General features: G+C 37.0%; 8 protein-coding genes and 2 pseudogenes across 11 annotated transcripts; 3 read left to right on the forward strand and 7 right to left on the reverse strand.

Annotated features, from left to right (window-relative positions):
• The first annotated feature begins 9,599 nt into the window (after nucleotides 1-9,599).
• LOC137720188 (probable mediator of RNA polymerase II transcription subunit 26c) lies at nucleotides 9,600-12,082 on the forward strand. The gene is made up of 9 exons (XM_068459206.1): nucleotides 9,600-10,110; nucleotides 10,223-10,291; nucleotides 10,478-10,563; nucleotides 10,674-10,741; nucleotides 10,868-10,917; nucleotides 11,005-11,038; nucleotides 11,158-11,285; nucleotides 11,540-11,633; nucleotides 11,733-12,082. The coding sequence occupies exons 1-9, from the start codon at nucleotides 9,745-9,747 to the stop codon at nucleotides 11,870-11,872; spliced, it is 1,035 nt and encodes a 344-aa protein (XP_068315307.1). The 5' UTR covers nucleotides 9,600-9,744; the 3' UTR covers nucleotides 11,873-12,082.
• Nucleotides 12,083-35,871: 23,789 nt separating this feature from the next.
• On the forward strand, nucleotides 35,872-44,560 carry LOC137721400 (low affinity sulfate transporter 3). Its single transcript, XM_068460494.1, has 12 exons — nucleotides 35,872-36,430; nucleotides 36,567-36,615; nucleotides 36,791-36,998; nucleotides 37,151-37,325; nucleotides 37,428-37,493; nucleotides 37,588-37,818; nucleotides 37,930-38,056; nucleotides 38,422-38,708; nucleotides 42,844-43,037; nucleotides 43,165-43,241; nucleotides 43,914-43,990; nucleotides 44,082-44,560. Exons 1-12 carry the CDS (start codon nucleotides 35,945-35,947, stop codon nucleotides 44,235-44,237), a joined length of 2,133 nt encoding a protein of 710 aa, XP_068316595.1. The 5' UTR covers nucleotides 35,872-35,944; the 3' UTR covers nucleotides 44,238-44,560.
• A 1,111-nt stretch (nucleotides 44,561-45,671) lies between these two features.
• Nucleotides 45,672-47,039, reverse strand: LOC137719589 (protein NEN4-like). Its single transcript, XM_068458627.1, has 5 exons — nucleotides 46,587-47,039; nucleotides 46,430-46,476; nucleotides 46,288-46,351; nucleotides 45,979-46,161; nucleotides 45,672-45,888 (listed from the first exon to the last, which is right to left on the reverse strand). Exons 1-5 carry the CDS (start codon nucleotides 47,037-47,039, stop codon nucleotides 45,796-45,798), a joined length of 840 nt encoding a protein of 279 aa, XP_068314728.1. The 3' UTR covers nucleotides 45,672-45,795.
• A 1,019-nt stretch (nucleotides 47,040-48,058) lies between these two features.
• On the reverse strand, nucleotides 48,059-52,274 carry LOC137720171 (bifunctional aspartate aminotransferase and glutamate/aspartate-prephenate aminotransferase-like). Its single transcript, XM_068459186.1, has 9 exons — nucleotides 51,824-52,274; nucleotides 51,462-51,555; nucleotides 51,253-51,356; nucleotides 50,730-50,978; nucleotides 50,525-50,638; nucleotides 50,292-50,375; nucleotides 48,750-48,920; nucleotides 48,473-48,586; nucleotides 48,059-48,365 (listed from the first exon to the last, which is right to left on the reverse strand). The coding sequence occupies exons 1-9, from the start codon at nucleotides 52,199-52,201 to the stop codon at nucleotides 48,219-48,221; spliced, it is 1,455 nt and encodes a 484-aa protein (XP_068315287.1). The 5' UTR covers nucleotides 52,202-52,274; the 3' UTR covers nucleotides 48,059-48,218.
• Nucleotides 52,275-64,319: 12,045 nt separating this feature from the next.
• LOC137719892 (photosynthetic NDH subunit of lumenal location 4, chloroplastic-like) lies at nucleotides 64,320-67,882 on the forward strand (annotated as a pseudogene).
• Nucleotides 67,883-82,913: 15,031 nt separating this feature from the next.
• On the reverse strand, nucleotides 82,914-83,897 carry LOC137721569 (heavy metal-associated isoprenylated plant protein 23-like). The gene is made up of 2 exons (XM_068460663.1): nucleotides 83,617-83,897; nucleotides 82,914-83,357 (listed from the first exon to the last, which is right to left on the reverse strand). Exons 1-2 carry the CDS (start codon nucleotides 83,774-83,776, stop codon nucleotides 83,056-83,058), a joined length of 462 nt encoding a protein of 153 aa, XP_068316764.1. The 5' UTR covers nucleotides 83,777-83,897; the 3' UTR covers nucleotides 82,914-83,055.
• A 13,360-nt stretch (nucleotides 83,898-97,257) lies between these two features.
• Nucleotides 97,258-101,197, reverse strand: LOC137720994 (aspartic proteinase-like protein 1). Of its 2 annotated transcripts, none has more exons than XM_068460124.1 (10): nucleotides 100,751-100,889; nucleotides 100,499-100,637; nucleotides 99,589-99,864; nucleotides 99,265-99,492; nucleotides 99,013-99,151; nucleotides 98,865-98,935; nucleotides 98,662-98,761; nucleotides 98,427-98,487; nucleotides 98,247-98,318; nucleotides 97,258-97,976 (listed from the first exon to the last, which is right to left on the reverse strand). In XM_068460124.1, the coding sequence occupies exons 2-10, from the start codon at nucleotides 100,600-100,602 to the stop codon at nucleotides 97,741-97,743; spliced, it is 1,287 nt and encodes a 428-aa protein (XP_068316225.1). In that variant the 5' UTR covers nucleotides 100,603-100,637; nucleotides 100,751-100,889; the 3' UTR covers nucleotides 97,258-97,740. The 2 variants fall into 2 exon arrangements, with proteins under 2 accessions (XP_068316225.1, XP_068316224.1); XM_068460123.1 differs by having other exon boundaries at nucleotides 97,261-97,976; nucleotides 99,589-99,830; nucleotides 100,751-101,197.
• A 3,962-nt stretch (nucleotides 101,198-105,159) lies between these two features.
• On the reverse strand, nucleotides 105,160-106,163 carry LOC137719469 (uncharacterized; annotated as a pseudogene).
• Nucleotides 106,164-106,323: 160 nt separating this feature from the next.
• LOC137719893 (protein ANTAGONIST OF LIKE HETEROCHROMATIN PROTEIN 1-like) lies at nucleotides 106,324-124,993 on the reverse strand. Its single transcript, XM_068458886.1, has 7 exons — nucleotides 124,888-124,993; nucleotides 110,505-110,565; nucleotides 109,906-110,160; nucleotides 107,836-107,854; nucleotides 107,187-107,540; nucleotides 106,873-107,098; nucleotides 106,324-106,781 (listed from the first exon to the last, which is right to left on the reverse strand). Exons 1-7 carry the CDS (start codon nucleotides 124,991-124,993, stop codon nucleotides 106,324-106,326), a joined length of 1,479 nt encoding a protein of 492 aa, XP_068314987.1.
• A 1,059-nt stretch (nucleotides 124,994-126,052) lies between these two features.
• On the reverse strand, nucleotides 126,053-136,088 carry LOC137719665 (protein CELLULOSE SYNTHASE INTERACTIVE 1-like). 3 transcript variants are annotated; one of them, XM_068458705.1, is made up of 8 exons: nucleotides 135,919-136,088; nucleotides 135,438-135,601; nucleotides 134,871-134,944; nucleotides 130,693-133,738; nucleotides 127,946-130,490; nucleotides 127,143-127,597; nucleotides 126,600-126,716; nucleotides 126,053-126,472 (listed from the first exon to the last, which is right to left on the reverse strand). In XM_068458705.1, the coding sequence occupies exons 2-8, from the start codon at nucleotides 135,501-135,503 to the stop codon at nucleotides 126,332-126,334; spliced, it is 6,444 nt and encodes a 2,147-aa protein (XP_068314806.1). In that variant the 5' UTR covers nucleotides 135,504-135,601; nucleotides 135,919-136,088; the 3' UTR covers nucleotides 126,053-126,331. The 3 variants fall into 3 exon arrangements, with proteins under 3 accessions (XP_068314806.1, XP_068314805.1, XP_068314804.1); XM_068458704.1 differs by having other exon boundaries at nucleotides 135,767-136,088; XM_068458703.1 differs by having other exon boundaries at nucleotides 135,723-136,088.
• Between the last annotated feature and the right edge of the window lie 8,091 nt (nucleotides 136,089-144,179).

Here is a 144,179-nt window from a genome sequence, read left to right on the forward strand (position 1 = left end):
TGGGCTTGGTAAATGTTAGGTAAAAGAACATGCTTGGCATGGCATGATAATTGAATAAAACATTACTTAGTGTATAATATAAATAGGATCTAGGATGGAATTCCATATACCTTATAGAACGATTAGGCCTTCGATCTTCTCGAGCATTGCGTGACAGTTTTGGGCCCCACATTAGCCCCCTTGATTATTTGGGTTGTGAAATAATTGAATTAGTCCAAAGAATCAGACTCTGGCCCAAAACTTCAAAGCAAGTTTTGCTTGGTGGGACTCTTTCCTTGCGTGCAACCTAACGACAACATAGTGATCTATTTCATAGTTTCCCGTGCTTAGCTCATTCTCCCAGGAAACCTTAGGAATTCCTTTTGATTGATGGGTTGCAATTTATGTTCTTCTTTTCTTAAGACAAATCCTCGTTCTTTCCCACTTCTCCTTGTTGATTTTCATGAGGGAATTGGGTGTGCTTTCTCTTTGGAATTTTGCTCCCCTTACTTTATTGAAGAAACAATTTTCGTACAATTTTCTTTGATTTTTCCTTTGCTTGCATGTCTTTTGTAGACTTTTTTTTTTTTTTTTTTGGTTGATGCATGCAAATTTAGGCCTATGTTTCCTGCAATAAGGTTTGTCTTGGTATAATGACTAGCTCGGCATGACTTCTTGACTATAGTTAGCTTGGCATGATTAGTTTTTCACATGCTTGTTAGCTTGCTTTTGACATGGGCATCCATAAGGCATGCTTCTTGTTCCTTTTAATGGTTATTCAAGTGCTTATGAGATGGTTGGAAAGAGGAATAATAACATAGAATAAGCGTATAGACGCAAGGAAGTCCCCTCGATAACGTCTTTGTAGACATAACACTCTAGCATAGGTCAGTTGAACTTTCACGCTTTAACAATTTCATTCCTTATGTTTTTGTTTGTCCTAAAATCCTTGGTACGTCGAGCTTGGGCTATAGTAAGGGAAGTTTGGGTCACCATGATTGAAGTTTGCTTATGGAGGAAGTCTGCATCGATATTATAAATATTTTCTTGAACTATCTTAGGAAAGCACGATTTCAAATTTTGAATATGATTGCAGGTGGAAAAGGGTATCGCATAAAGTTGCTAGTGGAAAGGGTAGTCGCATAAAGTTGCTTGTAGAAATTGTGTTTTTTGGATATGAAGGCATAAGGTTGCTTAGCATGTAAAATGTAGTGAAATCAGTTGGATAGGAAAATAACTAAATCTAGGCAGAGAGAGTGATGGCTATAATAAACAATCAACATAGCGTAACCAACTCAAACCTAAATGGAAAGGTTGTAGGCGTTGTTGACTTTGCCTAAGATTTCCTGTGTTAACTACAATGCAAGAATTTTTTGCATTGTATGGTGCTGATAATGCTAGAGACTTGCTGGATAAGTTGAAATACTGACATGCTAAAATTCTTGAATCAGCATGCTTGCATGGCATGATCCTTCCCTTGGGAAACTAAGCTTGCGCTATTTAGTAGTTTTTTTTTTTTCCTAGGAACCCTGTGTGCTTGCCTTTTGTGATTTTTCTTCTTGTTTTTCGTATGTTTGTCGCATGATTGTTGAAGCCCAACTTGATTGCTTGTTGATGCTTTCTCGAGTAGGCTTAGTTTAGGTGCATTGTTTGGCTTTGCATGATTGCTTGGTTGTATATATCTTGCCCTTTTGTGTGGATGTTTGTGTAGCATTCTTTCCTTTAGTTAGATTTTACTTTCTTTCATAGCTTGTTGGCATGGCATGACTAGGGAAATATGTATGGTAGCATGTAGCGAAACTTTTCATGTGTTAAAGCCTCGTTGAGTGTGAGTTTCTACACATTGAATTGAAAAGCTCGCTTGTTTTCTTCTTTTCGGCAGTAAATGTGTATGCTTGTAGTGGAGAATATATATATATATATATATATATATATATATATATATATATATATATATATATATATAGCATGGGCTTGGGGCTCAAACTATTCATGGAAGGTTTTGCTCCAAACATGACCTTAAAGATATATTTAAGCATTAACGAATATATTGGTCACATGAGGAAACTTCTAGCATGTAAGTTAACGCATGTAATGAGCAATTCATAAGAGTGCACTACATCATGTACTAAGTGGGCATGTTAAGCATCAAGTGAAACCATGAAATAAAAATGTGTGATCATCTATAGAGAGAACAATGCAAGTCTTAATTATTCAATGATACTTAGATGTGATAAGTGCGCGTGAAAAATGAATTTATGCAGGTTTATGCTCTTTCTTGACAAAAGAAACTAATACACTCCAAATTAGATTTTAGGTGAATTTATGGCATGACATATATAAACTTGATAGTAATTTGTATTATGCCCATGTTTTATGTGTATAACTAGCAATTTATGCATTAAAGATAGGCATGTGATTGACTTCACGAAAATATGTTAATGAAATGAAATCAAAGGAAGATAAGGTTTAAGGATTTTCTTATCTCTTGGGTAGACATAGGTCATATGTGGTTAAGGTCTAGCAGTGACAGCGGTCAACAGGAATGACTTCCCATCAAGATTGTCTTCTGGACAATTGGCTTGTTTCTTGGGATTGAGGCCATGATGCGATGATTTTTTTTTTTTTATGTGTGGATCTCTTTGCTAAGGCATGTTTCTATTATCTCTGAATTCCTCTGAATTCTCCAAGTATGAGCGAGAGATTCTCTTTAGGCCTTGAAATGCGAGTTTGACCATTTTATTGTTTTCCTAGGCAAAGATGAATGCTTCTGTTACCTTGCGCTTTGCTCGTGAGTTTCCTTGAGGAAAAGAGGGAATGCTATAGGCTAACTTCCCTAGGGAAATAGAGTGCGCTAGGAAAGCTTGTTTCATTGATTCTTTTTATACTTATAGGAAAAAAAAGATACATTTTCTCCTTGCATGAAATCTTAGATTTGCTCAAGATGTGCGTGCATGTGCATGCTATTATTTCAATCCTGGTTTAGGATAGCTTGGGTTTTTGTTATAGCCTTGGGTTTGCTTAGCATGTTGGTAATTTAATTTATCTTTGAATTACTCAGTTTGTTTTACCTTGCATGCTGCATGTAAGAGATTTTGTTATACGGGTGGATTTTGCTTGACTTGCTTGACATTGATTGGCTTGATTTTTTAAAAGTTTTCCTTGCTTTGTTAGGCTTGGCATAGATTAGCATGATTGGTTGGAAGCTTTTATTTGCTTGGCATAAGTTTGCCTTTATTTGCTTGACTCAAATGTTTGCATGGCGTGTTGTAATTTAGCTTGGCATGTTGCATGGACATTGCTTGAACCATTGTGAAGCTTGCATGCGACTTTATAATTTTTCCTTTGGCTTGGCATGATGCATAGATTATGCTTGAACCATTGAGCAGCTTGCTTGGTATATTTCATAGGCATGGCTTGATAGTTGATTTAGCATGCTTTAAACTTTTGCTTGAGATTTCTTAATTTATTTTCCTTGGCTTTGGCTTGCTCGAATGATTTGCATGACATATAAAATAAGATATTCTTCTTCCGTTTTGTATGGCATTTTGTAATTTTTGCATTGGCATGATGCGTGAGGTTCTGGCTTCTTGTTGGATGCTTGATGAAATAATAATCCATGTAGAGAATTATATTGCGGTAGCTAGAAAGAGGATTTGTTTTGCTTGGAACACTTCAGGACTTGTATTGGGATTTCCTTCATGAGAATTGGATAGATGATGGTGATAGTAAGTAATTCAGATAAGTACACAGCAATTTGAAGGGCAAAGTGTAAGGACCTTTGGTTAGAGGATAGTGTTATATAGAATCACTAAGGCAATATGGAAAGCATAATGGCTTGGCATAATGGCTCAGGAAATGTTATGTGGCAATGAAGTGAGTATAGATTTGGAATAGAGTGTTGGATGGTAAGCTTGATGGTCAGTGGAAAGTAGTAATGTGAATACTAATTCTGATGCAAGGGATAATGGCAATTCCCATGCCTTTTCCAAGGGTAAGGCTGTTGGTGGAAAAGTTGGCGTAGACTATTTCCAAGGCTAAGGTTGCTAGTGGAAAAGGCAGTCTAGGCCTTTTTCAAGGTTGAGCCTGCTGGTGAAAAATGTGGTCAGGCTCTTTCTAGGGTTGAGACTTATGGTGAAAAAGGAGATCCATACCCTTTCTGAGGTTGAGGCTGCTAGTGGAAAAGGTGATCCAGACCCTTTATGAAGCGGAGACTGTTGGTGGAAAAGGCAGTGGCGATGTAGAATCATGATTGTTGATGATGTGGGTATATATGTTGGTGCTCCTTAGTAAGTTTTGTACACTCAGTTACGGTAGGAAATTAAGGTGTTGTGTTTCCTCCGGTAGGCTAAAAATTGCCCTTGGAAAGTTAGGCAACAGTCTTATGGAGGTAATTATCTTTTCCTAAGACAGCATTGCATAAGAGTTTATGATTGCATGTGCAAGATTGCGTGCGCATATCCAAGTATTTCTAAACATGATGATGTATTCTTACTAAATATTGGCATGTTTGTTATCGCCATATATGTGCATGCATGAGTTAAGTTGTTTTCCAGTGTGAATTTTCCATGTCCTTCCATTGTGATTTTCTTCTTCTCTAATTTCCTTTAGTTTGTACAATTAACGATTTTCCTTTGCAGGTGGCTAACGACAGCTCGAGTGTGAATATCCTTTTGCTGGCACTAAGTTGAGACAGGTCTTTAGTTATGTGTAAGGATTTTAAGTTGGTAATGACTATAAGGCATTAGATATCCAGCCCAAGTGCATGTTATTAGGAATGGTTTAAGTCGTTACTAGCTTCAAAGCTTGATTTTGCATGACAATTGCTTATTGTATTTAATGTTTTTACTTGAAATGTCTTTTATAGCATTGAACGCTTGAGCATGTGAATGGAATTGAATTTGGCTTTGATAGAAGAGACTTGTAGTTGCTGGAGGAAGCTTGTGGCACTGCTGATTGAAGTTTTAGTGCCTGGGAGAAGCTTCCAACACTGGTGAACGAAGTTTTAGTTGCTTGGTAAAGCTTCCTGCACTGCTGAATGAAGTTTTAGTTGCCTGAGGAAGTTTCCAGCACTGCCAAATGAAGTTTTAGTTCCTTGGGAAGCGTCATGCACTGCTAAACGAAGTTTTAATTGCACGTAGAACCTTCATGCACTGCCGAATGAAGTTTTAGTTCCATGGGGAAGTTTCTTGAACTACAATCTACTGAACAAAGTTTTTGTTATCTAGGGAAGCTTTTAGAGCTCTTTCAGCAACTAGAGATTTTCGAGCGCTGGAAAATTTTAGCTTCGTATAGATCTTCATGCGGTTATTATTGGAGCATGCTTGCTTGATTGAGCGTGAATTCATCGTTGTGCTTGGCGTGTTGCATGGAAAGCTCACTAAGTCGCCCAAACTTGGCTTAACTTAAGAGCATAGTGATGGATCATAGATGAGCGAAGTATTATGGGATGGGTTCTTCGGTGATAGGAATTCGGCTAGGGTATTGTCTTCGTTTTCTTTGCTTTGCTTGGCATGAGTTCGATTAATCCCTAGGGCATGAGTTTGTTTATTTTCTTCATTGGTTTGGCATGTCATATTGAAAAGTTTGCCTAAGTAGTTCAATAGAAGAAAAATAAATTATTGATTCATTAATGGCCAAAAGTGATCTTCAGGACGATGATTTTGAATTTCTTGTCAGACTAATGGATTGCTGGTCACTTTTAATTAGTTCAATAGATCAGGACCATTTGAGGTCGACCATGGAAGCAAAATAATGACGTTCAAGTCATATTGGCTTTAGTTGGTAGCAGGCCAAGCGACAAGTGAATTATAACTTAATAAGCGTTAACCAAAAACGTCCCAAAAATTACATTTGGGTATGGTTAAGAAGCAAGGGATGTAGCATATGGCATCGAGTTGAAAAAATAAATGTGGCTCAGCTCACGTGGGCTGGCTGCAGTAAGGGACAAGGCCCTGTAACTCCACTACAAGCCATTGGGCCACCGGGAAGGGGAGAGGTCTGCAAAAGCAGCCTATATATGGCTGCAGGTCATGGACCGTGGTCTGAGGTAAAGCCCAGCAAAGCAAGGCTGCTAGTAATGGGCTTAGGCGCGAGAAACATTACGCAAGGCTGGCTTCTGGTCGCAGGCCGAGGCATGGGCTAGCCCAGCAGCACAGCAGGCTTTGCTGCAAGTGGGTCAAGACGTGGGGATAGAGCCTAACAAGCAGCAAGCTTGCTGGAGTTGGGCTAGGGGCACGAGAGCACGCCCAGCAGAGATGGAGGCTTTTTTGGAGAGGGCTAGGGTTGCAGGCCAGCTAACTCGGTTTGGTGCCAGCGGCGACGCAACATGTGTGTGTGTGTGTGTGTGTATATAGAGGAAGGAAAATATAAATATAGAGGATTCATAGAGAATGTTTTCATGTTTCATAGTCGTTTTAAATATCTCATTTTATTTTAAAAGAACCTGATTAGTGGAAAACAACTGAATCTTTGAATTTGTAGAAGATCTTTCTCTAAAAGCCAGAATTGCATCTCTCGTTTTATCATATTCAACAAAGAAAAATTAAATTAAATCAACATCATGTTGATCAATTCAATAAAATAATACATTAATGATAAAAAGAATGATTAAAAACGCAATACTCCCCTAATTGAAGATTAAAACTCTCTTTAGCGGAGCATGGAGAGCATGCTGATAACATATTGTAAGCCTATTTTACTGAACAATTATAAGGAACAGACAGGGGGTGGTTTACAGCATAGAAAGAGATGTGTAATTGTGAGGTGTGTGTTATTTCACTCCATTGTACATTTATTTATAGTACTAGGGAAGGTAAATTTCTTGCCCCAATAGGATTACAACTTTAATAAGATAATATCTAGTCTTAAGAGATATGGTAAAATCTCATAAGGATATTTCAAATAAGATAGGATTTATATAATCACATTCCTATAATAAATAGTACTACAACAGTAAATAATTTTCTAATCCATGAAAAATGTGTACAAACATGTATAAAATATGTGTGCTGTATGTCTTTTTAATCAAAATACATGTACTATACGTTAAAATATTTTTAAAAACGTATTATTTAATAAATTATTAATATGTGTGAAAAAAGGAAAAATTTAAACGTGATTGATAATCTTAAGGCTAGGTATTGCTCTGCTTTTTTTAAAATTAAAAAAAAAAAATTCAGCTGTGTTGTGAGAATTAACAATTGAAAAATAAAGTTGCTCAGTGTTTGATGAACCTTTTTTTTTTGTAAAAGTACTTTTAACAGAAAAACAGTGTCTAAGTGTTTGGTAAAATTTTATATAAATTGTTGTGAATATGTTAAATAATTAAAAATGATATGTTATTTAACGTGATATAATAATTGTTAAATATGTGGAGGTATATTTGTCATTTAAAATTTTCATTAAATGGGTCTTGATTACTATGCTTTGAAAAAAAAATCATTTTTTTAGAGGTATGGTAGATCCTGCTTTTGTTTTTGTATACTTCTCTACTGTCATTGACAGTATTTTTTTTCCTTCTAAAAATCACTTATTTTTTGTTTTACCAAAGACATTTAATGTTTCAGATTTTTTTTAATAAGCTACTTTTTTTTAAAAGTACCATAATCCTAAATTAGCCCTTAGAGCCGATGAAGGAAGGAAATCCAAAGGTGAATATAGGATGATTCCCAAACGCACCACGCATCCAATATTCGCACCAATGATGCCACACCACGTCACCCAAGCCCAACCTAAACATGGAGAAATTTTTAGTTGTGATCGGAGCACGAAGAGTACACCACGTGTTTTTATATAAGTGGTGGAAAATTTTATTTTTTAAGTTAATAAATTTTTAACATATATATCCCACCATTTATATAATAACACGTGATGTATCATCTCATATACCGATCACACTGAAAAAAATTTCCTAAACACGCGCTAAGATAATGTCATAATTGGTCAATTCTCTCCCTCGCTTTCCCTCTTTGTGTCCGTTCATCTTCCAAACCACAACAAACAAAATCCTGCTGACGAGGCAGCGCACCAATGACCAAACCCCAAAAGTCCCAAACCTTCAAAACCAAACCAAAACCAAACCAAATCCAAATTTTAAAAAATATATACAATCTCAAATAAATAATCCAATTATTCGACTCGACCCAATCCTATCCAACTCAATTTTGTTTTGGAATTTCGAATATACTCTTCCCTTGTCGAATTGCCCAAAAAAATCATTGCATTTCTTTTTTTTTTTCTTTTTAAAAAGAAGAACAACTAATAACAAGTTACAATTATTTAATCTTTTGGACTTGGAGAGTTAACTCAATTTTGTTTTGGAATTTCGAATATACTCTTCCCTTGTTGAATTGCCCAAAAAATTCATTGCATTTTTTTTTTTCTTTTTAAAAAGAATAACAACGGATAATAAATTATGATTATTCAATCCGGATAGGTTATTGAAAAGTGAAGTAGGCATTGAATTGCATAATTTTATTGTTTGCATATTCGCGTTCAGCTTTTCCTATTGATTGACGACCGTTGGATTGATCCAAAAATCGAAAGTGGGGTCGCACAATCGCACTACGTGCTGATTCGTCCCATTAGAAAACTCCATGATTTTATTTCTCTCTGTAAAATAAACCGGACAAAAGAGGGAATTAAGACAGCCCATAGCAACATCCTCCCCTCCCCCCTCCCCCCCTCCTCCGCTGGACAGCATCTCCTCCGCTCCTTCTCCTCCGTATGTCTCCTTCTCTATCTTTCCTCAGATCTGACCTCCTTTTTTATATTTTGTCCTTATAAATTTCTCTGAATGTAGGGTTAGTGTTTTTTTTTTTTTTTTTTCCAGATTAGGGATTTCGTTTTTCTAATTTAGGTATTTTATCCAAATTGTAAACATCATTCTGTTTAAACGTTGCTTTCTGTATGAATTCAGGTTGTCTTTAAATATTGATTGGCTGCTCATGTGTTTTTCCAGATTAGAAATTATAATCTTTTACATTGAATTTCTGTGTTGTGTATCTGTCTCTGTATTTAGTGTGTGTTTACTCTCTAATCTGAATTTTACTGATGTGATGATGAGCTGCGTAATTGTTTATAGGACTCTACCGTTTTTGCATGGGTTTACAATTTCCACAATGTTTCGTATTAAATGAAGTTTGATGATTTATGCGATTGGTCACTAGTTCAGTAAGGTTGTTCTTTTGGGTACTCTCTGTGTATTTAATTTTCTGATAGCACTACATGAGCTTTGATGTTCTGTAAAAATGGGTATCTATAGTTCATATTTGTCTGTTTCTTTTCCGGTTTCAGCGGTTTGTGAACGAGATAAAGTGTAAGAAATTTGGTTTGGACATTGCTTGGCGGGATTTGTAAGAGGGAAGAAAGAATATAGAGTTTTTCTACCAGTTTTTGGGGTTCTTATAGGATTTGGTATAGCCATTGCCTGTTCAATTGTCCAAAAAGTTCAACGCAGGTCAAATTTAATTGGACAGTGAGCAAAGAATCAAGGAATTCTGATACAAACCCAGAAATCAATTGAGTTTCTCTCATCGTTACTCAGAAAATTTGATCTTTTGCCTGGGAATTCTCTTTGGAGCTTGGGTTGTTGACAGCTCTGCAACACCGAGTCAGATCTGTGCCTTTGGAGATTTGGTTGTTGTTTCTTGTGAAGCTTAGACTTTTAAAACTGCATTCATGATCTGGCAATGCAATCTCAAAATCTGAGAATAATCCATCATCGAACGGACTGCGTTTGTATTTGACTGCCAGGCCAACACAATGGACCATGACGACTTTCGGACCATCTTAGAAAGTTCGGAAGTGGATATATGGACGTTCATGGACACTGCCATAGCTGTCGCTTCGGCTGATTATGGCACTGAGCTCAAGCACCGGAGGGATGGCATTGTCGAGCGCCTCTATGCCACAACTTCCGTTCCGCCTCAATGCCCAAACTGCGACGCTGATGGGCCTAATGGGCACAATGGTAACCAGCCCAAAGCAGTTTCACCGTACACTCCGCAGTCTGTTGGTGGAGATGGTGGTGAGGAGGATGAGGAGGAGTTGGATCCCTACGCAGGGTTGTTCGATGATGAGCAGAAGAAGATTCTAGACATCAAGAAGCAGCTTGAGGATCCTTATCAGGTCAATTTCTCTTTCTGTCAGTCTTCAATTCATTTCCTGTTTTGGTTTGGTTGTGTCTTGTCTTTTTTCGTCTCTTTATTATTGATTGTTTAAGCAACTTTGTTCATGTCAGTCTGAGGATACATTGGTTGAGTTGCTTCAAACTCTAGCAGATATGGAAATATCAGTCCAAGAACTTAAGGTAATTATGGGGTGTTCTTATTTATGCTCTTATAAATGGAAAAAACACTTCTCTCACCAATTATCTCTTGATTTGGTGATCTTAATTTTTTTCCTTCTCCAATTTTGAATCCCGCTCGCCATTTAATAAAGAGAAAAAAAACTTCCGCCAAGTTTGTGATTTTTCGTTGTTGTTTGGGATTTTTAGGAGGCTGATATTGGAAAGCATGTGAGTCAATTGCGGAAGCAGCATCCAAGCGATGTTGTTAGGCGATTGGCAAAGCAAATTGTCAAGTATGAACATGTTTCGTTGCTCTTAACTTGTTGGTGGTGAAAGTCTTTTAGTTTCAACATTGAAAAAAAATAAGAAGTTGATTTATTTTGTTGCTTTTTTGTTTTTACAGTAAATGGAAAGGTATTGTGAATGAATGGGTCAAGTTACATGGAGAGCAACAATCATCTTCAACCATGGGTAAACATAAGATCCTTATTCCCTTATTAATTAATTTAATTCTGCTTCTTGCAAAAACTTCAATCGACGATAATAAGTTGGAATCCTGCCCTAGTTACTTTGAATCCTAACTCAAGTTGTTTGCAGTTGATGAAGACTCACCACAGCAGAAAATTCCCCACAACGGACTTCACCAGGTCAAAGAAAGATTTGTTTTTGATAAATTTGTGGAATATTCCGTCCTTTATTCTTACTTTCTAATATTCAGTTCTTTCGATTCTCAGGTTCCTGATTTTGCATACTCTCCAAATCCTCACAGTAAGTATAGAATCAGATTCTACACTTCCTCTTCGTCGTTTGCTGAAAATTTAGTTGTTTACAGTTTTATTTAGCTGGGTCTGTTTGTGTTACTATTAATCATCATCGTTTTCACACAGATGGGAGTTCTGGGTCAGACAAGAACAATTCAGAACCAGAACGCAAGTCAAAGGCAGTTCCTAGAAGGGATGCTCCACCAAAACCTACACAATTGACCCCTGTGTCTGCTGCTGCTCCTCCTCAAAATGTATGGATACCAAATTAGAGTATTTAACTCTATGTTTGGATGCTGAAATTTTGAGGAAGATAATATAAAATTTGAAGCTTATGCTTCCAAATATAATAAACTGAACTCAACTAAGCTAACTAGTTCCGTTTATAGCTTAGTCGAGTGCACGTGTAAGTAATTTCAGTGCCGCATCATAACGTGAATTCCAAAACTATAATTCGAAACAAATTATTTCGACTGAGTGTTGTTTGTCACTTAATTGATTTTTGCAGAGACAGATGGGGCAGAAGGAAAGCAATTTTGACTCTGATAGATTGGCTTCTGCAAGAAGACGACTGCAGGCAAATTACAAAGAAGCTGAAAATGGTTGGGTCTTAAAACTATGGACATGTTGGTTTGTTTTTGTACGTTTTTGTTCATTACGTCGGTGTTTATGTTGGTTGGGCTGTGCCTTTTTTTGTGAAGCCAAAAGGCAGAGAACAATTCAAGTGATGGACATCCATGAGATACCAAAGCCGAAGAATTCTTTCATTGCGAGGAACAAAGGCGGCGGAGGAGGCGGAGGAGGAGGCGGAAGTGGCTCTCATCAAGGCAGGCATTGGTGAAAATGGGCAGAGCCTCTTCACACTCGCAGATGTATAATATTATAATGCAAAAAAGGCTTGTGGGGATGGATTGGGTAACACGCACAAAAGGTGTTAATCTGCTTATCCTTATTCCATCTTCTTTTCTTGTATTAAGCGAAACAAGAAAAGCACAATTTTCCTCCTGTTATTATTATTATTTTTGCTTAATAAGAAACACAACATTTTTAATCTTCTTTTTCTTTTGCATTGGGGTTTGGATAAGACAATGGTGTCCCCAACAATTATGTTTGGGTATTGTTAGGAAAACTAAATTTGTAGATTAAATTTATAAACTAAATGATGTGTCACCAATAAGAAATAAACACGTTAATCAAAGTTTAAGTAATAATTTAATCATTTACTTTTATTTCATTTAGTTTATAAATTTAATTCATAAATTTAGTTTTTACTTTCATGTCATTTAGTTTATAAATTTAATTCATAAATTTAGTTTTCGTAGCATTATCCGTTATGTTTTAAACGCGTTTTCAAGGATTAAGTTTTGAGAGAAATGTGCCGATGAGGGGATTTTGGGGTGTTTGGCTGGCAGGCTTTGTGGTGGATGGAAAGGTTGGTGCAGCCCTTGTGGACTTGCACTAGTCGCTCGCAATTAAGTATTATAGTTTGTTCTTGGTGGAGCCTTGGTAGAAGTGAAGTCAAAGGGAGAATTTTGGCTTTTCACGCTAGCCAAAGGATGAGAATCCTCGCCGAATTTTTGGACGATCATTTTTTGTTAGATACTGTTTGTGTTTAATTTAAATAAAATATTTAAATGATTTCTAGCAATATGATGACTAATAAACGGATAGGATGAACTGAGTCATCCGGATAGAATTCTAATCCCTCATTGAAAGGATTGTTAGTTACGAAAAAAATGATTTGGACTCGATTGGAATGGAGGACATTGTTTTACTTAATTTGACCATATTTACAAGTTCGACTTTTCTGAATAACGAGTTCGATATAATGTATCTCATTGGGCATTTTAATCCAAATCTCCACTCATAATGCGTATATTTGAAAACAAAGAAAAGAGAAGACACATAACATAGAACTATTTACAGAACTTCAACCTAAGATAGAACCTCTCACTAAAAGCCCACTACATAGGCAATAAAATATAATTTTGTGGCCCCTTTGTATTATATTTTAGTGATATTTATCTTCACTTGTAAGTAAGAATCTTATATTTGAATCTCGTAAATAGTGAGTTTGAAACCAATTTATTCTCTAGTCATAACATAATTGTATTGTTGTAGAAAACATGAAATAAAAAATAGAAAAAAACGTAGTTTCTGTTATGTTAACACTCTCCAATGACTCTTCACATTTTGGACATGAATAACCCTCCATGCCATGCAATCTTTCCTTCAACATTTGACCCACCTTCGTAGGCATCCCAAGCAGTGGCGAAACTAGGAATTGTCAAAGGGAGTGGCGGAATTCAAAAGGACAAAAGGTTCCAAAAAAAATGTAGACAACTAAATCCTTTTAGATGGTGAACAATATTAATGTTATTCATAATTTATCAATACTTACCGCGAGGTTTCATACTATGAAAACGTCGCATAATAGGCTCATTATCAATAAAAACAAAGTCATTTATCTCAATGTAAACAACCAAGCTATCACTCAAGTACTCAACCATTGATCTCTCATTGAGCTTAATTGAGCTATTTCATGAGCCATAAATGACAGGGTTTGGATTGCCAATGACAACTTAACATTTTTACAATGGGTTACAACTTAATATCGAACTCATTACTAAACGTTTTCTGACACTTTCTATAGGAGTCGAATTTAAAACTTGAGTCATGCACATATATAATATGATGGTTTTTAAAACAATATATTTGCATCAAAATTTTCTAATGCAATGAATATTATTTCATTTTTCGCATTGTGTAAATGGTAAAGTTGTGAGTCATGCAACAAACGTTTTCTGTTAATAACTACGAAGGCCAGTTGGCCCAATTTCATTTCTATGCAACCGCGCCCACAATATAAAAGAGAAAAAAAATCCCAGTGGAAAACCCTAACACTCCCCCGAAACTGTTTAGTAGCTTTCTCAGAGCATCCATGGACCATGGCAGCCAAGCACGTCCGAGCAAGTATGCCTGCACACGATCAACCTGAGGTGGCTGTCGTGGCCGACGCAGCTGCCGAACTCGACAGGGCACAACTCAGGAGCTTTTTCGATGGACCAGATGGGTGGCTAATTGCTCATGGGTTTCGATTTTCGCTAATCGCTCATGGGATTCGATTTTTGGCGACAGGAGGTGCGACCGTACCTCCTTGTGCCTCTGTAGCTTCACCAGTGATCCCAAGTATTTCTCTTGACATACTACTAGCAACATTCCTAATAACTTAGTTTTGTGAAATTTGGAAAACTAGCCAAAATTTGAACAATGAATATAATTTTAACCATGTTATAAAAGGGTTAAAGTTTGAGAGATAACCTTTTAAGTGGTAGGTGCAAGGTAGATGTAAAATGCCACACAAAAACTATAGCACATGCAGATAATAAATAAAAGGCAGAGGAATAGATGATGTTACTAATATTTCTCTCTTGTTTTTCTTCTTCTTATATTTTCTGTTACATGCGGAGTGCTCTATTTATAGAGCAACTCCAAACTGATGCAGTTAATGCATCTTGAAATTTATAACGCGTCCTCTGACATTACAATTCATTTTCCACTTTCACTTTGCATGGGCATTGAAAACTTTGCCCATGCAGAAGACTTTCACAAATGAAACTGTGGGCATTCATTGCCCATGAGACTTTTCAACACTCCCCCTTGGATGCCCACATATCAACATGAGTTGCCTCGTTAAAACCTTGCTTGGAAAAACCCAGTGGGAAAAAACCATAGCGAAGGAAAAAGAGTACAACTTTTCCTGGATCGTTGATATAGTGTCAAATATGTTTATGTTGCCTCATTAAAACCTTGATAGGAAAAACCTAGTGGGAAAAATCCTAATCGAAGGAAAAAGAGTACAACAAGCATGTATCAGGGATGCTCCCCCTGATATGTATCTCTCCCTGATTCCGCATTGTCCAAATTTAGCTGTTTGGTAAGTCGACGTAATCCGATGCCTTGTACTAACTTCTGAAATGTGCACTTTGGTAGAGATTTGATGAACAAGTCTGCCAGATTTTCATTTGAACGGATTTGTCTGACTTCAATAACTTTAGCCTTTTGAAGCTCATGTGCACTGAAAAACTTTGGAGATATGTGTTTAATCTTATCGCCCTTGATGAATCCTTCCTTCATTTGGGCAACACAGGCTGCATTATCTTCATAGATGACAGTTGGATTGTCTGTCTTCGAAGTTAGACCACATGAATTCCGGATATGATGGATCATTGATCTTAACGAAGAACATTCACGACTTGCTTCATGTAAAGCAAGTATTTCTGAATGATTTGAAGATGTAGCAACTAATGTTTGCTTGGTTGAGCGCCATGAGATTGCTGTATCTCCATTCTTAAACGCATATCCAGTTTGTGAGCGGGCTTTATGCGGATCAAAGAGGAAACCAGCATCTGCATATCCAACAAGGACCTGGTCATCTGTGGAGTTCTTTGAGTAGAAGAGACCCATGTCTGTTGTCCCACGAAGGTATCGCAATACATCTTTGATACCCTTCCAATGGCGAATTGTTGGAGCAGAGCTATACCTTACTAACAAATTAACTGAAAAAGCTATATCTGGTCTAGTACATTGTGCTAAATACAACAAAACACCTGCTGCACTCAGATATGGTACTTCTGGACCAAGGACCAGCTCATCATCTTCTTTTGGACGAAATGGATCTTTCTTAATGTCCAAAGAACGAACGACCATTGGCGTGCTTAGTGGATAAGCCTTGTCCATACCAAATCGCTTCAAAATTTTTTCAATGTAAGCTGATTGGTGGATCAAAATTCCACTAGCACAATGATCGATCTGCAAGCCGAGACAATATTTTGTTTTCCCAAGGTCTTTCATTTCAAATTCGCTTTTCAGATATTCAGCAGTTTTATTGAGCTCTTCAGGAGTCCCAACTAGATTCATATCATCAACATATATTGCCACTATAGCGAATCCAGAATTGGATTTCTTAATGAACACACAAGGGCAAATAACATTGTTGATATACCCTTCTTTGATCAAATACTCACTGAGACGATTATACCACATTCGTCCAGATTGTTTCAGACCATACAATGATCGCCTTAATTTGATCGAGAGCATACCTCGTGGTTTATTACTTGTTTCAGGCAGCTTAAGTCCTTCTGGGACTTTCATATAGATGTCAGTATCTAATTCTCCATGTAGATACGCAGTGATGACATCCATAAGTCGCATGTCAAGTTTTTCTGAAACCATTAAACTTATTAAGTAACGGAACGTAATTGCGTCCATTACAGGAGAGTATGTCTCCTCTCCTCATAATCAATTCCAGGTCTTTGAGAAAAACCTTGTGCAACGAGTCGTGCTTTGTATCTTGCGATCTCGTTTTTCTCATTGCGTTTCCTTGTGAATACCCATTTGTAACCCACGGGGTTTACACTAGGCGGGGTTTGGACTACTGGTCCAAAAACATTTTTCCAAGCAATTTAATTCTACCTGGATTGCATCTTTCCACTTAGGCCAATCTTATCTCTGTTTGCATTCATCAACAGAGCGGGGCTCAATATCATCACTTAAGATGATTTCAGTGGTTACTGCAAATGCAAACATATCATCGATGATTATTTCATTTCGATCCCACAATTCATTTGTACATGCATGATTTATGGAGATTTCTTTGCTTTTATGTACTTCTGTCTCTTCAAGGACAGATGTCTCATCAATGACATTTTCTTTTTCTGGAAGTCCAGAATTATGAATTGTGGATGTATCATTCATTTTCTCTTCTTGAATGACTTTATTTGGATTCAGTTGTGCCCTCGACTTTCTCTTTCGAGGGGCTGAATCTTTTGAACCTGGGGGTCTACCACGCTTCAGGCGTGCACCAGATGAATCATTCGTTGCCACTTTATTTTGTCCAACAGGGACATCAATTCTTGCAGGTGCATTTGCAGCTGCTATATGTGATTTTGTCACTTTCATAGTATCATTAAATGCATCTGGCATTTGATTGACAATGCTTTGAAGACTTCTCACTTCATTTTCACATTGAATGCAGCGAGGATCAAAATGAGACAAGGTGGGAACAACCCATGTCAGCTCTTTCCGTTCTTCTGGAATGGTCTTTTCTCCCCCTAACGACGGGAAAATTGTCTTATCAAAGTGACAATCAGCAAAACGAGCTGTAAACATATCACCTGTCAAGGGTTCCAAATATCTAATGATAGATGGTGAATCTAAACCCACGTAAATTCCCAGTCTACGCTGAGGTCCTATTTTAGTGCATTGTGGCGATGCAATAGGCACATAAACAGCACAACCAAAAACTCGTAAATGGGAAATGTTTGGCTGATGTCCAAACATGAGTTGTACTGAAGAGTATTGATGGTTGGCTATAGGTCTCAATCGAACCAATGATGCAGCATGTAAGATGGCATGTCCCCATGCAGAGACTGGCAATTTGGTTTTCATAAGCAGAGTGCGAGCTATTAACTGAAGTCGCTTGATCAATGCTTCTGCTAAACCATTTTGAGTATGGACATGAGGAACAGGGTGTTCAACATCAATGCCCAATGTCATGCAATAATCATCAAAGGTTTGAGACGTAAATTCACCAGCATTATCAAGTCGGATTGACTTAATGGGATAATTTGGGAATTGTGCTCGTAACTTAATTATCTGAGTAAGAAGTCTCGCAAAGGCTATATTCCGAGTAGACAAGAGACAAACATGTGACCATCGGGTAGATGCATCAACCAAAACCATAAAATATCGAAATGATCTACATGATGGTTGAATAGGCCCACAAATATCCCCTTGAATTCTTTGCAGAAATGATGGGGATTCAGCATCAACCTTTAGTTGAGATGGTCTAATTACCAACTTCCCTTGAGAACAAGCTTTGCAAAGGTTATCATTTGAGGCAGCAATGTGTCTGCTCACTAATGGATGTCCATTAGAGTTGGTAATGATCCTACGCATCATGGTAGATCCTGGATGACCCAGACGGTCATGCCAAAGCATGTAAACTTTTGAATCAATGAACTTCTGGTTCATGACAATATGTGATTCAATTGCCCTTATGTATGTATAATATAATCCACTCGACATACCACGCAACTTCTCCAATATACGCTTTTGGGTATCATTGGAGGTAATGCATAGATACTCCACATTTTCTGCACTTTTTGTTTCAATGTGGTATCCATTTAGACGTATGTCTTTGAAACTCAACAAATTTCGAGTAGATCGAGTAGCATACAATGCATTCTGTATGGACAATATTGTTCCATTTGGTAACATAATCTGGGCTTGCCCTGAACCTTGAATTACATCTGAAGGTCCTGATATTGTTGTTACCCCTACTCTTGTAAGTCTTAAGCTTGAGAAATACTTTCGATCACGAAGTATTGTATGTGTGGTTGCACTGTCTGCAAGACAAATATCTCCACCATTTCTAATGTTCTGAGAATAACCACAATTTTTATCCATGCTCTCTGAGTAATAGAATCAGAGTTAAAAGCAAGTTATAACAAGAAATTTACATGCCACTTTTATTGAATCTGAAAATACTACAAGTTCAGCATAATAAAAGTACATTAATGATTCAATCGGACCGATATACTTCATTTCCCCTTTCCACAATAAAGTCTCGAACATCTAGATGAGTTGTGTTCAACTGCCCTGATAAGTCGAACACTGGATCAGGTATATCCATTGGTCTAGCCTGGTCAAAAAAGTTGGTCTCGACACCCTTCTCCTTGAGGGAGGCTTGATACAGATCCACTAGATGTTTTGGGGTACGACAAGTACGCGCCCAATGCCTATTGCCACCACACCTATGGCAGGCTCCTTCAGAGTTTCTAGGAGCATTGTTCATATGAGTTTTGCCTTTGTGGCGATTCGCATTTTTGAAGCTTGGGCCTGAATTATGCCTCGGAACTTGGTTGTGAAACTGAACTTCATGGTTCTTGCCTTTCCTATTCCATCGACCTCGCTTGTGGCCACGCCCTCGTTTATGATTATCACCACCATAGGATGTGGCGTTCACTTCGAGGGAAGCAGCATTCACTTCTGGGAATGGTGCAGATCCAGTAGGTCGGGAATGATGGTTTTTCATCAGGAGCTCATCATTCTGTTCAGCTACTAAGAGCACAGATATCAGCTGGTTGTACTCAGTGTAGCCTCGCGCTCTATACTGCTGCTGCAGAAGTACGTTGGAGGCATGAAATGTGTTGAGAGTCTTTTCCAGCATATGTTTCTCAGTAATAATATCCCCACAGAGCTTCATCTGAGAGGTAATTCTGAACAATGCAGAATTGTATTCTGCCATTGACTTGAAGTCTTGAATCCTCAGATGAGTCCACTCATAGCGGGCTCTTGGAAGAATCACCGTTGTCTGGTGATTGTATCTGTTTCTCAAGGCATTCCAGAGAGCTAACAGATCTTCAACCGTTAAGTACTCGCTCTTTAGCGCCTCATCAAGATGGCGGCGAATGAAAATCATGGCCTTTGCCCGATCTTGAGAGGATGAGTTGCTCTCTTCCCTGATGGTATCTCCAAGATTCCCTGCTTCCAGATGGATCTTGGTATCCAGTACCCAGATCAGGTAATTCTTCCCGGTAATATCCAGGGCAGCAAATTCAAGCTTCGCCAAGTTCGCCATTTTCTTTTCTGAAAGAAAATGAGATGTGTAAGAACTTGCAATAATATGTATTCCTGGAGGAATATGATGTTAGAACTTCTGGTTCTTACAAATTTTTTTCATTTTGATCTTCAGGCCAAAATGATAAGCACTCGAAACTTCTGGCTCGAGATTTTTAGGGTAAATGAGGAGGGCGATCGTACTGCACCATTCTCATTGAAATAATGTAATATAGAATGGGCGATTATTCCGCACCACTCAAGTAACAGGAAAATTAAATATGCAGAGCAGCGTGGACGATTATACCGCACCATATAAAATTGCAATGAAATTAAACAGCAAGTAAATTCAAATATGCAGGGTAGGGTGGGCGATTATACCGCTCCACCTAAAAATTGCAGTAAAATTAAATCTGCAGTCCAAGATAGGCGATGATACCGCACCGTCTTGGATCGCAGTAAGAATAAATTTGCAGTTCAAGATGGGTGATTGTACCGCACCATCTTGGATTGCAGTAGAATTAACATAAATAAATACTGAGTTAGTAATCAATCTCTACACCAAACAAGTAATCAAAGATGTATGTAACCGTTAGTTGGAGAACTAAGAGCAGGCATGGAGCAAACAATTCGTCGCGAGGGTACACGGCGCAGTTGAGGCAGAGGAAGAAGATGAACAGTAAAAACCTTAAAGGAAACATTTTTTTCTTTCTTTCGTTCGTTCGGCGAAGAGAGATGAGAGAATAATTATATTTAGATACTCGTGCTGATAACGTGTTATAAAAGGGTTAAAGTTTGAGAGATAACCTTTTAAGTGGTAGGTGCAAGGTAGATGTAAAATGCCACACAAAAACTATAGCACAGACAGATAATAAATAAAAGGCAGAGGAATAGATGATGTTACTGATATTTCTCTCTTGTTTTTCTTCTTCTTATATTTTCTGTTACATGTGGAGTGCTCTATTTATAGAGCAACTCCAAACTGATGCAGTTAATGCATCTTGAAATTTATAACGCGTCCTCTGACATTACAATTCATTTTCCACTTTCACTTTGCATGGGCATTGAAAACTTTGCCCATGCAGAAGACTTTCACAAATGAAACTGTGGGCATTCATTGCCCATGAGACTTTTCAACAAACCAACCTTTATAATTTGTTATAATTCTAACCAAAATTTGATATGAAAATACTATAACACCCCTCCTTAACTAAAATAATTACAGACTATATATTCTCTTTTGTTCAATTTCGCTAGAAATACCTTCACGCCTAAATTAATAACAATCTCTCTAAGCAGCACAAATTCGGGAAAGCCCCAATGGCCTCATCCGGTTTCGATGCAAAGCTATGATCTTCTTCCTTCTTCTCAACGACAAGTACCCATTTGAAAATTTCAAGCTCCACTTTTGGTTTCTGGAGGAGGACCTATTTGCTCTGACTAGTTTTAAAGCCGTTGGAGAGAGAGAGAAGTTACAGAGCAATGTAAGAGTAACCCCATTGAAGCAGTTTTGGAGCTTTTGATTCAAATGCCTATGAGTGAAGATATTTTTCCAAGTGAAAAAACTGCATAGTTTTGCAATTATTTTGGTTAAAAAAGGGTATTTTAGTGGTTTTATATCAAATTTTGCTTAGAATGATAATAAATTATAAAGGTTGGCTAATATTATATTCATGATTAAAATTTTAGTTAGTTTTCCAAATTTCTCCTTAATTATAATCGTGTCGTCTCATCCACGTTATGAATAAAAGCTACCGTTGCCTTGGTAAGCCTCCTTGTAAACACGAAATATATTGTTAACAGTCTCACAATCATCCCTCCAAGTTTCCAAAAAAAATAACTCCATCACCAACAAAGAAAATATGTGACACCCTTAAGTCGCCACACAAACCCTCTTAGCGTTCCTACTATTTCATCCTGCCATAACAAACCCTGACAACCCTCAAAGACAAAAGAAAAAAAGAGAGGAGAAACTGGAGTATTAAACTATTACTTTTCACACACTTTTTTTTTTAATTTCTGTCATTTGATTTTTTTTTAATTCAATCGATCCGACGGTTACAAACACCCCATTATGCTCTCCACGTGCGTAATATGTTCATATGATGCATCGTCTCAAAAGGGACTATGGCATTACCATGAATAAGGAAATGGATTATCTACGGATCTCTTCCATCAAATTCTTCCCATCAACTAATCTGAGTTCTTGAAATTTGATTCAACGGCTACAAATCGAGACATATTTTAAAAATTATAATAATTTTAACCGTTAGATCAAAATTTAAGACTTCATATTATTTAACGAAGAGTATTTGGTGGAACGGATCTGAAAAAGATCCTTTCCCATGAATATCCCTGCCCGACACAAAGCACTATGCATTACGGATATGACCAACCGAAGAACTTTTTAAGACTGTACATAAAGATATAGGGATCAAAGCAATGACAGTGCGGTCGAATTCTTTCACACCATGATGACCATTTAGCACTTCCACAAAGCTAGAAACGGGTACACATACGATACAGCAATATTTTTTTTATTTTTTATTTTTTATAAAATAGAGTTTGCATTATCGGGTTTCCCGCCCTGAGATTATTTTAATGCGAATAAATACACAGTGGAAAATAAAAAAATAAGCATAATATGTAATTCCAATTTACATATCTATTTGGTTGTAATTGATAATGCAACAAAGAATAAGGATTAAGAAATTAAATTACTTGAACCTTAACATGTGCATCATTTGGTAAGATCATTTTTGTGTTTGTGTTATTCCTCATCATGATTGATCACACAAAACTTCACAAGTGTTGAGCTCCTAAAAGTATTCGCACTGATAAATCTAGCAACAGATTAAATGTGCTAGCATTATCTTTCACTAGGATCAATAGTGTTTGGACGAGACACGGGGTATTTTTTGGGTTAAGGCTTTTCTCTCTTTTGTCCGAGGAACAAATTTTGGCATTAGCTTGCATATGAAACAACACATGGGGTATATATAATAACCCCTAGCCGCACCCTACCATTGGGCTTAGCGCCGGGGGCTTTACTCCTTGTGTTAAGTCCATTCCACTAGCCCACTTGAGCTTGTGACTTGGATCCTTTTAATTAAATAAAGCCCAATGCTTATCTTAATTAAAACATGTCCATTCAGTCCAAGTAATTAATTCAATATAATTTACAATTAATTATCTTGTCATTAACCATTTAACGTCGTTAGTACTATCGTAGGTGTGTGACCTCCTAGGTTCTAACTAAAGTTGGTAGTAAATTAATTAATATATATATATTTATATATATATATTCCAAAAGGCATGAGTTACACCTAGCAACATGCCATGACTACCCAATTAGATATAAGTATTTGTATATATATACACCTAGCAACATGCCATGACTACCCAATTAGATATAAGTATTTGTATATATATATATATATATATTCCAAAAGGCATGAGTTACACCTAGCAACATGCCATGACTACCCAATTAGATATAAGTATTTGTGATATAATTACGATATTCTTTCAAACCTTGATGGTAGTTACAATGCAATCAGGTTGTTCTATCATTCATATCCCGATCAAGATTAAGTGAGATGGATTTATGTTAAATCACATGTAGTCATCTATGATCGACATGATGCATCTCATGTTGGAGCCGTTTTTACAAAGCCCTTGGGACATTGCTTCTCATGTTAAAGATTTATGTGATATGGATTTGTTCGGCAAGGAAATTGGTTTAAGGAATAAGTGACTATGAAATACAAGTCTTTATGCCCTATCCTCGTTTAGGACATTGCTTCCAACGGACTCATTCATGGTGTACTATTTATATAATATAAAGACAAACTCATGAATATGAGACCATGATTTTCAGATCATCGTACCAAGGCAAGGAAAGCTACGAAGACCGGACCTTGGAGGAATTAGCGGAGCTTTGGAAAGGAGAGCTTAGATCCAATTTAGGATCAATGCGTTTCTAATAACCTATATGGTCCAATTGGATCATCTAAAGGTATTATCGGAACATGTCAATTCAATGAACACCGAAACAATAGATAGAGTCCACCTACTCTTAGACTAGCCTAGGAGGAAGCCTATCGCCAATTCCTCCCTCTACTCTTAGCCCACGGAGTAGAGGCTGAAGCATCTACTTCTCACTTTTTGATCCAACGAGGCGGGCCTAGCGACCCATCTCTTCTCCTTTAGTTATTCAGTAGGCCCAGCTTGGCCCCAGCCCACACCCTGAGCCAAGCCCAACACCTAGCCTCAACTTGCCACGTGTCGATTTCTTGCCCGCGTCGCCAGCTTCTCAGTTCCAACCGGGCCGACCTAATCCTACACCACGGCTCCATGCCACGTCGTTCTCTACCTCGGCTCTGTGCTGAGCCGACCCGATGCACGTCGCCACTCCCAATGCTGCTACAGCTGCTACAAGAATGCCTTCATTAATTTGGTGAAATCCACATTTAATCCATTCACAATTTAACATCCCTAAAGACCTGAGTAGCTGATTACAATCTCATCAAGCTCTCATTCCTATAACAATAAGGATAAAAGTCAAAAGCATTTAAGATTGGATTAATTACTAAATCTTATCCCTAATACTCTTCTAATTGAAGATTAACTAAATCAAGTAAAGAATCCCAATCATATCCAATGAAGGATACTTCCAAGATAATCCCAAGATGTTTTTTTATTAATATCTCTGGGATGATTTTTTCCTCATCCATCTTATGAATGACTCATCTTGGCCAATCAGATGCCGACACATATTAAGGCAAACCCTAAATGTGTGATCGGCCTAGCTTTTATAAATACTCCATCACCTCCAATCTTTAGTAAGTTTTTGCTACGCAGTTAAGTTCTAAACTCTCTCTTTCCGGAGACATTGACTTAGACATCGGAAATCTACTAGCCAACCCTCCCCCTTACCACCCCTCAACACCCCACCCCACCCTGTGGGCATATGTGGCTTTCTCCTTGATCAAAGGTGTTTATATGTTTTATATGTACAATTTTGTCAAGCCTAAAGACAACATAAATTTGCTACTATTGTAACACTTAGGAACAGTATTTGGATGCCATTTGGCAATCCGGATGTGAATAATGTTAGGAAATCTGGAAACTCCCCCAAATGAAGACGTAGGCAAGTTTCTAACATATTGGGGTTCCCAAGTCCGGGGAGTAGATATGATTTGACTATGGTTTTAGTGTGAAATGTCCTACTTAAAGGGGTTTACTTGCCGCAAGCTATGCAGTGTATCTGAGTTTGGATTAACCTTTACCTCCTGGACTATTTGGCAATGAGACTTAGATTGCATTCCGAGTAACTAAAACCCCAATACAGGCATAGAAAAATCGTTCTCTTCAATGATTTGGAGTTACACCCACCATACGGTTCATAAATCACAAGGGCTCCCTGATCAGCCCTTTAAATGTTTGTATATTCACCAAACAATGGTATGGAATAATCCCCACATGCTGCTTAAAGCTTACTACTTTCAGAAGTACTGGCTTTGTACTCACTTAACTGAGTACTAGCTTTGTACTGATTAACCGTCTGAAACTCCTTTTCCAGTTCACCGATTTGAAAGCAATTCAAGGGTCTGAACACGTAACAAAAGAAAAAAGGTCGACATCACATCATTGCCTTCTACGATCTTTGATTTCTTCTATTGTTTGTAGGTTGAATCTCAGCCGTACATGACGTATTATAAATCGTGGTCAAACAGTGTTCAAAAGATATTTGTGTTTATGCTTAACATATTCTCTACTCTTGAGGAAGATTGATCTTCCTTATTCGAAGCAGAGGCTGACTAATGCTTATGCCTCTTTCGGAGTTAAGGGACTCGAAGTGGTTTTATTTTTTATTTTTTTTAATAAATAAAATATATTGATGAGGAAGGGAGAAAACAAACGTTGCTGAAAACAAATAAGCAACAGATAATTGCTTTAAAAAACAAACAAGCAGCGAAGAGCTGCAACCATAAGATAAATAGACAGCTGAGCCAACAACGCAGCATCAAAGCAGCAACAACAAGCACTAACTACTCATATGTATACTGCATTCCCGTAAAGTAGACTTATTAGCAGTGGAATGGACAATTTTAAAGAACTGAACAGAAAGTTCAAATGTGGACTTAATTGAGTTAAGAACCATCATAGCGGGTTGACATGAGTTCTTGAATCTACGGTTGTTTCACTTTCTCCAAGCATAATACATAGTAGCAGCATGACATAACTTCAAGACTATCGACGGTAGAACTTTTCCCTTCCAATGACTAGCAGCCACATGACAAAAATAGGCCAAAGAAGCCTTAGCCAAGGGACATTGCACTTGAACAACACTGAAGACCAAATACCATTAGTAAAAGGACACTCAAAGAAGAGGTGGCAATGAGACTCCGTAGCACTAGAGCAGAGGACGCAAGATATTGGAGCAGACAGAGCAAAATTTAAAATCTCATCCATAGTCGAAAGCTTGCATTGAACGGCCAACCAAACAAGTTTAGACACCTGCCATAGGTTTGGATTGCCAAGACTTATCCCAAGCAGAAGCAGCAGAGTATATGCTAGACAACAAAGGAGTCCATCGAATCATATCATCCAAGCTAAAATTTGGCACAATATTAAACATAGAAATTTAAATTTTCAATAACTCATGAGAGAATTGTTAGGCCAGCACCAATTAAAACCTTTCAAAATATTGCAAAACAAAACAATTTGAGGAAGCATCGCGTGGTATGTAGAGTACGTCGGCATGGTTGTTAACGGATGTGGGTAATTATTTGTAATTACCCAGGACGCCTTTACTGTAGCCAGTCCCTTGTCATAAGCCCTTAAATAAATCCAATGCATGTCCCTATCAAAACTTGATGTACTTTTTCAATATCATAATCATCATATTTAAGGCTTTTAGCTTACTTTTAGCGCCAGTTGCTTTTGAACTTCATTTTAGTCCATCCAATTGTTTAATAAAGACACAGCCATCTTGAATCTGGACGGTTTCTTTGACTAGATAAACAGAACAGATATCTTCCCTATTACCATAAACCTCTTATCTTCTTGCTAAAAGTTTCTACTATTATTTTGTTGTGGTGGTTTCCCCATTCATCCCAAATTTGATTATTCCAGCTGGAGAGTTTCCTAGCCTAAATTTCTTTAATGTTTAGTGATCAACTGAATACTAGATTGATAAATAAGTATGATAAATTCAATATAAAATTTAATTTTGCGAGTTATTATTAGGTTTGATGACTTTTTATTTTTTTGTTAAGTTTGTGATAAAATTGTAAATTTTATGGAATATAGTTTCTTAAATCATAGGATCGATACTGGGAATTAAATAACTTCGACCCTTATATCACCTTTTTTTTTTTTTTAATTTATATTACTATATGGTAGATAACTTATATTCATATATCTATATCAGATGTTGTTTTATCGAAATAGTTTACTTATATCACAGGTCAATTGTTTTTTAGCTACATATAGTATATATCTTTTTTACTTGTAATCTACTTCTTTCAAAATTATATTTATTTAAAAAAATATCTTCTTATGATACAAGCAGAAATATATATATACCAAATTAAAACTCTAATTTTCACGTGAGGATGTGCAGAAATCCATACTTGAGACCGTTGTTGATTTTTTGCTGTTGTTTGTGGGGTAGTATGCGATAAAAAACCTATGTGTCTTTGTAGGTTTAAAATCTAAACTACTTTTTATTTTTTTTTGGAAGACAACTACTTTTTATTTGTAGTCTAACATACTCAGGAAAATTTGTCTACGCTAATTGAGAAGCCTGTGTATTTGGGTTCAAACCCATTTTTGGCGTGGGTTGCCTTTTTCCTTTCTCTCTGCTTGAGAGCCTTTCTTACCATCTTGTGTGAGTAGTTAAAAAAATTGACTCGTTGTCGCCGATCCTGGCTCCGGCTGGAGGTCGGTGGCAGTTCTTTCTCTATTCGCTTTACTTTTGCCTTTGTGTTTTTTCTGCTATGTTCTTTCTCTTTTTGTCCAGCTGGGGGTTGGACGGGATTTTCTGGTGTGGAAACGGCTACAACAGAGTTCTAGGTTGTTATCGGTTTTTTTTTTTTTTTTTTTTGGTTTGGTCTCAACCTTTGGTTGGGCTTTTCTTTTTTTGGGGGCTGGTCCTTTTTATTTTGTATATTTTATTTGTCCGCGGGCAGTGATTTGTAAGTTGGTGCTGTTATCCAGATCCTATTCGGATCTAAGGATCCTGAGCCTAGGGATCAATTGATTCGGTCCGTTGAAATTTGATCCAACGGCTATAAACAGGAGGTTCCACTAAAAGTTATAATAATTGTAGCCGTTAGATCAAATTTCAACGTGCTGGATCAATTGATTCCTAGGCTCAGGATCCTTAGATCTGAAGAAGATCTGAATCCTTTGTTTAATAAATGTTTCTGCCTTTAGTTGACCAAAAAAAAAGAGGTAACTTTAATAAAAAACTCATGGTACTGTTCACTTTAACGAAAAACCACATTTTTACACTAAAATGTCAATTATGATACTATTCATTTTATCCTTTATTTTGTCTTTATCGTTAAAATTCAAAGTTTTCAAGACCTTTTCATTAGTTTTCCTAAAAAAAAAAAACCTGTGTGTTTGGCCTTCGTGGCAAAGTTCTTTGTGAAATCTTTCGCGAACTTCTCTTTTGATTTAGTTCTACGAGTCTCGTAGAGTTGTACATAAATCGATCAAATCGTCACCACTTATAGTGGAGTTCAACTAATTAAAATAAAATTATTTAAACACGACCGCTCATCTTGTTTTGAGTACATCTCGAAGAACTTTGCCACCAACAGAAATTGAATGAAACTCATCATTCGACCCAATACATTTTGGCATGATGGAAAATAATCTTGTTTGCTTGTTTAATTTTTAGCACTTGAACCAAACTCTATATCTCAGTTCGATCATAAGTGTCTACATTCATTGCATCTAATTTTCTTCTCAAAATCACTTTTGGTATTCGTATAATTAGGTAATGCTGTGGTTCCCCATTAACCCAAAAGTAGCTCTTACTTTGTTGGTAAAAGCAATCACTAATTCCACCACGGGGCGTTGTTGCATTAGACTGTATCATATTCTTAGATTCATTCGTTAGTGTGGTAGCGTATAGATTAGTCAAGACCTAATTTGACTCTTGTTGGTTTGAAGAGTCTAAATTTGATACGCCATCTTAAAAATTATATGTTTTTTAATACTTTAAATAGAATCGTTAACGTTTAACCTAATCAAAAGAACAAGAGAAATACTACACTTATCACCTATTTGTACCATCATTTGTATCATCTCTCTAATAGAGTTAAGGTTAGCCAACACATGTGAGCTCTATCTCTATTAGAGAGATGGTATAACTAGATGGTAAGAGTAGCACTTTTGAAAGAACAAAACAAAACCACCAGTGAGCCTGCCACGATCATCACCTTGGTCATTATTAAAAAAAATAAAAAAATAAAAAAATTTAGTGTCTTGTTAAAAATACTTTCTAATAAGTAGACTTGACAATTTCATACACGACTTGTTAACTTGACACAAATTGATACAAAATTAATAGGTTTTGGATCCACATATTAACTAATCAGGTCGTTATCGGGTTATAGTTAATAACTAGTTCTTAATAGGTCTACTCGTGGGTAACCCGTTTTAACTTGTTAAGAAAAAAGTTAGTTTGGTAATTTTCAACTGCTAAAAACACCTCACTACAATAGCCATACGATTATGTGAGATTAAATACTTACCGTTGACCAGCGATGGTCAACACTAGTCAACAATGATCAATTGTTAAGGATTTTAACTTTGAACTCTCTGTGAAAATTTTAATATAATTTGATTTTTCCTATAAAATACCAAAAAACATTAAACATAATAATCAATTTACAAGTGTAAAAAATGTGAAAAAAATATGTAAACGCTCGTGATCGCATCCTCATGAATAGTGTATGTAAGGGAATTCATAATAATTAATATACAAATATAGTTTACCTAGCATTATCCTATTTATAAAGACAAAAAACTAAGAAAGACAAGCATCGAGATGTGGGGCAAGAAGAGAGAGGGCCGGTGAGGTGAGCGGAAGGTGAAGGAAGGATCATAAGGTGATATGAAGTGAGGACACTTAGGCCCAACCCGAAACAAGGAGCCGTCAACTATAGAATTTGCAAATGTAGGATTTCGTTATGAGGAAGGAGAGAGCATCTAAAGTTTCTCCACCAACAACATTTAGTCATTGAACAATATGTACTCAATTACATGGAATGTATGTTGAAATGTCCCACATCGACTGTATCTTTGAGAAAAGAAGAATTTAAATATCTCCACCCTACTCCAACTAATATCGAGGCTTTTTGTGATAAAACCCCACACCTGAAGGATTGTGCAGGTGGTACTTACAAACTTGGGGACAATATAGGTGTTGTTGAAAGTGGGCCTTTGGCTAGTATCAAGGCCAAAGAGCGGGCCCCGCACGATGATGGTGGGTCATTTGGCCTCGCGTGTAAGGTGAGTGAATTTGGTACCAGGTGGAATACCCTACAATAAAAAAAATTAAAAACAACTGTATTGTCTAGCCAAACGTACTAGTCAATTGAGTACAAATTGTTAGAATCCCACAAGCATATAAACCAAACAAACTTGAAAGGTTAAAACTTAACAATGTGAACTTCAATTAAGTTTTAGTCTTAGTACTTGAGTTAAGTTCTCTTGGTTAATAAAGTGTCAATATTAGCAACCCTACAAAGTTTGGTTCCAACAAAGTTATACATACGGTTTTGTAAAGTATTGAACACAAGGAAGTTTTTGGCCAGAAAAGGCTGGGGACTCTCCACTGGGTCCAATCCACTAGTGTAAACAAAGGTTCATACAAAGACCACACAAGCTCAATTCTTAGATCCCTATCTATAGAGCAGCTTTACCTTTGTGCAACATTGCCTTACACGAGATGGACTCTTTGGTCTTCATGAACTGACAGCTCCTCCTGAGCTCATCACCTTGTGGGACCAAGATCAACACGATCAATGATGTGATGTTATGATATGCTTATGAGATCTAAATTCAAATGACTAGTCAGGTTCTCTAGTCAACCAGTTGAAGAAGAACCTAACATGAGTCCGAGAGATTGGTCTATAAAGGATATGAAACTTAGGTTTAGACCAAAGGCTTAATGCAAAACCATTAAAACAATGCAACCCTAATATGCAGTGATTGGGTGTTTGTGCATGAGATGATTTTGTGGTTAGGGTTTTGGTTTGGAAGCTTAAGAGGTAGCTTTAGGCTAAATGCACTCTTTTTCTGAAATGTGAAAAATCCTAACCAAATAACAAATGAATCCTTGAGAACCCTTTTAATGGGAGAGATGAATGTTTCAGACAAGGGGAACAATGAGACACGTATCACAAGCCAAAAAAACCTTTTCAGATCAAGGGTGAGAAATCTACGTATAGGAAAATGTGTCAGATGGCCTATGTGGGCTGTCTTAATTTGCGTGCCTAGACAGCTGGACAACAGACGAAATTTCTAACTAGACAACTACAGTAAACAAAAGGACTCTAGAAAAATAAGTTTGATATACAAATGCAAATGTATGATTCAAACCTTTTGTAGTATAGAAAGCTGGTGTTTTGACAAGTTCAATCCCAATAGAAATCCCAGATCAGCAGTGTACCCTGACTCTAAATTATGAGCATGTGCGGTAGCATTTACAAATTTTGACAAGGAGAGCCAAACACTAAACCTAGTACTTAACAATCTCCCCCTTTGGCTTTCCTTGGTAAAATAACCCTAAACCTACAACTAGTTCACACAGCACCCACACTTAAGAAATCATGCATTGACAAGAGAAGACCAAGTGACAACTCTTGTAGCAACCATACATTTCTCAGCAAGAGATAAGTGAGATTTATCATGGATTATTAAAGCATAAGCTCATTTTAAAAATGACACCACAAATTGCATGATTAACAAAGGTTATTCCAGTTACCACATTGAAAAGGATATAAATTTTTCTCCCTCAATTTGTCATGGTAAGACACATGAAGAAATTGACAATGAAACACATAGCAAGGAATAAAGAGTGAAGCTTAACATGCAAGAAAGAAGGGTCAATACATCAAGGGAAACCAAAATAGCCCACAATGATGCAAAGTTTGGAACCACAGTGATAATATCTAACAATTTCAAGCGTAAAGATCATAAGATTCAAGATAAAGTCAAGAGAATAGCAAGATTAATTACAACAGAAACCAACAGAAATTAGAGTTTCAGCTTTAACAAAACATTGTTCAATACTTAACAAAACAGAAGTCCCTCATAACACTTGCTCTTATTTAAACTAAAAATCCCTAGAAGAACTCCCCCATAAACTTAGAACTCCTTTAATTGTGATGAGTCATCCGAGCCAATAAGAGATCCAGCAGCAATGGCATATTCAACAAGGGCATTTCCAGTGTGGGTATCGTTACCAAAACCTTCTGCATCTTTATCTTTAACAGAAGAACATGTAAATTGGATGTGTTTGCCCTTCGATGTAGGAGCGGAAGAGACCTACTGATAAATATTGATGGTCACACCCTTTCCTTTAGCAGCATATATTGCGGCCATCTTGGTAGCAACAACACTTGAGTGGCCAGAAGAAGTAGCAGTATGATAAGACGCAGAAGATGGAGCCATGAGACGTTAAGGGACAAGTTTTGGAGGACGTAGAGACGGCTCGAGGACAAACGATGGAAGATTCATGGAAGTTTGACTCAGAGAAGGGGTGGAGACCGAGTGACTAACAAGTGGTGATGACGCAGATTGTCTGATCAAAGATTTGAAATCAACAAATTTCTTTCTTAAGGAATTGATTTTAGACTCAAGATATGTTATTTTTCTGTCCTGGGCGACATTTGGTGGAGGAACTAGTCTAGGATCAACCTGAGCTACATCATACATTACATTACTTAAATTGATTATATTTCTGTCAAGGTCCTTAATGGTTTTAAGGCAAAGATCATCATGACGTTTTTGAACACCAGCACGCTCACACAACTGAGTGATCAGACAAGGATGAATGGTAGACCCTCTCTGGTAAGTTCCAGAACGATTAGACATACATAATTGACTTGAAAATCAGAAAGCCCATAGACAATAGTGAATCCATGTAAACTACTAAGAGCTTCAGGCTAACTATAAATGAGCATCTCCAATTTTAACATAAAACTCATGTTAAATTCTAAACATTAGTGAATCTTCCATATAGGATAATACTTGCATCAATCCACATGATGCATGAATGCCCCACACACACACACACACACACACACACACACACTTGCATCAATCCTCATGCATCATGTGGATTGTTTCATTGCTTCATGGTCGTTTCAAATATCTTAATTTATTTTAAAAGAACATGATTGACATAAAGCAACTGAGCCCTTGAATTTGTAGAAGGATTCTTCTTGGAAAGCTGGAATTACATCTCCAATACATTGTATCACGTTCAACAAAGAAAATCAAACTGAATCAAGTAAATCAATTCAATAAAACGTAATACTCCCCAGGAAGATGAATAAACTCTATTTAGCACAGCTTCAAGAGCATGCTGGTAATGTGTTGTAGCCTTATTTATTGAACAATATAATCGGGTGCGGCGGCACAGAGAGAAAAAAGAGAAATGTGTAAGTGTGAGGTGTGTGTTGTCTCACCCCATTGTGCCTTTATTTATAGTAGCAGGGAAGGTAAATTCCTTACCCTAATAGGATTACAACACTAATAGAATAATATCTAGTCTAAGAGATATGGTAGAGTCCCATAAGGATATCCCAGATATGATAGGATTTACACAATCACATTCCTAAACTAATAGAACTGCTATAAAATTATTTTAGTGTTGTGGAAATGTTTTGAATTGAGAATTAAGTAGGAATTTAATAAAGGTGTGAGTATTAGAACCCTAAATCAATTACTAATTTTTATTTTAAAAAATTATGTAACTGACATATAAATTTATTAATATATTAATGCTAAGAATTTCGATCAAAATTTGAAAACTAATAAAACCTCAAACAATGAACATTAGTAGCTAGGGACTAGATACTAATTTTTCCATATTTCTATTCGCACTCCACAAACCCTAGTAGTTAATTAAAACAAAAAAAACAAAAAAAAAAAAAAAAAAAAAAAATTCTGTCGTTCATCTTCCAATATCATTTAGCTTCTACCCCAACAAACAATTCACCTTATCTCAAAAAAAATTATGCTTGGCCAGAAAATTCAAAAGCAAAGTGAATCACATGTTCCGTATCAATTTCATTCAATAAAAAAAACTCATGCATCTCTCTCCAGGCGTTGTCTCCCTTTCTTGCCCAAAAACCCTGGATCTGCAACAACCATAGCTTCCGGTCCCTTGCTATGGCTTGGGGCCGGTGGTAGCCCATCTTTCATCCTTTATAGCTCTTCCTTCCTTGTCGTCTTCCTCAATCTTCTCTCCCATGTACTATTTCGTTTTGGTACCTTGCCTCCTCCCTAGGTATTTTCCTTGATAAAAGCTTGATTTGTGATTTGGGGTTGAATCGTAGTTGTTGGTGGGTCGAATCCACCTGCACCTGCTTGATTTTATGGTGGTGACATTCTCCCCAACCTATTTTGTGGCTGTGTTGCCTTAGGCGCGTAGATATATGTCGGCTCTGCTTGCTTGCCTTGTGAAAGTTATGAATCTCACTAGTGTGGTGAAGTTGCATGTGGTCTAGCCTTGAGTGTCCTAGTCCTCCCCTGAGATTAGGGGACCGCTGGATTTATTCTCGAATTAATGTAGATTTTGTTTGTGTCACGTTTGGCAGATGATGTGGTTTCACCTTTGAGCGACGGCTTGATGGGTCTAGTCTTCAAGTGATGATTATGTGGTCTCGTCTTTTAGCAGTGATTTTATGTGGTCTCACTCTCCAGCTATGAAGTTGTGTGGCCTTGCACATCAATGAAGGTTGGTGTGTGCATTGGCATAGGTTTTTTTGCATCTATCGTTCTTGTGACAAATTTGTATTGGTGCACCTATGCTTGTGGTAGCCGTGTTAGGGGTTTTGGCTTAATTGCTTGTTTGTGCAAATTCACTCCAGATCAATTTGTTGGTCACTGGAGCAATGTACTGAATTGGCATCCTTGTATTTGTTCGTGATGATCAATGAAATTCGGCTATTGTTTCTTGTAAAAAATAAATATTTCTTATCTGAAATTCATGACCTAATTCTTTGAGAGTGATTTATTTTACACAATAAAAGGTAGGCATATTTGTCATTTTCCCCCTAAACTTGTATGGAGTTGCTAATTTCTCCTCTGAACATTAATTTTAACCAATTATCCCCTTGAACTTTTATAATTAGCCAATTTTCCCCTTGAACTTTAATTTTAGCCGATTACCTCTGAACTTTTATAAATAACCAATTTCCCCATGGCTTTAGATTTTAAAAATTTACATCCAATTTTCCATCTATCTTGATCACGAAAAACAACATATGACAAGTGTATAAGGGCAAAAAGAATGAAAAATTGGATGGATGAAATTGTATGAAATTTTTTAAAATCTAACACCAAGGGAAAATTGGCTATTTATAAAAGTTCACGGGGGGTAATCAGCTAAAATTAAAGTTCAATGAGGAAATTGGCTAATTAAAAAGTTCAAGGGGTTAATTGGCTAAAATTAAAGTTCATGGGGAAATTAGCAGCTGCCTACAAGTTCAGGGGACTAATCAACACTTAAGTAATAATAATCCAATCGTTAACAACCACATCTTTTGGTTTACAAAATTTGGTTTAAAGTTTTGATCTCCTTAACATTACTCTTTCTTTTAGATTTAATAATACGCACATTTATTTAAATGTTATATTTTTAATCTCAACCATTCATTCTTGTATCATTTTATGTGAAGAAATTTCTTCTTTTTCATTTGGGACAAACAAGAAACGTAGTGGGAAGTCAGGCAAGTATATACAATTACCGCCATGGGCACGTTAAAGATACCTAATATGTTGTTCTGAAAAGGTCTGGATTCCACCGAGCCTTTTCTCTTGTCTCCACGCTCAATTTGTACACGTGGACTACCAATAGATTTTTGCTTAAAAAATTCTCTCAACCATTAAATTCACCTTTTTGATGTATTTATATGGTCCTTCGATCAAGATGGGACATGCATTTTAACATCAAAAACTTTGTACTACTTCTGGTGCCTAAATCTTCCATATTCTGATAAGAAGCCTCCTCTGAAAACTAGTTCACCCAACAATGGGCTCTTCAGAGCATTCTGAAGAGGCTAATTGGGTTCTCCATACGCCCCGGCTGCCGGGACCATGGCGTGAGTTTATAGAGGCCTCAGGTGAAGAAATTAGTCCCAAAGATACCCTTCCAGCTCCAGGTTCCACCAAACACTTCAAAAAATCAAGCACTGCCTCATCAGCTATTGACGAGGAAAGGCTTGACGTCGATCTTGACCTTGAGAAAAACAGCAGCCTAGTTGAGAGGACTCAGTGGGTGCTGAATGGTCCTGAACCCCCTGGTCTATGGCATGAGCTCATGGACTCTGTGAGGGAAACCGTTTCTTGTTGCCGAAGAAAGTACTCGTCTCTCAAGAATCAGCCAACACTCAAAAGTGCAGTCTCTGTCCAGCAGGAGATATTTCCTATTCTTGTATGGGGTAGAAGCTACAACATGTCAAAATTCAAACATGATTTCATGGCAGGTCTCACTATAGCAAGTCTCTGCATTCCTCAGGTAACAAATTAAGTTATTGAACATTCATGCATGAAATAACCACTCATAATTACTATAATAATACAGCTAAATTACTATATCTCATAATTTTAGAACTGAATTATCATGTTATGACCTTAATACGAGTTTAATGCAGAGTATTGGATATGCAACTTTAGCACAGCTTGACCCTCAGTACGGCCTTTGTAAGTCAACTAGTTAACTTAAATATTGGTCTTCTAGTATTTTCTTCCTTTTTATTTTCCTGGGAATATATTACTCTAGTATTTAGTTGCATGGATTTACATATATGGCAATGGAATATTAATTTTTATTGTATTCTTTAATTTATTTTCTTGTTCCGTAATTGATCAATTGTAGACACAAGTGTTGTTCCACCTCTTATTTATGCTGTAATGGGGACTTCAAGAGAGATAGCAATTGGACCTGTGGCAGTTGTTTCTCTTCTTTTGCCCTCAATGATTCAAAAGTTACAGGACCCCGGGGCTGATCCTATTGCTTACACCAAGCTCGTACTCACTGCAACGTTCTTCACCGGTATCTTTCAAGCTGCCTTCGGACTCTTCAGGTAGTATTGGACTGTACTGGATTCGACTATATAGTGCGAAGTATTAGAGCTCTTTAGTATGACTTAAGCATCGTATACATTGGATATGCGCAAGGTTGTCCTAATATTTGTTCACATACTTCTTATTCGTAAACTTACCCTTTTTTCATCAGATTGGGGTTTCTTGTGGATTTTCTTTCTCATGCTGCAATCGTAGGGTTCATGGCCGGGGCAGCCATCATAATCGGTCTTCAACAACTAAAGGGACTACTTGGAATCACTCACTTTCCTACCAATACTGATGTTATCTCTGTTATAGAAGCTGTTTGGACATCTTTCCACCACCCTGTACAGTCTTCTACTTTTCTTCAATGGAAAGAAATAATTCCTTATTAAAATAAATCATATACAATTTATCCAATCATTTATTTCTTTGCATTTCATTTGCAGTGGAGTCCTCATAATTTTTTCCTTGGCTGCTCATTCCTGTGTTTCATCCTAATGTCAAGATTTCTGGTGAGCAACACTTCGAACTTGTTAATTAGTTATTATCGTTTTGCATGTTGGTCTAACTAAATTATGTATTTCAATTAACGTACACTATTTGCAGGGTAAAAAGACGAAGAAACTTTTCTGGTTGCCAGCCGTTGCTCCTCTCCTATCCGTTATACTATCCACTCTGATTGTTTATCTAACACGGGGAGATAAACATGGAATTAATATTGTTAAACACGTCAAAGATGGCTTGAACCCTAGTTCGGTGAATCTGTTACAGTTCAACAGCCCCTATGTTGGGGATGTGGCTAAAGTTGGGCTAATTGTCGCCCTTGTTGCCCTCGCGGTCAGTCACATATGTACCACTGAAGAACAAATGAATGAATGGTTTACTAATTTTTATCAATTAGCTCCTTTGAATTGGTTCATATATTGTTTATATTTTGTCAAAATTCAGGAAGCAATTGCAGTTGGAAGATCTTTCTCAACCATGAAAGGGTACCACATAGATGGTAACAAAGAAATGATGGCAATGGGATTCATGAACATAGTGGGATCCTGTACTTCTTGCTATGTTGCAACCGGTAAGCATTGGTAGTGAGTACTGAACATGTGCAACATTCTCACCAGACAAAAAGATGTACCATCTTTCTAACACAAATTGCTTCTGTAAGAAACACTTTACTTTGTTTCTGTTACAAGCACTTTTATTCTTTAAGAAAAATAATTTATTCTCAAAACTGCGAAAAGTGTTTTTGTTTATCCTAATGCGCCTTCGAAAAGCACTGTTAGATAGTCTTACATGGTCAATTGAAAAGGTACAAATTTACAAATAACTTCACTCTAATAATGATACTTCATCGATTAATTCTTTTATAATTTTTACTACTTTGCCATCTTATTAGGACGTAATTCAGTTCCCTTTCGGTTAAATCATGATCATGAACAGGTTCATTCTCGCGTACTGCCGTTAACTTCAGTGCTGGTTGTGAAACTCCGGTGTCAAACGTGGTCATGGCCATTACTGTGATCATATCACTGCAGCTGTTGACAAAGCTCTTGTATTACACACCAACAGCAATCCTTGCTTCAATTATTCTCTCTGCTCTGTCCGGGCTTATTAACCTGAGCGAAGTCTACAAAATTTGGAAGGTTGATAAGTTGGACTTCTTGGCTTGCATTGGAGCCTTCTTTGGGGTCCTATTTGCATCCATGGAGATTGGCCTTCTAGTTGCGGTAATATATTATATATTAGCTCTTAATTACTCTTGTCTGCAACAGTAGATGCATAATTGCGTATAAAATCCATTTATACAAAAGTATGACGGGATAGGAGCCAATTATTTTTATGGGTAAAGTATAAAAAACTACCTCAACTATTGGTGTCACGACACTTTCATACCTCATCTTTTAAAATTGACAATATCATACCTCATCTTACAAATTTATGACAATGTCAGACCTCCGTCAGTTTTTCTATTAATTTTTCTTTTAAGTGCTAACGTGGCTTGATTCGGAGCCCACTTTCTATTAAAAAATTAATAAAATATTATTAAAAACAAAAAAAATAATAATATTTTTTAAATATTAAAATAATAAATAAAAGTTAAAAAAAAAAAAAAAAAAACCTTAGTCGTCCCTTCCCCCCTCTCTCTTCCCCATTTTCATCTTCTTTCTGCTTAATCTTTATTACAAAAAGAATAAAAAAAATAAATTTGAAAACCCAACCCCGCAACCCCACCCACCCCCCAGGAGAAGGAGGAAGAACCGAAGAAGAAGAAGAGAAGGAAAAAAAAAAAAAAATGGAAACTGCAACCCAGTAAAAAAAAAAAAAAAGACCCAGAAGAAGGAAGAAGAAGAAGAAGGAGGAGGAGAAGGAGGAAGAAGGAGAAGAAGCAGAAGGAGAAGAAGAAGGAGAATGAGGAAGAGGAAGAAGAAAACCTATCAACTCAACCCCCCCTCCCGGCCCGCCCATGGAAGAAGAAGAAGAAGAAGAAGGAGGCTAAGAGGGAGAAGAGGAGAAGGAGGAAAAAAAAAAAAAAAACCCAAACTGCAACCCAGAAGGAAGAAGGAAGAAGAAGAAGAAAAAAAAAAAATTAAAACACCCCCTTCTGCAGAAGAAGAAGAAGAAGAAGAAGGAGAAAAGTGTAAAAAAAAAAAAAAAAAAAAAAAAAAAAAACCCGAACCCAACCCAATTCGTCCCCCCCCACCCCAACCCAACGCGCACTCATCTCTCGTCCCCCATCTTCATCTTCTTCCCCTTTTCCCTTGCAATCCAGAAACACCAAAAAAAAGAAAAAAAAAAAAAAAAAACCCAATTTCGGCCCAAGAAGAAGAAGAACCCTCTCTGTCTCCTCCCCATCTTCATCTTCGTCCCCTTTTCCCTTGCAATCCAGAAACACCAAAAAAAAGAAAAAAAAAAAAAAAAAACCCAATTTCGGCCCAAGAAGAAGAAGAACCCTCTCTGTCTCCTCCCCATCTTCATCTTCGTCCCCTTTTCCCTCTACCTGCAACCCAGAAACAAAAAAAAAAAAAACAAAAAAAAAATCATACCCAGTTTCGGCCCAAGAAGAAGAAGAAGGAGAGAGAAGAATGAGAAAAAAAAAAAAAAAAGGAAGTGACAAATCTAGTATCGGCCCAGGAGAAGAAGAAGGAGGAGAGAGAAGAACAAAAAAAATTGAAATTGGTGCGGGTGAAGGAAAGGGGATGCCGCACCCTTAGGATTTTTTTTTTTTTTGTTTTTTTATTCTTAATTTTTTAATATTTCATTATTAAAAATATATTTAATTATTTTTTAATCCAGCTGGATTAGTGTAACATCCCACATCGCTCAGGGGAATGATCCTTAAATGTATATTCTCATCTCTACCTAGCACGAGGCCTTTTGGAAGCTCACTGGCTTCGGGTTTCGTAGGAACTCCGAAGTTAAGCGAGAAGGGGGCTAGAGCAATCCCATGATGGGTGACCCACTGGGAAGTTGCTCGTGAGTTCCCAAAAACAAAACCGTGAGGGAATGGTAAGCCCAAAGCGGACAATATCGTGCTACGGTGGTGGAGCGGGCCAGGGAAGTGATCCGCCCCCGGGCCGGGATGTGACAAATTGGTATCAGAGTCTAACCTTGGTCGCGTGTGTGCCGACGAGGACATCGGGCCCCTAAGGGGGGTGGATTGTAACATCCCACATCGCCCAGGGGAGTGATCCTTAAATGTATATTCTCATCTCTACCTCGCACGAGGCCTTTTGGGAGCTCACTGGCTTCGGGTTCCGTAGGAACTCCGAAGTTAAGCGAGAAGGGGGCTAGAGCAATCCCATGATGGGTGACCCACTGGGAAGTTGCTCGTGAGTTCCCAAAAATAAAACCGTGAGGGAATGGTAAGCCCAAAGCGGACAATATCGTGCTACGGTGGTGGAGCGGGCCCGGGAAGTGATCCGCCCCGGGCCGGGATGTGACAATTAGTGAGTGGTCCCCGTCTCTTGCCACGTCATCACTTAACAGAAAAATTGATAGAGATATGACATTGTCACAAATTCGTAAGATGCGGTATGACATTGTCAATTTTACAAGATGAGGTATGAAATTGTCATGATCCCAATATTTGAGGTAGCTTTTCGTACTTTATCTTATTTTTAATTATTATTTTTTGGGTCAACATATAGAACACATTTTTATTAGCCTCAAACCTTAGCCGTATGTTTACAAGCTTTCCTCATTTGCATGGAGCAAGGTTTTAAAAGACGCTATGTGCTAATAGGGCAGTGAACAGAGGTCTAGCACCTAGGCATCTAGGTGGGATCTAGGCAGAGGAGTAGGCTATTTTTTATTTTTAATTTAATTTTTTATATAACATATAAATAAATGTCTACTTGCACTTAAAAAAATAAATAATTATGTTCGGATACATAAATTGCAAATTAGAATGACATATAAATTAAATTATATATAAAAAGTCTCTCACAAATTTATTAAAAAAAAATGCAAAATAGAAGTTATTTATTTTTTGTTTAAATGAGACTCGCAACCTAAGCAGGTCTAGATGGGTTAAGTGGACGCCTAGGCAGGCGCCCTTTTTTATTTTTTAAACACCTAAGAATTAATTGTGGCAGTGGCTAGCTGCCTAGCTCCTAAACAGAGCCTAAGCGGTGCTAGGCAGGCGCTAGACGGTGATTTTTAAAACACTAGTATAGAGTATTGTTATCTACATAGGAGAATCTCATATAGAATGATAGGGTAAAATGTGTCATTAAATAAAACATCCCCAAACAAAAATTTATTAAGAAAAAAAAATCTTAATTAAGGTGAATAGATACATATATGATATATGATTACTATATTGTAAATACAAGTAAACTACATTTTTTTACTATGTTTTAATATTACATGACTAATTATGTAATACAAAGGTTTGGTCTCTTAAACAATATTACTTTTGTAAAGCAGATAGATTGCACTTTACCACAATGATGGATAGTGACAATGCCTAGTGATGTGAGTTTGATTCTCACCAATTCCCTTCTTCCTCTTTCTTAACATTTAACAATTTAACCTACTAACGTTATTGTTTGGAGGAAAAAAAAAATAGCCATTACTTTTGTAAAATAAATAACTAATTAACAATGTCCAAAAAATAAAAACACGAAAAAGTAGATGAGTGGGATACGAGAACCTCAAACCAGCAAATGATTTTGTCATACATGGAATAATTAATCTTGTTCCTGGGAGATAGAAGCATATATGATTAAATTAATTGATTTGGTCCTTTTTGGTAAATATTTCTAGGTATCTCTTCAATGAACCATGTTTCATATGTATCAATTCTAGAATTTCATTGAGTCTCGTTTTTTAGTCAACCTACTAATCAATGATACATAGTTACTTACTATTGAATTTGATATTAAAATATTAAAAAATAAATTCATTTATTATCTACTATTGATATCAAATTTTAAAGTACATTATTTAATTAGTAGATGACCAAGAGAATATTTAATTGGTAATACGTTTTATTCTATTACAAAATCTCCCAATGCACTTTTATTTATAAACATTTTCATTACTTAGGAGAACATTGAAGCTTTTATAAAAAAAAAACGAAGTGCTTCTTGGTAGAGCACTAAGACATGTAATGAACTAAAAAGTTGTTTATAACTTTTAAATCTTTAAACATTTTTTATGTTAAACATTATTGGAATCATTTTTAGTTATTTAATCTCATAGAAGTGGTTTCGTAGGCATCTGATTCTGATACTTTTAACCACTGACAAATTGCATATGTGCGTGCGTGCGTGCGTGTGTGTATGTTTTGTAGGCATCTTTTTAACGATGCTTATGCACAAAAGATGTCTCTAACATGTAATTGTATGTTTTGACCAGGTGATCATATCATTCACAAAGATTATTCTCATCTCAATTGGACCAGGCACAGAAACACTTGGAAAACTTCCGAGAACTGATATATTTTGCGACACCGCTCAATATCCTATGGCTGTTAAAATTCCTGGAATCATGATAATACGTGTCAAGTCTGCCTTGTTTTGTTTTGCAAATGCCAATTTCGTCAGAGAAAGGTATGTATTTAATTGTACAAATATATATGTACTGAATCTTTTATTTTTTTGGTGAATAGTAGATTTAATAAATCTAAAAAACCAATTATATATGAAAATTAACATGTATTTGTATTGTAAATGCAAGGATTGTAAGGTGGATAACTGCAAAGAAAGGGGAGGACACCAAAGAGGCAATTCAACTCGTAATTCTTGACATGTCTAGTAAGTGGCTAAACGAAAAACTAGAGACAATGTCTTTAGAATCTTGGATCTAAAACTAGTCATTCTCGATGTCCATTTAAATATGTTTATTCTTCAAAATAGACTTTAATCACTAAATTCTAAACCCAAATGCTTAACCCATATATACATCCCAAAATGTATGGTTTTTGTATGGACACGAGCACGATAAAGGCACCTAAAGCTCATGCGGTAGACACTATAAAATATTTGGGTTCATGCACAATAATTATTAATATCTGTGCTTTCTTTGATGGACGTCAACATTTGTGCTCTTTGCTCATGGACAGGCCGTACTTAAGTGCTCGTCCCCTATATATATAGTTGTGTCCAATGATCAAAGAGCATGAATATGAAGTATGTGGCTGACACAAGGATAGAAGAATGGCTTTTTGTGAGGATAGTACAAATTTCAATTTTGAAAACACAAGTATTTAAATTTTGTATATAGGCCTTATTTTCTTTCATGCACTATCATTAGTCATTACAAATTTCAATGTAAGAACAGCTTCCATTTAGCATATGTAAGCCATTGACTGTTCTATACGTATACAGTATATATATACATGTTACATAATTGTACATATATATGCAGCTTTCAAGAGATTTGTATAACCTCCTCTCCTTTATTTTTACCCCCTTTCTGTACGACAGATTTGATTAACATTGATACATCGGGAATAGCTTCTCTAGAGGAGCTGCAAAAGAATTTGATCTCCGAAGGAATTGAGGTAAAACATCGACTAGTTATTCGCCCTCTTGGCTTACAGGGATCGACCTCGGCATTTTAAAACTTGTGACCTCTCTCTCTCTCTCTCCCAGTTAGCCGTTGCAAACCCTAGGTGGCTAGTGATTCACAAACTAAAGCTATCCAACTTTGTGGAAAAAATTGGAGGAAGGGTCTTCGTGACGGTCGGAGAAGCAGTGGATGCAAGATTCAGTGAAAAATTGCCACCACCTGCTAATGCAAGCTGCTAGCTAGCTCTTCCATAAAAACGCTCGATCGCAACATTCTCATTCAGGTCTCGTGTTTCCCGCTTCTCATGTGTGCTAGCTATGATATATAGTCCCATCGATCCCACTTATGTATATAGATGTGTAGGGGGACGATATAAATAATGAGATGATGGTTTGAATATCTTCTCACCCTCTCTTCCTCCACAAATATCTAGCGCTAGCTAGCTTATGTTGTTGTTGGTTTGTGATATACAAGAGATGTGTAACATATATAATGCAGTTATAATGTAATGTCTCGTACTTGTAATGTTGTGATGTGTTTTTCAAATATAACATATATAGTGCGCTGAATCTGCTGATGTGATGATGGATAGTTATATAGAGAGGACCACCATTGAAGATGGGGTACAGTTAATTCCCATATATTTGTGACCCTGCCACTATGATTGGTTGGCCCAAAGCACAATTGAAATATCGTCAACCACTGAAGAATCTACTGCAACCGTACAAAGTGCCCAACTCAAGGGACAATATAATTGGTAGGCTCCTAATATATGGTACGTGTAGTTAACAGGTTGTGTTCGTTGTGTGTCATTTTGTGCTTCTATATATAGATGCTATTAGCTAAAATAGTTCTTGAGATTAGTATAATTCTTCACTTTGATTTTTGAGATTTGAAATCGATAGAAGTGGTTCCTGAGATTGGCATAACTTCTCATTTTGATCATTGAGATAAATCGGTAGAAGTGGTCCCTGAGTTTGTGTATGATCAATTATTTTGATCATTCCCTGAAAAATTATGTTAAATAAGGACTAAAATGAAAAAAATACCCTCAATTTAATAATAAAAAAAAAGGGCCAAAATTGTTTGACAAAAATTGAATATATTTTTATCATTTTATCCTTATTTAGTGGAGATTTTTCACAGAATGACCAAAATAATTGATGGTGAACAAACTCAGAGACCCCTTTTATTGATTTCAAATCTCAAGTACAAGAACGAAGGAGTTATGTTAATCTCGATGATCATTTTGGCTAGCCTAAACTTAATTGTTTTATTCACATGATACTTCTTAAACTGGTTTTAATATAGTACGTGCTATAATCAAGTTAGATGATGATGTAAACTCAATACTCAATTAGCGTGAGTCATGTCGTATTTGTGAGATGTGAAGAAATGTCTCATATTGCATATTTGGATTACTCCTTTTTATTGCCATTAGTTTTACGGAGCAATCTCAACTTCCTTCAATATTCATGTTTGTCGTCCAAAACCCCGCTAATTCGAATTCAAGTCGTGTGCAACGAAATAAGAGAAAATATGGCGAAAAGAAAAACAGCCTGCAAAGTGCAGAATAGGATGACATTGATCGTTATAAAAAAATAAATAATGGTTGAATCAATTAATTGAGATTAGTAGTAACCAATTCAAGCTGTTGCTATTGTTTGCTAATTTCTAAGTTCTGAAAGTCAAACACCTTTAACAAAAGCTTCTTAATTCTCCTTTCTGTAAGTGTGACTGCAGGCAGTTCAACAGGAGGTCATCTGCAGCATGTCGAAATGTACGCTCTTCAGTTTCTCACCGGAGTAGCGAATGAGAATGCTTCAGTATGTTGTTAAGAGGCTGATTTCTTTGGGCTCTACACAACAGATTCTGTACCCCTTCTGTCATCTGCTTTCAAAATACATAATTAATATATACTCAGTTAATCTCACTTTCATTAGGTATGAATTAAAGACATTAAATTATAGTAAATAAAACCTTTCCCAAGCTCCCCCTTGAGTCATATGGAACAGCTCTATGAGAACAATTAGAAGCCGTAGTTGGTGCAGACTTGCGGCTAGTTTCTTCTCTGAATGGTAATTTCCCGTTACTTCTACTCCGCGTTGTAATCGTTGAAGAGCCAGGCCAGTTTCCATTTAACACGCCGGGGAGGTTTGCTTCCTATTCCCACAACACCACACAACATAATAAACATCGATCACAAGGTTACAAATCAAGTTGAAGGGATAGTTTTTATTCATTAACTGACAAAAAAAATAAGAGTTAGATATGGTCTAGTGAAAGTACCAAAAATAGCACGGTTGCACAGTTCTTGAGGACCTCCAGATTCATCCTAACGTCTTCAAGGCTCCTATATATGTTTGTAGAAATATATAAGCATACAATTAATATTTAAACATTAATTAAAAAGTGATTATTGCATGCGAACCTGTGCTTTTGCTGCCCAAGATTGAAGTATGATGCCAATGTTGCCATCTAAACATATATACATAGATCACGATGGATTGGCTTTGCAGCCAAAAATAAAATTGAAAGTAAATAATCTTCCTAGTCCCAATTTGTAATTACCATTTATATCTAATTACCTTCATATTGCCAGCTCTTCTTCCAAATTTACCAGTTAACACCCCTAAAGAGTCCATCATCCCAACCGGCGTAGGTGCAGGCCTACCGATCTCTGCAAAAGCCTCCTTAATCCGAACGCAATCGAATCTTCGAATGTTGTGGCCTGCCCACACCCTTCCATTCAAAATGCTGAATATCTTATCAGCAACTTCCTCAAACAAGGGTGCTTTTGCAACAGTTTCCTGAGTGATCCCGTCAGACCGGCCAGACCTCAATGCCACAACAGACAAGTCCCCCGGCCTAATGAGTGTGCTATAGGTTTCCAGCTCAACAAGGTTCTGAGGGCAAACCAAAATTGCACCAAATTCTAAAACCCAGAACCTTTGTCCAGCTTTATTGGGTACATTTGTTTCTATGTCAAAGAACACAATCTCTGTTGTGCCTTGTTTGGATGATGAAGCTGAAGCATCCATTTGAGGTTATAGCTAGTTTTTTCCGTATTTCGGGTATCCGGATTTTGGTAATTTTTGTCATCATTATGTGCAGGTTATATATTTGAAGGGTTCAGGGAAGAAAGAAATGAGAAAGGCCAGAGTTGAAGGAAGGGTATTCCTCCTATTTGAGATTGATTTACTTGTGGTTTAAGTTAAGAGCTTAGGCTTAGGCTTTGGCTTTGGTTTTGGCTGAGGGGGTCCTTTAGTCCTTAGCTTCCAGAAGATTTCATGTACAAAAGTACTTCCAGGGAATTGCTTTTGCCCTTTTTATTGTATTTGCTTTTGAAACGGTAACCTTCGGAGCGAGCCTTCCTTTTGGACAAGTAATCTTAACCCAATGCAAATGAGGCCACTGCTGATCAGTATGTTGGCACATTTGAAGCAAAGTCTCCTAGGAGACAGGAATATGCTTATTCCCTCTATCCTCTTTCCCCACATATTCACATTGTACTTAACCTTCCGACAAGATGCATGACGTGAATGTGAATAAGAAAAGTTCTTGTTTCAGCAAATGCGGTTAGGCTACTTGGACAAGACAATGTGTCTATTCCATACACCTAAGTTTTAATCCCCCTCTCGTACATAAAAACAGTTTATAATATAGAACAATACTTAGAGCCATTCCTCTTTCCATGACGACATAACATCATTGCATTGTACAAACGTCATATTTGATGTTCTTATCATAATCTAAAGATCATCTCTAAGAAATTTCGTTCAATTTGGAGACTATCTAATGGTAACAAAAAACATGCCCTTGATAAACTGTCAAATTTGTTTGACTCATATGGATGACTAAATGTTTTTCTAATTGATTGAAGTTTTCTAGAAATATGATCTTTACATTGGGATAAAAGGAGTGAACGGTTCGACCCTTCATCCTACGTTGGGAATAGATCAAGTTTTGCGAACGTTAGGATGAAAGAATAACCTCTGGTTTTGATAATATGGTAAAAAAGAAACGCATAACGTAAGCATACGGAATTCTTGAAATCCAATTCAACGAAACAAACACGCCTTTGTTTACAGTACTGTTAAATACAACGCCAGAAGAATTATTTTCGACCTTCCCGACATGACCAACTTATTCGCAGCTTCAACTCAGATGCTAGAATACAGAGTTACACCACGTAGAACAGTGGCAAAACCAGAAACATTTTAGTTAGTAACACCGGCCGCAGGCTTCAACTCAACAAGAGCTTTCTTAATTCTCTCCACAGCTGCCTGTAGGGTGGGAAGGGATGCAGCGTAGGAGATTCGTATGCACGTGTCATCTCCAAATGCATCTCCCGGTACTAGTGCAACCTGTAAATGAGCAACAACCCATGCCAGCATTTTATTCAACCATCAACATTTCAAACTACAGTAGCTATTAAAATATGGATCTTCCGATATAGCAATCCAATGCATACCTGACCCCTGTCAAGTAGGTAACGGCATAGTGACTCTGAATTCTCAATTTTACCAAATCCTTCAGCCTCTGTTCCATAGTAAGTGCTGAAATCTATGAAGAGATAGAAAGCTCCCTGAAAGCGAGATGCAAGATGGTGAAGAAATTAGGATAGCAAGTAGAATAGAAAGAGAGAATAACGGATGAAAAATAGTAATCCCTCAAAGGAGTGCTGTACTCCAAGACAAGGGGGGAAAGAAACAGAGAAAAATAAAGGGAAGGAAACGGATCATTGGTACCCTGGGTTCGGAGATCTTGACACCTGAAAGTTCGCCAAAGCTTTTGACCAAGAAATCCCGTCGCTCCCGGAATGCTTTCACCATAACAGAAACTGCCTCTCCACCAGCAAAACCAAGACCTAATGCAGCCACTCCTGCTTTCTGTGATATACTACAGGCACCTGAGGTGAACTATGGCACATTACACTGGGATTAGCTGTGTGTAACAAACTGCAAAAACAAAAACATACATGTCCCAATATTGACCTCCAAAGTAGGCCAATTATTTAATAATCCCGACATCTTTCAATGACCTTTTTCTTATGACAACGATGCCAATTACTCATCCACCAACTTAACTTGGGTTGGAAAGAACCCTGTTCCGCTAGAAGTAAATTGTAAAAACAAGTTAGCTATGCATTAGTTAAAATTGGCCAGAGGGCTTGGATTTATTGTTTAGGTGGTACCACTCGGGAGATTCTTTTTTGACCAGGCTACATAAGGGCAGAACTAGAAACTAATTGGACGAGAAACCAAAAACTCATTATGCAGTAGGAACTTGAGAAGAATGAACTAGTCAAATGGCTAGGAACACCTAACAGAGTTCCATTAAATAATATTAAAATATTAAAAATAAATAAATCAGTTGCGACTTGCGAATGAAAGCTAAGGAATTTGAATAATCCTATGCTGGATCCACTTCTCCCAACCATTTGTTGAGTCCTATTTCTAAGAGCGTACAAGCTAGTGGTGGCTCTTGTTCTGAAACTAGAACTGAGTGGTAATGTTCGAATTGTCAAAACTTTGGGCATTTTCCTGCACAATGTCCAAAACGATCAGTGGTTTTTACTGATAAAAAACATTTATTCACTATACTACCCCGTGAAACAGAGAAACAAATTGATGGGCGGCTGGAAGCGGAAGAAGAAAGTCCCGATGACAAGAATTAGCACCGTAGCAGCAACATATCCTGGGTGCTCTCTGCTCCTTAAGAACTCTCTCTCAACTATAATTGTGTTTAGTTACTTTAATGTGGTTGACCATCAATAACATTCAAAACATGTTAGACTGTCAGTTTAACTTCATGTAAGGTAACTGTTAAACTAGTGGTCTGCCCATTAAGGTATCTGTTTAACTGCATGCATGATACCTCTTACTGTACTTTACTACACATACGTCCTCATAATTCCAAACTTCAACTAAAGATTAGAACTTGCACCACTAGCCCCATGTTTAATATTTCAACCTAGTAATGAACTTGAATTTACAATGCCAAGCAACATCAATCAGGAATCTGTTGGAACAACTAACATTACCTTCAATATTTTCCTGAAGGTACATCTCAGATACTACCAATTTTCCTATGTGTTGAAGGACACATATATTTTCTTTTTTTCCTTTTAGTGTTTACGAGAAAGTGTTTTATCCAACCGAAAACTGATAACGAATGCCATAAGCTAACAGGAAGTATATTTGAATAACACAATAGTAAAAAAAGGTGCCATCATCACATGTTAAATGATGGGAAAAATATATTTGGAAGATGCGTAAAGTACAAAATACCTGACTCTGGAGCTTTCCACAAGCCGCAACAAAGTGTTTAGGCCCGGCGATATATCCAAGTCGCCAACCAGTCATTGCAAAAGCCTACAAAAGTACCACCTTCTGAATGTCAACCTTCAGCGTCAAACCTACCGCCTTTGGTTTTTTGTTTTTCACCATTTATCAAGAATCATGGAAAAGCCACCTTTACAGAAGAGGAGTATAAATTTACACGGAGTTAACGATATGGTTACCTTAGAAAACCCATTGACTGTCAGAGTCCTCTCCCACATGCCTGGCAAGGATGCAAAGCTTGTATGAGTTGCCGGTGCATAAATTATGTGTTCATATATTTCATCAGAAATAACCTGAATGAAACAGTAGCGGAAAGTTCAGGTTTCAAATGTTAAGGTGCAGGTAATAAATACAGGTCTTTTAGTTCAGGTACAGTGAGGGTACCAGAAGCCTAGGATGCTTTGCTACAATCTTAGCAATCTCTTGAAGCAAATTCTTGGGGTAAACAGACCCTGTGGGGTTGGATGGAGAACAAAGAATCAGCAGTCTTGACTTCTCAGTGAGTTTGGATTCGAGAAGTTTAGGATCTAAGAGAAAATCATTGGAGATGCTCGTTGGAAGAATCACAGGAGTTGCATCGGCCATCCTTGCCATTTCAGGGTAACTCACCCAAAATGGAGCTGGAATTATAACCTGTGAGTTACATGATTATCCGTAAATGTGTGTCACCTTCCAATTATTCACTTGAATGCAAATTAACCACCAACATATACACCCAAAAAGAAGAAAGAAGATAAAAGAACATTCCTTAATTATCGGGCCAACACTTGGTCTCTCTAAACTAACAAACTTCCGAATTGAAATTCAAGGACATCACGGTATGATATAATGATTTCATTTCATATTAAGATACCATGCCTAATGTTGATTGCATTATACTATGAGTACTAAAAATTTAGAAAGTAACCTCATCCCCTGGGGAACAAACTGCAAGCACAGCTTGAACAATGCTCTGCTTGGCTCCATTGCTAACTACAATCTGATCCGGTGTGTAAGTGATCCCATTCTCCTCTAAAAAAATCTGAATCGTTACTTACAACTCAAACCATATAACATATAACATATATCTCAACATTCAAGAATGAGAAATAGAAAGAAAAACCGAAAAAGCCGAACCTTTGAGCTTATGACAAATTGCTTGGCGCAGCTCCAAAGTCCCTGCATTTGGTGTGTACCTGGTGAAGCCTTCGCGAATCGCATTGATACCCGCCTTTAAAAACGAAAAAAACAAATTAAAATTTGAAAACAACCCATCATCCGCAATTGAAAATTGGGATTACAACAACAACAAACACAAAGAAGGCCAAGTATCACTCCGGTCTAGTGGTATTCCTTCACTTGTAAGTGAGAGGTGAGGCGAAGTTGAACCACATAATAGCAAGTCAAGGCTAGCCCACTCCCCCACTCCATTTGTTAAAAAAAAAAAAAAAAAAAAAAAACACACGAAGGATATGGATTGAAAATGTAGAAGAAGGTACCTCAGCTATGATGGAAGGGGTATCGAAATCGGGTTCGCCAGCAGCTAATCGAATGACGGGCACTCCGGCTTGCACGAGAGCCGTGGCCTGGTCAGTAATGGCGACTGTCTTCGAAGGCTTGACGGAGTTGACTCGTGGGCTCAGAGAGACGTCGACTTCCACTTGGGACTGGTCATTGCCAGTCACTGCCACCGCCATCACAACTCCTCCTCTTGATCTACTCTTACTGTTGCTCCGACACGTGAGAGGAAGCAAACGAGACTGACAAGGGAAACATATGGATTTTGGGTTTGAACCCAAATCGGATCCGGGGATTCGGGTTTCGAAACTGGGACGGGCAATGCTGGAGGTCGATGTCTGGAGGGAAAAGGCGGCCATGGGGGTGGGTGGAGCAGGTAGTGTTGTTGGAGTTGGATTGCTCCTCCAATTGGGTTTGGGTTTGGTGAATTGGATTCTTGCATCTTTTAAAAGACAAGGGGTTGGTGGGAAAGCTGACAGGATTGACTGACCAAGGCTGCGGGATAAACATCACGTAACTTTGTTTAATTTCATGGTAGGATTAGTAGAACCTTCTTTAAGTGAGGGACTAGTATATTTTAATTGCTACCCGAACTTTTCAGTGTCATTATCCGATTCCGGAGTCTTAAAGACCTTTATCTTAAGCGTAAATACAAAAAGGTATGATATGGACCCTGGATCACAGAATTTCGCTATGATTTACCGAATTTCATACAAGGTTATGAATATCATTGTAACTCGAGCCAAAGTCATAGATAGTAAGGAAAAAACCATTTTGTTCCAAGCTAATTTAGGAAAGGTACATACTGTGGTAGATGATTAGGTGGAATGAAATTACCCTACCTGAAATATGGAGATTGCATGAAGCAATTCCTTCTCAGCCTATCCAAAACCGAGAACCTAGCTGTATTAACTAGTATGATGATGAAGATGTAAAAATACATTTTAACAATGATAGGTTAACCAGGCTAAATTTAGATCGAATGAGTGTTGATTCCCTAAGACAAAACCCTTTCAAAACAAATTCTTTCAGGAATACAACGCCTGAATCAAGCTTATATGAGTAAGACTATGAAAGAACTATCTTAGAAGGCTTTAGAAAAACCCAAGAACAAGTGCATTACCTATTCTCTAAGGTCGAGAATACTGGAGCCACAACTCCCTTTAGGAATTCTAGGAATCTACCCTTACAGCTTGAGTTTACGTGGGATGATGTTGAATCTAACATCTGTGTGATAACAAAATTTGAACCAATTAAGGATTTTATTGAGAAAGATTATCTCAGCGAAGATAATGCTTTGAAAAGAGAATGACTAGAAAAAGCCTACAATCTTTAGGCCAACAAGCCTCTAGGATAGAGAATTCATTAAAGACCAATGATTCTCTCAAGTCTAGATTTTGGAACCCTAAAGAACCAGGAACATCTTTCAATTCTTTTGAAGAAAAGAAGAAGGTCAACCAACCAATGTTTAAACCATCTTCTGATCTTAAGGACTATAAGTTAGGAAATAATGATAACTTTATTGATGCTTTGGTAAAAAGATTAAGCTCAATAAAACTATTGTAGCCAAATGTCTTAGTTATTATTGAAACCTAAATTGCTGATTTGAAAGAGCAATTTGCCGAATCAACCTTAGACCCACAGGTGAATATGATAAGACAAGGATACAAAGTCACAAGAACACCTATCCTAAAAAATTAGGAAAACTAATGAAAAAGACTTGAAAACTTTGAGTTTTAACGATAAGGACAAAATAAAGGGTAAAGTGAATAGTACCAAGATTGACTTTTTAGTGTAAAAATGTGGTTTTTCGTTAAAGTGAACAGTATTGGAAACTTTTCGTTAAAGTTCTCTAAAATGCAATAGTAGCAGGATTTATAGGACAACTTTGTGGATGGTGGTATTTCCACCTAGGTGAAGAAGCAAAAAGACAAATCCTTGTTGCCACAAAGGTAAGAGAAATTAATGGGCAGATAGTAGCTTAAGAAGATGTGGTGAATACCCTAATCTACACCATTTACCTTTTTTGTTGGATCAACTGAGCTTCAACAAGATAGGTCTAGAGAACTCCTAATGAACTTAAAATGCCCAACTTTGTCTCATTTTAGGTCGTATAAAGATGTTTTCTATGCCAAGGTCTTCCTTAAATCTGATTGTAATGCTGATTTCTGGAAAGAAAAGTTTATTTCTGGACTACCTCCTCTATTAGTTGAAAAGGTACGAAGTCGAATAAAAGTAAAATTCGGAGGAAATATACCTTATGACAGGTATACCTATGGAGAACTTACCTCTAAAATATGTGTTGAAGGATTAGCGCTTTATAATGATACGAAGCTAAAACAACAGCCTAATAAGCAGAGAGCTTTAGGATCAAAAGAAATGGGAGATTTCTACAAACAATTTGGTTTTGAACCTAAATGTCAATCTTCTTCAAGGAAACCCCTTAGGAAAACAAAAAGATTTTCCAAAAAATTACCCGGAAGATAGTCCACATAAATCATCTAAACTTCATTGGTCGTTTCACATGCGCAAATTCCAGCCTCGCAACAAAAAAAAAGAAAAGAAGAAGAACTAGATAAAAAAAAAACCTGTTGTTTGCTACAAGCATGAAAAAGTTGGACACATGAGACCTCAATGTCGAATAAAAGAGAAAATTAACAATCTCAATCTAGATGAGAGTTTGAAAGGGTAATTATGCCAGCTAATGTTAAACTCATCTAATTCTGAAGAAAGCAATAGTGAAGTTGCAGTTCTTGAAGATGAAAAGATATTTACATCATCAATAGATGCTAGCATCACGGAGTTAGAAAATGAATGTGCCTGCAAGCTAAATCTATGTGTTATCACCAAAGAAGAAAGTTTGATTTTAGACTTAATCGATAGGCTAGAAGATCCTTTAGAGAAAAGAGAAGTTTTGAAAAAAAATATTTAGATTTGGCAAAAGAAAAGGAAAAGCCTGAGCCTAGTGAGAAACAACCAATTGAAGCTTATATATTCAAAAGAAAATTCCCTATGAGCTTGGTTGTTTTGATTCCTTGAACTCTATCAATTCTCGCCTGAACAAAAGAAGAAATTAAGGGATTAAAGCATAGAGTTGAAGTCCTCGAACTCTATCATTTCTTGCCTGAAGAATAAGTTCGAAATAAATGCAATAGAACTGAAATTGAAAGCAAGTTTCAGCATCTGATGGATGACTTTGTAGAAAAGAAAAAAATAAGCCACCAGAGTTTGAACCAATTTTGGAGCTTGGTGATCCGAACAACAACATTTCAACCTTGAAGTATGTTAGTAGCATTGACAAGGTGATTTCTCAAAAATGTATTCTATAATTACCTTTGTTATTAACAAAACTTTCAGGTTCTCAATCTAAACACTCATTGATTCCGGAGTAGATCTAAATTGTATAAATGAGGGAGTTGTACCCACAAGTACTTCTCTAAAATGTCTCAAGGTCTGCGTAGTGCAACTGATCAACCTATGAAAATTCAATATAAAGTGTCAAATGCCTTAGTTGTTCAAGATGAGTTTTGTTTTGAAAATCCTTTTGTTATGTTTAAAGGACTAAGCCATGCTGTGATTTTAGGTACTCCTTTTATCGACATGCTTTACCCATTCAAAGTTTCTAAAGAAGGTATTGAAACTGAAGTTGAAGGAACAAAGGTAAAGTTCACATTTTCCAGAGAACCCCAAATGCAGTATGTAAATTCCACACAAAAGAATATTCAAAATAAAGAAAATTTTCTTTGTTCTCTGAAAGAAGAAATGTATTTTAAAATGACTAAAGAACAACTCACTACAAAGATAGTAAAAGAAAAAGTTGAGTCCACCCAAAAGGAATTTGAAAAACAGGTATGTGCTGAAATTCCAAGCGCTTTTTTGAGATTGTAAGAAGCATATTGTCGAATTACCCTATGAGCCTGATTTTAATGAAAAGAAAATTTCCACTAAGGCTCGACCTATTCAAATGAATAGCAGATTGATGAAGATTTGCTAGAAAGAAATCAATGAACTTCTTGAAAAAGAAGCTAATCCGAAAGAGCTATTTTCCTTTGAGCTGTTCAGCATTCTATGTAGAAAATGCCACTGAACTTGAACAAGGAGTGCCCAGGTTAGTTATCAATTACAAACCTTTGAATAAAGCTCTTAGATGGATTAGATCCCTATTCCAAATAAGAGAAATTTGTTAGATATGCTGAATCAAGCTGTAATAATTTTACATGAAGTCTGGATATTGGCAGATTCAAATTGCTGAAAAGCACAGGTATAATACTGCATTCAATATCTCATTCAGACATTATGAATTTGTAATGCCTTTTGGATTAAAGAAAGCTCCTTTTGAATTTCAAAATATCATGCATGACATCTTTAATCCTTATTCCACTTTTACTATTGTTTATATTGATGATGTTGTAGTCTTTTCTAATTTGTTAGAATAGCACTTTAAGCATCTAAGTATTTTCTTGAAAGTGGTGAAGAATGCATGTTTAGTAGTTTTAGCTCTAAAGATGAAACTCTTTCAAACCAAGGTTCACTTTTTAGGGCATAATATTCATATAGGAATTCTTTTGCCTATTGATTTTGTTAATAAATTTCCGAATGAAATTTTAGATAAAAAACAACTACAAAGATTTTTGGGCAGTTTAAATTATGCAGGTGATTTTTACAAAGACCTAGCCAAAAGTAAGTGCAAATTAATCTTCTTTCGGGACATCTTTTCGTTTGAATGTAGTAGAGGATTTGCGAGGGGTATCAGGTGCTAGATTGTCTTCAATATCGCATTCCTCTTGCTCTGCCTCTAAATCCGAAATCTCGACCAACAAATACTGCGGAGGGGGGAACTCCATATGTTTGATCTCCTCATAAATTCTGAAGACACTGTAACCCCTAAGGTGGTCTCACTAGGCGTAACCAGTGGGGAATCCGACATCAAACTCCTCTTCAAGTAACTTCTCATGGTCTTCTCGAAGCATAGACATCTCAAAGGTATGCATGTAAGGTAAGTTGTTGAAGCTTTTTGATGCGCTTGTTATCTCTCTGATCAACCTCTTGGCAAAGATGCTTAATCTCCTTCCAAAGAGTTTCCCTCTTGAAATTTCTAGGATGGGTACTAGTTTAACCTAAAGGAGGTGAATAGGTTCCAACTTAAAAATCCAATTCAAATTTAATTCTCAATTTAACTTCTACATTCGCATCACATACCAAACTATCCTACACATATGCAGTTAAAATGATAAATAAAATGTGCACACAGGATGTAGAATTTAACGAAGCAAAACTCGCCACTAGGAAAATCCTGGGGCTCCCATGCTAGGACAATCACTAAGAGAAATGAGTATAGAAAGACATACAAAACTCATTAACTACACACACATACCAGTAGGCAGTTTTTGTCTTTGCGCTTTGCTACTAGATCTTTCTTCAGTCTTCGAGTGGAAGTGGCACGACACTAACGTGGCCCGTCAATCATTGCCACCTCGAAATTTTCAAGATATTAATGTGATCATGCAAAATGTATGAAATGAAATGATTTTTGAAAATCAACCAATTACGAAAATCACAAGCACATTTTCATAATTAATTTCTAATTTAGGTGCAAGAAAAAACAGCCAATAAAAACTAATATTTTCTCATTAAAACACTCAACAGTGAAACTGATTTTTCTTCATGGAAATCCTTCTCTGTGCGCACGGGCTGCTCACATGTCGTTGCTTTCTAATGATGTTTCATGCAGCAAAAAAAAACCAAAATCCTAATCTAATTCATGCGACAAAAAAATATATGCAATGTTGCTAGTGTTGCTGACTAAATTAAGCTCAAATATCCCTTGGTGCATGCAAGTGTGCTATACGACAGGTTTTTTTTTCTTTTCATTAAGGCACAAAACAGCAGCCCAAAAACAAAGCCTATTCTAATGCATGCTGCAACAACCAAAACCAAAAATTATGATACGATGATGACTTCTGAATACCCAACGCATACTCTCTCAAATAAATGACTGCTCTCAGTGCATATATATGTTGTAATAGGGCAGCAGTAGCACGAAATGAATATCTAAGCACCTATATATATTGGCTGCAGTAGAAGACTTTTAATGAACTTAAAACTCTAAAAGATTGAGACTACAAATGATCAGATTAAAACAAAAGTAATTGAAAATATCAAACATGATAAACATGCATGGCTAGCATGAAGTTGTTGAGATAAAGCAGACAAACTAAATTATCAAATTACTAACCAAGGGCTAAGGTATTTTACCTATAGGATTCCACGACATTAGCTTCTAAGCTTAAACCAATTTAACATACAGCCACAGAAACAAATAGTTTCCAAAAGAATTTTAAACCCAAATTCAAAACAGGCCGTTAAAACCAATAAGCCAAATCGACATGAACCCAGATTATGTGCATATGCATTACAATTGTACCTGAGTAGATATCTCTGAAACATTTGTCATTTTTGTGATCGAGAGTACGAGAGACAAATTTAGACCAAAATAACATGTACTAGCCTAAGAATTACATACTCAGACGTTTTGTTTATGAACATCCAATTTTACCCTAACAATCTCCCCTTTTGGGATTTCATAAAGATAAAACCCTCCATCACAATATTACAGATGGATAATAATATAAAAGACCATGCATAACATCAATTTCTGTAACATGCACACTCAAACAAAAAAACTTGTGGTGCACAAAAGATACAAGTTGCTGAAAATAAAAGCATTTATATATGCAATAGCAAGCAACCACGTTTTTGAAATTCTACTTCTCCTCCTAGATATAAGCATCATACTTTTCCCCCCTTTTGTCTAGAAAGGTCAAAGGTCTAAAAGTAGGAGAGAAATAAATAAATGTCAAATAGGGATGAGGCAAATAGACATCAAGTTTGTCTTATTCACTTGAAATGCGAAACAGATCCTGCCCTGAAAGATATATCTTTGAGGTAATCATCCGGTGCAATTTGCGGAAGATAAGCGAACATAACGAAATGACATGGAAAAAATTTCCTTTATGTGAATTGAAACCACTTCGGAAGAATGAAAGTGAGACGAATTGAGAAGGGGAAAGAAAACTAATGCAACAGTGGGAAAAAATAAACATGGAAAGAAATGCATCTTTTATATTGTTAAGCTCCCCTTGAACAAATGCTTAAAAAAATATAATGAAATGCAGAACACAAATTATATGATTTTTTTTTTCCTTTAATCTATGAGAAGCATATGATTGTACCAACAAGAATGAAAGAGTGCAAAAGCACATGTAGTTCCAAATCCACATTCACAAGTTAACACTTTCCCTGAACCATAACATGTATGAGTGTAGTTGAGAGTATATAAGATCCTTACTTTGGGTAAAGAGATGTGTTGTAGCATCACTGTTTGACCTAAGTGTCCCAAAAGGTCCTGCTAAGGCAAGTAAACTGCTCGAATCACCAAGCTCTAGGCTGTCCACAAGTGACATGCTCCCAGTTAAGAGGCAGCCCATTGGCCCCAAAGCAAAGCTTCAGGCTCATTTTTGGAGGTGGTGCAAAGATATTCCACTCTATTTTCTACAGTGGTTTCATTCATGATCATTGTTCTCTCAAATATCCTTGAAGCTTAACGACGTTCTTTCGAAACGGGAAGAATACAAGGTCTCTTAAATGGTAATTTAGTACCATTCATACAACAAGGAGCATGCCAATGCTCTTAATTCGGTTGGATATACCTGAAGTTATTGCTAGAGATGTGATTTAGGTATAAAGTTAGTATGCATAGTATCACATACATCCAGACAACTAACTTTCCCACATTCATACCTAATCATGTATTTAATTGAATTCGGTCACATGTTTTAACTCATATCCAGAAACATGATTCAATTAACTCATATCCGAGGACAATATCAATAAGATTATCCATAGCTAAAACAAACACTAAACTGGAATCCAAGAACACAGAAAAATGTTCATAAAGTAAATGGTTTACTAAGGAGATTTGGCCAACAATGTCAAAATTCTGCTCTTCCAACGATGTTTGGTGGAGCAAAATTAGTTTCACATATTGACTACAAAAATGGCACTCCTTAATGACATTGGTAGAGGCAAGAACAAGTGCATAACCAATAATCTATTCCATCAAGACGGAAGTAGATTCTGCAGGGATGAGGTTTGGAAATATTATCCCTTATTCTTGAAGTTTTAGGTCTTAGGTGCCAATGATCATACTTCGAGCGTGATGCCACACATTGGCAAGCCTTGATTCTACCATATGTTGTAAAAAACAAACTCAAAATTGGATTGTGAAAGAGACAGACCTAGACTCGAGTTCGGTAAGTTCCAGCCGAAGCTGGAGGGGTTTGTTCGGTAGGCCTTTGTCGAAGCTGAGCAATACCGTTCGGTGTACCTCTGCTGAAGCAGAGCATGCCTTTCGATGCATCATTGCCGATGCAGGGCACCACCATTTAGACGCTTTGACCGCACTAGGTTAAGCCATTCGGTAGACTCCAGCAGAACTGGGTTTATATTGTTCGGTAGACTCCAGCCGAAGCTGGGTCTATACATTTTTTTCACGTTTGTGGTAGTAATCAGATCTGAGAATTTAGTAAACATTCATTCTTTACACTGCTACTTCGAGAGTAAGTTAGAAATAAGGAAGGACGAGAAAAATATTCTCCAGTTAAAATTCAATCAGATTTATAAACTTTAGAATTGTACTCATTCATGGATGTAATCATAGTGTGCTTTAGGCAATATTGTTCATAATTAAACGGGTTGTAGAAGCGAGCCAAAGAGCCATGGAATCCTCGTTCGGGGCGTATTTCCATTTATAATGCCTCGGGCATAAGTCTTCGAATCAAGATCATGGTGGAGGCTTATTCAGCTCTTCCATGACGATGTTGTCTTCAATTGTTTCTTAGCTTCTTGATAGTCAAGTGGAGATTCACGTCTTGTACCCACATAAAGTGGTTTCAGTCAAGAAACGTCCAAGTTAGTGAAATCGAACTTGTTACGGTTCGATAATCCACTGAATAGAGGGAACAAGATTGTGATTGGTACTATGGAAATAAGATATCCATAAGCATCAAAGTTAGAACATTCGGGTTCTAAGACATGGTTTTCATGAAAAACGTCGGGTTTTCATGGGATTGTTTTATGAAAACGTTAGGTTTCAAAGGCACTAAATTCGAAACTACAGGTTTGATTTTAGTTATGAACTTCCTGTTCATAAAAAGAGGTACCTGTAAGAACATATAATACAATGTACAACTAAGTGTAGTGGATTTGGGTTGCTTCAGAAACTCAAGTGTGAGTGCTTTGAGACTACGAAAGGGAGTTAAAGAAATAAAATATTGAATCTTTAAAGTCCAAAAGTGGACTTCAAGCCAATAATTTTGGATTAATTATCAGATTAATGGACTGCTAGTCATTTTAATTAATTTAATATATTGTAACCATTCATGTTTGATCGTAAAAGCAAAATATAACTTTAGGTCGTATTCACTTTAGATGGCTTCAGGCCAAATAATTAAGAAAATACAGCCTAAATGAGGCTTAGCTGTAGGCACGGCAAACCTAGTTAGGCATGGGTTAAAAGCCGAAAAAATGATTAAGGCCGTGATAAAAAATGATTAGGGTTGTGAAGATCATGGCAGCCCAGCAAAAAATTGTTGGCTGCTGTCCAAGAAAAGAGAAGCCTGCAGCAAAGTTACAGGTTGGGCTCAGGTTATGGCTGCAAAGCAGCCTAGATAGGCTGCAAGTGTCAGCAGGCCGAGGGGGATCGAGGCCCAGCAAGCATCAAGCTTGCTGGTGGGCTGAGGCGCGACAAAAATGAGAGCCCAGCAGTGCGTGCTGCAGTCTGCAGCAAAGCATGGGCCTTCGACTCCCATGGATTGATCTATAACAACTATTGTGCCCGAAGCGCCTGCATTTAGACCAGTTGTAGTTTAAGGTGAAGGTTCAATTGATCTTGCCTTGTAGGTAAGCAGTGCCTCGAGAAAGACCATAAACATAAAAAAGAGGAACTCAAGCAGAGGCTGAAAGTCCCTTTCTCTTTCCTTATTGTCTAGCGATACCATTTATATTTGTAGCAATGCATGGGACTACTTTCTATAAAGCACTTTGGGTGGCTCTACTACTTCCATAGGCGGCCGGAGGAGTGGGCAAATTAGCTACTGGCTGATCGAATGCGGGCCAAGCAGGGGACGAAGCCCAACAGGTTTTTGCTGGCTTTTGGTGTGGGTTGAGGGTTGTAGGCCCAGCTTGCAGAAAATCTTCCCAGGCTGAATGCCTGTTGGTCTCACACACCTGTAGCAAAGCTGCTGTGGTCTAAGGTAGGGATGGGCAACGGTTATGGCGGGCGGGTAACCACAGTTATTTACCTATAACCGTTTAAGCTTTTACCCGCATAACCGTTTACCCATTGGGTATTTACATAAACCGGTATATCCATACCCATAACTGTTTATAAATAGTTAACCATACCCATTTACCCATAACCGCGTACCTGTTTACTTTTTTTTTACCCGTCTACCTTTTTTTTAACAACTTGAAAATTAAAAAGAAATTTGTCATAATTTTCTTTTTTCTAACTATTAAATACCGTTATAAGTACATTTAACATGTATTTTTATATTAACGGCAATATTATTTATGAATATATGCGATGTCTCTCAATTATTTGACGGTCAATCTATTACAAGAATCATGCATGGTTGTAGGTTAATTAATATTCTTGTATATATATATATATATATATATATATATATATGTAAGTACGCAACAGTATGCTAATAAGCTAATTTGATAAATATTTGGTTTTTTATTTAGAAACATATGTTCATCGATCCAAGCCATTTAATTGATTTCTAATTTTGGGGTCAAATATTTATTGAAGTCAAAACTCCAAAAGACTCCAAAACAAAATTATCGAACACTCTAATGCTTTAGCACATTCAATTACATATATTAAACATTAGCCCATTCTATCAACTATATTTTTTTCTCAAGTGTGGCATAAATATATATATATATATATATATATGTATATATATATATATATATATATATTATATGGCCCTTTATAACCAAATATATCTTGGGATACTAAACCTATTTAGAAACCTTTTTTTTTTTTTTTTTTTTAGTTTTACATATATTAAAATAAACGGTTAAATGGGTACCCGTTTATAACTGCAGGTAATGCCCATAACCGCCCATTTAAATTTGATGGGTAAACGGTTATACGCATAACCGTTTATTTATCTAAACGGTTTCCTATAACCGTAACCGTCAAATTTAAATGGGCGGATAACCGCAGTTACCCATAACCAATGGGTATTTGCCCATCCCTAGTCTAGGGGAAGCGGGCCCAAGCTACTAGCTCAACTTGCCTTCGGCTTAGCAATGGTGCAGTTTCAGGCCGCGACTCAGCCACAAAATAGCCCTTTTTTTTTTCTCGAAAAATCTAGGGTTTGATAAAAACCTTAATTGCTTCTATTTTCCTTCAATTCTTTGACTCACAAATTCCACATAGTGATTTATAAATGCATAATGCATGAACGTACATATGTTGATAAATATATGAACATATACAATATATATGTTGGAAGGTAAATATAAATGTAGGGGGTTCATACATCATGGGGAATGTTTTCATGCTTCATGGTCATTTCAAATATCTTTCTTTATTTTAAGCGTACCTGATTGGTTGAAAACTACAAAAGCCCTTGAATTGTATCTCCAATGTGTTGTATCACGTTCAACACAGAAAAATTAAATTGAATCAATAACATGTAGATCAATTCAAAATAATAAATTAATCATAAAAAGAATGATTAAAACGTAATACTCCTTGATTGAAGATCAAACTCTCTTTAGCACAGTGTCAAGAGTGTGTTGATAACGTGTTAAAGGTCTAATTTACTGAACAATTATGAAGGCCATAGAGAGAAGGGGTGCAACACAGTAGAGAGAAAGAGGGAGATGTGTAATTGTGAGGTGTGTTGTATCATCCCATTGTGGCGTTATTTATAGTAGTAGGAAAGGTTAAATCCTTATCCTAATAGGATTACAACTCTAATAGGATAATATCTAACCCTATAGAATATTTCAAGATATCCCTAGATATACTAGAATTTACATAATCATGTTCCTAATCTAATAGGATTGTAACACTCTTAACTTTGTTATTTAAAAATAAAAATAATTATTATTGATATTTCAAAAATCTAAATATGCACTACAAACTTTTATATTTGAAATGAAAATTACTCTTACAAGGATTGAATAATTTTATTTTGAAGTGCCAACAAAAAGCTTTTAGAAGGGAGAAAAAGCAAGATGGGGTCATATCCAGATGTACGGCCAAGATGTTCTTTAATCAGGCCCCATCGTGTCCACTCTTTTTTGCCCCATAGTCGTTAGCAGTTATTCAGCTCCCAAACCTTCAGACCAAGATCAGATAGTTACAAAACTCAAACTACGAAAAATAAAAAGATGGCGGTTTCTGCTCTAATCGTTACGACTCCAATGCCCCTCGCCCAAACTCAAAGCCTTAATCCTCCTTCTACAACCTCACTCTCCTCCTTTAAACCCACCTCCACTTGTTCCTGTTCATCTTCATCTTCTTCTTCTTCATTCTCAGCAACTGCAAACAAATCTTCCTGGAAATTTTCAAATATTTTGAGCAACAAGTGCTTAATGGATGTGGTATGAGGCTGTTAGCATCTTCAATTATGGCATTGTCTCCTTTGGAAGCGGACGCCACGAGACTTGAGTACTACGCCACCGTGGGGGAGCCCCTCTGTGAGTTGAACTTTGTTCTTTCTGGCCTTGGTTTCTATGATGTTTCAGTTGACTCCGGCGTCGAAGCTCCTCGCGGCGAGCTCATCAATGTGAGTTCCCAATTTGTGCTCTCGTCAGCTATGTTTTTATTTTATTTTGTTTTATTTATTTATTTTTTTTAGTACATTGATATTTTTACAAAAAGAGAAGGAAGAATTCGGCTAAATCATACAATAAACAGCCTAATTTGGTATCGAATTCGTTATTCACGAGATTCGAATATAAGACATCTCACTTCTAAAGGAAAATGAATATCATCATAACGTAATACTGAGTGACCTCTTCAACTATGTTATGCCTTTTATTTAATTAAAAAAAAAAAAAAACATTCAAAACGTTTGTTGGATTTTTCTGGGTTTGATTTTTTTTTTTTTTTTGTATACTTTTTTATTTCTGAATATGAATTTTTGTTTCTTGTTAACGGATATCAAATACAATATGAATACGATTTGCACCGGAGTTTAAATTCTCTTTTTCTTTGTAGCTTAGATAATTTAAAATATGATATGTCTTGTTAGAAACAATGTACGTATATACAAACCCTTTATCAAAAGGGATTCACATTTTTTCTTTAAAATATGAATTAGTTGTGAGACTCATTCCACATCGAACTTCAAAGATCCAAACCATCTATTTTGTAAGTCTCGATTTAAAGTAATTCTTACAAAAATTCAATTCAATCTAAAACCATTTGCCTATTTAATTATCACAACAAAATTTCAATATTTCTTAGAGAACTAAGTGTTTGTCAATTTCTTTGAACTCAATTATATGCCTCAAATATTTCTAATTTGGCTAATATTTTCCAAGGATTATCTATAAGGTACAATTTGAAAAATAGACGATTTGGATCGTTAAGTTCAATGTAATGTGTGCCTCACAACTTAACCCTATTTAAAAAAAGAAAAAAGAAAAATAGAGATCACTTCGCTTATAGTCTTCTTATATATGGGTGTGATTAAAACATTGGGAAAGAAAGTGAAGTCGATTGTGTTTTAATATAGTGACCATCAGCAGTGCTCTCCTAAGGTCCTTTTTCAGAGGACCTGTGAGGACCTCTTTTATATGAGTCATATGATTAGTCTTACGGTAAAAAAATTTATGAGTTTATATAAACCTATTACACCTAAACAAAATCAAAACAGGCTTCACGCTCATCCTTCCTTCTTGCTTCGCGAGAGAGGAGCAAAATGGCAACCCGTTCAGTAGCTCTCTACTGCTATGCTCCCACACTTGAAGATCATCGCTAACAGTTCGAGATCGTCCCTGGGAAGATTGTTCTTCCATCATACAACAATCTGCAATTAAAATTAAAAGTGAACCAAAATATCAAATATAAAAGCAGCATCCGTTTCGATCAATTCAAACCAGTAATGATTCCATTTTCTTGGTCTGTTAATTAAATGTTTGTTCCCAAAAACTGAAATTGTTAAGAGAGAAGCTTGAGGAATGTAATAAGGCTCAACTTCAAATGCTGGCCAACATTCTCCCTTGTGAGTAGGCCGGCACGAACGAAACAGAACTAGGCAGCACACATTTAGAAAATGGATGACCAAAAATGGCATATACCAAGATTTTGATCACTGAATGAATTGATAAACAATCTTATTTTAGTACCGATCATTTCTCCATTTTCTAAAAATGAAGTTTTTACAAGACAAGTGTATCAAACACAACTTAATTATACAGTAGTTTGTTTGAATGAACGCAGATTCACTACACGGCAAGATTCGCTGATGGGACGGTATTTGACAGTAGCTACAAACGTATTGGTGTTGGCAAGGTATGAAAATAGTATCTCTTTATTTCCTAATTGACAGTAATTATGCATGACATGCAGCTTTTAAATCTAGAATCACATGGAGCAATGAGCATAAACGTATTGTTCATCTTTTTCGTACTTCGGTGCAATTTATATATTATCTTAAGTCTTAACTTAAAGGTGTGTTCAATTTTTCAGGCTTCGTTATCACTCTCCCAGTGTTGGAATAAACTTTAACTCATTATCCAGGTTTGCAATGTTGAGGTATAAATTGGATTTAGGTAATGTAGAGTTTTAGTTAACTTCTACCGCAATTTTAAAATCAACATCAAAATTAAAGAATCTTTCCAGCCACAAATAAATTGATCATCAAGGATATGATCAATAGCCGTTAAACCTTTCCTGATGCACCCATCATTATTGTAGCATAGTCGAAGAAAACTCGGCATCACCTTCTGTAATATCAAGTAAAAACACTAATTAGCTGGCTTGGATGTTCACTCAATCTCTCCAGTTTTGAAAGCAGCATCAGAAACAAAGAAAATTTTTCTTTTGAGACAAATTAAATTGATAAAATCATACAGTTTTCAAAATTGGAGAAATTGTGGATCTGACAAATGCTTTGTTTTCCTTTTCTTTTGCTTCTCTCGGAGTAATTTCCTTCTCCATACCTTCATTTATGCATGCCCATTTACCTTTATCTTATATTCTGGTTTCCAGGCTATTAGGGGACTGGATCAAGGAATTTTTGGGGGTGACGGTGTGCCTCCGATGCAAATAGGTAAGACCATAAAGCTGCTTATGTTTCTATACGTTTCTTGCCATTTGTGAAAAAAAATAAGAAGAAACCAAATCATAACCCATCATATATCACACAGGAGGAAAGCACAAGCTTGACATTCCTCCACATTTACCATATGGGCCAGAACCTGCAGGATGCTTCTCAGGTGAGTTTCTGTTATTTTTTGAACTCCATATCTTGATTCTTTAGTTTTCCATGATTATGGTATACGACTCTTGTCGTCGACCAAAGTCATCAGTTGAAACTTTCTGTGATCTTACAAAAGACATCATTGAATCACTATCATCCTCACTATCTGCGAATGTGTGGTACTTGCAATATGCTACAAATTCACTTTTCGGGACAATTTAATAACACTATTGTCGATATCTTCTATCATAATTTCGTACAAAAAATGTTTTTGATCAAGTTCAGTCTCTTAATATCGATAGTATAATCATGGCAATGCTTGCTAATTTTTTTCCTACAGCTTAAGGAGAAAAATTAAAATACATTAAGATAAAGTCATTCCTTTTGAGTCTTGACATCTATTCAGAAACTGATACATGTATATCTTTTATAGGTGACTGCAATACACCTGGCAACGCTACTCTCGTCTACGATATTAATTTTGTTGGGATCTACTCAGGAAACAGACACTACCAAGCATAACTGCTTGGACGATGAAGGGACAGCCGTCACGCAAAGGCAAATACGGTCGCCGGAAATATTGGACGGCAAAAAAGATGATGCGCAAATTTTGTCGTGCAATGCCCGTGACGTCAGACATTGCATGACAAAGGAAATTGCTTTGTCGCGTGAAATAAATGTTGCAGGACGGATTTGGTGGTCATTGCGCGAAACGACGAGTGACGAATGAGTATTCGTTGTGCGTGACACTCCGAGCGACGAAACTAGGGTTCAACTCCCAGACCCTCGCGCGACGGACATAAGGCCGTTGCAGTAAGATTTTAAAATTATTTTTTAAAATAATTTTTGTTTATTTTTTCCTTTTAAATGTTGATGATATTGTTTTATGTATAAATTAATTTAATGAAATTAAAAACAGAAAATGTAAAGAAGAATATTGAATTAATAAATGATTGAAAATGTACAAACAATGGAAGGAAATATTTTAAAATTTGAAAACAATTTAAAAAAAAAAACTAAAATATGTAGTTGTCCACGTCACAATCGCCTGCTAGTGGTGTTGCTGCTACGTTGGGGCTGGGAGGTCGTAGCTACTGCGGCGGTGGGCTGGGAGGTTGCTGGAGGTGGTTCAACGTCGGGGAATCGAATGCTAGAGATTTGAAGGGTGAGACGAATTTGGTTCATCAAACTGCTTTGGGCCACAAGTTGAGACTACTGGATGGAAATCTGCTCCTTTAGGTCTGCCACTTCAGATGTCAATGATTCTACCTCTTCTATTCTCAGCCTGGAGGATGATGCAGACAGGTCCCGAAGGTGGGCTTTTCCAAGCCCCCGATGAACATTCCCACGCCTATGACCGAGGGTCTGATCAAGTGTGTCCATCATAATCTGGAAACCGACATCCTCAGGGGGAAACACCTCCTTGATCAGGGTCACTGGGGGAAGCTAGGAAGCCACCTCCTTCAGAATGGTTTGGCCCTTATCCACCATGGTGGACTAGAAAAATGAAATAAACAAATTAATTTTAATATACATGTAATTAATGTTAATACTAGTTGAATATTAAAAAATTGGAATAACTTACATGAAGCTGCTCCGTCAGCTCATCCTCGGGCCGAACATACACCTTTGTGAACATTTCAATCTTAGGAAACTTTGACCCTTCCTGAATAAAAAAAATATTAACACATAGATTACCAATTGTGTAATAGAGAGTAAAAAGAATGAAACTTAAAATAAATATACGGTTACCTTGCGTTGCTCCTCCAACCTATAAGAGAAGCGTCGTGAGCCGAAGCGATGAAAAAGTTTCTTCTTCAACCGATTGATCAAGTTTGCCTTCACTTTTTTCTGTTGAATTAAAAAAACGTATTAGTTTAGATATTTATAACAAATTAATGAAAAATTAAAATATTATTTAAAAATATAAAAAATTTGATTAAATATTATTATACTTACGAGGTATTTCTCATCATGAAAATGGCCGTAGAGCCACTCCCATTCATCCCGGCGGTCCACCAACTCTATAGGGCACCCATCTGCTAGAACAACCTCCAGACCGTCATATTTCTCGTAATGCTTGTGGAGGTTGCTTTTCCATTGAGTGAACCTACCGACGTAAAGGTTGTTGGTGTACTGGTTTTGATTGGCATTGAGGTTCGTGAGCTCATAGTGATGGTGCAAAACTCAACAAATAAATAGCACTGTTCTAAAAATCCCCGCGTAGCACCTCCCCAGTTAATGCTTAGGCGTTTGAAAATTAAGCAAGGGAGCCTAGACTTGCTGAGGTACCCGCCTAGCCCGCCCAGACTCGCCTAGGCACCGACTAGGTTGCAACTCACTTAGACAGAAAATAAATAGGTTTCATTTTGCATTTTTTTTGTTCAATAAATTGTAAAGACTTGTTGAATACTTAAATGAACACACATTATATGCTTATTCCCCATATTTTCATTATGTCCAATACTTCATAATATATATATCATTCTATTTTGTAGTTTATGATGAAATTATGTATATTTTAAGTATAAACAGACACTTATTTACACAAAATACAGTAGATTTACTTAAATTTGCCTAGTCCGCCTAGGCGCCCACTTAGGCCTCGCCTAGCTGCCTAGGCGCTAGGCCCTAACCCGCTACCCTACTAGCACCTAACTCTTTTAGAACCTTGATAAATAGTAGTTAAAACTTATAATATTTGTATACTTTAATAAAAATTTAGTATTTGAGGTTGAAAATACTTACCGATAATTCATGAAGAACGGCTTCCTTGACTTTAGGTGGGACAACTTTCCATGACTCCCACAGTAGGGGGCAATGATTCCTAATAATCGAGCCAATGTCGTAGGCCAATGCACTGGCTGCTCCTTTGTTGCAACCGCACGATGTCGAGGATCCCACGTAATGGTGATCTTCTCGGTCATGGTGCGAGTGGTTTGTGATGTCTTCAAAAGTTTGCATCGGCCCCTGGTTTTTTTTATTTTTTATTTTTATTTTTTAAACTACCAAATAAACAAAGTAAACATTAGACAAATTCTATTCTCTACTAAAAATACCTCCCCTAAAACTATAATATTTCCTAAAACCTGCAGACAATATAACAACAAAAACAACACATCTACCCAACAAATCAAATAGTTTATACCAATTGGGGACTTTAAAACAAAATTTACAACTTGTATCAAGTGTTTTCACTTCTAATTGCATCACTGACCGTGAATCTGTGAAGAAACTACATAGATATTGGATTGCCCATGTAATTAAGTAAGTTGAGGACATTATCAATGTGAGTAGTCTCATCTCTTTGAAATTTGAACACCCCATATTCATAACTTGAAAAATATACTAAAGATTTTCACTAATGACAAAATAAAAGAATAAGAAAGATAAGTTTTTAAGAGTGTAACCAAAGAATGTATCAACCAACTTTTTGTAAAGAAGATTGGGGATCTTCTTTTGTCATCCACCAACAAATTTCAGTATTCTCCTTGACAATATTTTGTAACTAATGACTTTTTACGAACCTACTTGAAAAATCAAATAATTTATACAACCAAAAACACTTTCAAAATTTCGATTATGCAACGAGAAAGATGCATTACCTGTCTGGGAGCCCTTTCCATGGACAAAGGAAGCCTCACTAAACTGCTCAGCCTCCTCGGAACTCCAAGGCCGTCGATGAGTTCGCTGGGCACTTAGTACATGATGCATCACCGAAGAAGTTAATGGCACAAGAGCCGTAGACACTGTTGAACCGAAAGGCATGACCAGAGGGACACACTGTAACATCTCGATATTTCTGATTCGGAAGCTAAATCCGGTGATAGGCCAACATAAAGTCATGGTTAATCTCTATGCTATTAACCATAACAAATTTCTTTCGTTAAAAGAAATCCAGCAAAATATAAAAATATTAAATTTGGGGTTATTTTTATGGTTGTATCTAACCGTCTCGTTAGACTACCTACGTACCTTGCGAAGGGATCAAGCCATTCATGGTTCGTCATTAAGCATTCTAGAACAACATCTCTCCACAAAATCTGTAGAAAAACAGCATTATTGGACCAAGTTTAGGCTCCCCTTGGAGCATTCAAAACTAAACCAAATTGTATAATATTATATGGGTTTTAAAGCTTGTGTTCTGTACTTTAAAGGCATATAAAGTTTGTAGAAAACAGAGCTCTAAATTGGAAGTTATGCCAAAAAGAAAATAGAGTCTTGAAACTGGAAATCTAGTTTTCTGCTGCTATCTGGCAGCCGAGTGACCCAACTTTGGATATAATTTTGATCAATCAAAATTCAATAGAATTTAGTGAAATCATATGGGTTTTGATCACAGACATGTCTAATTTCAAAACAAAAAATATTAGATCAAAAAGAACTCACGAGGACATAGAAATCAAGAGCCAAAGAGGGCTACTTGAAACATAGTTTCTCTATGTAAAATGAACAAGTATTCTACAATGTTAAACCCATACTCTAATCAAATTTACAATCCCATGCAATCCCAAAACTATTTAGGAATCATATTTAACTTCTATTTCTATGTGTTAGCTTACCCATATCATGCTTAATTCTTCCTCTTTTAGCCAAAGTCTACAAACAATTCAATAAAATTAATGTATGTACCATTTCTTGTTCTTGTCCTGCCCTCCAAAGTCGTTCATCAATCTACCACATAGCTACTAAGCTCCTAAATCAATGTTACCACTCCTCAACAAGAACACCAGAAATTCAAGTTAAACACATAAATCTCAAACTTGTTGGAAAAGGAAACTTGAAATTTGGAAGATCCACTTACATATCCTGAAAGCGCATGAAGAGAGGAGTATTTTTCTCTCTTGGGTCGAGACCTATCTCTGGTGAGGTTAGACGGAATCGGCGTCAAAGCTTCTAGGCTTCAACATACGGGCATGCTTGGTTCCAGCATATGGGTTTGGTATCAAATTGAAGAGGGCTTCGCTACGAATACATAGGCTTCAACCGTGCATGATTTCGTTACCGTACGAGAAAGTTATGATTCCACGAATTTTTTTGGAGTGAAGGAGAATTAAAGGGAAGAAGAACACAGCAGCCCCCTCCTCACTGCTGGTTTCTCACGCAGGAAAGGAGAAAAAGGAAGTCATTGGCTTCCAGAAAGTTCCACTTGAATTTACTAAAATGTCCTTTTATTTAGAAAATTCGTAACTTACTCATCCTAACTTCAAATCACATTTCATTTGCGCTCACACGTCCGTATCGAAACGTACTATTCAAATATGTAAAGAAATCTGGAAAATCATGAAAGGATCAAATACGTTTGTGAGGAAATCCGTTTAAAACAATAGGGCAATTTCATCATTTTCCAATTAACGAAAAATTATACGACATAATTAATAATGAAATCCTGAAGCAGAATTTCACATTTTCCCCATTCGAATTTCATAACCATAAATCTATTTATTCTCAATTACTCCACATATACATATGTTTTAAATTTTCAGCTATATTACACACCCGTCGTGCCTATATCAGGTGGGGATATCAACTATTTATTCTCAATTTTTTGCAGCTTCTGCCTTCCTGCATTTTGGTTAAATTCAATAAAGTGAAAAGACTTTTGACGACAGAAGCACTGTCGTGCAAAACATGGTGCTTCCACTTTTGGCGCCATTCAACTACGCTATGCTACATTTTTTATAGCACTTGGTTCGTCATGCATTACCTTTTTTTTTATTTTATTATTATTTTTTTTTTAAATCGTTTTTTGAATGTTTTTCAAACCACATAAATACTTAAAAAATCAAGAACTTATTTCATTAAATCATTTGTGCATAATTAATTAATATAAATACTCATTAAAATGCATTAATTTTATTCAAAATAAACATTGAGTACATATTTAAGTAAACCATTCATAATAAAAAAAAAACTTCTAATTCAGATCTCATTATTAAATAAGCACTAAAATTAAAATAAAAAAACACTATTCTACTCCTTCGCTGGTAGTTGTGGCTCTCACTGTAGTTTTGCCGCACATTGATTATCAAACTTCCACTCCTGGAAACGAGACTTGAACATGTTGTCGATTGCCTTCATCATATTTGGGTTACTTTTGTCAATGTCCCAATTAGGCTGTCATGCGAAAATTAATAAATTAAAATCTCACCATTATATTAAATTTAACAAACATAATTATTATTTAACTAATAACTTAACACATACAGCTAATTCGTCAATCAAGTGCATCTGGATGTGGTAGAAACTAACACACAAATTAAACCCTATAAATTATGCAATCATAGTATGAGCAAGTAGGGATCGTTCTATTCCAGGGATTATAAGGGATACTAATCAACACAAACTAAACTTATAAAACTGAAAACTAAGTTAAACTAACACAAATAAGAACTAAAGGAGGGTTTTTGGACGAATTTAAGAAACTAAAGTAAATTGCATCAAACAAAGTAAAGTATGCATGAAAATTGGGTGAAAGGCTAGCTAGAGGATTCTTCTCTACACATGAACCATATGCATACAAATCGATTTCCAGTTATTATTCCTATAAACCATGAATGACAATGCCCCAAATTAATCGTGAACATCACTAATTCACTTTCAGATTTTCCTAATTTCATTGAATTGGACTCAGCGACGCAATCAAATTATTCTTATCAAGTTCCCTACATGAACAACATAATAGAGATACATATTAAAGATCATTAAGTTCTGTGAAAATCATAAGCATTGACAAGACATTCGTAACTATGAAAAGCATGATACTCCTGCCAATAATTTACTTAACTAAATCATGACTAGTGACTTTTACTACTTGTAAATATAAATTCATAATGATTAGGTGAAATTTCCTTATATTCTAGCATCAAATCCCTGCATGCAAACTAAGTGTGCACCCTTAATAAACATACAAGAATAAGTTTTCTATAAAACAGTTAAGTAAATCGCATTCATGTTTTATGAAACAATAACTGGATGTAATCAATTCATATAAAACATATGATCATGGCTTTGAATTCACCTCTAGCTAAAAGGAAATTTAGTTACACATGTTCAACATAATTGAAAAACAATCTAAAATAAACATTGAAACTAAACAAGGATAGAAAGAACTCTGAAAAATTCTAGCAACTTCAATGGATGAATGGTAGGTATGGCACAATCTCCCCCCTTGAAAGCTGCGGCAATAACTTGTATTTATAGGGCTAGGGCACGGCCTACTTTGTGGTGGAAAAGGATTGAATTATTTGCATTGGTTTAGGACTCCTTAAATCAGATAGGAAGTGGTTTAATGTGATAAGGAATCCCCCTTGCAGTTGGAGATAAGGTAAAGTAGGATTAGGATAGGATAAGATAAGGTTTGTTAAGGATAAGGTTGGATAAGATTTCCCTTTAATTTCTGATTCCTTGTCTTCCAAGCCTCAATCCTAATTCTTCCAGATTGTAGCACAGTCCTAGCCTCATTTGACCACCAAAAATGTCCATCCCAAGTGCTCCCCATGCATGCTATCCAATCCAAGTCCAAAACTGCTCCAAATTGCTCCATTTTGCCCTTTTTTGTCACATTTGCCAATTGGACCTACAAACACACAAAAATAGCTTAAATTACTATAATAAATAGAAACTAACTAAGTAAATGCAAAGAAATAAGCTAACAAAATCACATAAATATGCTCCTATCACATCTTCAACTCCTCGGGGATGGCCCTCCAAGACCAAGGTTCTAAAAGATGCTAAGCGCTAGTCGGGCGACTAGGCATGGTCTAGGCGGGCGCCTAGGTGGACTAGACGGATTTAATTAAATATATTATATTTCATGTAAATAAGTGCTTGTTTATATTTAAAATATATATGATTTTGATCATAAACTACAGAATGGAATGACCTATATATTATGAGCTATTGGAACACAATGAAAACATGGAGAACAAGTATATAATGTGTGTTCCTTTAAGTATTCAACAAGTCTCTTACAATTTATTGAAAAAATAAAATGTAAAATGAAAGTTATCTATTTTCTGTCTAAGTGAGTCGCAACCTAGGCGGGTGTATATGAGGATTTGGGTGGGCTAGGCGGGTGCCTAGGCGGTCTAGGGGGGCGCCTTAGTAGGTCTAGGCGCTCTTTCTTAATTTTCAAATGCGTAGGCATTAATCGGGGAGGTGGCTAACTGCCAATCTGCAGCACATTTGTCACGCACCAATACTCCAACGTTAAACCAAAATCTGGCGTGTATATCTGACTTCACAACCCCTACTAATTCGTCAGCAGTGATTCAGTAACGGCTCCCATCATAAGTGTGTCGGACCCAAGCCGCAGCTCTTTTCTTCTTGTTTATCAACAAAATATATATTCATAATACTAAAGCTAAATAAAAACTTTATACAAAATAAAAAATTTACACCGCAAACTTTTTCCAGAACCTTTGCCATCCATTGTCTTTGACAAATGCGCACCACCGTTGACCATCGTACCAACAATCAAAGGACAAATTGATTATAATCTACAAAATTGTAAAGTGTTTCCGAAACAAACTATGAAGAATAAATAGAGCAGAAGTGCATATTTATAGGAAGGTTAGGGACTTTGTGCAACGAAGCCATTGTCGTGCAAACATCTGCAGTAAATATGGTTTTGATTCCTCTGATTCACATGCATTGAATGCTCTGACCCAAAAACTGAACGACCTTTGCGTGATGAAGCCTTTGTCGCTCAAGGTTTTATCACCTAACGTGACAAATGTTTCGTCGAGCAAACATATAGATTCGAAATATGACGGTAAAGTTATCCACGTTTTTTCCACCCTTTACACAATATTTTGCACGACGAACGTAATTGATTGTAATTATGAAGTTTACGTAAACATAGATCTTTAGTATCTATATTTACGTAAACTTCATAATTACAAACAAATATTCAGTTATAATATTTATTCTAAAAATAATTAAAAACTTAAATAAATTGAATTAATCCATGCAATTATTTAAACAACGAAACATAAATTAAAGCCTAATTAAGTCCAAATACGTAACCTATATAAAAATAAAAAAACCTTAAAATTAAATATTGTCCTCAAAAACATAAATTTAAAACTACTGTTTCGCTGGTCCTGCATTCCGCTCCACGTCATAAATCCACCGCTTGTAACACCCTTTCAACACCTCATCCATAAACTTCATCAACTCTTCGTTCGTATCATCAAGAGTATAGTTACACTGTTACACATATATACAAATAATTAATTCCAACATATAACAAAAATTTTCACAAAATTAATTATTTTCAACATTTGTCACACTTACTAATAATTGATCCATCACTGCCTTTTTCACATTCTCGGGCACATATTTCCAAGAACGCCACTCAGTAGTAGGACAATTATTCTTCATTGCTACACCAATCGCATGCGCAAACTCCACATATTGCCTCATATCATAGGGCCCGGAGGGCATACTTTGCTCCTAATTTTTATCCTCCATTTGAGCACAAACAAAATTGTGAAGAATAAGGAAAGCAGAAGAGCATATTTATAGGAAGGTTAGGGACTTTGCACGATGAAGCCTTTGTCGCACAAACATCTGCACCAAATATAGTATTGATTCCTCTGATTCATATGCATTGAATGCTCTAACTCAAAAACTGATTAGACTTTGCACGACAAAGGCTTTGTCGCACCAGTGTTCCGCTAATTCGCATGCATTGAATGCTCTAACCCAAAAACTCAACGAACCTTGAGTGACGATGCCTTTGTCGACCAAGATTTCTGCAGGAAAAACTTCATCGCGCATTTTTTTTGTGCCAAAAAAAAAAAAAATTACCAATGGTTTTCTTACTGACTATGCGCAACGAGTATCTTTTTTTCGTCATGCAAATTGTATTCCACGACAAAGGTATGCATCGCGCAAAGTAGCACCATTCTTTCGCGATGTTTTTATTGTTTCGTGCGCAAAACACACTTGCACGACGAATTTTGCTTTGTCTCCCAAACATCTGTCACACAAATAGTTTTTCCTACCAGTGACACCACTGCCGGGCAAATAGATAGAAACCCATTAGATCCTTACATCTCCTGACTTTCCCAAAACTAAGATTTCATTCTTCAATACAAATTGAGAGAGGAATCCATAATCATACATGCATAAATGGAGATGTATCCCATCCACGTTTTTATAGCCTCACCAATTTCGTTCTACCTCCTACCTTACATTTTATGTATACATACAGCTTTTCCTTTGTGGAACTTGGGACGATTTGTATTAATGAACATGTTTATTTTCTGTGATCGAAACAATTGAAAAGAATAGTGTGTTCCTGATTTGAGTTCTAACAACTATAAAAGTAGGTTTTATGACATATTACTCGAATTTTATCTAACCATGAAAAGTAGCCAAAGGTGTCTCAATTCATGTCTATGGCAACAGGACCATCTATGATGCAATAAAGATCCTCTGCCAAATCTTTTGGATTGCTTTATTATGTAGAGATATGTTGCTGCTGAGACCAACCACTTAATACTACTGTTTTGTGGTTTTCCTCTTCACTTGTAAGTGAGAGGTCTTATGTTCGATTCTTGTCAAAGGCAAAGTTGAACCACAATACTATGGCAAGCCTGTTGTAAGGCTTAGTCCACTCCCCCACCCCCTTAGTGTAGATACTATCGTTTGTTCAAAACAAAAAAAATGTTGCTGCTGAGACCATAGCTTTTGTCTTGAATTTCTAAATTTGCCTATGTTGGGTCTTTAAGTCTGAAATTTTGAAGAATTACCTCATTGCTTGGCTTAGCTGCTCTCTCATTGTTGACACTGTTGTAGTCACCCTTATTAAAGAGACAAAATATGTGCTACCCTTGTTCGAAAGTTCAAATGAATGACAGAGCGGTATTGTTTTAGAGTACCGCCATAGTCGCATCACCCTTGTAGGTAAGTCCCCTTCAGGCCTTGGAACTTGGATTTGGATTATTCATTTATTTTTTGTTTTTAATGTTTTGTTTGGAGCAGTTGATGGATTACAAAGAGAGTGATTTCTAAACTCCCATTTTGGCCTTTTTCACTCCATATTTTTTATTTTCTTTTATTTTAAGCCAATGGGTGGAACAAAGGATAGGTGAATCAATGGACATAATTAAATGAAGAAATGCATAAGATCAAAAGGGAGTGCAGGGAAATAACTTCCTTTATGCCATCTCCAACCAGTTTAGCCCTTCAAAAAATTAATATTTTAATAAATATTGTAGGGTTAAAATTTTCTGTCTCTGGCCAATACAGGTCTAAATCTTTTCATCTTAATTTGGGATGCACATGTTGGGGCCCACTAAGGAGCTTCAGAGCTTGCCATATGTATCCAGTCATTGACTAAATTTAGCCCTGATTCTTTTTAGTTGATTCATTTGGGCCCTTGACTTGAGAAAATGGCCTATAGCCCTTGGATAGAGAGAGATGGCCTTACAACAATCTAGTTTTTCTTTTCCGGTTGGTAAATTATATGCATGACATTGCAATACAGCAATGTGTTTGTGCTTGGGCCCAAATGAAAGAATTTTGGCCGAGTAAGGTCATAAGGTCGGCCCATGGTTAGACATTCTTTGGTCCAGCCCAAAGTACTTTAGCTGAGTTTAAATTGATAAAGGACACTTGAATATTAAGAATGGATTCGGCTATGTCCCGGTTCAATTAAGAATCCTCGTAAGTCAGGATGGCGTGAAAATATTCTTAATATTCTAAGGGTTTAGTTAAAACAAGGAAACAAATTGGATACCAAAAGATGAAAGTCCCATGCCTAGTAGGAATGGTTGAGTACAATTCGTACAGGAAGACATGTTCTTTCAAGATATGCCAAGGAAATTTAAACGGAATAGGACTCCACCTCGGCATAAGGAAAAGTTGTTATTATAAATTGAAGAGAGTGCACAACGTTCAAGGCCTCTTCATATCAACACACAAATCTACTCTGCACAAACTCTCGCTCTACGCGAAACCCTTTTATCCTTGAGAAAACAATGACCTTCCTAACCTCGTCAAACACATCTTTAGTTAGTCTTAACAACACTATAGTTGGCAAGCGGCGACACCTTCAGCTAGCCTTATGGAGTCGTAGAATCAAGCGATCGAGAAGCACCTTTAGTTAGTCTTAACAACACTGCTTCGAGACGAACTGGTTATTTATTCAAGTCTCGGTCTACAAGGAATCTTTGAGTCCTTGTTGGAAGAGGTCACTTTATTAGCCTTCTCAATAAAGTGAGGTGTTACCAAGTTACATCGTCTAGCATATTGAACACCGAACTTATTTTATGATTGGATACTCATAAGTACATTTTAGAGTCCAGCGTCTTGACAGTCGAACCACATTGACAATCAGGACACTTATCTCTTTTGAGTATTTGTGTCTGTACAATCTGGTTGGTGCACTTGTATTTGCACAAATATAATTACAACAGCCGAGCCCGACACCGACGATTCTTAAACTTCGAAGAAACTAACAGCCTTGTCTTTAGGCTCTAGAACCCAAAGGTCGAGACTGTTAACTACATTGAAATACCATGCTAACCTATGAATCTATGAAAGATTGAAGAAAGAAACAATGGCAGAAAGATGAACAAGGAAAGAAGATGAAGGAAATGTTCTCTGTATTTATCACAATAGTCGAATACAACTTAACAGAAAATGATCTCTACAACTTCCTTTTTATAGTCATTAGGCCTATTGCAAAAGACCCAAATACCCTCACTAACAACCTCTAACTAACTCAATCATATGGTTATTACAGACAAGTTCCTTACTCGGCTGTAGTCGCAATACATAAAAGTTAACAGCGCGTTCAACATTACCACCATCATATTCATTCACTCGTCGACCAAGCTCGGTCGTCGAGTTGGCGCGCCCTGCATTCAACCAAAGGACATAGTTAACTCATTAGCTATTTAGCTTGTGCGCCACGTAGGCTTGGTAGTTTCTAGGGTCACTCAAAGAACTGACTTGATCAACTAGTAACTTCCTTTGGGAATATGTAGTTCTCACGTCTCACTTTCTTCTATGTAGTTTACCCTTCTATGCTTTATACTGTGGGCACTCTTTACCCTTAAACTTTCCTGACCATCTTCAACCATGGTACTGCCTCGCATGATCACACCCGTCATGTGTTGGTCGATGTCAACGGCTCAATGCATAACGCTCTCGCCTCATCTCCGATGAACACCATCTTCGAGCTAATTTGTCCGTTGTAATTTCTACTTGTGTCGTTGGGTAGGTTAGAGTTTTCTAATTACGAATTAGTTATGATCAGTCTTTGACGATCAACTGTCGCGCATAGTAAATGGGGTGTGATTATGCGTAATTAGCTAGCAAGAAGTTGCGATTAGACCTTAGATTCTTATAATTAATTTGATTTTCTCAGCATTGGAGGTAAATTAAATGAGTTTGACATGAAATTATGAGGTGGGGTTGCTTTATGCAAGTGTAACCCCCGGCATATGAACATGTCTTTACGCTTCCTCTGGATCAGAGAAAGGATACAGAAAGAAAGAGGTAAAGGTTAAAAAGTTAAAAGGGAAAGGAAGAAAGCAAGAAAGGTGATTCCTTATTTGTTCTTCATGTTTGGTTCATTGGTTGAGTAACCTAAAAGAAGGATCTGCTGCCCTTGCCTATTTCCTTTACCTATTTCTGGAACCCAACCCAACCCAACAGATTTGAATAATATTGTGACGTTGCTGCCAAATATTTTGAATACTAGGAGTAGGGGAGGAGCCTACACTTCTACTTTTTACCTTTTACACGTTATATATGGACATTGGAGAGCCCTCCTGTGTAAAAGCAGGAGCAAGTGGATGGCCTATAGTTTTTGGTTGTAATCTGTGACACAGTTTGAATACTATGTTCTTCTATCGTCGGTACAAAAGAAAAAGCGAAAGAAGTTCGAACCTCAACTTGGCATTGGATATATGTGGAAATGGTTGAGATTTGAATTCTTATCTTGGATGTAAGCTTAAATACTCGTTTTTATTGGAGCTACACATTATAAACCCTAGCAACACGTACTTTACAAGTCGTGTAAAATCTTGGCGGATCTTTAGTGTCGCACGTTGTGCATGTAATTTGTTATATAGAGAATAATCAAAGATGTGCAGGAAGATGGATTACGTAGGGAGTTGGAAGTTGAAGTAATTCCACTTTGTTTACCATGAATAGGAGAATCCAACACCATCAAATACATGATATGGCAACCAGCTAGCACTAACTAAATAGTTTAGTTTGTGGGTGCAAAATACAGCTGTGAGCAAGCAAAAAGCCAGAAGAAACAGTAAACATCATGCAGCAGATGGTCACCAAAAACAAAACAAAAATAAAGCTTCCATGATAGCTACCTCATAGCAACCCAACTAGTCTCACCTAATACCCAAAACTACTTTTCTACAACTTTTTCAAGTGCCTTGTTTAGGTAATTTAAAAATATACAACATATTATACAAGAGAGGTGAATTTTTTATTTATTTTTGTTAAGATTTTATAGTTGGGTTTGTGGTCTGTATTAGTTACACTGATATTATCCTAACTTAATCATCTACACAGAACAACATCTATATAGTTTTATCACAAAGGTTTCGATGCTATTAGTAGGGAAACCATTCAATTATAAATAGTAATATATCTTTTTAAGTTTCCGACATGGGTTTGCATTATGTTTGTACCATACTTACCAATCCCAAAACTATTGAGCACCGATCAACTCCACACCTTCAGGGACCCACCAAATGTTTCGTGCTGAGACACCCTCACCGAAACACAAGAGTTTGTCCCCAACCAGAAGGCCAATCACAACGCAACACATATAAACATCATAATAAAGCTCCTAGAATCCCACATCGACATACATTTTGAGTTTGCTTCTCTATCTTTATCTTCCTACACATTCACCTACATTAGTTGACCGGAGCAACCATGTAAAGATCACAAACTTGACACTTTATGTCGTTCCAAAGTCTATCTAATTTTATGCATCTAAGATCTAACACATTATTTAACAATTTTCACTCCCCATTTTGTCCCCTTCCACTCCTCTCTTGTCTTTTTTCAGTCCCTTCATCCACCCTCGATTTATTTGATCGAGTGGGAGTGCAAAGGAGTAAATAAGGAGCGTAGATCTTTTCTCTTGTAAAATTGCCTTACCTATTTCAGCTAGATGGGCTGCTCCGCTTGATCCACTTGATCCACTAGATGGGCTGCTCCTCACTTATGCTACGTGATTTTGTCTTATTGTAAGCCCACCCACTGATTTAAAAAAATTAAAAAAAATAAAAAAATAATAAAAATTTCACATTAACTTGATTAATTTAGGTTGATTTTGGATTTGTGTGTTTAAACCCTTATTCTATAAGCAATGCCGAGGTGAGCGGAATTGAACATATGTGGCTCGGGTTCAAAGCAAATATTCTTAACCATTTCACTGCAAAACTACTTTTGGTTTTGGGTGGTAGGCAAAAGTTTTTAACCGTTTGAATTATAAGACCATTTCCGAATCCGAAAAGGAAATATGGCAAGAATATGAAATCAAAACTCCCTATAATTTCTCATATGCCCATATAAAAGGAAATCAAAAACAAAAATCAACATTGAAAAAAAGAAGGGGGATGGGGGGTAGATTGAAAATATTACAGAGGCTTGGAAGCTAGCTAGCTAGAAGATGCATGCAAATTATGGTATTACTATTACATGATGGAGCAGGCATTAGGGTTATCATCACTGAACATGGTGGTGTAAGGGTCTTCATATTTTGTGACAGTCCCAGTGGAGGAGGGATTGTTGTCCACATTTCTGACATAACCAGGAGGTGCCTTCTTGTCATAAGCCTGAGCAATGTAGGGCTGTGCCACTAAGTTGTAGGGCACATAAGGCCATATCTCCGCCCTCTTCCCTGTTGACTTTGCCTTCTTCAGCACTTTGTTTGGTTCAACATACCCTGTCACAGTCACCTTCTGTTGCTTCCTGTTTATCTCCACAGATTTAACCCCTGCCCAACATTCAACAAACATCTTTTATCAGCTCAAAATTTGGGGTTTGTCTAATTTGGGGATTGTCTGACTTCAGTAGTCTGGACTGAATAGTTGAGGGAAAAAAAAAAAATAGTGCTGATTGTCAATATCCCGCACTGCTGAGTAGTCCGGCTTATTGAAGAAAACTTGCAAAATTTGATGACATTTGTAATTTGCGACGTAAAATACCCAAAAAAAAAAAAAAGAAAATGAAAAACATGCAGAAAAAGAACATACCAGTTAAGGAAGAGAGGGCATTCTTGACCTTAAGCTCACAGCCATCACAGTCCATCCTGACTTTGAGCTCCACTGTCTGTAATTGCTTCTTCTTTTTGTGTTTATACCCACTGTTGTTCACCAGATCAGACAAGTACTCCAATGTTTCTCCAACTCCCATTTTTCGAAGCTTTTTTTTAAGCTCGAAAGTCCTCAGTCGATGCCTTTCGACAAACCCTTGGTGAGCAATTATATGAAGAATTTAGGCGCCCCTTGAGAAACTACAAGGAAGGAAGGAAGGAAGGAAGGAAGTTCCCCTCCCTTGCTGTTGCCGCTGCTGAACAATTTTATTAAATGGATTCTTTCCTTGCCTTACAACACTCGAACTCTCTTTTACTTCCTATGACGTCTTTCTCTCACACAAAGCCCCTACTTCTTATAGAGCCTTTTTATTTTTCTTTGTTTTTTATTTTTTTTCTAGAAAAAAAAATAAAAATCACCAGAGGAAAGGTGGTGGGCCACCCCAAACAGGAGGAAACAAAAGCCCAGGAACCCAGATTTTTTTTTTTTTTTTTCTAGAGGTTGAATTGATTGAATTTTAAAATGCGATGTATGGGTACTTCACATCTTCGTTTTTTTTAATAGAGAAACCATGTATCCTTGTTGTGGAAGGAATGATACAAGACTACTATTTTTTTGCATTTTGGTTTTGGTTAATCCCCTTACATTTTTTGGTACGTACATACACAAGTTGAAGAAATCTTCCTCTTTACAAAGCACCACTATGTAAGGGCACATACATACACGAGTTGAAGACATCTTCCATTTTATAAAGCACCTTAAGTGGTTAAATTACATTTTTTGTAATACCACAATAAAAAATTAAAATAAAATAAAATACAAAATAAAATAAAATAAAATACAAAATAAAATAAAATAAAATACAAAATAAAAATAAAATAAAATAAAAAAGAAGCTCTTCAACCACTAGCTCCAAAAACGGGTAAAAGCCCCCATCTACATTTAGTTTATACTGAGACCAATGTACCTTAGGTTTGATAGAATCGCAACGGGGAGACGATGGTGGCTATGAACGAGGGCACCGTTGCCTCTCCAAATCATGTCGAAGTTATGTTGTCATATACGGGTCGTAGATGTCAGTAAACGCTAAGTTCTCTACTATCATTAGAATTTGATTATGAAAGATTATTTGAAATTTGCAGTCACAAGAGGAGAGTTGTGTTTTGTAGATGGGCATATCTGCGACTCGTTGTGTTCGTTTCAGTGTAATCATATTCCAAGAAATTGTAATTGTGTGGCAAACCAGTTAGTAAAGCATGCTCTTTCAAAATTGTATTGTATGGTGTAGCTCACCAATTAGCAAATGGATATTTCTTTTTGGTCACTCTTTCCTCATTCACGACTTCAAACATATCATTAAGTTTAAGTTAGAGTTTTGTAACCAATGAAAAAGTAGTGAAAATGTAAATCTAAAATTGAAAATACAATGTATCGGACTGTAAATATCTCAAGATAAAGGGACTTGTTACAACCCGTCTCTAAAATTACGTTTTGCCCCCTAGGGCATTTCTGTCAATTACCTCGATTAAAATAAATAAAAACGTAAATTTAAGGGCTTATTTCAGATGAAAATGTATTTGAAAAGTCTAAGATTGTTAAAGGTCCTGGACATGTTTCTCCACCGAGAAATACCATTCGGTTTTCAAATGAAAATGATAATTGTTGACAACAGTAGTGGAAGAACTAAATCAACATCTATGTTTGCATTATCGTGTATCATCCTGATGGTGCAAACATTATGGCCGTTTACCGTAGCCAAAACATTATCTACCCATGAGTTATTTTTAGCCTGTCTTATTCCATTTTAGTTGAAATTCGCAAGTATTTGTTTGATGTTATTTCCAGGTCATCAAGAAATCATTCGAGTGGTTATAATTACTTTATGTGTCCGAATGGAGATGGAAAATATCACCATAAGCTCCTGGTATGGGGTATCTTGCACATGTGGAGATCATGATGATGTTTTGTGATTACTGACTGACTTGACAAATTACCCCACGTTCCATTGGTCCAGAAGGAGTAAATTTCTGACCACTTGGTAAAATTACTTATTTTTTAATTTGTCGGATTTTCTGGCACTTCGATCAGCATCTACACTGATGGTGATTCCATATTCATCTCTTTGTGCTGGAAGACATTCCAATCATCCTTGGATACGTGTCCACACAACTGCACCTCGTATTTTTTTTTTTTTTGATGTAGACAGACTATATAGAAAATTGCTCGACGCTTAAATTTTAGTGTGATCATTAATTCCTCAATCACCCAACGAATACTCTACTGAATGAATCTTGATCGTTGGTGATTGAATATTCCAGAAACTACTAAGGTAGCGAGATATTATACATTAATTCCAATTACCTTATATTCTGGATTTGTTGGACTTGTTTTGACCATCAGATTCTTGGTTATTCTTTTAGCCTTCTCGATGCAGTTTTTCGCTAAATTCGAGAGGAAAATTCAATATAAAGCTGCTCGCTAAGACATCGTGGACTACATTGTTTGACTACTTAGTGTGCATATCACGATTGCATCTCTTTGTGGCACTCGTTTTATTTCCAAATTGTGGGAAGCCTTTTCGAAGGTTATGAGTACTAAGTTTTGTTTAGTACCACATTTTCACCCTTAAGCTAATGATTAGTCTGTAATGAACTACTCAAACCTTAGTGGACATGTTGCATTTTGTCCATTCTACAATTAGCATGGTTGTAATACATAGTTATCCTTATTTTAGTTGGTTGTAACTACGGTTACAATTTTTTATTTTGAGTATGGCATTGTTGAGACATACTGTGAAAATTTTATTCATAGCACATGATTGATAGAAAAGTATTGTGAACCGGTAGTTGAATGATTGAGATTACAATGTAACAAATTGTGGGTTCTTTGCGTTGTCGCCCGGAAGGGCAGTACGTGAGCGCAATTGAGGCGCTAATTGGATGATTTATGCGTATTTTTCCAATGGGGGGCATGATGGTAAAACTGCATCCTCGGGAATTTGTTACTCATTTATTGGGACAACAGTGAGTTATTGGTATTACGGGCTGCAGACCGTGATATTGAGAACTTAATTGTTGAACTCGTTAAGCAAGTGGACATCTAGGTCCGTCTACGTTTAGTTGTTTATTTATTGGTTGGGCTTAACCCAAAGATACCACACACTAATCTTTGGGACACGTGACGCCTAAGGGTGTGTAGGTGAAGTTTTTCTATTTTTGGTGTTGTTTTCAGTACAACTATTTTAACTTCACTAATTTATATATGTACTTCAACGTTACATTGTTATACATCTATTTTTCTACTTTATGTTTTTATGAAGGACTGTATATTTTAGTATTGTACTGAAGGAGAATGAAAGTTTGACTTTAGAAGCATGAAAGAGGGATCATTGAACTCCAATCGCGACGAAATGGCAATCTCTTTTATACAGCTGCTTTAACTTGATTTCTTCTTTATACATTTTCTTTCTATCTTGAGTATTTTAGCAGAACAAGTGTTTTTTTAAATTTCGGGGACAAAATTTTTTTAAGGTGGGTAGATTGTTACAACCCGTCCCTAAATTTACTTTTTTATTTATTTTAATCGAGAGAATTGACGAAAATGCCCTAGGGGCAAAACGTAATTTTTCGAGGACGTATTTGATCCTCGTATATTCTGTCATGTTTGTTGACATATTTGGATAGAGCTCAACCTCATGAACGTGTAGGCGCAAACTATTCATGAAATGGAGTTATAACGAAGGAGTTATTAATGAGTGAAGTGGAAGGCAAAATAGATAATTTACCATTTAATTGGAAGGCTCTAGAAAACTGGAGTAATGGGATGAGCCACATGTGTGGCTAAGATTGAGAAGGGAAGTGAGATGGACGGAGGAGATGAAGGAAGCAAAGAGAGAAAGGAGGGAAAGGAGGGAGGGAGATGGCCAATCGAGGGAGAGAATAAGGAAAGGCAAGGAAAGAAAGGGGAAACGGGGGATTCTTGACCCGTGCCCTTTCGACCCGACCCGATTGGCTCCTTACTCTTGCGACGGCTTTCCGCCCATTTTTCCGGTGAATTACATCAAACCATTAGTTGGAAAACCCTCCATGATCTTCCCTCTTCCTATTACACCCCAAAAAATCAAAGGATTTGGCCTTGAAATTAGGAGAACCTGCACTGTGGGGTACGACGGCTTTGTGTTCGAATCGCCTAAATCTAAAGCTAACTACATGCATCTCCACCACCATTAGACTTCCATTAAGGCCTGGAACAAAGCCCAAACAACTATAGGGATGGCAGAGCACCAGAAGTGACGGATTGAAGCCACTAATTCTTAGGGTTCCGATGGGTTCGAGATGAATTGGAGCCTTTCCCAGCCAAATTAGATTTGGCCACAAGTATATCTCTTGCTCTTACTCATTGAGACCTTCATTCCTGTAAATTTTGGAAATAGTTGGATTTTTCGGTGAGTCTGGGCGGCTGACCGCCACCTGCGACAGCGCGTGGGCCGAGGTATCCCCTGACCTTCATAGGCTAAATTTGATAGCCCCAATTCCATATGTGAAGTCCGATTGATGAAATTTCATCATTTGAACATAGTTATGATAGAGACCGTCACTTGATCCTTATATGAATTGAAGATCCAACCATTGGATCATCACCAAACTTTAATACATTATAATACTTAATATTTGAGGACAATAGGAACTAACGGATCGGGAATCCGACATATGAAACTTCCCGAACTGAATTTGTAAGCTCGTAAAATAAAATGTTGGCCGCCACTTAATTCTAGCAATTGGTGGAGATCCGACCATTGGATCGTAATAAAATTTTAGTATGATGTTCTAGAGGCATAATGTGGATCTTTGGAAGTTACGGGTCAGAAATCCGATGTGCGGATCTTCTGGATTGAGTTACATAGGATTGTGGACCCTACCGTCGACTTTTGACCGATTGTTGACTTTTGGTCAATAGGTTTCAAATCATTCTAGAATGTCATTGGGGATGTATTTTATGTAAGTTACATGTTCTATCGATAAGAATTCTGAGACATTATTTGATAATTGTTCTAGGCAACGATGGTTTGTGATGACTCGATATTCGTGCTAGGGAATTTTAGCGCAGACTTCAGGTGAGTAGGTCTTTTCCTTTTTATAGTATATATATGATTGATAGTTCCACAAATGCTTTTAAATTGATTTATGCATTTTATGCCATGTCATATATATTTTTAAATACTATGATATGGTTGAGTTTTAGATTGCATCATGGCATATCCATATGCATATTACCTGCATATAATTGTTGTGAATGCTTAGAAGTGCTGAGGTGAACGCGGGATGCGCAAGTAAGTTTAGGTGACTTTATGGTGTTATTTGAAATGATTGAGTTGTGGCATGACTAATTTTATGTTTTATGCAACTCCGACATTGTCGTACAGGTTGCAATAATAGGCAACTTCGACATTGTCGTACAGGTAGCAATAATGGGCAACTCCGACACTGTCGTACAGGTTGCCTATGTGTCGTACAGGTTGCATTAGGCAACTCCAACTCGTGTGTTATCATAGATTGATTTATGAGTCGTATAGGTTGCCTTAGGCAACTCTGACTCGTGTGTCAGCATAGATTGATGAGCACCTGATTTTATTATGTTGTTGCTGATATGTAGTGATTTGGAATATTTCAGGATTTACTGTTGATTTGGATTTGATTTCATACTTATACGCAGTATGATTTTCTGGAAACTATACAAGTTTTACAGCGAGGAGTTACAACATTTTCAAAAGGTTTTTTTTATTAAAACTTTATTTTCAGGCCTACTCACCCTTATTTTTCGCCCCTCCAAGTTTTAATAGCTGAGGTTTCTTATCGACGAGGATTCGTGGTAAATCTTGGTATGGGAGATTACCTTTGATTGTATGATTCTCAATCCACTCTATTGTACTTTACTTATACTCTGATGTCACGTGTGAAATGGGTTCATTCCCGCTCACAGTGCACTATTGTATTTATGCACTTTTAGGTTTAAATTCATTCACATTTTCCACATCACTATACTTTGTGGCTTCGTTACCTTCTAGGTGTCGGCCAACACAACTCGATTCGAAATCCTAGTGGACAATCTGGGTTGGGATGTGTCAGACTTGTGTGCAAACAAAGTCTAAATTAAAAGTAACATATACTATACTAAGTAATCAACCACTATAGGGTGGCCCAATGGTTGGGAAGGAATTTCAGAAATGAGCGCAATGGCGTTCTAGAATTCATATAGCCGACCCCACTTAGTGGGAAAATGCTTTGTTGTTGTTGTATTTCACACAACACGTCCTAAGTTTGATTTCTAACTAGTGAATAACACGATGGTAGCCATGGGCAGCTGAAATGCATTCGTGAGTCTTCTTAGCTCCAAAAAATTTAGACTGTTTTGGCAACATCACCAGCTAGTCATTAAGAAAAAAAAAATACAAAAAAAGGTATTGTAAGTAACGTTTGAAAGCAATGTTTGAAAGGGGAATCAGAAAGTAACATGGCCCGATGTTTATGTCCGTTGAAAGCATATGATAGAATATTAAATTGTTAATAACACCTATTTAACAATTTATTAATTGATCCCACGTAAGGAGACAACACCACGAAACGCCAACTAAAGAAAAAACACAAGCGTATGCTCAGACACGTGGCGAGAATCAAACGGTGGAGAGGGTGTAAGCAGCCCCAGGCGCCTGCTGCCTCTAAATGTGGAAGGCTTATTTATTCGCTTAAGCGTTTTTTTCTTCAAGATTCGTCGAGTCGTTTGATTGGGTTTTGTTTGGTGTTTATTTGGTCAATGAGGAACGCACCAGGAGCAAGATGTTCGTATGACATGTGTGAACTTGTACAATATGTGACATTTCGGAGAGATTGTTCACGGGGCAAAAATTTTGTCTCAATAATGTGAGGATATGTGAAAAAAAAATTAACATATATGCTTTTATTATTGGTATAGAACATCATCCTAACAATATGCTTATGCCATACAAGTTGTCATCTCTTGTATGACTGATATAATGTCACGTGTGAACTTCTTTCTACATAATATTGTACTACGGTAATAGTGTGTTAGTACCACTGATCTCTCTCTTCACAAACTAAGAACTACGAGATCGCCCCTTTCATTTTGGAGTGATGAAAGGATCGTACCATTCGAGCATTTTTTTTACGGTTCGAATAGAACAAGTACGTCATGCTAATATACCTTGGATGATCGGATCAGGTACTGATGAGCACATTGAATTTACATCATGAGTGAAGTAATTTTGTGTAACCTAAAGACATTATAACTTAGGCATGCACCTCTAAAGCGTGCAGGAATTGCAAGCAGTTCACACGGGCCAATAATTTGTACCAATAAATGTAGCTGTTGTGATTTATGTTTATAATGTATATGTGACTGTCTAAATTAAATAAAAAATAAAAAAATTAAAAAAAAAGGTAGGAATATCAATAGAGTTTGGAGATTAAATTCATATGGGCTTTTGTATTACTTGTAAGGCAAGAAAGTTCATAATTAGTATAAAAAAAGGCATAAGGTCAAGGGTGAAACACAATTCTTACAAACACTGGATAAACCCTCTGTTCTCTTTATGTCGTCCCACTCTCTCTCACCCACTTTTATAATTAGTTTCACAACAATTCTATCATATTTCAGTACTAGATACATCTATTGTTAGAGTAATCCTATAGGAAAACCACCATTTTTATGAACATTTTCATACCTCATAATGTGACAAGTCAACATGATGATGGCCTTAAATATACAAATAGAAACCTCCAAAAATCGAGAACAAGTTATAAGAGAGGGATTTATTGTCACGTGACGTTCCAATTCAATAATGTAATGTTACGGTGACAAACGAACACATGGCATTGTTTAATTGGAATGAAATGCTAGGACAGTAAATACATTCCATATAAGTTACTCTTCGATAAATATAAGCCACATTGTATACTGTTAAAATACACATATACCAAATATATTTTACTCCTCATTTCAATAGCAACCTTAGCAGACCAAATTCCCTGTTATATTATTTGATGCATGATGCCAATAATTAGCCAGAGTGTAGGTAACAAATTCCCCTTTATCAACATATTATTTGCATAACGTATGTTTGATAACTATTTTAAGTTCAATTTAAGTTGTAAAATTTAGTTGGTTGATAACTACTTTTAGCTTCTAGAAAATAAAAAACTGAAAGTTGTTGCAGTCCTAATTTGGTTAAGAACATGATTGTATAAATCCTATTGGGATTCTATAATATCTTTTAATTAATGTCCTATTTTAGTTGTAATACCTAAAGGTCAAGGAGTTTACCTTCCCTACTACTATAAAAAAAGGCACAATGGAAAGTCCTTTTCATCTTTCCCTCGTGGTACTTGTTTGCTATCGGTTTCTCACCCGTATTTAGCTTTGGACAGAATTTACCACTCGATTAGGGTTGCATTCCCAAACAACCCGACTCGCCAACAGCACCTCATGGTGCAACAGGGTCCGGGCACAATGGGGCTCTTACCTTCTTCGGCGCCATCTTCCAGTGGACTTGAGCTCGATCCGCTACTGAGGACGCTTCTCCAAACTACAATTCAAACGCCGACGACACCCGATTATATAACACACACCTCAGAATTCACCAAATCTCTCTCTACACCCTTGCAGCTCATCTCTCTCTCTGTCTCTATAATTCTTCAGTTAAATAGGCCTACCAAATGTGATCAACACGCTTTACTGAAGGTTCGTGGATACGGCTCTTCTACAAATTGAAAGGCTCAATTTTTTTCTTCTGCCAATCAAGTTCTCTTAAAACACAGATGTGGGACCATGATTTTTTAGGGCCGGAGTAAGGCTGATCTGAATACAGTTACCTCAGAAGTCTGATCATGAACTCATTAGCTCGAAGCGGAGTTGTATCAAATGGAGTAGTGTTGCCACCATCACTCTACTTCGGGGCACTAGGCGGAGTCCAAGCAACTTCGCTGGATAATTATGCCTGTTCTGCTAGATACGTGATTTAATCCTGATATGGACAATAATAAGATGTTATAAGTCTTGGAGTTCCGACAACCTAGGGATTGGTGTTCGTCGTAAGTAATCATAACTCCTAAAAGGGTGCAATACCTACTTCTAGATATCCTCTAGGATTCTCCCGTCTTAGAACAAGGATTTTATCTTAAAAAGGTCTCTCTCCCTATGATAGTATATACACCCATCTAGGGTCTATCTATGGTAACGCAATCTAAATACTTGAATTCTCTTGCCCATTGCTTGAATCTAAAATCATTCACTAACTTAACCACCAGGGAGCCTTTGGTAGGCACCCCCACCTCACTCGGTCTTAGGCTTGCTTATGGTTGTTTACTGTTTTGCAGGTTGCTCAGGTTTATTCGGATTTGCGCTCGACCATTGTTCATGGAGGTGCGCGAATTTGGTTCAACAATTAGTACTTTCAGTAAGATCAAACTCGTATTCCTTTTGACCAGATCACTCTGCCTTGTAGAAGTTGTGTCAAGAACACCGTCCCATGATTAGAACACATGCACGAGGGACGAAGTTGCCTCCTTTATAAGTCAAGTATGGGAAAATGCCCTAAAGATACGCACATCAGTGAGAGATCTAAAAAAGAACCTATGAATCATGGAACAAGCTAGGCTTTCCAGATTAGATGAAAGGATGAAAGATGTCAAAGACACCATCGCTCGTCTCGAAGTTTCTACCCTTGGGTTCTTCCAGAGACAATAAACCTGAATCCAAACCGCCTGACCCCGAAACTTGTCCTAACAAGGAGAACTTAAGGACCATTGAAGACCTTAGGTCTATTGCCACCCCATCATCCGGGGAAGAGATCTTTCCCCTAATAATAGCCATACAGGAAGAAACCAAGACCACTTCAAATGAGCTCAGAAAGGGAGAAAGATGATGCAAAAGACACATCATCCCAGAAACCACATCACCAAGCCAAAAGACATCAACTCCTCCACCCTCCCCCCCCCCCCCCACCCCACCCCTAATGACGAGGTAACGATACCACCATTTTGGCTAGCACTTACCAATGTGTTTTGATCTAGGAAGAAAAACTTAACCTAAAGCTCAACATGGCCTTAGATCATGCATCCATCTTGCATGGTATTCATTTATTCATGATTAACTTAACACTTGTTCCTTTTCCATTGGAACACATATCATTGTTAATGATTAGAAGATGAGTGAAAAAGGATAGTTGAGTTAAAAATAATGGCTAAGTGTTAGAGTAGAAGAAAGAGACATAAATTTTTAAAAGAGACATGAACAAAAAAAGATAGAGGAAGTGGCAAAAGAAGAAAGAAAATGATAAGCTCATATTTATATAAATTTTACATCAAATTTACTTGTCTTTTCTTAGTTAGTTCCTTATATTTTTGAACTATTTACTTTGTTTTTATGTTTTGTAGGATTTGTCAAGCAAAGAAAAGAAAAATAGCACAAGTGGGATTTTAAGTAACAAATTTGTCAAAACTGCATGTGCAGGTCAGCTGACTTTGGAAGCAAGTTGCAAACAGTTCCGAATGAATTAGAGAATGAGCCTTATATGCTTGGAGAGCTACGGATGTCTATTTTCTGGATCATATCACGGATTGATAATATCATTTTTCTAGAAGAAGTTACGGCCGTTTAAACACTGAAAGGTTCCCAAGAGGCTGAGCAGTTTGTGACTGACAAGAAAACATTGAAAGCAATAAATCCAATAAAACTAGCAGCCAAAGCTGATGCAGCCAAGAACAAGCTATCTGACACCTATTCAAATATCAGAGGAATGGAAAATTAAGTGGGAGTAATGGGCATAAAGGCTACCTAAAGAGTTACAATTGTTTTACCATTTCCTCTCACTTATTGTCATCACTAAATGGCTGTTAGTGGGGTGAGTTATGGAGAAAAAACTGTGGCAGCAAGCAAGAAGAAAAAGGCTACAGGTTGCAGCGGCAAAGAGAGAAGAAAAAGATAGGAAAAAAAAAAAGGAAAGGAAGGAAAAAAGGCAACGCTGCTGCGTTGGGGAAGAAAGGAAAGGAAGGAAGAAATCTTGGCATTCTCTTCTTTCGGTTTTATCTTCTCAAACCCATGTCTTTCTTTTGGTTTTATTTGAGAATAATGTGTAACTAAATTTTTAGTAGTTAGGGGCTGTTTTGAATCCCCAAATATGATTGCAAGTTTGTTATGACATTTCGTCTGAATTACTTTTATGAATGGATGAAAATTGGTTCACTACTTGTCTCATTGATGAATTCTTTATGTGTTTTGTACGGATGCATACTTAGTAAGCATATCTAGGATTCTAATGCTATGAATATGTGTGTGCCTGCTCTTGTTAAATGAGGACCTACATATGTTCTAGAGTAGTATTTGTTAATTGCGATTAACATGTGAACCAATTTCTAGGATAAGTAAGACAACATTAGTACTTACGATGCCTTGTGATGACTCAAACTCTTTTCTTTCTTAATGATTTCTACTTGTTAAATCTATGAACACGCCATTCTAGATTGCATGTTAGGGACTAAGTTAAGTTGAAAACACCATTCTCTTAACATACTACATAAGAAAGAGTAATAGGTTGAGTTCTAACATTGAGCCAACTTGAACATCTTCATCTGGAAATATAAGGAATTTGAATGAAACATAACATGTTTGCATGATTATTTGGTGGTGGATAGCAATTCCCCTAACTCGTTTTTCTTAATTTGCGAACTACTTAAAATATGTTTTTGTCCTGTTTTTGTTCGATTTAATTTAAATATAAAATCAACTCCAAAAATCCCAAAAATTTATGTGAGTGTAGCTCTATGTGTCTAGTATTTGCATATAAAATTTTGTAGACTTTAGATAAGTGTAAGTCGGTCTAATAATTATTTTTCGGTGGCTGGCTAGTAGGGACAGCAGCCCTGTTTTTGTGACATTTTAAGTAGTTAGATAAAACAATCTTCTGCGGGAAAGACCCTTATTTTCATATGCTACAATTGACAAATCATAGTGTTAATAAGGAAAATCAATAGGACATTTGTGTGCTACTTTGTGGTGTGCTTTTAATCCTATCAGAAAACAAGAGGGAGGAAATGATGGAAATGGTAACCTATTGTTTATCATGTACATTGTTGTTAAAGATTAGTACTCTGGTGTTGAAATTATGATTATGTTACTCTTGTTGCTAATCAGTTTGATTTATGTTGCAGCTTGCAGGTTGTTAGAGAAAATGTGATTATTAATATCTATGTGAACATGACATATACATATGCATTGCAAAGCAAGAAAGGGAGTTGAGTTGTGTTGAGTTGTGAAGATATTCAAGGGCTCAAGAATTCCTTGAATATAAAATAATGAACCTTGTATACGTCAGACGTTGGGGGAAGGGCTTAAGTATACAATTAGTTGTTTATTAAAATAATGAAATCTTGTATATGTCAGTGTCGAGAGAAGTACCTATATAATAAAGTGGAAATTGAGAATTTAATTATAAAAAATTGGGCTTAAGCAATGAAAGGGAGTTAGATCATATTCTAAGGTATTCGAAGACAAGTGGTATAAGCATGGTATGGGACGTGCAAACTTAGTTGCCTTAGGTATAAGATGGAACTTACATCTTAACTTGTGAATAGTCATTATTCACAGGTCGAGGCGTGACAATTTTATCTCATGTTTTCTTGAACCAAGTCTTAACTATCCCCTGAGCTTGTCTCAGTTTTGGGCTTCATGCCCTTTACCTGGCCTTTTTCGCCTACTTTTACTGCTTACTGTCTTTTAATTTTCCCTCATCCCTCTTCCTTAGCCATGATATTATATCCCCACCGCAACCATGTGCTCAGATCGACAGGCTTTGATCAGAAATTGGATATCAGATCCACTTCCCTCCCTCACTTTTCCTCCCTCAACCGACATGCCAAATCCCCATCGAGGCCAAGTGTTCTACAACCTTCTCCACAGTAAGAGTATTTAACATACCCCTCACTCTCACTTTATACCCGTACTTTGTTTATATATATTTGAAAGGGTTCGTAAGGGGGACTTGGATCTGGTGTCTACTTTCTCAGTTCGGTGTTTTGGGTTCGTCCAAGGATGTAACAGTGACAGCGGTCTGGTCTGGTTTGGTTTATACTACTTGAGATTAGGGTTTTTTGTTGTTTGTTTTTGCAAACTTCATACCTAAGCTTGTGTGAATCTCCCATTGTATCTTGGGTTGCAACTCTTATTTTGTTTAGGCCTTTTGATGGAAAACTAACAAAAAGTCCCAAAAAACTTTAGTTTTAATGAAAAATGACAAATAAAGGTGTAGTGAATAATATCCAGAAAAGGTAAAAATGTAATTTTTCATTACAAGTGAACAGTCCTGAAAGTGTTTCGTCAGAACTCCCTTTATTTTATTTGTTGTTGTTTACCAACCTCTTTTTGAACCTTGTACTAGTTTTTAATGTACTGGATGTTCTCTTCTTGACCAAAAAAATCAGGGAGTGTTGGATGAACATTTACTGATACAAGTCTTGCACAAATTTCTTGACCAAAAAAATCAGAGAGCGTTGTGAAGCTAAAGCATTGACGATTAATCTTTAGCTAAATGTGTGATCCAAAATCCCAATCCAACAACATAAGCATCCATCCGGCAACATTTCTTCTCTAAATGCATAATTTTTCACTCATTCCGCTCTAAAAATATAACCAGCAAGCCAAGAGAGAGGGAGTGGCTGAGTCATCAACAGTAAATTCCTAAGAATAACACGTAAGGATTAGTAAGAAAAACCAGGAAACCGATCGAAGGTGGAAAAAAATTGAGAACGACGGGTAAGTTCGAGGATATATATATTAATACAGGAAAAGCTACAAACAATGCATGTCCCTAGAAGCCCCATTTAAATCCAATGACGCATGATCACTGAAAAAAATGATGCCAATGGATATCAGACCTGCTCTATATTTTTATGTATTCCGGGGGCAGGAAAAGGAAAAGAAAACCCCCGATTTACATGTAAGACTACGTCGATGTCAACCCGATGCAGAGGTACATAAGGTGGCAGTGGCATCCTTCTAGAATACGAAGATGATAAGACATAATCTAAGCAGTAGAGACAATAATCTCAACGAAGGAATCTGGGATGAGATGAGCTGACTCGATGCAGCTGATGGTTTTGAGGGAGCTCTTCCAGCAACAGCAGGAGCAAACCCACCGGGGGTGCTCTGCTGCTCATTTGTTGGCAAGGGATTTGGTGGTGTGCCTTTTGGAGATGCTAGGGGCATACTTTTAACATCATTCAGATCTCGGCCTGCAATGCGTGAATTTGTAAGCAACCGTAGAGTTACACTTTTCACTTTTCAATTTTATCCTAATACAGTGGATTGAACTAAGCATAAAGCCGTCACATAATCTTAAGGTTAGCAAAAATAAAAGGATATCAGCCAGTGGCCTATAAGTTTCATGCCAGACTGATGACTTCCAGCATCACTTTCGGCTAAATAGTGACATTTCCCCCATCACATGAGACAAGGACAACCAATTGTAGGCAGTACTATATCGAGAAATTCAGAGAACTCACAATTTGAACGCGACCAACCTAGCTTCAAGTTCTCCCTATCGAATACTGTCCGGTATCCCGTCATGAAGTTCTCTGCACAAGGAAAGTCTCAGATAACAAGATGTTTAACAGGGATAAGGGGAAGTAAGAAAAATCAAAGAACTAAGCTGCAATTTTGCTAGAGAAATTATTCATGCTTACGTCCAACCGTTCCAGTATCTCCCTCTGCTGGCTGTATGGCCAAACAGAATCCAATAACTCCCTGCACCAGGAAGGCCTAATTTGTAAGATTCTAATTCAATTGGTTCCATCTTGCTTCAAAACTGAGATAAGAAATGGTTTACCCAAGCTAATTCACATATTGACAGATACACACATAATGAAACTTAATTTAATTCACATCTATATGAAAAATTTCAAAAGCTGGTTTACCTACCTGATCACCGTGTATCAGAAAAACAGGATCATGGACCACAATACTGTTGTTAGCAAGGAACATAAGCGTCACAGAAGGCACTTTGGGCAGATCTTGAGAACTGTTCTAGGAAAAAATACCCCAATAATGGCATAAGATTGTGCCCACAACTTTTGGAAGTGGGCTTGGAGTTTCTGAAACCATTTAACTTCATGAAAACTCACCTCGTATTATAGCAGTGCTTCCAAGGAGATCCTGCATAGTTAGCAACTGTTGCATTTACTCGTCTGTCAAACTATCAAAAAATGGAAGAGGTATATCAGCGATGCAGATAATAAATATAGATATTGGAATCTTACAAAAAAAATGTACCTCCATTGCAATTTTATCGTACACTGCTTCTGGAAGAAATGTAAATGATGTCCCACTGTCAACCAGTGCTTTGAAGCTTGTCTGCTTAAGGCAAGAATTGCCAATACAGCACGCTTCCACACCAACGATATACATTTCACTGAAATAAACAACAATGGAGGCTTCAGCATATACAAAAAATTTAGCTTAGCAATTATAGAGAATTGTCACTTAAAGTTGCAATTCAAAAAGAACTGTATGGATAGTTCATACTAATTTCCATTAGAAGGCAGGAAGGATGTAGATTGTTGTGTAGCCGGACCCTGGTCCCCAAATAGTAGTCTCCCAGAACTGTCCTCGTCAAAGCACATCGAGAAAGAGTTCTTGGTCAATCCCGCTTTAGCAAGTAAAGTAGGAACTGAAGTCTGTCCAAGTCCTAGACCCATAAGACCATCAGGAGCAATTCCATCCAGGTAACCACCACTTTGCTTCATACCACATCTGTATATAAGAAAAGTTAATATCAGACACAGAATTCCATATTACTAATGGAACTATTTTATACATTGAGTTTAACAAATTAATGACATATCGCACCCTATGATAACAGGGGCTCGAATAGAAGCTGTTGATGCATCATCACCGCCAGCTGCTAAGTGTAATATGTCCTCCACAAGCAATCCAGAACTTGATGTATTTTCTGTGTAGTACTCAATAGTGTAAGGGCATGTCTGCTTCGAATTCTTGCACTTTGGACCAGATTCACATAACTCATGGCTGCAAGATACATGCTTGCTGGTGTTTGAACCAGATGGGCTGTACTCATGTAAATCCCTATCCTGCATAATAGATGCCCCAAATATGAGGGAGCACCTGCCAATCAATTATTGGAAATAAGTGCTAAACCTGTTGACAAGTCTTAGAAGAGACTTACTGATTTTGCTAACCATTCACTTCCACCTTTACACATACCTTGAAATACATGAATTACCCAATCGAACCTAGTTCTAGGCACCTCACGAGCCCCCAGATTCTACTTATCGAAACGATGACCATTAAACAATGTTTGATGGGTCTGGACCTTCTATAGGATTGTGGGTTGGGAGAAGGGGAGCCTTAACTTTTTCTAACAATTTTCTTGCAGACACATTAAGATGCAAGTAGTTCATGGCATAATTGAAGAAAGTTGAGGTTCCACTATAAAACTAATTTGCAATATGAAAAGCAGCACAATTACTTATAAGCACATGCAAGATCCCCTTTTTTCCTAACACAGGATTGATACTCTTAACACAACCCCCCACACGTGGCAAATTTTCAAGTCCGGCACATGGACAACCAAATAATATTAAATAGAGCGAGTAGCCCAATTACTTATAAATACATGCAAGGTCCGTTCTTATAATATGAAATACAAAAACTATGCTGCAAAACATAAAATCATGCAACGGCCAACAGAAATCTGAAAAGGCAATGGAAGCATAATTAGAGGTAAAGGGTAGCCTACCAGAGTAGTAGAGTAAGTCGCGGATAGAGGAGCGCATTGTATGCAATCACATGGAACCCAAAGCAGATCACTCCCAGTATCCAATGCAACCAGAAACGAAACATTGGGCGTCCCTATATCAATCCACGTATAATGCAACCTAATACGCACATCGACATTCCGAAAACTTCATTTTCCATTCTATATGCTTGAAAACTTTGAAGTTAGAAAACCAAGTGAAATGAAATAAGAGTAGGAGAAATTAAGACAAACCAGCCCAAGTCGTTGCCAAACGACACCGCATTGCCACCTTCAGAGGGGAAGAGGAACTGGAAGTGCCGGCGAGAGCCGAGCTTCATATTCTGTTTCTGGAAGTCGATGCTTGCGAGCAGGTGGTAGTAGCCCATGGTGCTCCTCTGCGGCCACCGACCTAAGGCCTTGGGGTCTCCATTCCTCGAAATCCGAAGCGTCTTCGCTTCGTCGGAGAAGCGGTGTATCAGCCTCGACGACAGCGTAAGCGCGCGAGCACTATGAAGCTGTGTAAGCACGAACGCCACTAGCATAGCAGAGAGCAGAGATCGCGCCGCCATGGCGACTCCAAGAGAGAAACCACCTCAGCTTAGCTTGAGATCTGATATGAGAGAGAGAGAGAGAGAGGGGTAAAGTGGAGGACGAGGGGAAGAGGACGATGGAGGAGAGTAGTGACAGAGCTATGGCCCTCCCTATTGCCTCTTGGGGAATGTCTAATTAAGCGAATGGGATGATGATGGTTTATTGGTTTATTGGTTAATTAAGTGAATTGTTATTGAGATTTCAATAATTCTTATTTTAGACTTTAAATTTTTTATATTTAAATATAAAAATACGAGAAGTGTATAATGAAATTTTTGAAATGCTAACAATATTTCTCTTAATTAATTTGTTTAATTAATTTAAGTAAGTGAATTAATTTGTTTAATTAATTTAAGTGAGTGAGTGATTGAGGGGGTCTTTACGTGTCCACCGTTTCAGGGATGTGTGACACCTGGGCGGGGACCGCTTGGCTACCCCTTTTTATGCGCTTTTCGTCTCCTTCTTTTAATTTTAAATTGCTTACATTTTTTCTCCTCACCAGTGTACGATTGTCATAAATTTAATTATTTGTTATATTTTATTTCACTTAATTCTAATTAATTTTTACCATAAATGTTACTTTTTTTATTTTTAAAAAAAAATTAATCAAGTTTAAATGAAATGACACTTGTCAATAAATTAAGAATATGATAAACATTCATCAAAATTTAAGATGATGAGCAAGACTGCTCATTTTACAATTTACAATAAGAGTTAAAAAAATTATCGAAATATCAAAACCGACTGAAATGGTACGTAATTTAAGTCGAATAAAAAATAGACCAAACCGAAAGTACTGAAATATTTGGTACCCTAAGAGAATCGAAACCGAAAATTTTGGTACGTCCATCAATTTTAAATATTGAATTTTTTGTTAATACCAGAGCCAGTTTTAAGATTTTTAAGAACATTTTTATCCACTACTATAAACTTGACATGTGTCACTAGTCTTCACTCTAGTTAATTATTTAATTAATCATTCACTTTTAATTTTTAAAATGATTTAAAACTAAGAAAAGAAAATTAAAAAAAATAAAATAAGAAATTTGATATAAGTTCAATTTTTGAGCCCATAGTAGGAAGATTCCAGTTTACCAAAATAAGTCCAATTCCTTAAAATTAATTATTTTATTATCAATAATTATCTCTTTAATGATAAGATTTATTATAAAAATCAAATTTCTTCCTAATTATCTTTTGAGTAAATTACATAAAACTGCCTTAATTATGGATCGAATCATAATCTCATACCTCATGTTTTTAACATTGCAAAGTTATACCTTAACTTATGAATTTGTTGCAATATCATACCCCAGTTAATTTTCTATCAATCTAACTATTAAATAATGACGTGGTAGGAACGGGTCCACTCATTCACCAATTAGAATAAAAAATTAATTAATGTTTGATAAATTTTTAATTTTTATTTGACGGAGGTATGACATTACAACGAATTCATAAGTTAAGGTGTGACATTGCAATGTTTAAAACATGAGGTATGAGATTGTGTTTAGACCCATAGTTAAAATAGTTTTATGTAATTTACCCTTATCTTTTTTATTTTTTTTTATTTTTTTTATTTTTTGTTTTTTTTTATAGAAGCAATAAATAATTTCATTGATCAAAACAAATACATTCAACAAACGTTACATCGAGGTGCGAAATGGGTATAATTCTCCAGTGACCAAATATCTTGATCTAGAGTAAATCCGCACAAATTCGTTAAGAAGTAAAACTCTTACACAGCTACCATTACACACAACAACTATAAGCTACCAGTATAGATCTGCTACAATTACAGCATACGTAACATATATAGCACCAAAGCCACAAAAGCCATCATAAGAACGAGGCTACAAATGACCCACTGAAGCGATACAACGCATCTTGATATGCAACACAAAATAATAATAAAATAAAAAACTAACTAAATATTACTTTTTTGTCATTTCTTGTTATTCCTCTTGCTTTAAACCCCATTTATAGATATTATTTTTAATTTTTATAATCAACTTGTATCACAAGTTAATCATACTTATCTACCATATGACAGATTCTTTTTTAAAATCAACCTGTCAAAGATTATAGTGTCTTATCTACCTTTTAGTTAGGTTTCATATCTCGCTTATAAATATAATATACATTGATATATTTGTTACTTGAGTTAAGGTATAATCTTTTGCAGATATATTTACGTTAGTATATTAGTTTTTTTTGTTATAAAATATGAATTATATTTTTTGGAGTTGAAAAAAGCACAATATTAGAAGATTTTAGTTGATTTTTAAGATTTTTAAAAATATAAAATGACTATAAAACAAATAAAAACATGTAATTAGATAACTTAACTCGCTCCTAAGAACCATAAGTTTTTGGACCAGCCCAAAAAAAAAAAAATTCAACAATCATCATCATCATCGTATGCAAATCGTGAAGGATCTGCCCAGATTTATCAAAATTGATGCCAGGAAAGAGGCCCAAAAGTTTCTCTCTTTTTTTCTTCCCCATTGCCTTTCGGATTTTTCGTTTTTTCGATTTTGTAGCTTTCAAATTCAAATTTTCAGAAATTTAATTCAATTGTTTTGAATATCTGATTACAAAAATCAAAATTTGATTTTACTGTTATAAGATGATTCAACAGTTCGTTGATTACATCATCGCCGTCACCAAAGAGTGAGATTCTTCCTTCCCTTTTAACAAATCGATTCGAATTCAAATTGTTTCTGAAACAAAACCAAAAACAAAAAAGATTTCGAATTTGGTTTTTTGGAATCGTTTTTGAAATTGGGTTTGATTTTGGTTTCAAATTTGGTTCTAGTCAGGGAAGACGTTCCGTACAAATTGCTGAACAATATCGTGCGATTGCGACCTCGTCGATCTGTTTGTGGGCTTGGTATTGCATGCGGCAGAAGGAGCTAGAAGCCTTAAAGTTGTAAATTTGCAGTCTGCAAATTTGCGAAGCTTCGCGTGCAGCTTGAGGTGTCGCTCCCGGAGTTTGAACGAATCAAAGGTAGGGAAGGGTTGAAGCTTGGAATGAGTTTGTATTCTGAAAAATGTTGGGGGAGTTTGGATGACTGTTGGTTTTGCTTAATTTGTTTTATGTTTAATTTTAAAATTTTCAAAATATTTTAAAATAAAATAGAGAAGTGTTATTGGCACTCCAAAAATCTTATTTTACACTCCTCATAAGTGTATTTTACTTTTTAAATATAGAAAGTTTGGAGCATAGAATGAGAGATTTGGACTGTCAATAAAAATTATTATAAAATAAACATAAAAATTAACTTGAGTTAAATTAAATGACACATGTCAAGTTTGGAAATGAGTGGTGAGCATACCCTAGAGTTTATGGTGGTTTGCAAAAATGCTCCCAAGACTTTTAGGGTGCGTTTGTTGCACCGGACTGTCTCGGACTGGACTAGCTGCAGGGACTAAGTTGGACTGGCTTAGACTAGACTAAGCTGGACTAACTTAGTGAAGCGTTTGGTGCAGTGTCGGACTAAGAAGCAGGATAATGAAAACAGGATTATTCACCATATTTGTGTTTGCTTAGACTAGGATTACATTATTGTTCTATTTTAATAGCTCTAATACATGTGTCCAACGCCCTAAAAATTGGAGGGTTTGGAATTGGAATTGGGGTTGGCATAGGTGTAGCAGCATTGAAATTGAAATGGGAGTAACCATCTTACAAATTACTACAAATATTTGGGCACATTGCCCTGAGTTTAATCTCCTGAATTGTTATTGTAATCAATCCACAACTTGCCCTTAAAAGTTGATTTAATTTGTCTTCTTATCACACATTAAACGTCATTAGCCATCAAATACTTATATCAACATAACTTGATCCAAGGATTTCTTAGTCCGACAAATACATCATTCACTAAATTTTCATCCAGGATATTTTACAAAATGCCAATTAACTATAGTATAGCATTCCAAAGTAAATCTCCATACTTTACAAAATCCTAGTTAACATTAGCCAAAATACGTCATAGTGCAAAGCTAAGTTAGAAGCCATAACCTAAGATTGTACGATTAATAAAATACATCCATGTCTAAGGGCACCACATAATATACTCATCCACTTGCTTTGTCGCTTAAAAGCCTTTGGACGAACACTTTCTTGAGTCCCGAATTGATTGCCCTGAACACTCCCACATTTTGTGGTTTTTCCAAAATAAGAGTCAATGCATCAATTTGATCCATAGGAGAAAGACCCATTGCTTCAAGTTCGTTAGCTATGTCAGTATGATTTGCAGTACCTTGAACTAAAGCTTCAGTTACCATTTGCATCCTCTTCCCACTTTCAACATAAAATTCTTTCAATCCACTAATAATTGCCTCGGTTCCATCACTTGAATTTCCCATAGCTCTTTTCCTCTTTCTTTGGCTATTTTCAGATGGGGTGCTTTGTTGGCTTTGTTGGTTCATTGAAGATACAACATTTTCACCTCCAATATCACTTGCACCAACCTGATCATGACTTTGTTCCTCCACCATTTCAGCAGGGGTTTCGGCTACATTACCCGTACCCCGATCTTTTCCAAATATATATGCAAATCTATCGTACAGTGGAAAAGGTTTGCTTCTCCATCCATCAGCTTCTTTATTTTTCTAAGATTATATGAACATAGCAAAACTAAAATTTAGCATGCATAACAAATATAGCAGCAAGAATATAACTAATGTATAAATAAAATAGGATATGAACCTGCACATAAGAAAGTCATGTGTCATCACTGTCAACTTCAACGCACTTTTTGACATCATTCCATGCAAATCCACTTGTGTTTATCATGTCAAGGACCAAACTATATGTTTTTTTCCATTTCTTCAACTTTGACTCATTATGTGGAGTTGCCTTTATATTTGAATTAGGACATAAAACATTGACAGCTTTCGCTATTTCAATCAAAGTACCTTGTTTGAAAGCACCTGTGTCACATCGTTGCTTCCAAGCAACAAAATCCTCAAGAACGGATAGTAATACTTCTTCCTCAAATGCTTCCCATTTACGCCTTCTTCCTTTTGGCTCTTGAGAAGCATTCAAATTATTGTGGTTATCCATACCTAAACAAAAAATATTTGAATTTACTAAAATACAATACAAAGAATCAATTTGCATAATATCCAATCAATTTGCATAATATCCAATCATTTTAATAATATCCAACATATGCATGATAAAAAGGAAAACTAAAATAAAATCCTATCATTAACACATATAGCTAGTTCGGTTGCTGGTTCCTGATTGCTCCCCACTCATTATACATTTCCTGAGCCATGGCATTCCTCTTTGCAGTCCACTGGTCAGATGTTTCAACACTACCAACATATTCACCTTCTTCTGTATTTTGTCCATCTTCTATTATTGACACATTCTCCATTGGATCTACATACATCTCTTGCCTAATAAGATTGTGTAGTAGGCAACAAGCGGTAATTATTCGACCTTGTGTCCTTATCGGATAGAAAGATGGACTCCTTAGTATCCCCCACCTTCCTTTTAGCAAGCCAAAACAACGTTCAATTACATTCCTTGCCTTAGAATGCTTCATGTTAAAATATTCTTCCTTATTACAAGGTGTTCGTCCTTCCCATTCAGAGAAATGATAAGGTATTCCTCTACAGGGTGCAAGGAATCCTTCACCATTTGTATAACCACCATCTACAAGGTAATAATAACCTAATAAAAAAAAGACCTTATATTAGTATTTTGTAGTTCACAAACAAAACTAGACCTAACTTACAAAGTTGAGACTAACTAAGAATCTTACCCGTTGGTACCTTAAAACCATTAGGCCTAGTAATTGCATCATGTAGCACTCTAGAGTCTGATGCGGAACCCTCCCACCCCGGAAACACATATATGAACTGCATATCTCCTGAACACACACCTAATACATTAGTTGCGACTCGACCCTTTCTAGTTCGGTATCTTGGTTTGTCAATTTCAGGTACATGCACATCAATGTGTGTTCCATCTAATGCTCCCAAGCAATTCTAAAAAAAAAAAATAAGCTTTTGTTAATTTATACAAAGGGAATGAAGAGTTAAAGCTTAGGGAAAATGAAAATAATTATCAACATACCTTAAAACATCGCCACCTAGGATCTATAGAATCAATAGGCACAGGTTGAGGGACTTTTAGTAGGATACCTTGTAATCGCAAAATTCCTTGCAATACACTATTGAAATACCTACTTATAGTCTCTCCCGACCTATAAAATCTACCACCAACACTACGATTCTTAGTATGATGTGCTAGTATTTGTAAAGTCATACACACCTGCTCCTCTACAGAGACCAAACCATCCGTTTTTACCCTCCCATCTTGACGAAGTAAGTCACATAATATGCCAAAAGTCCTTCTATCCATTCTCAATTCGTTGACACATTCAACATCAGTATTCCCTATTATACCATTCAGATAACACAAACTAATCTCTCATCTAACAAGTGAACGGTTAGTCAAGGTGCGTCGTTCAACATGTCTCTGTTTTACCCTTAGCATCAGCAACACAAGAATCGTACAAATGCAAATCGTCTCTAAATGAGACATCTCTAACAATAAGATCAATAAAAGCTTCCTTCGATCCATATCTATCCAAACAAAAAAAAAAAAAAAAAGGAAAAAAATATTAAGGACATTATGCTACTGCACGCTTTCCATCTGGCACAAAGAACAAACCAAATAATATAATCCAGCTATGCTATATCAGCTGATAAAACAACATTACCGCAAATATCAAAAGCAAACTGAAACAAGTACAAAATTTCTAGGTATACTTATACCTAGAAAAACAGAAATCATGGAAAAATAGGTAGGGAAATGACAAGTTGCACTTGAACTAATCAATCGTGCAGTGTTTTAGTTTAAAATACAACTCGGGGTGTAGAGAAGAGGGTTTTAAAAAATATGTTCGAAAAATCTCAATGAGAGGTTCAAACAAAACATGTGAAAGCACAGTTGACAAAGAACAACACAAAGTAAGACTTAACTACGACTATTAGTTTTATCTTTTATCATAGAAGTTGTAGAAATAGATTGCATTTTTTGTCTTTGCGTTTTTAACTCGAACTAAGAGTGTAAAGCGTGTGGTCTGTTGGTGCAGCACTACATGAGCTCGATCCAGTATTTAAAGGGTTCACATTTTCTGAGAAAGTTTCAGGCTTGTTCATCTTCTTGGGTTACAGAAGGCCCATTGTCATTCAGTCTATGTACATTTTCAGGGTATTACATTACATCTTCTCTCGTGTATAACGATTAGTTCTGCAGCTTTTATAAGGTTTATATTGATGAAGACTTGAGGAAGGATCAGTAACTAAAAAATATAGCAGATTCTAAATCTTCGATTAAAAAAACTGAAGGTTCATTTCCTCGACCTACAAAAGCTTTTATATACTCCGACCATGGTTATGAAAATTCAATAACAGATTGAACACAAAAGGATGATAAAGTGAAACACTACCCCATTTTCTCAGCTCAACTCTCAACTGCCAAACCCAGTTTCATGTTTCATCTCACTTACATCTGCTTTTGCAGCAGCAAACTCCTAAAATAGGATTTAATCCAAATAAAACATATTAGTAGTTGTTAGAGTCTGTTAAGATTGTTAGCTATAGCTTAAGACATAAGAAAGCTCGTGAGAGCTATATAAAGCTTATTGTATCTATGTGTAATTCATTCAGATTAATAGTAATCAAAAGCATTGTGTTTGCAGTCTTTCTTCTCTGCTCTTTCTTTTCTCTCAGTTCATTCATTTTCTGGTTCTTCAAGTTCATCTTTATACAACTGTTATCAACAATAACGTTAGTGGCCCTGAGGATTAGAAATGCAGAGCTCTTATCAAGAATCCAATGAGTCTGCGAAATCCAAATTATGGAAGATTGAACACAAGGACCCCTTTCACGTCGATTGAAAAATGATTGTTTTTAGAAAGTTGCTAACTTGTACAGTTTTACTAGATGATTGGTCGATTTACTCATACAACAATTTATCATATTCACTAAACAAATTAATATAGGAGTACTTGTAAGTTGTATACACGAGTTACCTAGCAAAGGCAATTTTATAACAACAAAGTTGATCCTTAAGCCACTTTGATTTCTTAAGCCGATAACCATTTACCAAAAGTAACATAATTTGCATTCAACAGATGAACATTCATATGGAAATCCAAAATTAAAGCGAACAAATCAAAGCATTATAACTACCAAAACACAAAAGCCAATGTACTTCCAAATCCTAACAACATCAAATTGAACACAAAAGGATGATAAAGTGAAACACTACCCCATTTTCTCAGCTCAACTCTCAACTGCCAAACCCAGTTTCATGTTTCATCTCACTTACAGCAGCAATAAACTCCTAAAATAGGATTTAATCCAAATAAAACCAACATATGATTTCTTAAGCCGATAACCATTTACCAAAAGTAACATAATTTGCATTCAACAGATGAACATTCATATGGAAATCCAAAATTAAAGCGAACAAATCAAAGCATTATAACTACCAAAACACAAAAGCCAATGTACTTCCGAATCCTAACAACATCATAATCAACATACCCAACATGCTAAGCAGGCTACTTCTACCAAGGTTGCAGATTGACAATGAATTTTAGTGAAGTTCAGATGCTCTAATCAATCTCAATTTGACCTAAAAATCAAAACCCTAATTTGTTCAAGTGCAGAGGTCTAAGATTCAAAATTTCTCAAACCCAAAACAACAAAATCAAATAAAGCTCAGTAATATCACGATCTGCAAAACAAATGACGAAATAAATCGAAGATTCGAAGTTTACCAGACAACTCGGAGTAGATGAGGGCGAGCAGATGCAGATGAGGGAAGACGTAGAGATGAGGGTGAGGAAGACGCAGAGATGAGGGTGAGGAAGACGACGATGAGCGAGGGCAAGACGACGATGAGGGAAGACGACGATAAGCGAGGGCAAGACGACGATGAGGGAAGACGACGATGAGCGAGGGCAAGGAGGACGAGCAGGAAGTCACTTTCGCGATTTTCTCTGGGCTTACGAGTCCGCCCAATTTCGGGGATCCTGGTTAAGACCTTGTAAGGAGGTGTTTAATCCGAGCGAATCCCACCTAATCTCATTAAACCAAATCCTGCAGCAGACCAAACAAGGGACTATAGTCCAGTCCAATCCAGTCCTCCTTAATCCTATCAAACAAACGGGCCCTTAAGGTGAGAACGATCCTAAAAATGTGTCTATCTTCATTTTTTTTAACAAACGATATTATCAAAAACTAATATAAGGAGATGAGAGAGTGGACTAAGCCTCACAATAATTAGCAATAATGTGGTTATCTTCATATAAGAAAAAAAAATCCAAAATCTCATAGCGGGATTCTATCTTCTCCTCATGGCCTTCGGGTAGCTAACCTTGTATTTGCGAATGATTCCCTTTTGTTTGCTAAGAGCATCTCTAAACGAGATGTTAAAACTGCCACGTAGACATACAACAGTAAAAAATGGCAGCAAACTCTTTCCAAGTGAGCTTTCAATTTCTTACGTGGCACTAAGTCAATTGAAGGCATAGCCTTTTGTTGTCAAATTTGATAACAGATGTCAAATTTATTAAATAATTTTTTACTAGCATCTTCAAAGGAGATGTCAAATTTAGGATGTCAAATAAAATTTAATAGCTTACATGGCAATTTGACATATTGATAAAATATATGTTCCAACCCATATGCCAAAATATTATGTCTTATATTAATTAAAGCAAACATGGATGGTTCTTAAAGATGAAATCAACAGCAAAGAAGTAACATGAGGAGTTTTTGGTTAATAAAAATAATGTCAAAATTGACAAAAAGTGGAAGGACCACAATCCACGTAGATTTAAAACAATTCGGTTGGAGTGAATTTTAATGCTTTTTTAAAATGTTATAATTGTCACATAAGAATTGACATCTTCTTTGAAAATGCTCTAATAGGATAAAAAAATAATATATAATAATATATTATTGTGTTTTCAACTATTTTATTGGTTGTCTCAATCATTAGACCCCGCAAAAAGATAAAAAAAAATATTAAATGACATTACTATTTTACATATTGGATATAGAAAAATATTGTAAAAAATGTAAAATTGCCACATCCATCAAATATCATTTTGATGTTTAAAATTTGACACCTCCTTTGGAGATGCTTTAAAGCTACCATAAAAGGAGCCCATAAGGTTCTTGATATTCTAACTTTGTTTGCAAAAGCTTTGGGTCAACAGGTAAATTTTCACTAATCTTCCTCCATTTTTCAAGCAATACAACAAACCAGACTAGAAATGCTATTGTATATATATTACATATCCAGCATAAAACGATGATTGGCAAGTACTTGGAATTCATAATACTGTGTTTTGGAAATATCATGTTAATGAAAGTGAATTACGCAAGAGTTAAACCAAAACTAGCCGGTTGGAAGGCTAATTCCCTTTCAAAGGCGGGAAGATTAACCCTTATTAATTCCAATTTAACTGGTATGCTTAGTCACGTGATGTCGTGTTTTAAGTGCCTTAACCATCTGAAGGAGATATATGTGAAAACTAGTTTATTTGAGCAACATCTATGCATGCAATTAACAATAAAAAGGCGGAACCAAGCTTGTATGCACTCAAAAATAAAATTTTACCCATGAAATTCAAGGCCCAGTGAGTGTGGTGAACCAAGACTCAACTCAAGAACAAAGTGAGTTGAGAAATATTATACCTTTGTTGATTCCTCTTTGCATAAGGAAAGGCTAATCACCCAAGAGATAGGGTCTTCATTCCTTACTTCTTAGCTCCATGGATTTCTTGGATGAGGATGGTAGAATGGGTTCTCCAAGTTCCCAAAATAGAGAACCTCTAAGTCTCTACACCAAAGAGAGTATTGATGAAGAGATGAGTGACCTAGAGGAAGTAAGATTGCTAGTTAATTTCCTTTAGGGTGGCCAGCCTCTTAGAGAGAAAATGGAGCTTGTGTTCTCATCTTTTCTCCAAAAGAAACCCTAATGATGAAATGTTATAAAGTTCTTTATATAGTCCCTTCAATTAAGTGACAAAAGAACCAAAACCCTTCATCTTATAATGTGGCCAGCCTTAAGGATTCATTGGGCCTTCAAGCCTTTTGTGTTTTCAGGTTGTCATACAGCTTGAGTTAATGGGCTTGACATTCAATGCCACTGGGCCTTAGGACCCAAAACTAACCCGAGATCTATAACGAACTTATTTGTTTGATTAATTAACATATTAATTAATCATAGCCATAAATAATTAAACCATTTAATTATCCTTACTCATCTCCGTTGTTTCTTCAATATCTATCTTACACGGTGTACGATCTATTAGGTTCCTTTAAGCGAGGTAGTGGGCGATTAGAACTCTTCAAATCGATTGTGAATTGAAACATGCTTTCAATTCTCCCCTTAGTGATTATCCACCTTTAGGGCTTCTATAAACCATGAATGACACCTAGCAGTATATCATGGCTACCCAAGCTAATCAGAAGAGGTAAAGAACCTATTCAGTTTAGGATTATAATGCAATACAGTCTTTCTCTAATACAATACTCTTGACCACATTGTTTGGTTTAATAGTTTATTTATGTCTACTATCCAATGTGATTCATTTACTTATATGATTACCTTGAATGTGATTTCAAACGACTTCTTAAATCTCATTCATACTCTGGCTAGAGATTCTTAATTATATCATAGAGTATTCTCCCTCAAACGGTTTGAAGGCTAGAGATCCCTTGTTGCGCATTCACTTGCCTTCATGGCTAAGTGGCTTAACCCCAACTATGTCATGGACACCCTCTGACGGAGTGACTTTGACATAGTCAAAGATCAAGGACCTAACCACAAGACAACTATGATGCCTCAGTTCAAAGGACTATTTTGCATTATCCCAACTATGAGTTCTCATGTGACATGAGTATAAGAACTCATTGTTGATCGCGTTCAATGGACTCATTCTCTATTGAGCACCTACATGCTTGTCTTGGTGTCAGTCGCACCAATGACTCAAGATCAATCACTCTCCCTAAGAGAAAACATAGCACGTACTGATCTTAACAGACTGTCAATACCCAATCGGCAATCCTATGATCAAGAACGTTTAGGATATCTATATGAAAGAGAATGGTCTCATGTATCTAACTTCTTTAAATCACATTCTCCCAATTACATATTCCTTGGACTTATAGTTTAAGCATATAACAATTATATAAGATAGCTTTAAACAATAATCTTTGCCCTTTATATTAAACTAGATTAGTTTAACATGTGAAATGGCCATAAAGTATCATCATATGATTGGCTTTAGGTCACATTTCCAACACCGTCTAACTGAGAAAGTGAACAAGGAACGTAGGTATTTCTTTTAGGGAAGGGATAAAAAGTTAAATTTGATGGGTTTGAGTAAACTTTGTAGACCTAAAGATCAGGGTGGGCTAGGTATTAAAAGAGTAGATCAATTTAATTTGGCTTGCCTTACCAAACTTGGTTGGAAAGTTCTTGAAATGAGAAGAATTGGTGGGTTCAAATTGTCAAACAAAAGTATTTACGAGGAGAGGATTTTTCTAAATTGCAAAATATAGCAAAACCATTCTTTGGCCTGGAATGGAATTTTAAGTAGTGAGGATGTTATTTGCAACGGGATGAGGTGGATTGTGGGTAATGGTAAAGATATTCTTTTATGGACCCAACACTAGATTTTTCCTTACCTTTTTTTCCAGCTGATTCCTAAAAATAGGTGTGAGTATTTAAAGTGGGAGTTAAAAGTAAGTGATTTTGTTTTGGACAATTGTTGGAACAAAGACCTCTTGTCTCAAGTACTGGATAAGGATATTGTAAGTAAGGTATGTTTGATCCCTATTCCAATATGCAACAAGAATGATTACTTTGTATGGGAGCATTCTTCGAATGGGATTTTTCGATCAAATCGGCCACTTGGATTCAAGGGATTAATCAAGAAGTAAATAGGAAGAGTTTGCTCAACAAGATGTGGAATTTGAAGATCCCACCTAAGGTAAAAAATTTTGTTTGGCTATTTATTCAAGAGAAAATACAAACTAGAGTGCGGCTTAGCAGATATACTCAACACACAAATAATAATTGCTCAATTTGTGGTCTTGATGATGAAAGTTAAAATCATTTGTTTCTTAATTGTCACTATGCAATCGATAAAATTATACTTAGAAAAACACTTCAAACTCAATAATTTAGAAAAAAAGAAAGAAGCATATATGAAATTATTGAGTTTGAAGTAGATAGATGATGAGTTTTGTCTCCCATCTATTTGAACTTTTAAAGTGCTTTTATATAACTCGTGAGGTGTTTTTTCTTATTTGCTAACCTTGTCAATTGGGCTACAAAGATAATTATATTTTCAAGTCTTTAATTGATATGTACAAGCAATGAATGAGCACTAAATGAAGCCTAGTGTTGACAAGGACATACTTACATTAATTTCTTGAAGGTTAATGCTAGAGAGCAAATTTTGAAAACCGTGTGATGTGATTATTGATGATTGGACCCAGGACCTCTTTGTTAATTTTAAATAGCATAAACCACAACTGTTAAATTTCTTGATCATTTGACCAAATTTTAAAAATTTATACTCTTATGAAGAGAAATTTATAAAGTTGGAAAGTGAATAAACACCCATAGCATTTCAAACTCATAACCTTCTTATTAATTTTAAACAATTGAAATCACTAGTTCTAGTTAAACATTTTGGATATCTAACCAAATTTTATAAATTTTTACTCTAAAAACATATATGAATTTACCACCCTAATTACTTTGGTGCCCTCAATTTATGGACGGTAGTTCATCCCACACTAGACATAGGCCGGCCTTGGGCCGGTACCCAACCAAAATAGAAAAAAATATACTACTTTAATTTAATATAACATATAAATTTGGAATTATAATAATCGTCGGATTTGGATAAGATTTAATCTTAAGCATTGAATCCAAATCAACCCTCTCTCTTAACCTCACCTCACTCGACTCCCTCACCCTTTCTAACTCTCTGATTCTCTTGATCTCTGTAAGTCTCCTCCTCCCTATTCTCTGTCCATCTTCGAATTCGGCCAATCCACAAACATGACCCACACACACCACACCACACCGTCTTCAATCTCTCTTAATAGTCCTTAGTCATTTGTCAGTCTCGACTCTTGTCTCATAGTCTCCTTCTCTCTCTCTCTCTTGCTCGAGACTCCTCTGTTGATTTGCTCTACACTGCATAAGCATGAAGGTTAGAAACTGGGACCTTCCTTTCTAAATCATTTCATAATTTCATTTGCCAACTTTGGTTTGAATTTGAAAATGGGATTAGGGCTGCTGAAATTGGGGAATACGGTTTTTGTTTTGTATTAAAGAGGGATTGTGAATTTGGAATTAAAGCCTTTTGAAATGAAATTTTGAATTCGAATTGGATTCTGAAATTGGGGATTAGGGTTTCGAAACTAAGGATTAAGGTTCCCAAATCCCAAATCAAATGAAAAAGCCCAACAAATTGGGCATGAATGCCCTCTCCCGATCCGAAAAAAAAAATCGAATTATTACCGGAATCTCGAAATTTTGGTTAGGTTTATGGCTTTAAAATTCCTGTCCTGAAATTTTTCGATTCAGTTTTTGGAATTGATTTCGACTCGGGATCCCGAACTGAATCAGTCTTAACCAACATTTACTATAATTTTTGCTTGTTTTGTTGTCAAAAAATTATATATTTACAATTCAAGTCTTTTGGAACTTAGTTAGAATTTACTTAATACATTTATCTTTTAACGATCAGATGTGATTACATATGATATTTTTTTTTTGTTGCATATTTGACCGTTTAATGATGAATGTTACTAAACGTATATATTGTTGTGGGTTTGTCAATTTTTTGTTTTGTTTTGATTAAAGCGAAACTCCTTTATTTATAATAAATAGCCATAGAAAAAAGGACAACTAATTAAAATTACACATTTTGGGTTGTTCTAATCAAAAGGACAAAATATTTTCAAATATCCTCTTGGGAAACACTAAAACAAGTTTAATAAACTTAAACAAAGATCCACACTCAAATTAAAAAATAAATAAAGAACAATAGTAAGAACAACATGAACACCAAGAACACAACCATAAAAACAATTTCAAGATTGGAACTTTCTTGGTGGGTTTTCAAGCCAAAAACAAAGGTGACAAGGTCTAGGGTTTGAAGCATAAATGTGTGTGTGTCAACAAAAACAAAACACAAACACCTACCCAAACCGCAATATGGCCGAACCTTAGAAAATAAGCCCCAACATTTGTTCAAAATCTCACTCTTCATTCAAGTATCAAATCACTTTTGTAGGCATAACTTTTTCAACTTGAACACATTTCTCAACTCTTGAAACAAATGTAGTACGTATCTAAAATGAAGAAATAATATGTCATACATAGAATTATAACCCATCTGCATAAAATCCCAAAGGACACATCAACGTATAAACCTTTGGCTCATGGTACCATTTGAAAGGAATAACTAGAGATTTAGGTGAGATTTCTAATGACTAGCATACATATACAATTCAAAATTTACATACATAAGCAACAGAAGCGTAATAATCAAAACTATAGTCATGCAAATCTCCTTCAAGAATCATATGTTTAATCTTTGATGCATTATAGGTAATACTGAAGAACAAAGAGAAGAAATAGTTTTAACCTTTGGAATGACATATGAAAATGTATCATCACTTAACACACAGCTGGTTAGCTTTAGTGCAAGTGGGAGATTGTTGGAAATGTGCTTTACAAACATTTCACATATTCAACTATTCTAGTTTAATGTAACTGCAACGATTATTGTTTAAAGCCGTCTCATTAAATGTTATACACTTAAATGATAAGTATGAGGAATATGTAATTAAGAGAATGTAATCTAAAAAATTAGAGTCATGAGACCTTTCTCTTTCATGCACATATCCTACATGTTCTTAATCAGAGGATTGCCAATTGAGCGTTAACAATTCAGATAGATCCGCACATACTATGTCTTATCCTTGTAGAGGGACTAGTCTTGAGTCATTCGTGTGAATGATACCAAAACAAGTATGTAAGTGCTTAGTAGAGAGTGAACCCACTAAACGTGACCAAACAGGAGTTCTCATACTCATGTCATATGAGAACTCACTAGTTGGGATAATGCAAAGTGGTCCTTTAACCTGGGCCATCATAGTTGTCATGTGGTTAGGTTCTTAATCTTTGACTATGTTAAAGGCATTCCATTAGAGGGTGTCCACGACATAGTTGAGGTTAAGCTACTTAATCATGTGGGCATGTGAATGCACAACAAAGGATTTCTAACCTTCAAACCATTGGGGGAAAATACTCTATAATATGATTAAGAATTAAGGCCAGAGTATGAATATGATTTAGGAAGTACTATCCAAATCGCTTTCAAGGTAATGATATAGACAAGAGAATCACATTGGATAATAGACATGAATAAACCATTACCAAACAATTTGATTAAGTAATAATTTAGAGACTGTATTGCATTGTAATCCCAAACTAAATAGGTTCTGCAACCTCTTCTGCTTAGCTTGGGTAGCCATGATATGCTGCTAGGTGTCACCCATGGTTTGTAGAAGCTTTGATGATTAACAATCACTAAGGGAGAATTGAAAGCAAGTTTCAATTCACAATTGATTCGCCCATTGCCTTGCTAACTAGAATGTAATGGATCACACACCGTGTAAGGTAATGATTAAAGAATATAACAGAGTTTAGTGTGAGCAATTAAATAGTTGATTAATATGTTAATTAATCAAACAAATAAGTTCTTTTTAGACCTTGAGTTATTGTTGGGCCTCAAAGCCCAATGAGATTTGAATAGTCAAGCTCATTAACTTAAGTGTGACAACTTAAAACACATTAGGCCTCAAGGCCCAATGAGCTTTGAATAGTCAAGCCCATAACTTAAGTTGTATGACAAACTTAACAGCTAAAACACAAGAAGCCCAAAAACCCAAAGGCTTTAGGGAGGCCAACCATAAGAGAGAAATGGAGAGGGTTTCATATGGGTGAGCCTTTATAACGAACCTTATCACCCTTTCCCTTTCTAAAGGTTTTTTCTATGAGGAAAGATTAGAGAACACCACTCTCTTTTCTCACTCTAGGAGGCCAACCATATGGGAGAAGATAGCTAGTAATCTCCTTCTCCCATATCACTCATCTTCTTCCTCAATAAAGCACTATTATTCTTGTGGGTAATCCAACCCTTAAGTATACATGAGCTTCAAAATTATGAAAGTTTGACCTTAGAATGTTGTGGCCTACATGTTTTGTGTGTGAACTTACCAAAATATAGTGATGCTAAGAAGATGAGTTAAGATATATAATTGTATACTAGATAATATCTTATTTGTTATAACGAATGATGGTTCATTGATTGACGCATAGTTATATATGTTAGTTTTGTTGTACTTACTGGGTTTGTGTAACTCATGATGCTACACCTTTGTCTTTTTTAGGAAACAAATAGATTCAAAGGGATGGGAAGGACTATGAAATAAAATAAGGAAATTGTTGTAGCTTATTTTAATCTGACAAGGGAGAGAAGGGCCACGACAGAGAGATAGAGAAGAGAGAGATGTGTCTGTAGGGTTATGTAGAAGATGTGTTATACCCGTACGCAGTGCCTTTATTTATAGTAATAAAGGAAGGAAGAATCATTCTCCTCAAAGGACGACAAGTCTTAATAAGGAAGAATAACTAGTATCAAATCTAATCTAAGATTTACACAATCACAATTTAATGCAATGGTTACAATACTCCCCCTTGAGTGTGTAAATACTCAAGTAGATTCGACATCATGTAGAGTTGAGGAAGTCAACTCGTCGACACTGATTCTGGGAACACGCTAGTCTCAAAGTAAAGTTGGAACTTGCATATGGAACTAAGTCTCACAAAAAACCCAATGGCTATGGTAAAACCCCAAGTAGGGACAAAACCCATAGTCTAAGGAAAAAAGCATGAGTAATGCAAAGTCAAATGAAATATCGACGGGACGTCATCAGGGATATGATCAACCCAAGGTGGGTGCCTTGTCAAAACCGCATTAGGTAGCAAAAACCCAATGGAAAAAATGCTCCTAATCGTAGGGAAAAAGAGGACATTTAGATCTAGCAAGTATACTTCAAGATACTCCTCTTGAGTTTGACATAATTCCAAAGAGAACTAACAATGTTACAACTTAAAAAGTTTATGCATACCTATTTCTTGAACAAGCTTCTGAAACGTCGCATTCGGTAGTGATTTGATGAAACGGTCCACCAAGTTGTCTTGTGAACATATTTGCGTGACTTTAATATTTTGATGCTTTTGCTGTTGATGTGAGAAGAAGAACTTCGACGCAATGTGCTTAGTGTTGTTTCCTTAATGAACCCTTCTTGAGTTGTTTGATGCATTCTGCATTATCTTCATAGATTGTCGTTGGGAAGTCAACGATGGGGTAAAGATCGCAAGAGCTTAGAATACGGCCACAACTGCTCTCAGCCAGAAGCATTCTTGAGTAGCTTCGTGTAAGGTGAGTATTTTAACATGGTTAGATGAAGTGGCAACTAATGTCTGTTTAGTTAACCTCCAAGATATTGTGGTGCCTCCAACAATAAAGACGTAACCTGTTTGAGAACGGGCCTTGTGCAGGTCAGATAAATAACCATTGTCAACATAACCAACAAGGCGAGAATCGACTCGAGATAGGGTTTGTAGCATCACTCAAGGATCTGTAAGGATAGAACAAAACCATATATGTAGTTCCCTTAAGGCAACGAATAATGTCTTTAACACAAGTCCAGTGTTTGAGTGTTGGTGCATTATTGTATCTTGCTAAAAGATTAACAGCGAAAGAGATGTCGGTGACTTGGGTCTAATGCATTGAGCTAAGTACAATAAATGCTATCTCACTTAGATAAGGAACTTTGGGTTCCAAAATCTCTTCATAATCCTCATTCGGATGGAAAGGATCTCGTTTTGCATCAAGCGATCGAATAATTATATAAGTACTCGAATGCTTCACTTTATCCTTTTTAAAGCAGCGCAACACAACACCTTCTGGGTGTATCAAGTCTTTCCTAGATCTCTCATCTCAAATTCTAACTTCAGGTGTGCAGCAGTTCTCTCAAGCTTTTCTGGAGTTCCAATGAGGTTCATGTAGTTGACATAAACTGCAACAATCGCAAAACCAAAATGTGACTTCTTAATGAACATGCAAGGGCATAGTTCATTGTTCACATATCCCTGACTAGTCAAATACTCACTTAAACGATTATACCATATTCTTCCAGATTGCTTCAAATCGTATAGCGAATGCCTCAGCCAAATTGAAGCGTGTTCTGGGGTTTGGAAATATTTGATCCAGTCAAAGCAAGTTCTTCAGGAACTTTCATATAAATTTTTGTATCAAGATCCTTATAGAGATACGCAGTTACTATGTTCATCAGTTGCATACTCAATTTTTCGAAAACTACCAACTTAATAAAGTAGTGAAAAGTAATCACATCCATAATAGGTAAATAAGTTTTGTCATAGTCAATCCCAGGGCATTGTGAGAAGCCTTGCGCAACAAGACGAGCTTTGTAACGTACAATTTCGTTATTCTCATTACGTTTCCGAATGAAAACCCACTTGTAGCCAACAAGCTTCACATGTGGAAAAGTAGGAACTACACTTCCAAACACCTTACGTTTCGCAAGTGAATCGAGTTTGAGTTGGATTGCTTGTTTCCAATTTGACCAAGTAGTTCTACATCTACATTCATCAACAAAACGAGGTTCAATGTTATCACTCAACATGATCTTAGTAGCTACTGCATATGCTAATACATCGTTGATGATCATCTTAATTTTACACCAAACATCATCCAAGCTAGCATAATGGAGCCAAATCTCACGATTCTCGGAAGTGGATTCGTCTATTCAAGGACGCTTTCGTAATCTAGATTTTCCTCATGAGTAAGATAGAATGAATAGGCAACAATTGAATTCAATGTAGGCTCGACAACATGTGTTGTGGGTTTCCTCTTCTGGGGGTGTGAATCATTTGAATCAAGAGGTTTGCCACATTTTTGTGTAAGGGCAGAGGATTGGCTAGCCGTAGGGCCTCTAAGGGGGAAGTCTGTCATACATTTGGTACATTTATCTTTGCAGGCACATTTGCAGCTGGAATATGTGACCTTGTCACTCGCGCTAGATCTATGAAAGTATCTGGCATGCTCTAAGCTACGCTCTGAATATCTAATATGCGCTGCACATTAGTTTTAGACTAAGCAGTGCGGGGATTTAAATGAGACAAATAAGGAGTCGTCCATGATAATTCGCGTAACTCTTCAGGAACAGTGACGTTCTTATGTCCCCTTAACGATGGGAAGATTGTCTCATAGAAGTGACAATCTGCGAAATGAGCGGTAAAAAGATCGTCTGTCAAAGGTTCTGAGTAACGAATAATTGAAGGAGAATCATATCCGACATAGATTCCCATAATTCGCTGAGGACCCATTTTTGTACGTAAAGACTGCGAAATCTGCACATAGACCACACAACCAAAAACGCACATATGTGATATGTTGGGGTCATATCCGGTAACTAACTGAAGTGCGCTATATGGTTGGGTCGCAACAAGCCTCAAGCAAACCAACATGGTTGCGTGCAATATTACATAGCCCCAAGTAGCGATCGGGAGCTTGGTACGTATGACCAACGATCGAACAATCATTTGTAAGTGCTTAATAAATGCCTCTACCAGGCCATTCTAGGTGTGAACATGAGGTACATGATGTTCAACTTCAACCCCAATCGACATGCAATAATCATCAAAAGTTTTAGATGTGAATTCTCTAGCTTTATCCAATTGAATAGATTTGATCTGATAATCAGGTTGGTGAGCCCTCAGCTTGATAACCTGAGCCAACAGTTTGGAGAATGCAACGTTCCTTGTGGACAACAAGCACAAGTGGGACCAACGTGTGGAAGCGTTAACCAATAACATAAAAAATCTTAATGGTCTACAAAGAGGGTGAATCGGTCCACAAATGTCCCCCCTGAATCCTTTGTAGAAAAGTAGAAGGATTCGAGCAAATCTTGTCATAAGAATGCTTAATAATAAGCTTTCTCATAGAGCAGGTTTAACATGGGATTCCTTAAATCAAACCTAAATTTCGGGTTAGTGGATGCCTGTGTGAAGATTTGAGGATACAACGTATCATTGTTCATCCAGGTTGTCCCAAACCATCATGCCAAAGTGTAATCTCATGTGTGGTCCCTGAGGTAAGGCTGGCCACATAGTAGCTTTCTATAAGGTGTATGGTTGTAGTATACATACCACTCGGGATAGGCCCCATCTTCTCTAGAATACACTTCTGGCCATATTCGTAGGAAGTGATGCATATAAATAATATCCATTCAAAATAATTTAAGTATTTAAGGATGGTAATTAAAAAAACTTAATATCCAAAAATAAATTATCAACAAATAATCCAAATATAAAGGAAAATTTTTCAAAGTTAAACCAAAAAACAAAGGGGGGGTTTCGGCCACTTAGTGGAATTCGGCCCTAGGGGCCTAAAATTCTACTAAAAATAGTTTATGTCTAAGATTCTAATCTTTCAAGGGTAACAGCCCCTTGAAAGTCAGAAACATCCATCTTGGTACTCTCTGCTTCATCCATTTGCATAAAGTTTGATTCAAACTTCTTACAATGAGAATGATATTCAACTACAACCTTCAAGGGAGCACGGCAAACCCGAGACCAATGGTCATTTGAACCACAGCAATAACACATGTCTACATCCATGGTATCAAGTTCTTTGCCTTTATTCTTGAAGTTCGGGGCCTTATGAGCAAAGTTAGAACACTTCTAGGCTCGATTTCCTCCCTTAGATGGGCCTTGGCTCTGTTGACCTTAACGGGTAGCTTCTGGCTGCTTCTACCACGCCTATGTTGGTGTTTTGGGTGTTGGTTAGTGCTATAGTATGCTTCAAGCATAACAGTCACCCCAGTAGGTCGAGCTTGATGATTCTTCATTAACAGCTGATTCTGCTTTTCAGTGAGAAGTAAAACAGAGATCAAATCCAAAAACTTGGTGCACTTATGAGCCCCATATTGTTGCTACATGACAATATTGATGGTAGAGAACGTCGAATAGGTCTTTTCTAGTAGATCCTTTTCAGTTAAGTTCTAATTACAGAACTTGAGAAGTGAACGGACTCAACAAACTTCATAATTATATTCATTCACAGACTTAAAATCTTAGAAGCGTAGATGCTCCCAGTCATTTCTTGCTTCAAGTAAAAAGATGTCCTTTTGGTGATTAAAACGATCAGCCAAAGCAACCCAAAGTGCTCGTAGATCTTCCTCAGCATGGTACTTGGTTTGCAGTGCATCATGAATGTGACTTCAGATGAAGATCATTGTAGTAGCTTTCTTAGCTTCACCAACTGGGTTGTCCATCTCATCTTCAATGGCGGGATGCAAATTCTTTGCGGTGAGGTGGAACTTTATATCTTGGACCCACTTGAGGTAGTTTTTTCCAGAGACTTCTAAAGCGGTGAAGTTGAGTTTGTTCAAATTTGACATGTCCCTATCACAAAATAAATGGACAAGAATGTGGTTAGTGTAATGGAAAAAAATCAATCCATTCACATAGGAGTAGAACATTCAGGTTCTAACAAATATTTATTGGTTTAAAGTTACATGAGAAAAACTTCGGGTTTTCATGGGTGATGTTTTAAGGAAAACTTCAGGTTTTCAAACAAGGGATGTTTCTAGAAACTTTGGGTTTCGAAAAAATTATGAACTTTAGGTTCATATGTTATTGCAGACAAACACAAATATATATAGAAATATGCAACAAGAAAATATGCAAATAGATCTTTGGGGTCCAGAATTGTAATTGAATTAATTATTTGGACTTTGGGCCAAAACTAAAATATAGGAGAAAAATTATAAACCCAAAAAAGGGCCTAAAAATAGGCAATTAAACTCAGGGCCCAAAAATATGGACCGAAGCCCACGGGTGAGCTGAGTAGTTATGACTGTGCAGCCTAGGCCCAAAATCGAGCTGGGTATAAGATGGGTCGAGCCAACAGAAAAGGCTACAAGCATTTCTGGCTGTAGAAGCAGGCCCAAATTGCTGGGCAAGATCCAAGAAGGCTCGTTAAGGGCACAAATGCGCTGTTTCGGAACGCAAGTGATCCTAGGGACGCGATCCAATGTGTCATGGTGCAAGTACACTGAGTCACCAGTTATTGGCCAGGATTAGGTGCGACGCGATGTAGGGAACATCGAGACCCTAATAGGGGCTGGGTTCTACTACGGTACGGGACAGGGCCGAGAGTAGAGGTTAGGGTTGTGCTTGCAGTAGTGAGCCTAGAGAAGAAAAAAAACTTTTTTTTTTTTTTACCATAGTCAAGGTCAGGCCCAATAAATTGGGGTCAGACTTAAACGAAGATATCCTAGCAAAGCTAAGTGTTATTGCCCGGGAAGATGATAGGCGCTGCCATTGTAGGTGGCCAAATCCTGGGTAGGGAAGACTCGGGATACCCTCGTGGGTCGTTAGCAATCATAAAGATGAACGAAGTTAAGGAAATCTCAATGTTTCAACCAAAAACCCTAGAAATTTAAATCGGGATTTCGAAAAATCCAATGAGATTCGAAAGAATCTCAGTCATGTGATGTCTGGGACAAGCTGCAAGCTGTCGGGACAGTGCCCTGTGGGCAAAGATTGGTTGCAGGCCAACCTGTGACAGTGGGGACCCCATGGAAGGTGTCAGGTTTATGGGTTTCGAACCTCGAGCCCGTGGCTCCAGTTTGGTCTCTCAACATGGCGACGCAGCTTCGAGCCATTGCTCGCCGATTGGGTATTTCTGAAACCCTAGATTTTAATTCATTATTTTTTTTTCTTGATTTCCATATTCTAATTCAATTGAATTTCATGCATATTCAACATATAATTCAATGCATGAACATATATATGAAACAATTCATGGCAATATCAATTCACATAATTTGACAATTATGGATATAATGCATACACAATTTATGTAAAATCTAAAATTCGAAAAACGTTAAGTTGGGTCATGCATTATGGTGAATGTTCATGCTATTAGAGTAGCAAAAATATCGAGATAAAAATCGTTGTTTTGGAAGAACCTGATTGTGTGATGATATTGATGAACTGATTTGATGCAAAATACTTTCACGTCAGATTCCTAAGTGTAGCGGTAGGAGCGTGCTAATAACGTGTTGTGGCTTATTTTAATCTGACAAGGGAGATAAGGGGCACGACAGGGAGAGATGTGTTTGTAGGGTTATGTAGATGATGTGTTATTCCCCCTACGCATTGCCTTTATTTATAGTAATAGGGGAGGGAAGAATCCTTCTCCTCCAAGGAACACAAGTCCTAATAGAAAAGAATAACTAATATCAAATATAATCTAGGATTTACCCATTCACATTTGAATACAATGTTTATAACAAGAATGACGCCTTCTACTTTATTAACTTATTATTGAATAAACATACTTCCCTTTGTACTTCATGTTTTTGTATTGTAATATTTATGTAAAACTCATCTTTGCTCTATTGAATAAACATACTTCCCCTTGTACTCCGTCTTCATGTTTTTGTATTGTAATATTTATGTAAAACTCATCTTTGCTCGCCCTGTTTTGAATAAAAGTTTACTCTAAAATATTTCAAGTAACTCCCTTCGTGTGTTTGTATCTTAAACTTGTGTCACAAGTACAAGTATCATATTTCATTAAATATTCACCATGAATTTGGGGGCATCACAACTTCAACATGGTTGTCAGAGAAAAAATAAGCATGAGAAAATATATAAAACTAAGTATAAGCCATATAAACCATATAAGCAAAGTTAGCATTTAACCATAAAAAAAACCATTAAAATTCAACTTTCATTATTTCCACTCACATTGACAAGCACACAAGTAAGTTACATGTTTCCCACAAGTTATAAAAGAATACATTCACAAATGACTACTCAATGGGCTTTTGACAAAAAATCAGAATCTTTGGGATATTATGTACATTCACATGATAAATAATCCAGACTGAAAATTAAAAAGAAAAGAAAAAAAAAGAACTATCTTTTTGAACATGTTTCCCCTAATAATTCATTTGCACAAGAATTATAACAAAAACTCAATGTGGGTTTTGTTGTTACTTGTTAGACCACTGGAACTCTATTTCTAAATTCCGTGACGGCCCGCTTTTGCTTTCTGGCAACAGAGTGTACTCTCCGGCAACTGCTCCCAGCATTACTACACGATCAATCTGGATGGTTACCTTTCCAAATGAACTCTGTCAATATATCAAATGAGAATTGGTTACCAGCTATTTGGTAGATCAAAAATGATGGATCAGATGAGAAAAGGTATCCTCTTATTATAAATAGAAGTGCCTATATGCGACATCTTTGTCCACTTACCTTTCCCATTTTGCTCTTGTTCTTGCAAGATATGTGGAGCTTCTGGCCTTTCGGAGGACTCTCAAAGGACCACGAAAAGCTTTCATCCCATTCAGGATTCGGTCCAGTTGAAACAACCTGTAAATTCACAAAATCGTGATAAGAGGTTACAATGGCACCAATATCAAGGTCATGTATCACTGGAGAAACAGAAAAGATACCATGCGCTATATCCCAGAAACACAATCAACATGGCTAGCATATTTAGTTTCCAGAATTCTACTGTTCTTGCAATAACTATGAACTATACTTCGTTTAATATAATACGGTAAATGGCCTACAATTCAACAGAAATCACAGTTCAGAGATTTCTCCTTGAATATGTCAACATGAAGAAACAACATGAAGAAAAAAAGAATTTAGGCATTTACTAAGATATTTATTTTGCATTTCTTCAAGTTCCAAAATAAAGATTCATATATTCGACAAACTAAAAAAATAAGATTCATATATCACTTGTGAATAGAAATGGTAGTGGAGAGAACGCATTTAAAAGCATTTTACCTGAGTTTGCTTAGGTGGAGTGTTGCCGAGTGTAATCTTGCAATAAACACTAGGATTTCCCACTGACTGCTTCATATTGTTTCCACGCTTGATTATCACCACCAATGTCCCCGGCAAACATTGTAACAAAAATTCTGTCTTCTCCTGAAACCGAGGTGGGCCAGACTGAATTAAGTATTGCAGCAAGGGGATTGCATCGGCTGCAGCAATTGACTGCGCCCTAGAAACTTCAGCTGGACATGCTGACCAAGCTTGCCTAAGAAGAAAGAGTGCATCCAAGGCAGCTTCTTGAGTTGCCTCTGACCCTGACTTGAGGGATGTAACAAGATGAGGAATGCTTAACGTTGCAGGTTCTGTGGCTCTAAGTCGTGGGAAGTTGCTAAAAAGAGCATTCAGAGCTTTCAGGTACTCCTCATTAACAGTTCCGGTTGCCCATAAATCTTTCTCGATAGCAGCTAATGAGGCCAAAAAAATCGTATCAGTTATTTTTTTTAAAAGAACAAAGAAAAATAACTGCTTCAGAAGCAAGGTTATCCAAGTAACAACTGAAACCTTTCAATGAACTAAAATGATTATTCACGTGAACCAAAATGATTAATCTAACTCTAATACTTCAACAAAAAAAAAATAAATATAAATTAGCGGATTACTTAAATATTGATTTCAAGTTTCAACCTAAGGGTTCTACTATGGTCGCACACAGCATAGCATCGTTTTGCACCTTTTAACCACAATAAAACTAAAGAAGGTACCTACTTAGATAGCTCAAATAAAATTCTGCGTAAAAGCCAAAAATAACTTACCAGTAATCACCCTTACTGTCTCACTAGAAGCATACTCTTGAATGGTATGGTTTGAAAAGAGAAGTTTAACAAACATTGCAGCCTGAATAGAAGTATCTGGATCACTTGAACCAATCAGATCCAACACAACCTGGACGCCACCAGCCTCAGCAACTGCTCTTTTATTAGATCTACTGTACATGACAAGGTTCTGCAAAGCACATATCGCTACAACCTTCATTTCTTCAGTAGGTTGCTCTTCCAGCACATTTACTAGTGCACGACAAGCTGAAACAGCGTCAGTGCTTCGAGCAAGGCCCTCATTTTGGAATAGATCACCAAGAGCTAGAGTTGCCAGTAACCTCGCTTGCTGAGCTTGGGTTTGTGGATCTAAGAGGTACTGAGACAATGGTAATACAGCAGACTTGGTAGCCTTAGTTTCTCTGATCTTCACATTGTTCAACAATACTTCCAACAGCCTAGCAGCAGTTTCCTCACACTGATGAGATCTAAGAAGATCCAAAAGAGCCTCTAAAGCACCACTTTCAGCCATTGCTTCTGCGCTGGTTGCATCATCACTTTCCAGTACCAGAAGAGCATTCAATGCACCAATTACTGTGCCTTCTGAGCCAGAACGAAGCAACCTTACCAACACAGCCACAGGCACTTCCAAATAAAATTCAGAACTAAACTGCAGAATGCTTGATAAAACAGCAGCAGCCGATTCCCACAAGGCATGAGGAAGAGATGGATCTGATTGCAATATCACCTTGGACAATTCAGTGACACCACCCTCTTTTGCTATTTCATTCGGCCAAATTAGCGCAATACTAACAAGGGCCTTCACAGCTCTCTGCTGCAATATGTGTATACCAGAGCCAAGAACCCGTATGAGAGGACCAATCACTTGCTGAGTCACTGAATCCTTTTGAAGTTGTTCTTCAAAGAGTAAATGTGACAGAAGCTCAGCGGCCAACTGTTGTACTGCTGGAGCAGGAGAATCAAGTAAGGGAATAATAGGTTCAACAGCTTGGTGGGATGTCAACTTATAGTCAGAACGACACTGTGGATGCTCCAAAACGTTGACAAGAACTTGAAGTGCACTATGCTGCCCATCAGGTCCAAACTCTGGTTTTGTTAGAAGCACAAAAAGGGGCTCAACCACTTTTGAAGCAGATGGTCCCTTAGCAATGCTTGCATTGTTGGTCAATATTCGGAGCAGTTCTGTAAAAGCAGCAGAGAGAAAATCGGGTGCCTCATGGAGGATGTCAAGTATGCTCTCAATTACTCCAGCTTTCACCATTTCCATCTTGCAAGCAGGCCTGTCTTTCCCTAATTTCACGAGGGCTCTAGAAATAGCTTCATGGAGCAAGTAATTCTTACCATATAGAAGACCTACAAGAGGTATAACTGCCCCGTGAGCAGCAACAAGTTCTGCCAGTTGCTCATCATCAACAAGTTTATCCAACGCACGGACAACTGAATGCTGTGCAGGACTGAACTCAGTCACAAGAAGAGACACCAGAGGCTCCACACATCTAGCTGCAGCCATTGTTGACCTGATTCTTGTATTTCCAAAGAGAACACAACACAACTCGGCAGCATCCCCTTTCAGCTCCATTGAGCAATTTGAAGAAAGAATCTTGCAGAGAACATCTACTGCATTCATCTCAACATCTGCAACTGCCAAGGCTCTTGATGGATTTTCACTCAGCAGCCTTACCAACGCAGCAATTGCAGCATGTTGCTCCTTCTCGGAACCAGTATTGAGAATCTCCACCAAGGGTTGAACAGCTTGTCGAGCACTTTCTGCATTCCTTATATGGTCAGCAGAAAACAAGCTTTCCAATGCTTTAGCAGCACTGTACCTTGAAGCTCTTCCACCTAACCGTAAAACTGCCACAAGCTGACCAACAGCACCAAATGAAGAGTCATGTCTCCTGATTTCAGCACTGCCAAATAGTATACCTAACAGATCTGTAGCAGCTTCCTCAGTTGCATCTTGAGGGCCAAGTGAAAGATATTTGGTCAGTGCTTCCAAAGCTCCTGATTCTACCATTACAATTTTATTCGATGGACAGTCTTTCGCAAGCTGAGTCAGAAGCCCAAGTGCTAAAAATGGTGCTCCAGGACGATCTGGAATGGGTTTGAGTAGATCAACAAGTGCAGGTATTGCTTTCCTGGAAGTAGCACCAACCCTTATGTCTTCAACTCTGAACAACCTCTCAAGGGCAACTTGCTCAGGATAACGTACTAAACCACACTCTTCTGACAACTGCAAAAGATCACTTATATCAATATCCGCACAGCCAAGTAGGGAAATGAGCCCGCCTGCTGCTCCAGAATTTGCAACAGATAGAAGAGTCCCCCTGCTACCATTACAGACTAGGCTGGCCATCGCCTGTGCAGCAAAATATCTGGTGGGCAAATCTTCTGATCTCAACCAGTTTGCAAGTACTGGTACAGATTTCATGGTTGCATGTGCTCGTATGATGTCTCTGTTTTGAAACAAGATTGCCAACAGCAAAGTACAAATCCATATGCTACTATCTTCTTTAAACTCAATCTGCATACATTGCACCCAGGACAAAACCAGGTTAGATCATTAGGGCTATAAGCAATATTTAATGGATAAGTAACCAGATAGGTAGTGAACAACACTTTCCTATGATGGATCTGCGTATATACAAATTCAGAAATGATCCAATGTATCTTGATCTTCTTCCTTATTGAGTGAATACATTAAGCAAAATAAGAGAGTTGATTACCTGTGAGTAGGGTGAGAAATCATTTGAGATCCTGTCAGTGAGGACTTCCACAGCCCCAGCCTCCATAATCACAATTTTGCACCTTTCATCGTGACAGGCAAGAATAGACAGTAGCCACATAGCTAAATTGACACCACTAATTACTCCTGTGCTTGAATAAGACTCATCAATCTTTGTTTCCTCTTTAGCATGCCTATAAATGCCAATAGAATCATTCTCATTATCCCCTGGGCTTCCCAAAGAACTAAGCATTGCAACAAGAGCTTGAATTAGCTGGGTGCGTAAGTTTGATTCACTAAGATCTTCCACAACTCTCTGATGACTAACTTTTGCAACACAAATAAGTAGTGCAGTTCCTCCAGTTTTAACTTTTGATTTTGTTGAATTGATCACCCTTTTGGCAATTGATGAAATACATCCATAAGCAGTAGCAACTGTGTCACCCAATACATCAGGCTGATCTCTGCAAAGCCGTGATAATATTTCAATAGCCTTATCCTGCAACAAGGGTGTTGCATCAGCAATGGATAAAACTATCGGGGTAATACTTTTCGGGAATTCAGCCAAAACTGCCCATGCAGGTTTTATATCTCCAGAAGCACCTTCTGACCTGGATAGAATAGCAAGTGCCTCAAGTGCCTCTGATGTGGCAACAGAATCATGATTAACAGATTCTAGAAAAGAAACTAATGCAAGAACAGTTCCAGCACGATTCACACAATCAGTTAAAGCATAATCAATTTGACGAGAATGGAGCAGGCGAGCAATTGCTGCTGCTGCATGGGTCTTTCCAGGTACTGTGCCTTCACGCAAAACTCTAGTAGCCGGGAAAATAACATCTTCAGCAACTGCTTTCTCTGAAACTTCACTGTCCAAAATAAGATTAGCCAGAGCACATGTTGCTAGTTCTGCAACTTCCAGAACTGAAGAGTTAGCAAGCAGAACTAATGGGGATAATATATCTCGAGCAACAGCTGCCACATCCCGGTTCTCTTTAATTGAAAGAAATATTGCCGCAAGGCAACGTGAGGCCTCTGCAAGGATATATACAGATTCGACACTAATCAACTTGATGGCTGACCAAAGAGTTTTAACAGCAATGCTACTTTCACGCAAGTCCTTCCTGGATTCAAATATTCCAGCTAAAGCTGATGCAGACTTGGCTTGAGTCTCTTCTTTAGTTGTGCTCAATATTTTTATCATTGTCTCAATTGCATCATTAGCAGCACTACCTTCACGTGATATATCATTGAGGGGGACCACGGACAGCATACTTTTTAAAGCATCCAAAACATACACTTTAGATTCAGGTAGATCACTGGTCAATAATGCAGTAAGTTGGCTAATGGTTGCTGTATCAGATTTATGGATCAAATGATTTAAAGTCTTTGCTGCAATTTCTTTTCCGTTTGAACTTCCATTCTTTAGAAGCCACAGTAATGCAGGAACAGCATCAGCACTTTCAACACATGCACGTATATCTTCACTGTGGTTGCACAGGTTCCTAAGGATTGATGCTGAATCTTCCTTGGCTTTTGCAGATCCTGTCTCCAGAATCTGAACAAGTGGAGGTATGCCACCAGCAGCAGTAATAGCCCATTTACTTTCGTCATTCTCATTGGAAAGCAGGCAAAGCAGTGCAACTGCACATTCTTGCTGCTGTTCTGATGAAAGCCCAAGAAGTGATATCAACAGCTGAACCCCTTCACGGCCTTGAAGCGCACACCACAGACTTTCCTCACTATTGCAAAGTGCAAGAAGAGCTCTCATTAGCTCATCCTGAACTTCATTTGTTGCCATTGTGATCAAACCAACAAGCAAACGCTTTGCTTCTGAATTGGCAAGTTTAATTGAGAGTACAGAATTCCCATACAAACTCGCAAGGGCCTCTATGGTTCGTTCCTGAACAAGAAACGGTAAACGCGGTTTGAACTGTGAAACCAATGTCTGCTCAATAACCACAGGATCTGATGCTCTATTAGATTCTGCTGTACTATCATATATCATCAAAGCTGAAGCCAAAGCCCCTAATGTATCAGAAATTTGTGCAGGTGAAGTGCAAGATTCAAGGCTTTGCCCAAGGCTTGAGATAACATATGACAAACCACCAGAAATATTTGCTAAAGCACACATCGCATTCTCCTGCAACGCTTGGGCATACTCACCCTGCATGAATTCTTTGGAAGGGGCTATTGTAGCATTTATCAATACAGGAATGCCATTGAAGTTAGCTATTTCCCGTCTTGCTTCTTTGCACTGGGCAGAAAGAGATTTAAGAGCACCTGCAGCTTCTGCTCTAACAGAAGCTTCATTTCCGGATCCTAAAAGCTTGAGAAGTTGTTTGGTAGCCTCTGAAGCCAGCACCTTAGAACAGACAGATGGATCTTCCACCATCATACATGCAAGTAGAAAGCACACGTTAGCTTGAGTGCTTGACTGCCCGGTTGTCAGCAACTTCACAAGTATATCCACTGCTCCAGCTTGGAAGGTTGCAGTCCAGAATCCCTCAGTGCTGCTGGATAGGTTCTTTAACGCTCCAGTCAACAAACTATCAACCAAACTACCAGTTTTGATCCCTTTTTGTAGCTGCTCCCAGAGCACTGGCACAACTCCTTCAGTTGAAAATATTTTTGATCCAACATGATCCCTGGCACCACCTTGAGAAACAGCATAAATTGTCTTCGCAGATGCAACTTGCCCTTCTGCTGAGCTGGACCTGAGTAGACCAAGCAATGGCGGAATGCATCCTCCAAGCAAGACTTTCACCCTGAGTTCATTCTCCTTGCAGAGAGAGCCTAAAACAGTAGCAGCTTGTATCTTAACTCCAACTGAACCTGATCGAAGAAGAGAAACAAGCACTGGAACTGCTTGAGAGTGAGATCCAACAGCACTGAAAGCATTTTCACGAGTATTGATAAGCTCAAGCAACTGCTTCAACGAATACTCCTTGTCTTGTACAGATGAGGAACTTTGACGCAGCTGCTCAATGCATTGAGCAACACTTGCCAATGTCCCATCTGCATCCTCCATGCTACTACTACGATCTCTGTAAGAAATATGAGAACCAAAGATAACTTAGCCAGAATTATCCCCTTGTTTTATAATAAACATAGCTTTTATTAACTAAAGAAAATACAACACAGTGGACAAGGTCCACCCCACCCAACCCCCCCCCCCCCCCCCGAAAAAAACAAAAACCACTTATTAGCCTGCATCCAAAACAAGAAAATACGACTCTGAAGAAGGTAAAACAACATGACATAATTACAAGATAACAGAATTCCAAATATATGTGGCATGAAAACCAAATCCTATAACCTCAGAAATAATTGATAGTGACACTTAATATTTCAAATTGACAACCTGTTATTGGGTCTCATTTATTCACAGCTTGCAGAAGACACGGATCACTAGTTAAATTCCATCAAACAACTCAAACCCATAAAATTTTAAAAAATAAAAAAATATTTGAAAGATGTCCGACCAAAGGTAACCAAAATGCATCATTGCTTCCAAGTGACAAATTACTGATTCTATCGTAACAGCATTTATTGGTAAACTCCACCAACATAGTGAGCATTTAATGCACTGGAAGGAATACGATGTGTAGGAAGTATCGAGAAAAACTACCTATAACATTGTCAATCTTCCTGCCTACAAAATCCAACATTTGTATGTTCTTTCTCCTGTGATGGAGATAAGAACTTCTAAAGTATGATTATGATATGAAAAAGGTGGTTCTTAAAACAGTATTAATTCCGTCATAATTTGAGACAGAAGATGTGGTTCTTAATTGATAAACTAAACAAAGATCAAGTTTTGCTAGAATGGAGAGACAGTGTGTAGAAGAGTAGACAAGCCCCATTAAAAAAAGCAAGCAACCAGATCCCCATCTTCGTTTGCGTGAAATCATTTTGGAACTATATGACCTGCACCCTTAGGATTAGACACAGAAACAAACTATCATTAATGGAAGTGCTATCTCCTAAGGGAGACCGGTTCAAGTATTTCTCCATCCTGCCACAAGCAGACACTAGCTCACAGAAAGCAGCAAAATACTCGCTAGCATAACCTGCTAGAACCTTAATGATTACCAAGTGGCAAAAAATTTCCCATATGCAAACAAATTCCTTTAACCAACTTGGCCAAATAGTTTGCGGAAAGAAATTTTAACCAACCTTGAACCCATCTTTAGAAGAGAATGTGGTGTTGGAGGCTCCGAATCTTGAACTTTTGCATCACCATTCCTTTCCTGAAATCACAAGAACGAAAGCAATGAGAGAATAATCCATTATGCGCTTTTGTATCTAAAACATGAAATCTCACCCTCTCCACCACCGCCCCACCCCCCCTACCGGTTTAATTTTTCTCAATATGATTCTTTCTTTTCTTCATAATGGGATCATTGTGAGTTGCTTTTCAATATCCACTCTCAACCAATATTTTGGGTGGGAAACAGACTTCTTGGGATCGGTTATGAATCCAATTCCAAATTTAAATTTTCCCAAGCTCCCAGAAACGCATTCCCGAATCACTTAAAATCCAGTGCTACTAGATATTAAATCTGCTAAACTCTAGAGTAATAATCCATACCAAACACTGTGCAGCAGAATGAGGCATATAGATGATTGGACAATGAAACAAGAAGATGGAAAATGGCAGCCAACCCAATATTCATAATAGAAAGAAACCAACATAAGAAATAGAAATGAAACAGAAACGACATAATAGGCGGGTACGGGTACCAGATCATTAGTGGAAAGGGTGCTGCCATTGGTGGCAGCATACCTCCATCCCATTGTGGTTGCCATGCCAGCTTTGCTGCTACTCTTCAAGATTCCTTAGGAAAAAGGAGTAAAGAGAAGTGACCAGCTTGGCCTTCTCCAGATCTACCTCACCTCACAGCCTCCTGCCACCCAAACACAAGGAATCCAGATCAGATAACAAATCTAACAATTTACCACAAATTCTACAAATTGAAGCATGATTGAGTGAGTGAGCTAGTGAAGCTGAATTGACTTGTTCCTCACTTGCATTTCTTGTTTCTGCAGAAGAAAGGAACAGATCAACATACAATTGCTCTCTCACAGGAAGGAGGATTCGGATGAGATCGAATCAAGTCCGGAGCTTTCAGTGGGGAGTCAAAGCGCAACACTAACAAATGCAAACCCAATTGTGCAAATGTGCAAATTTGCAATTGAGAGAGAGAGATGGAGGAGGTGAGACCTTGAGATAGTGAGAGATGCAGAAGCTGTTTGGTGCATCAATTCGATTGAGCTGGCAATTGGGTTTCGTAAAAGACAAGGGAATTGAAGCGCAACAACACCACAACTACAAGTCTACAAGCAACAAATCAAAAAGATAGAGATTTATATTATTTTCCTTTTTCTTTTTTAGTTTCCTTTTTGTCTGTTGGACGAGTTTTACGCTTACATTAGATACCGTGAAGAAGCGCGAGAGAGAGAATGACAGACAGCTGCACCGTCACAGCCTAATAAGACCACCGACAGTCGGTTTCAAGCGTGAAACGCTTCCATGGCTTGGCTTCGGCTTTCTTTTCAGCTCTATAGTCGACCGGCTTTTTTAGCAAATCACATTGTAAAAGTACAAATTGAGCTTGTGAAAGTATTAGGCCCGTTCGGTAATGTTTTGCAGAGCGATTTTTAAAGAATTGTTTTGTAAAATGAAAACGACAAATAGAACTTTTTATGGTTATGATTTGGGTAGTTAATTCGAGAGTGATTTTTGAGAATGAAAACATTAAAAACGCGTTTTGGTACAAATATGTAAAATGTCATATATATATATATATATATATTTGTGTTTTGTAATGGTGGCAGTGGTGGTAGAGATGATGGTTGAGGTGGGAATGGTGTTGGTAGCAAGGGTAATGGGGTGGAAATGGTGGAGGTGGTGGTGGTTAGAGAAATCGGGTTGAGAATGTGATGGTGGTGATGGTAGCAATGGTGGTGAGAGGAGGTGGTGATGGTGATGTGATGAACTTTATAGGCCCAACATGGTTCACCACCAACATCGCTAATATTGTTTCAACTTAATCACTTATTCTAGGTGCTATATTTTATCACAAAAGTCCTTAGTGATATTTGGGATGAAATATCAAAATATAAGTTGTATTGTATTTTGTCATTAACTAGATGTGAGGCTCTATTCCCAACATGATGGTGGCAATGGTGGTGGCCAGAACAGTGAGATGGTAAAGGTGATGTAAATGGATAATATAGTGGTGGTGGTGATGGTGGCAGCGGCGAAGTTGCAGGTGACAGTGGTGTAGGTTGTGGCGTTGGTGACATGGTGGAGGTGGTGGTGGCTGTGGTGGCCATGGTGGCCATGGTGGCCAAGGTAATGGCAGTGCAGGACATGGAAGTGGGAGGTGGTGATTTCAAAGATGGTTGCAACGGTGGTGATTGTGATGGTGATGATAGTGGTGACATACATGATTTTATTTTTTATTAAACTCGAACTTCGTTTTATAATGTTTTTTAGTAGAGTGATAGCATTAGTGCATAAATAGCCATTGTTAGGGGAAAGAGAATCTTTGGACATCAAACGTTCACCAGAGCGCAAAGACATTGATTTTTGCAAATGTGGTAAAACGTCATTTGAAAACAGAAAAAATATCAAGTTGATTTTTCACAAAACTTTTTTTTTTTTTTTTTTTGAACAAATGATATTATGTGACATCCCGTCCCGGAAATATCGAAACGCACGTGTGAAATTACATATTTGCCCCTAGTTCGTTTTCGTCACGTTTATTGGTTGTTTTGTGTGTTGTGGCATGTGTTGGGCCACACACACACCTGCACATTCACTGTCTCTCTCTACCCTTTCTCTGTCTCTGTCTCTCATCTCTCTCTCCCTTCCCGTTCACCTTAATACGTACGGACAAACCCACAACCCACCAAATCCTCACAGATCGAAGAAACTAAGGACACCTTCAAACTCGTGAAGCTCGTGCGAGTGCAACCATACCATTTTCAGGTAGGAACTCTAACGTTTTCACGTCGATTCGACAATGGCAGTTTTGAGCACTATTCATGCAAACTTAATCTAGCATGTTTTTGGATTTTTGAAGCTCATAGGTGTCTTAGTGAGGTCCCAAGGAGCCTCGGAGTGCTTCGTTGGACGAATTTGGACGTCGGGATCGTCCTGCTCGAAGTTGGCCAGTTTTGGTTGTTTGCACAGGTAAGATCGCGTAAGTTTTAGCCCTTAAAACTTGTTGGGACTTGTTCTACTAGTTTAGGGCTTCATTTTGGCGTTAAAATCATGAAAAACGGTTGAGAAACGAGTGAGAAAACTCGAGTTGCAGGTTTCCCAGTTTCCGGCGCCGGAGATTGAACGGAGAAGGTGACGGAATATTCCGTCAGAGTTGACGGAATATTCCTGACGCCGTTGATGGAATCCGTTAGAAATAACGGAATATTCCTCACGGCGTCAGTTGACGCCGTCAGTGTGCGCCGCACGTGCCTGCGCGTGGCCGGCGCGTGTGGCCGTGCCTTGGCCGGCGCGTGGGGGCACGTGCGGCGGAGGAAATTTTTTCTAAAAATATGGTTGTGATCCTGAGGTTGTGTAGAGCACGTTGGTATATTCATTTGTCCATTTTGAGTATTGTATGAGAAGTTATTACGAGAAGTTGGTTTTGTGCTTTAAAGTTAACGTTTTTATAGTTATTTCGCATATAGGTGACACGTACCCCGAGGACGAGCGTTCGCACTCGAGGCAGGGGGGCTACGACCCTTCCACTTATCAGTGAGTGGGCTTTTGTTTTCCGTATATACCTATATACATTTATATTCCCATAAATTGATTAAAAAGGGTTATTTATGTTATGCCATGCACCATATTATTATTGTTTATGCATCATTGCATGCATTAGCAGTGGCATACATATACATATGCATATTGGGTGCTGTGGACGCACAGGTAAGTGCCAGGTAAGTGGTATGCATGTTTATATTCAGTAGTAGTTTGAGATGCTTAGAGAGCTCATAACCTGCACCCCCGGTGTTGGTGCTCCCGCCCAGAGTAGGGCACAGTCCTTCACGTGATGTTCACCTCCCGCACCACACGCTCAGCTTGGATCCAAGTTAGGTGCACAGTCCTGTCGTACAGACCACTTTAGGTGGTTCCGACTCGTAGATGACCCGCGATTATTCGCACAGTCTTCACGTGATCGTAGCACTAGAGCGTATATATGTTACACCCAGGCCTGTCGTACAGACCACTTTAGGTGGTTCCGACTCGTGGGCAGGTTCAGTTATTGAGTTTGAGATTTGAGCTCTATATGCAGCCGTACAGGTCACGTTAGGTGACTCCGGCTGCCAGATGTTATGCTATTGAATTGATTTATACCTGAGCACTTGCATATCCTTATGAGACTTTGACATGGCACATTGTTGAGCATGATTGGCATACCCTTGAGCATGATTGGCATATTTATACATACGTATATATGTTTATTTTCTGGGAAGTATACAGGTTTTACGGCGAGGGGTTAGAATGTATTTTTGCTAAATGGTTTTCGAAAAGATTTGTTTTGCCCACTCACGCTTTTGTTTTGCGCCCCTCCAGGTTCTAGTTGATTAGCAGTTTCGATGGTTTCCCCAGAGGGCTTTTCCGGCGTTTCTGACAGACACTCACCATTGTAGGGTCACCTTCGGGTGTACTATTGTCGCAATCTTATTTTGGACTGCTGTAGACCTGCTCTGAATTGTCTTTCACTTACGCTAGCAATTGTTATAGGACTTTGTATGCTAGTTTTTAATTATTTCGTACTTTTATATTACTACTTTATTAGCTTCCGCACGTGCACATGGCTACGTCACCTTCGTGTGGCGGCCAGCACGCTCCGATCTCGGTCGGGGTGTGTCATATTATCTACCATGAGGGGAAGAAGGAGGGGGTGGGCCTCACAATGGGTTAACAGTAATGTGGTTCAAATTCACCTTTGACTAGAAGCAAACCTAAGACCTCTCACTTACAAGTGAAGAGGAATACCATTAGACCGTAGTACTAAGTGACCTTGACAGAACTTAAGTTAAATATTGTTTCCTAAGTTTATTTTCACAAAATTGTCTACTTAATACATTTTTCTCACGTTTTTATATCTACCAATCGAAAAAAATTGTTATGCAAAACGTTGACGAATAATTTTGCCAATTTCTATAATTTTCATTTTGAGAAAGAAAAAGAAACAATCACAGTTTGGCAGAGTACATAATTTTGGGTGAAAATACAAAAATTATAAAATTGAGCTAAATAGTTTAAAGCCGAGCCGAAGCACATTTGTCTCTCTTGATGTGATACTCTCTCTCTTTCTTAGTTGGCTGGAATTATTTTGGCAACTTAATATTTTATCAATAAAAGGCAATTACTAGTGGCATAGACAAGTACCATACACCTAATAAGGCTAAGGGATCATACAACTTTAACTAATTACTAGCAAAGAGCATACACTTTGTATGTATGAACAATTTCTCTTAATAAGTGCATATATTTTTTTTTAATATTACATAATGTTTGGACCCTAATTTACAATATCGGTCTGTGCAATCAAGGTTGTTGAGTAAGCATAACTCCACACCTTCGGATACAAATGAAGATAATTTTATTATTGTCAAGGGATAATATTATGATTTTTTATCATAATAATTATGATAAATAATGAATTATCTTGTACAAGATAAACGTGATACAAATAATATCTCTAAACTGCAGTTCAGAATTAATTGGGGATATTTGGCATATTAGTGTTGGCAGATTCACGCGGCAATACAGTTACTATTGGATTAGTTTCGTGCAATTAATCCATGCATGTGATAAAGGTGAAATTATGAAATGGTGATGTGATTGGGATAACATCTGAACAAAAGAGTAGGCTTCAGCCTATGGACACATTGGGAAGAGTCCATTAGCATAAGGATCGTGACGTGGTGATCTGTTGACCATGGATCACATGATGATGGGATAAAGCCATCATTGTTTGGTCAAATGTGGTCAATTAAAAAGAGATAATTATGGAGTTTTTTTTCCAATAATTATCAAAAAAAGATCAAAGGAATATCCTCCACGTGTGCTTGGGAGCCGCTAAATCAAGAGGTGATATTGTGCACGCCGCGTATTATGGTGATGAGGATTGTTCAAGGTTGTTTATAGCATGGGTTTTACAGCATGGTCATCAAGCAAATATCCAACCCTATAAATATAAAGCGGCAAAAAACGGTAAACTCTCTCCAATTCAACACACAAACTGCCCCTGCGCAAACTCTCGCTCTACGCGAAACCTCTCAACAACTTTGAGATTTTTATTTTCTTTTTCCCGCTGACACACCTTCAGTTTGGATAAACAGCACTGTGAAGGCAACCGGCGACATCTTCAGTTTAGATAAACAGCACTGGAGCTGTAGAATCAGTCGATCAAGAAGCACCTTCAGTTTGGATAAACAACACTGCTTCTCGCCCGACTGGTTACCTATCCAAGTCTCAGTCGACAAGGATTTTCGAGTCCTTGTTGGTAGAGGTCATCTCATCAACCTTCTCGGCGAAGTGAGGTGTTACAGATTACTGGGCTAGGCGCATTGAACGCCGAGTTGTTTTATGATTGGATATTCATAAGTTTTAGAGTTCAGCATTTTGACGGCCGAACCACATTCACCATCAAGACATACATCTCTTTTGAGTACTTGTGTCCATATAGTTTGGTGCCAATTTGGCGTGCTTATACTCTTACGAATATAATCATCGTGATCGAACACGGCGCCGATGATCCGTGAACTTCGCAAGACTAGCAGCTTTGTCTTCAGGCTTTAGAACCCGAAGGCCGAGACGTGTTCCTTCCTCGGCCGCAGTCGCAAGATCAAGAAGTCAGCAGCATGCTCAACGCGACATCAACACATTTTACTCCTCGGCCGAGATCAGCCGACAAGTTGGCATGCCCCGCACATAACCAAATGACGTAGTTAGCTTATTAATTACTCGGTCTGTGCGCCACGTAGGCTTGATAGTTTTTAGGGTCAACACATAATTACAATTTTGTCCTCTTTATGTAAATATTGTGTATCAAAAGTGAGGGTAAAATTGGAAAAATAAGTATATGATTGTCATTTTATGAAAAAAAAAAAAAAGGTAAAATAGGAAAAATAAGGATATGATTGTCGTTTTGTCAAAAGGTACAAAATTACTATTTTGCCCTCCTTTTGTCAATAGTGTGTATCAAAAGTGAAGGCAAAATAGAAAAAAAAAAGGGGGAAAAAGTTGACAAGGAGGATTCTCTTAATAGTATAGATATAGATAGAAGTATAGATTATTCAACCTTTCCTTTTTTTTTTTTTTTTTCTTTTTTTTTGTAAGTGAGAAATTTTAGGTTCAATTCTTGTGAAATGAGTGGGAAAGTAAGTTAAGCCTCACAATAGGCGTGCCATAATAATGCAGTTCAAATTTACCTTTGGCAATAATCAAACCAAAAACCTCTAACTTATAAATGAAAATGAGTACCACTAACTCATTGTACTAAGTAACAATACAACTAGACCTTTTAGTTATAAAAAGTTTCAATCCTAACTTGGACCAATTATATACAGTATTTTACAAGAGGAAAATTTCATATTAAAAAGTCTAGATTTCTAATTTATCCTCCAAAATACCCCATTTACTATGCTTTTTGACAGGCTATAATTCATAGTAGTGTTATTCACAAACTTTTTTTTTTATCTTCCACACACATTTATTAATTTTTGTCAATTGATCTTCTTGAATACTTTCGGTTGAATGACCGAAAATCGAAAATATGTGTTAGAATTAAAAATAAGTTTGTGGATAACATCACTCTAATTAATCGATCCAGTCAACACCTTGAAAGTCAGGACTTAAAATCTAATTGGCCAATCATTAAGGAAGGAGACAGCAACACTTTGTGTGATTCCGAAGTGAAAGCTTGGTGTTTTCTTTCGCATACCAATATAATTGAAAGTTAATTTTCATTTGTCAAAGAGTTCCTCTTGTTTGTTGGCATTTTCTGTATGACCTGTGAAAAGGGATTGAGCAGCCGGGCTGCCTAAATTTCAACAAGGATGTAAATCAAAGCTGCAACACATGTCATGTTTTGTGGTTAAAGATGAGTACTAAACATTTCCTAGTAGGTCTTGTACATTTGATTTGATCAGATTAAAGAGTTTGGGTATAGTGTTATTTTGTCTCTATTACGAGCTTAAGTTCGACTTAAAGATGAATATGAACTTCTACTCAAAACTCTTTGTGTTTGAATTACAGAGGTTTATACTTATGATCAGAACTATTCATATCATGAATCTCTGTAAAGATTATTTATGCCAAAAATGAATTCAAACTAAGTTCATTTATTCAATGATTTTTGGTAGATTTATAGAGTGATTTATAATATGAACAACTTTAATCAAATTTTATGAATCAACAACGAACAATTTTGAGTAGAAACTTTTACTCATCCTTTGTGACGACCTGTCCCGAATAAATATATATTTCCTCCCCGAGAGTGTAAAGTGACGAATGCCCTCGAGGCTTAGTGACGTGGATGTATGCATATAGTTTTAAATTATTTTTCTTGCTGACGTAATTAAATTGTACGTGTCGTCATGAGCGTGTTGACGCAAGTTAAGGCCAAATCGGGTTCGTAACGAAAATGTTACGAATGAGTAAGTGAGATTGGGTTGGTTTTATTCCTATTTGGACTTTTTTGTGTAAGCCTTAAATTATATAGCCCAATTAGGGCTTGAGATCATTTTAAATTGGTCAACTCGTGACCACACACACACACATGTGCAACCCTTACCCTCTCCTTTCTGCTCGAACTCTCACTCTCGTCCGTACAACCCGAGCCCTTCAACCTTCAAACACCATCAAACTTTACATATCGAACTCAAGGTTTCTATAATCATACTTCTCTTGAGCTCTAGAATCTTGTGGTATCAATTGTTAAGTAAGTTGATCTTAAAAGCCCCGAAATTCAGAAACTTCGGTGAAGAGCTAAAATAGCTTCGACGTGATTGTGGGTGATTCACTTGGTTTTGATGCTTAGTAAGGTACTCACTCAACTTCCCTAGCATTTTAGACTAGTTCTGGAGAAGTTTGGAAGTCGGATTAAGCATGATCGTGGAATTGCAGAGTTAACCGGTTTTTCCAATAATTTTTTCGGCCGTTTTTCGTCAATTTTAGGACTTCAAATACATATGGTTGTGTTCTAGATTTCAAGAGCTTCAAATCTATATAAAATTCATGAATTTTGGTTGAGAATTCAGGGAGATATTAAGGTTTTAAGATTTTCCAGAATCCGGCGTTGTAGACGGCAGCCGGCGGCGGCTCCAGTGAAGACCACTGGAGAAGATAGAGAATAATCCGTCAACTTTGATGGAATATACTAACGGCGTCAAGTAAATCTAACGGAATATTCTTCTATTTAATAGAATATTCCTTAACGCCGTTAGGGTTTCCGTCTA

Source organism: Pyrus communis, chromosome 16, assembly GCF_963583255.1.
Source record: "Pyrus communis chromosome 16, drPyrComm1.1, whole genome shotgun sequence".
NCBI classification, from domain to species: domain Eukaryota; kingdom Viridiplantae; phylum Streptophyta; class Magnoliopsida; order Rosales; family Rosaceae; genus Pyrus; species Pyrus communis.

Coding starts and splice junctions, on each gene's coding strand:
- LOC137720188 (XM_068459206.1), top strand. CDS start 9,745: ATGGACCATGACGACTTTCGGACCATCTTAGAAAGTTCGGAAGTGGAT. Junction 10,564..10,673: donor TTGGCAAAGCAAATTGTCAA/GTATGAACATGT, acceptor TTGTTTTTACAG/TAAATGGAAAGGTATTGTGA. Junction 11,286..11,539: donor CTGCTGCTCCTCCTCAAAAT/GTATGGATACCA, acceptor TGATTTTTGCAG/AGACAGATGGGGCAGAAGGA.
- LOC137721400 (XM_068460494.1), top strand. CDS start 35,945: ATGGGCTCTTCAGAGCATTCTGAAGAGGCTAATTGGGTTCTCCATACG. Junction 38,057..38,421: donor TTCTTGCTATGTTGCAACCG/GTAAGCATTGGT, acceptor GATCATGAACAG/GTTCATTCTCGCGTACTGCC. Junction 38,709..42,843: donor AGATTGGCCTTCTAGTTGCG/GTAATATATTAT, acceptor TGTTTTGACCAG/GTGATCATATCATTCACAAA.
- LOC137719589 (XM_068458627.1), bottom strand. CDS start 47,039: ATGGATGCTTCAGCTTCATCATCCAAACAAGGCACAACAGAGATTGTG. Junction 46,477..46,586: donor GAAGAGCTGGCAATATGAAG/GTAATTAGATAT, acceptor ATATATGTTTAG/ATGGCAACATTGGCATCATA. Junction 46,352..46,429: donor CTTGGGCAGCAAAAGCACAG/GTTCGCATGCAA, acceptor AAACATATATAG/GAGCCTTGAAGACGTTAGGA.
- LOC137720171 (XM_068459186.1), bottom strand. CDS start 52,201: ATGGCCGCCTTTTCCCTCCAGACATCGACCTCCAGCATTGCCCGTCCC. Junction 51,357..51,461: donor AATTTGTCATAAGCTCAAAG/GTTCGGCTTTTT, acceptor AGATTTTTTTAG/AGGAGAATGGGATCACTTAC. Junction 50,639..50,729: donor CAAAGCATCCTAGGCTTCTG/GTACCCTCACTG, acceptor TGTTTCATTCAG/GTTATTTCTGATGAAATATA.
- LOC137721569 (XM_068460663.1), bottom strand. CDS start 83,776: ATGGGAGTTGGAGAAACATTGGAGTACTTGTCTGATCTGGTGAACAAC. Junction 83,358..83,616: donor TGCCCTCTCTTCCTTAACTG/GTATGTTCTTTT, acceptor AATGTTGGGCAG/GGGTTAAATCTGTGGAGATA.
- LOC137720994 (XM_068460123.1), bottom strand. CDS start 101,067: ATGGCGGCGCGATCTCTGCTCTCTGCTATGCTAGTGGCGTTCGTGCTT. Junction 98,488..98,661: donor TTCTGATACACGGTGATCAG/GTAGGTAAACCA, acceptor TTCCTGGTGCAG/GGAGTTATTGGATTCTGTTT. Junction 98,319..98,426: donor AGATACTGGAACGGTTGGAC/GTAAGCATGAAT, acceptor TTCCTTGTGCAG/AGAACTTCATGACGGGATAC.
- LOC137719893 (XM_068458886.1), bottom strand. CDS start 124,993: ATGGCTCGAAGCTGCGTCGCCATGTTGAGAGACCAAACTGGAGCCACG. Junction 110,161..110,504: donor GAATCATTCGCAAATACAAG/GTTAGCTACCCG, acceptor GGTCTTAACCAG/GATCCCCGAAATTGGGCGGA. Junction 106,782..106,872: donor TGGTTTTAAGGTACCAACGG/GTAAGATTCTTA, acceptor TTTTTTTATTAG/GTTATTATTACCTTGTAGAT.
- LOC137719665 (XM_068458705.1), bottom strand. CDS start 135,503: ATGGCAACCACAATGGGATGGAGGTATGCTGCCACCAATGGCAGCACC. Junction 130,491..130,692: donor ATTTCTCACCCTACTCACAG/GTAATCAACTCT, acceptor CAATGTATGCAG/ATTGAGTTTAAAGAAGATAG. Junction 126,717..127,142: donor CTCCACCTAAGCAAACTCAG/GTAAAATGCTTT, acceptor GTGAATTTACAG/GTTGTTTCAACTGGACCGAA.